This window comes from Alnus glutinosa, chromosome 1 (assembly GCF_958979055.1).
Source record: "Alnus glutinosa chromosome 1, dhAlnGlut1.1, whole genome shotgun sequence".
NCBI lineage: Eukaryota > Viridiplantae > Streptophyta > Magnoliopsida > Fagales > Betulaceae > Alnus > Alnus glutinosa.
In genome coordinates, this window is record NC_084886.1 from 8848207 (window position 1) to 8990730 (window position 142524).

The following is a 142524-nucleotide window of genomic DNA, read 5'->3' on the forward strand; positions in this document are numbered from 1 at the left end:
TTGTTTCCTCCATGGTGTGTACCATGGGAAGGGTAGTTTGTCTCCCAGTTTTAGGCTGTGGAGTTTTAGTTCTCCGAGTCTTCTGGGCTCTGGAGTTTTGTGTTGATTTTGGTTGGTTTTTCTTTTCCTTCTTCTCGTTTTCTCTGGCAGGAGGTTCATCTCGAGGCGTCCGGTGGGGAGTTCTGTTATCGTTTCGTCTCGCCGGTGGAGCGTTTTTGGGCCTAATCTGTTCAACTTTTTGATGCTAGATCTACGTTTATCCATCGGCTTCTTAGAGACACACGCCTCTCAGATGGGTTCATCGGTGTTTTCTGGTTCCGCCGTTGTTTGTTCCGGCCGTAGAGGTCATCGGTGACCGGCGCGTGATCGTCACGCGCCAGGGAAGTTTTCTCTTCGACCAGCGCGTGGAGGTCTCGTTCAGTCGTTTTTCGCCGTGCAAAGGCGGTGGCCGGGCACTGGGTGGCTGATCTGTTGTTTGGCAGCTTTGGGGGAGGCGCGTGTTGTACACGCGCCGATCTCCGGCGACGACAGTGCCCTCCTCCGACGACTTGGGTTGAATTTCTGTTAGATGTGTTTGTGTATTCTCTAGTTGCTATGTACAGTTGCTTATGTGTGGCTCAAGTTTTACTAGAATTTTCTTTGTTAGGGAGCTGATTTGTAATTTTAGTAAAATTTGAAATTCTGCATAAGTAATTATTTTTTAAGCTAGATCCTTTTAGCTTAAGAGTGTGGGGGGTATGTCCCTCATTTCTCATGATGTAGCCTGTGGGCTTTCAGATGTTATAATAGCACATGCTATTAGTTAAAAAAAAAAAAAAAAAAAAATTAAGTCGAGGGTGTCCGAAACGTCATCCAGTTAGTAGCCGAAAATGTAATTTTCTTTAAAATCAAGCTCGCTTGTTCTTTTTATTTTTTTATTATTATATTTAATATATGTTATAAAAGTATAAAACCGGTTACCCGGTTATGTACCTCTTTTCTCAATTTATATAGCTGGTCCTTTCAAAAATAAGAATATTAAAAAATTATATAACTGGTAACTGCAATTGGCCTTATGGTTTTTTTTTTTCCCTAATATATTAATCTTTTTTATTTGCTATATTTTCACCTTGATTTAACAACTTTTTTGTCCCTTATCTCAAATGTAAGCTGTAAAGTGAGATAAATATTTGGATATTAATTAAGTAAAATATATATATATATATTTTTTATCGGTTTAAATTTTTTGGGCGATTAGTGACTTTAACTTAATTTCATGATAAAGAAGGGAGAGTGGGAGAGTATTAGAATATTAATTAAATAATTTACTTATAATTTTTAGTTTAATCTTGTGAGATAATTTGATATTTGCCATTTCTTTCCAAAGAGTGAAAAAATACAGTAGTAATGAATTTACGTTTGTCTAAACTAACCGTCAATTTGCAATATCCCTTTTGAATTATCAAAATGATTGCATCATCTATGATTTATGCTTGAAGCTGTGATTCCAGAGTAGGAAGATCTTCCCTTAGCTTGAAGGCCTTGGGTTTGAAACCCATTGATTTGTTGAATGATTCTGGTGAATATACAATAAAAATGGCGTGGTTTCGGGTTGCTCGTGCTTCGCGTAGGCTTCAGAGACCCTCTCTCTTTTCCTCCTCAGTCTCTCTCTCTCGCTCCATCTTGAATCCCTTACCGGTTTCCTCTCACCCAACACCAACACCAACACCAGACCCTACTCCTGATTATCATAAGCCGTTCAGGCAGTACTACCGGTGCACTCCCGTTTCCGACTTGTCCCGCGATAATTTGAAATTGGATTGGTGGGTTCATAAATCGGTTGCGCACATTTCGACGAGCGTGAGGGAGAGTTCGAACAGCGAGGAGGATAAGGATGGAGGATCGCGACTGCCCAAGGCGGAGGTGTCTTGGATCGACTTGTATTTGCCGAAACAAGCTCGCCCTTATGCTCGTCTCGCTCGCCTCGATAAGCCCATTGGGACCTGGCTGCTCGCTTGGCCTTGTATGTGGTACGACTTTTCCTTTTTCTGTGTGTTTGTGTTAGGATTATGTTTTGTTTGGTTGCTTGGAAAGTCCGGGAAGGTAGTTGGTTTTGGTTGCTGGGAAAATATGGGAAATGCAGAATAAAATTCAATTATGCAACCTAATGAAATTTATTTGTTTCGGCTTAGTTGCCTCTGAGCTTTCAAGTTTATCTCAAAACAAGGAAATCAAGTAAGTAGCAATGATTTAATTGTGATGAATTTTAAAAATTTGGAAAAACCAATTCGAGCTCCCCCGGAAAATTTCTGATTTTCAGTTTAAAATGGTGAAGTGCATTTAAAGTGGATTTGCTTGTGGGTCTGCTCTCTATTTCTTACTTGTTGAGAAATGATTTTGGTGAATTTTCGTCTTTCAGATGATAATGGGAGTGATTTGATGTTTTTGGATGCTTTACTTTGCCATGGAATTAATTTTTTAGGTAAATTACACTTTCCCTATAAACTGTCCTTGTGTCACTTATCCTTTAGACTTTAACTTGGTGCAATTCAGATTCTATTTAAAAGTAAAATTTCAGTATCAATTGCCCCTTCCGTCCAAATCAGCCATTAAGTTGGATGGAAATGCACCCAAACTGACTAAATTGCCTTTGATATGCATGCTTATTTTACATTTTTTAGTTGGTGAAAGAGCTGTTGGGGAGTTGGATGGGGCAAAGGGGCAACCGGTTGTTGGTGCCGATTTGGAGAATGGCTCCGTTGTGTTTGATGTGGTGTCTATGGAAAGAACGAAATGCACGTAGTTTTGAAGATTATGAGACTTAATTCGATTAACTTGAAGAAGTTGTGATACAAACCTTGTTTATGTGGAAAGTGACGCTACAGTCTATGTCTGAGTGTTCTTATTCTTATTTTTCAGATTTGTGTTCTTCTTTCTCTTTGAATTAGGGGTATCATGTATACATCTATGTACTTTGAGTTGCGCCTCTCTGCACTTTTTTTTTGAAATATACTTTACTTATATTAAAAAAAAAAAAAAATATTATCTTTGCATTTTGAAAATTGACATAAGAAGTATTTGCGAATGAGGTTGATGGGTTTCGTTTTTTGTTTTTTGTTTTTAATTTTTTCCCTTGACATTTGACTATTTTTTAACAAAAAGGGGCAATTAGTGGTGTCATATATTTTTCTATCCAAATTAACGTCTAATTTTGGCCAAATGGCTAACTGGAATTGAAACTTTATGATAGGATCCAAGTTTACGGTGGGAAAATAAAGAATTTTTTGAAAGTAAAGAATGCAGTGTGTATATAAATATATATATTTTCTTCCTATGGTGCATTTCCAGCTATGTTGCTCTTGAGTGGCTTCCTGTTAGTTTAAAGATGAATCTGCTTCAGGTCTCTTAAATTCATAATTTCTTCCTATATGTTTTGGCATATTGTGAGAATTACTATACAAGTCTTATTTTATTTTATTTTTTGCCATCTGAATGTACGCTATACTGAAGGCTATATCCTGTTGTTCATTTAACAAAGATCTCTGAATCATATTTTATAACCTTAGAGCTGCATTCGTAAGTAATGTTTTTAAATCTGAGAATTTTTGGAAGATGTTGGGGACTTTGTGAGAAGGTGCAAGGAAGTTTTCAGTTTTGGGGAACCCTGAACCCATAATGTTTAAGGCATTTGAGAAAAGTTACAATATGATGGTCATGTTGGAATAAGAGATAATGGGTAGAAGGATTTTGGAGGAGATTGTGTATTTTAAAGCGAAGTGGAATGCAAATGGGCTGTGAAATAAGGAATATGCTGAAAGAAATGAAATTGTGGCCTACTTGATGAAGTTGGGATCAACTTTGGTAATGTTTGCTTAGCAAGTTCTACCAAAGACAATGTTTTCCTCAACCCACTTTTTTTCCAATATTCCAGCCCCAGAAAATGTTTTTAGTGATTTGCATGGAACATTTAGAAATTAGAAAACTATGGGAAGTATGGACTAGGATAAATTACAATAAATGGTTTTACCTTCAAATATTTTTTGAAGACAGATATCACACAAGATGGTAGATTGTGCATTTGGGCAGTGATGTTCTAAGCATGGGGTATGTTTAATAGAAAGAAAGTGATTTGTCAAGACCCACTAAATTTGAAAGAATTATCTATCAATTACTTTTACAGAAATTAGATTTTGTTAGATTTTTAAACTTCATATGTTTCATCATTTCGCTCGTTTCTGGCCAGGACTTGTAGGGTTGAGTAAGAAGTTCTTGATTGTGCAATGGGTTGCTTGCTTGGAAAAGGATAATGCCTTTTAACTTTGCCTTTTAATTTTCATCCAGGTGTATTCATTAATGTCTTCAGAACCTGTTAATTTCCATTATTATTTGAATACCTCTTAGTGGACTTGGTTTTATGGGGGAAACTTCACTTACTTCCTGAACTACCATGCATTTTTCAATGTCCACCCTAAACTTCAAAAATTTGCAATGTGGGGTTCTGATTAAATTTTTTTTTTTTTATTATTTATTTTAAAATTAAAATTTTAAAATTTTAAAAAGTGAAAAAGTTATTTTTTTTTTGAAATTTTATAGGGGTAGAATGGACATTCTACATGCTATCCGTTTAAGTAACGAAAAAATTAAATGGAAGGGGTGATCCAAAGGGGCTGAAAAATCAGAACCCCACATTGCAAAATGCTTGGAAGTTTCCCACAAAGGAGTTGAGTGAAGCTTTCCTGATTTTATGATTTTAATTGGGAAAAGTGATGATAAGTACTGTGCAAATATTTCTTATGTTATTGGTTTTGATGACAGGATGTTTCACACGTGATTCACTAGAGCATTATATACACCAATATTACTTCTCTGAAACTCATCTTTATTGGTTTAGGTCAATTACCTTGGCAGCGTCACCGAGACATCTCCCCGATTTTAAGATGTTGCTGCTTTTTGGTTGTGGGGCACTACTTCTAAGGGGTGCTGGATGTACCATAAATGACCTCCTTGATCGGGATATTGATACCATGGTAAGTTTTTGTTTTCTACTCCTTTAAGATGAATGTAATCTACTTATCCTTCTACTTGAATACATTCGTCATTTTAATTGCAAAAGTTTGTCTTGTTAGTATATGTCTATGGATGCTTTTTGATGTTTCTGACCTTAAGTGCTGTCATTTTTTAAGTGCATCTAGAAGTGTAATTGTTTTGGATGATAATGAGACTAAATGTCGTGTGTTGTCTTGGAAATTTCTATTTTTTTTTTTATTGATATGTAATATGTTTAATTTATATTAGGATTCATGCATATTGGATGTGATAAGTTTTATGTATATTGGCATCCTTCTTGACACAAGGCGTTTTAAAGCCATGATAACTATGAATCTATTAGAACTTCGCAGTTAAGCGTACTTCTGTGAAAATAGTACCAGAATGGGTGACCTTTTGGGAAGTCTGGTTCGATGGAGCTAAAAACAAACAATATAGTATCATTGAGGGTGGGTCATTACAAGTTGTGATTGTTGTTGTTGGCTTAATGTTGTTGCACTAGTATTGTAGATCTTATTACCGACCTATCCTAAATCTTTTACAAACCTTCATTTTGTTATTTGGAGGTGGAGAGAATGGCTCTTTCACCATTAGATGTCCCGCCTGGGATCAGTCAGTTTTTTTTTGGCGCGAGGGGTTAACAGTGAGTGCATTGTTTAAAAGATTATTATTTTTTTTTTTAATTATCTTTATGCATTGTGAAGTTAATAGTTGGCCGTGTTCTTCATGTACCATTGACACAACTCGATATATCCATAGCACTCGATTTGGTGAATCAAAAAATTATTTTCTGTGAAGTCAATAGTTGGCCTGTGTTCTTCATGTACCATTGACACTACTTGATTCATAGCACTCGATTTGGTGAATCAAAAAATTATTTTCTCCAGCATGACTAAATCTTTAGGGTGTGTTTTGATTTTGTTCCTAATCTTGTCAATATCAATGACATCTTAAACTTTTTAAATACTTACCATGTAGAATTACACATGATCTGTTTAAGGTCGGATTAAGTAGTGAAATTTATTAATTTATTGTGTGTGATTTAGTGCCTTGAAAATTTAAATCACATGATTAGATCCAAAAAAACTTAGAAAAATATTAGGGTCTGATTTTTCCCCAGCCATTGTCAAATTCATTTAGTTAATTGCAGCATCATACTCTCCCATCCCTACAACTGTTCTTTTGCCATATTGAAGTACTTGTGATTGGAATCTTTCTCAATTTGGAGAAAAAGTTTACTTCTTCATGGATTATTTTTTCCTTTATCTTTCTCTGATTTACAAAACAATGAATTTAAGACTATTTTGATTTGATTTCTGATATGTGATTTTTTCATTTGACTCCAGCATAATTATTTGGAAAAAACTTTCTGTAATGCAGGTGGAACGTACGAAGTTGCGACCAGTTGCAAGTGGTCTTTTGTCTCCATTTCAAGGGCTTTGTTTTCTTGGGTTTCAATTGCTTTTGGGTCTTGGGATTCTCCTTCAATTAAACAATTATAGGTTAGTATTATTTTCATCTGCCCTCGTTGAGTTGCTCTAATAAATCAACAAGGTGTGCAATTTTTTGGAATTAGAGTTGAAGCTTTGAAGTCATCATTTGAGCAGGATCCCATGAAAACAATCAGTGGGATTTTTTTCTTCATTTCAACTAATGTTCTTAGTTAAGAACTGATTTGTATATGAAGTTTTTAGATTTATTTCTGTAGAACTACAATTCACAGGATAGTTAGGTTAATTGTATGCATAAAACTACTGCTGCAAGTGATGCAGTCTTACATCTTATTCACCATCAGCATAAAGTCATTGTCAAAGCGATGAACGTTTGTCAAGTTACAAAATTTAAACCAGGTTCAACTTGATGAACATTTTATCAAGTTCGAAAGTTAAAACAAGGTTCAACTTTACCAAGCATGTACAACCCCCTATGTGAACATTTATGCCTGCTTGCATGTACATATTCTTCATCAATTTGATCCCTGGTGTCAAATTTCTATTCCAAAAATCTAACGTGATTTTGTGACCATGTGAGCCTTTTGAGTGTTTAGTGCCATATGGGAGATAGGAATTCGCTACTGGCATAATCCTACATATACAAAGCTGTAGTTTGGGTTTGCTCTATTGTTTAAGGATGCATCGCACGGTATAATATGATAGGAAGCTACTTTGATGTATTTTGTCACGGGGAACCATGATAATGTTACAACCTGATATCGGCTATCAATCACGTTTCAGTATATTATATTACCACTGGAGCTTGGATCATTGGAGGAATTTATGTATTGTTTTTTTTTTAACTCTTCCACAAGCATTTCAACTTTGCATGTATTCTTTTATGCAGAAACCTTCTACCTTTGAGTTTTAAAGAAGGTGGAAAGTGCTTTAAATAATTTAGAGTCATTTGTTTGTATGAGATGCAAGGCACTTCGGTCCTTATGCTGAATTGGTGTTCCTTAAGATTCCACAAATTCTGGAATTCCAATTAGCTTCCGCTTTTAAAATCAGCTGTTAGTGGGAATTTAGGGTCTGGCCTTCAATTCAAAATCGTACATCTGATAGCAATGAATCCATGAGGATGCCTTCTTTGCTTTATGGGAGTTGTTGTTGTTGTTGTTTGTGCACTTAAGACACATATACTGACACCTTATCATGTTAGTGTGCCTATGCACACCCTTATATTAAATTGAGGCCCAATTCAGCTAAGATTCAGACAAACCTTTTATGTTGAGTGAAAGATGGCTCAGATTTATCTCTATCACATCATATATTGAGTTCTATAAATGTTTTTATGTGATGCATCACATGTTGCTAAATGATTTCTTGTAGATTTGCATTAAATTCACCTGAAAAAGGGTGTCACACAGACAGGAAAAGAGGTCCACTTTATGTTAAAGTGCTGTTTGCATTATCTGCAATGCTCTTGAGCATTCAAGGACCTTGATGCAAAGCTTAAGGTAGTACTGTGTGAATGCAAACCAATACTAGGCAATGACAATTTTCCTTTATATAGAGACATTAATGATGAGGTTATCAGCTTGCCAAACTGATATGACCTATAACAAGAATAAAATAAGAATGATTTCTGGTTTGTTGAAGGTCTTAATTCTACTTTTGATTTATTATTTTCGGCTAGTTAACCAATATTGCAATAGATGGATTTCAATTATCGATATTTTGTTGTGTAATCTCTGAGTTATCTTATTATTCTTCTCTTTTAGTTTGCAAATTTGATCAAATCAGCATTTACCTTTAGTCTATTAAGTGTGTTTCTTTCAAATTAATGTGGCTTATCTATTCCTACCAGCCGTATTTTGGGGGCTTCATCCTTGTTGCTAGTCTTCTCCTATCCCCTTATGAAGAGGTTGACATTTTGGGTAATGATGTTTACTGTCCATTTCTGCTAAAGATATGCAAGTAAAATTTTGTTTATGTTTTTTCCTTAGATGAGTGGTTTCATGAAGTTGACTGATTTTCTGATTAAATGCAACTATGCACCGCAGCCTCAAGCCTATCTAGGTCTGACCTTTAACTGGGGTGCTTTGTTAGGGTGGACTGCAGTTAAAGGAAGTCTGGATCCAGCCATAGTGTTTCCATTGTACCTTTCTGGAGTATGTTGGACTCTTGTGTATGATACGATATATGCACATCAGGTACAATTTGTATCTCTTGGAGGTTATAATTGAATTTATTTTTGCCTTATCCTTTCTGATTTCATGTAACCAAACGGACTTTTTGCCTTATCCGCTCAGTCTGTTGTTAACAAATAATGTTAACTACATTCTTGCTTCCTAATAAATAATGTTATTAACATGCATCCAGGATAAAGAAGATGATTTGAAAGTGGGTGTTAAATCTACGGCTTTGAGATTTGGAGATTCGACTAAGCAATGGATTACTGGGTTTGGAATTGCATGCATTGGTAGCCTTGCCCTCAGTGGATTTAATGCTGGGATTGGTATATACTCTGTTCCCTATGTTAGCAACTTTCTGTCAACTGTAATTGGCTTATAGTAATCTGTTTTCTGAAAAACAAAAAAAAAACGTGGAGCAGGGTGGTCATATTATGCATTTCTGGCAGCTGCATCTGGACAATTAGCTTGGCAGATATGGACAGTTGATCTATCATCCCGTGCTGATTGCAATAGAAAGTGCGCAATTTTATTTTATTGTATTCTATTTTTTGGGGTTTTAGTATAACATAGGTTTATTGTGTTAATGCTGCTGATTGTACTTTGGCTCATGTGATGCATAAATCCATACTGTATTTCCTCTAGGGGCCTCCTTTTGGATATGTCCTTGAGATCACATTCCTCTGTCTTAAGCTTCTTTCCGTTGTTTGGAAGCACACTGCGTATAGAGAGATGCCACCATTTTTGTAATCTAGATTATGAATGATTCTTGTCTAGATGATGTTTTTAAGCGTCTTGGTAAATGCAGCATTATATTGATCAATAGATTTAAAAGCTTAGCCAAAAAAGTAAGCTGAGAGGGTTGATACATTAGTTTTGAATTGGCACTAAAATACAGCATTAAATGATGCCTAAGGGATCCTAAAAATTACATTCTTATCAGGAGAAGCCTCTTAAATTATCTTTTATATTCTTTTAATCTAAATGTATCCATTTCAATAGACACTCTTAGATAAGTGCATGCAAACAAATGCAAAAATATATTCTGCTTTTTGTTTATATTCTCTTAGAGATCTAGATTACTGGAATCACAGAACAGGGTTTGCTGGCAGCCTGCCATCACTACGCAACTCTACCAATTTTTACTTTCTAGATTCATGTCTGCTCTCTTTGTTTATTAATTCTGTCATATGGAACTGCCTCAACTTTTTAATGCCCCTTAAATACTCATTAAGAACATGTGATGCAAAACAAGGTACCCCACTTTCTCTATATCCCCAACCTTAAGACAAATACAGTGCTGAAATATGGTGATGATCCAATTTTTTCTCATTATGATTCTTTGTTGAGATCCATTTACCGAGAATTGTGTTTCTACTTTATATAACTCACATTTCTTTATCAAATCTTCTTTGCTTGCTTTCAGATTTGTGTCCAACAAGTGGTTCGGTGCTATTATTTTCAGTGGGATCTTATTTGGAAGGCTTTCATCATAGTGGTATGGTTACCCTGTCTAGAACAGATGATACATGACATAGATTATTACCTACCTGAGCACTCCCATCTCATGTCACCTTTATTACGTGATTCCATTGATTAATTAATAATATCCCATTTGAGGCATCACTTGTATACGCATCTCTCTTTTTGCCTTTATCCTGTAGGCAACCGCATCACTTTCAATTATGTTAAATTTCAAATGATTAACTGGGCAATGTATATTGCTTGCAGGGAAAAGAAAGCTTCCAGATTGAACAAACGGCTGAAGGGCTTAACTAAGTTCATTGACAAGTATAAGCTGCTCTCTCTCACATATGTGCATGCATGCACATCGTGAATGTACACCGAAGGGCTGGACTTGAACCAAACTAGCTTATGGAGTTCGTAATTGATCCATGTTTGGATGGGAAGTGTTTTGTTGGGAGGAAGTGAGTTTTTTCGTGTTGCATTTACTTTACTTCTGTACCCAGAACCGCAAGAAAGGAAGAAGAGGAGAGATTGGGGTGGGGGTGTTGGCCTCTTATTAAATAATTGGACCTTTTAGCCTCATCAAAGATGTTTAAGGCAATGCTCTTGTATGGTATCTCATATTATTTGCTTTTGCTGAAATGCTAAAAGCTACACTTCAATTTTTTCCTTCACTTAAGGCTCGATCCTTTTACAATAATGTTTTTTTTTAAAATATATATATATATATATATAAGTTGGCCAATGAAACAAATAATAAGAGTAGAAACAGATAATAAGAGTGAACATAATAATTTTATCAAAGTACTATTATGTTACAATTTGCCCTTTTCTTTCTCTCTCTCTCTCTTGTACATCTTGATTGGTTTTTATTGCAGTTGCGATGATGCTAATCAAAACTGTAAGTAGCACATAAATATGAGATTGTGAGATTGCTAATCAAAACTGTAAGTAGCACATAAATATGAGATTGTGAGATTGCTAATCAAAACTGTAAGTAGCACATCTTAAGATTGTAAACTACGATGAGAAACGACGAACAAAGTTCTTGACAGACCAAATTCCCATTTGGGTAGCTTTCCTTGGATATGGTATCTCGCAGCCTAGTCCGGTAGTCCCCTTCATCTTCCACCAATTGAAATGGTACCATGTATTGGTTGCCCTTACATGGTTAAATATATCTTTGCTGATTGAAGCCGTAATCTCGTGGGGAATTATGTGGCCATTGATTGAGCACAAGAAAGGTGATTGGTATAGCGCTCAACTATCAGCAAGCAGTCTCCACGGCATTCAAGGATATAGTACTGCTTGCAAGGAGATTATCTATTTTCCAAAATTGCCCATTCCCGACATATTTGAGTCTTCCTATTGGGATCTCGGTTCAAAGATTCTGATCCAATATCATCGAAACTCAAAAGTCAGAATTCAATAAACATTTTTTTTCTTAGATGAATGGTTAAATTCTTATAACATCACACAAAATTTACAACCCTCCAGACCACTGAAACACCATCTGCAACAGCAAATGAACACAAAAAAAAAAAGAACCCCCAAACAGGGCAAGACTACCCTACATGACAACCATCTGCATAATTGCAGACTAACCCTCCAATTTACCACCCAATCAACACAAATACGAAAAAAAAAGTTGTTAGTTTTTTATGTGCTTTATAAGCATTTATCTTGCTCTTATATTAGATTAGATGTTGAGTATACACATGTTAGTTATGTCACCCAGTGCACTGGTCGCACGCACGTTTGACGCTTTAGACGCCAACAATGTTGCCAGATATAAATTAGGATCAAGAACTTCTACATGTGTTTTTGTCGTTTATGCTTTACATGGTAAAGCTTATCGTTTTCTTTAATTGGATTCTAATGTTATTTTCAAGTCAAGATATGCTGAATTTTTTGAATCCAATATTATTAAAAACTCTAAATTTTCTAAAGCAAGTACTTATAATAATGAAAATATTTTTGAAAATGTTGTTTCAAAAAATGAAGAGAATTTCAAAATTAGGAAATCCAAAAGAATTAAAAAAGAAAGAAGTTTTAGTTTTGATTTTTTGACATACTTTATAGAAGGGAACTCTCAAGTAATTGTGAATTAAATTGGTGTGTGTTGTAACCTGGAATATGAACCTTCTAACATTAAAGAAGCTATAAAATTTAGGAATGCCACATTTTGGAAAGAAGCTATTGATGATGAAATAGAATCCATTATATTTAATAACATATGGATTCTTGTAGATTTGCCTTCTGGTTCTAAACTCATCGGATGTAAATAAATCTTTAAGAAAAAGATGAAACATGATAGATCCATTGACAAGTTTAAGGCTAGATTAGTAGCCAAAGGGTTTAGACAATCTAAGGGTATTAATTATTTTGATATTTATGCTCCTATAACTAAGATTTCATCAATTAGAAACTTTGGTATCTTTGGCTTCCATATTTAATTTTGAAATCCACCAAATAGATATGAAAACAACATTCTTAAATGGTTATTTGGATGAAGATGTATATATGAAACAACCATAACGGTTCATAATTCCAGGACAAGAAAACAAAATTTGTAAATTAGTTAAATCTTTATATGGCTTAAAACAAGCTCCAAAGACATGAAAGAATATTTGATAATGTAATTATATATTTCTGATGGTTTTCGTTTGAATGAAGCTGATAAATGTATTTATTTTAAAATGTTTGATAATGACGTTGTCATTATATATTTGTATGTACGTAAATGACATGCTAATTTTTAGGCTCACGAAGGATGAATATATTATCCTTTAGAATTGCAATTTCATTCGTTAAGCTTCAAGGTGAGGTTAATCGGAAAGAAACTACCTGACATAGAATTATAATTATTATCTCATTATCTCGTTTAATTATGATTTGTAATTTTATTTGGATTATAAAAATTATTTACTATTAGAATTTGAAATAGGAGTTACATTAGATTTGGATTAGGAGCGCTAAGGATGAATATATTATTATCCTTTAGAATTTTAATTTCATTCAATTCTTATCGTATGCCTGTTGTCGTTTAATTGGGATAAACTCCACGAGTAAATTAATTAATTCGCAAATTTGGGGTAATTTCGTTATAAAAAATAGATCGGATTGAACATTTCGAAAGGGAATTATAATTGAAAAAAAAAAAAAAAAAAAGAAAGAAAGAAAGAGAGAAGTATATACTAATTAAGTATAACAACCAATATTAATTCATCACTTTCTAAAAAAGAAGCAACAAAATAAGCTAGGAAGGCAGCTGTCAAGCTAAAAATGATAATCTATTAAGTCTGATATTTAATATATAATTAACTAGACAGATAAACATCATTAAAAAGAGGATATTATTCTTCATGTTCTTGATACGGTAGAGAGATTTTCTTGAGCCCCTTGTTTATCTCATTTCTTTGTAACACTATATAAATTTATTAGGTTGATAAATAAAGAAAGCAAAGATTATTAATATTCAGGTCTTGAGTTGATTTTGAAAGTATTAGAATTCTTCGAACTACCCTTATATATTATTATCTACCACTAGAATCTTATTTCTAAATAATTAATACTCTCTTTCTATATGATTGTAGACTCACAACAAATAGTGTATATTTCCGTTTTTGTTCCTTAAAAAAGTTATCTTTTAAAATTATTATTTAATTTGTGATAAATCACTATTAAATTTTTATCAAATAATAATTTTAAAAATCACATTATTTTTTAAGAGAAAACGAGACTTCTAGAATTACTTATTTCACCCCACCAAATATGGCTATTGGTTGTACCCTGTTACTATTATTAACTATACGATTCTCTCAGAATCAACTGTCAACCAGCGATTTTGGGATCCAATATTTGACTTAAAAAAAAAAAAAAAAAAAAAAAAAAAAAAAAAAATCTAAATTAAGATTCTTCAGAATCATTATTAACAAGTGACAACCTTGATTGGTTCATTCCCTTATTTTACGTGACAGGATGTAACCGTACACTTGAAACTCTCTCATCCATACGATGCCTAATAGATATATGCCGTGTCTGATCGAGCGATTTATTCCTACTAGGCCTCCCTTGTGATTCAGTACTGTGTAAACACAGAGAGGAGGCCAAAAGCAATGGAGAGAAGAAACTCTAGGGAAGAGAGAGAAATAAACGAGTTCGATGATGGAGGAGATACAAAGAAGATAGGTGGCGGCGAAAGGAAAATGATTATGTTGGAGATCGAGAGGGTGTTTAAGGACACGGAGGTGCCGCCATGGACGAAACAGATAACCATAAGGTCTATGGTGACGAGCTTTATTTTGAGCATTGTGTTCAACTTCATTGTGTGCAAGCTTAACCTAACTACTGGAGTCATACCGTCTCTTAACGTTGCGGCGGGTTTGTTGGGATTTGCCGTTTTAAAGGGTTATACGGCCCTCCTTGATAGGTGTGGTATGTTAAAGCAGCCATTCACCAGGCAAGAGAACACTGTCATCCAAACATGTGTTGTTGCGTCCTCTGGGATTGCATTTAGCAGTATGTTCTTCAAACTCCTTTTTATTTTCTTACGTCTTTTTTTTATTTGATATTTGTTAAATTTCTGAGCAAGTGAAGGCCTGAATGGAATAATATGATTGAAAAAGTTAATAGTTGGTGTGATAGGATCGACAATTTTGGTTAGGCTGATGTAGTGATGTTGATTATTTTCTCTTGCATCTTGAATATATTTTCGGAATTTGATATTTTTTTTTATAAGGGATGATAAGAGGGACAACCATTTATTCAAGTATTTTTTTGATGTGAGAATCAAATTTTTAGATTGACAAGTATTTTCCGATACAAATCTCTGGTAAAACTTATCATTGAAAATCGGCTTGCTTGCAAGGGGTCGGGAGGGGGTAAGGGTGCTCAAGAATTTAAAATTCTATTTCTAGATATTATAGAAATTAAACCTAACTAGATCAACTTTTAAACAATGAATCTAAAGGATGCTAAAGAAAGTTTTATATGGATGCAATGATGTATTTCCTTGAGCTTTGATCTTTTGAAGCAAAGGGTTGGTTTGATAATGTGTTTTGGATTTGTTTTTCAGCGAAAAAATAATAGCTTTAATAAACAACTTCAAACATAAAATACTTGTAAAATACTCAAAATTATTTACATCGATCAAAACATTTTTTTTCATAAATAATAATAATAAAATATACCCTCTAAATTTTTTTATCAAACAAACCCTTTATGTCTCTGACTGAATCTGCGAATTCTATACTCATTTCATGAAATTTGAATCTCCATCAAGATGGAGCTTTTTATGATTTGATGTTTTGATTGTAGAAAAATCAAATCTAGGGTGAAGTTGCACTTGTTCTTGCTTATTATAACTTTTTGTTAATTTAAAATTAACCCTATATATAAACTTGTTTGTAAATGCTTAATAAATATTTGACATGCATATTATTAGGTGGCACTGCAAGCTATCTGCTAGGAATGAGTCCTATGATAGCTGCCCAAGGAGATGGAGCAAGCACACCAATCAACGTGAAGCCACTCTCTCTTGGTTGGATGATTGGGTTCCTCCTTGTCGTGAGCTTCGTTGGCTTATTCTCTATTGTGCCCCTAAGAAAGGTAAGCAAAAAGCAAGCATTATCTATTTTAGCTATTTAACCAAAAATTTATACTTTTTTTATTTTAATTATTTACTTTTTCAATACACACTCCATGAAATTTTCTAAATGAATAAAAAAGGTAAAAAAATGATGCAGTTCATGCTTATATAAATATAAAAAATCATGGTACGTAACATTACCTCCATTTTAAAGATTTCGGAGAGAATTTTGTTTGAGTAAAACTTGGGTCTTATTAACTAAAATTAGAGTGTAAATTGCACTATATAGGCGGATGGTATACCCTTAATTCACATCCGTATTCACATCTTACGGATAGCGAGTTTTAGCAACAATTAGCATGTCTAGGGTGGGCGGAGTTTGCCCATAATCACACACAGGCAAACGATTTTTTTGTACTAACCGAATGTGACATCTACTTTGCATTTGGGAGGGGGGCCAGGTTTGAGTTTTTTATTTATTTATTTATTTTATTTAACTATGAACTTAATTTATATGAGCATCAGTCGCAACATGCTTTTATAGCCTTTTTATGAGCTTTTTTATATGGGCTTAATCCAATTTTTAAACAGAATACGTACGTGCATAACATTTTTGTAAGTTGTAATATGAAAATACAAATTGAATTGTAAGCATTGGACAAAGAAGTATTTTATAAACTGAATTTTAATCTGAAAAAAAGTACATATATTTATAAAATTTGGGCAATACAAATAAATTGAAAAAATAAAACTATAAAATACAATTGAATTGAATTATATTCTCTGGAAAAGGAAAAAAAAAATGAATTGACTTAAATTGCTTTGAAATAATGTCCATAGCTAGACAGTGGACATACAATGTCAATTTATTGTTTTAGTGATATTTCATACCAACGAGTCAAATTAGCCAATACTAGATGAATGAAGCACGTAAATAAAGTTTCAACATTCAACACACATAATGCATGCAACACACACCATAATCTATTATATATTACATTAATTGTTCATTGTTTACAAAACTATTCCATATATATATATATATATATATATATATATATATATATATATATATATATATATATATATATATATATATATATATATACATGGGTAGATGGAGCCTCTGCCTACCCATATTCCATTATATATATGCTCGCGTATGCATGGATAGTGGATATGGTTTCCGCTCGCCCAAAGTTAGAGCCTGAAAATTTAGTGGTAACCCATGCGAATTGAACGGACGGATAGCGAATACGGTGCGAATTTTAACCGCCGGTCTAAACACCCCTAATTAAAATGTAAAGAATTTTGACGTTCTAGTTAGACCATCCATTGAAGATGCTCAAGTTTTCAAGATGAACATGTCCCGCATGCAGATGATGATCTTAAAGTACAAGTTGACCTACCCAAGTGGGACTGCAACTGCATACCTCATCAACAGCTTTCACACACCCAGGGGAGCTAAGCTGGCAAAGTGAGCATGCATTCACATAAGATTTGCATTCTAATTAATCTTTCATTTGGTCGTCATCTAGCTAATGCATTCATCTCCATGAATACAGGAAACAAGTTAGTGTGCTCTTTCAATCCTTCTGCTTTAGCTTTGTGTTTGCCTTTTTCCAATGGTTTTACACTGCTGGCGATGATTGTGGGTTTTCAAACTTCCCTACCTTCGGCCTCCAAGCCTATCAACAGAGGTAAAGTCTTTTCCAGTTACTGAAAAGCATCGTTTATAAGCTAGAAAGACCAAACATTATCTGGAATTAATATTAATTATCTCCGTCGTAGGTTCTACTTTGATTTCTCATCGACGTATGTTGGTGTTGGAATGATTTGCCCTTACATGGTAAATATATCTTTGCTTATTGGAGCCGTACTCTCGTGGGGAATTATGTGGCCATTGATTGAGCACAAGAAAGGTGACTGGTATAGCGCTCAACTATCTCCAAGCAGTCTCCATGGCATTCAAGGATATAGGGTACGGTATTGCTCCTTTTACATTATTGTACGTTTTTTTTATTTAAAAAAAATAAAATAAAATAAAATTGGCCAATGTATCAAAGAATAATTTTATTATAAGAGTAGAAACAAATTATAAGAGTGAACATAATGATTTTATTACAGTACTCTTGTGTTATAATTTGCTTCTTTCTCTCTCTTGTTCATCTTTATAGGTTTTTATTGCAATTGCGATGATGCTTGGTGATGGCCTTTTCCACGTTGTCTATATGCTAATCAAAACTGCAAGCAGTCTTGTAACACATAAATCTGTGGTTGAAGATCATCCGTCAGACTCTGAGATTGAAAACTACGATGAGAAACGACGGACGGAGTTGTTCTTGACAGATCAGATTCCTGTTTGGGTAGCTTTCCTTGGATATGGTATCCTCGCAGTGATATCCATTATATCAGTCCCCTTCATCTTCCACCAATTGAAATGGTACCATATATTGGTTGCTTATGCCATTGCGCCAATTTTGGCTTTCTGCAATGCCTATGGATGCGGTCTTACCGATTGGTCTCTTGCTTCCAACTATGGCAAAGTTGCTATCATAATCTTCAGTTCTTGGGTTGGTCTTGAAAATGGGGGAGTTATTGCTGGTCTTGCTTCTTGTGGTGTCATGATGAGCATTGTTTCTACTGCTTCTGATCTCATGCAGGACTTCAAGACTGGATATCTGACTTTGGCATCTCCTCGCTCTATGTTCTTTAGCCAAGTTTTTGGTACAGCCATGGGTTGCCTCATGTCGCCTTTGGTCTTCTGGTTTTTCTACAAAGCATACTCTGTTGGCGACCCAAACGGATCCTATCCTGCGCCTTACGGCTTATTATACCGCGGAATTGCCCTTCTTGGAGTTGAGGGTATCGATTCCCTTCCCAAAAATTGCGTCAAACTTGCTATCACATTTTTTTGCATTGCTATTGCCCTAAATATACTGAGCGAGCTGCTGAGGTGTTATGAAACAAAGTACAGGATGTATAGGTTTGTTCCAAGCGCAATGTGCATGGCCATCCCATTCTATCTTGGTGGATACTTCGCCATTGACATGTGTGTTGGGAGCTTGATTCTCTTCTTGTGGCAGATGAAGAACAAGCCAAAAGCCCACGACTTTGCACCTGCTGTGGCATCCGGCCTCATCTGTGGTGATTCTTTATGGGGAATTCCAGCTGCTATACTCTCTCTTGCCGGTATTAAAGCTCCTATATGCATGCAGTTCTTATCTGCCTCTCAAATACAAGGTTAAGTTGATGCTTTTTATCTGTAAATAGGCAGCACTTTTTTAGCTCAGTAATAAACTTGAAATTATATTTTAAGCATGTCATTTTCTTGATTGATTAGCAATTAATTATTAATTATGTTTCTTTCAAGTTTAAAATCGCGATGGTCTAGAACTCAAAAAATTATTTACTTGTATTTGAGAGAATTCGAGCAGGCAAATGTAAAAGACCACTTATAGAACCCATCTGACTAAATTAAAATTGGACTGTATGAATATGAATACATTTTGGCATTTGCAAGCAGATCGGTAATTACTTATTTCTCAAAACCGCCTATTCCTGACATAAGATACTCCGGTGAGCTGGTGGCAGGTTCTCACCGGATAACAACGAATTCAAAAGTCAGAATTCAAGAAACATTACTTAAAAAAAAAAAACAAAGAAGTCAGAATTCAAGAAATGCTGATGGATGTTTTCAAAGAAGGATACTACGAAATGAGGGACATCTAAAGGAATAACACTAAACTAAAAAAAAAAAAAAAAACAAAAAAAAAACAAAAAAAAAAAAAAAAAAAAAAAAACAAAATTCAACATTCAACCTACTCCAAAAGGATCCCCAAAACCCCAACAAAAAATTCCACACAGAAAAAATGTTCTTACCTTTGAAATTTCCAGTGCTGCTTCTTTATTATTCGTGCCTCTTTTGAACACCAAATACGAAATCTCCCTAGCCTTCAACCATTTTCGGATACCTAAAACTCATCTTTGTATTTATGAGACTTATATTGGGCTAAGTGTATTATTTTCTCATTGAAAAATTGTAAATGTCCATATCTGACACGGCAAAATGTTCGTACATGGCATGAAATTGACTCCTACACGAGTCAATATTGAGAAATGATATAGACAAATCTCTTATACATCTCATTTTCAAATTTATCATTGAATTTATGGGACTCCGAATGCAAGTAATTAAGCTCTTACAGGTAAATGCTTAATACCCAAGTAGGCTTACAAAGTTGACCATGATCAAGTGCTTTCTAGGTCATGTACCTTGCAATTTTATTTTATAGGGGATGTATGTATATCATTTTTCGTTAATATAATATGGTAAGAGTAATGCTACACATTAAATTTTAGTAAAAATCACTATTTTTTTTTTTTAACGAAAGATCTGGGTATTTCATTGACCAAAGATCATGAGCATAAAACTCTTACATTACTAAGTATAATGCTCTACAGAATCATAACCACATGCTATGAGGTTATATAATCATAGATACAAACAAAATTATTACAATAAAGTGCTATATATGACTTTCATCTTCCGCTAATCCATATATAAAAATTGTTAAAGAGCAGCTCCAAGCAGATTAGATCTAAGATAAGAGTAGCCAAATAACTTTAAAAAAAAATTATTTAAATCGGCTGTGAGAAATAACCCCTCACACCTGACTAACATTCATCTTATAGATCGTCTATGAGAGTAAATCTAAAAAGAATAAAACTATTATTCAAAGCAAAAACACAACCGGTAACTATTAAATGTTATATATACTTTAATTTGCTATTCAATTCAATTAAAATTTTTACTGTTGTACATGAGAGTTTATGGTATTAGATGCACAAGCCAAAAATTAACCTTACATGGAAAAAAAGATACATGGCACACCTTGGTATAAAAAGTTGATGGGGAAATTGGAGGGATAGATCTATTTGACAAAAAGACCTGTTATTTAGTACATTTTTATTCTCTTTTTTTTTTTTTTTTTTTTTTTTTTTTTTTTTTTGTCATTTTGAAAATCAACCATTAAATATACATGTGTGGATCCTACCTATCTAATAATTAATTTTCAAAATAGGAGGGATGAAAGAAAGATAATAGAATATAAAAAGGCATTTCTATTTCACAAAAGAGTCAAAAGAGATGTCAAAATGCTCAAAACCTAACTCTTTAATGGTGAAAATTAAAAACTGAGGTAATAACGGGCAAAGGTCCTAGAATCACACCAATTCCCTCTCACCCATGTTGGAAAAACAAGAAAACTGCTACATTTTTCAAAATTTATCTTCCAAATGGGTTATGTTCTTTTTACATTCAATGTACACATTTCTCTCTTTTTTTGAAAAAATTACAGTTTAACTTCTTAAACTGTTAGTCATTTTGCAAGTAGCCCTACAAAGGCCCCCTAAACTACTAAAACGTTTCAAAAATACATATTTTCTTGAAAAATGCCTATAATACTCTTGTCACGTGTCATTTTTTAATTAAAAAATAATAAATAATAAATAACTAAAAAAAACTAAAATTTTATTTTCTATTTTAAAAAAAAAAAAAAATTAAAATGAGTTTGGGAGGTGGCTCGCAGGCCACCCTACCACCCATTTTCTTCTTCTTTTTTTTTAAAAAAAAAATAAAAAAAATAAAACAAAATTTCAGTTTTTTTTTTTTTTTTTTTTTTTTTTGTAGTTTTTAATTTTTATTATTTTTTAATGAAAAAATGACACGTGGTATGGGTATTATAGGCATATTTTAACAAAATGAGCATTTTTGAAACTTTTTGGTAGTTTGGGGGCCAAAGTATAAGCATTAGTAGTTTGTGGGGTCACTTGCAAAATGACTGACATTTTAAAAGGCTAAATTATAATTTTTCTCTTTATTTATTTATTTATTTTTAAAAAAATATTTCTTTTAAAAAATTGGGGATGGCCTAGCCACCCCCAGCTTGATCTCGAAGGCCACCCCTAGATCTCTTGGGGGGTGGATGACCAACCGGTAGTCACCCATTTTCTTTTTATTTTTATTTTTAATTAATTAATTTATTTTTTAAAATAATTTTTATTAAGAGTGACACGTGTCGTCATTTTATTGGCGCTGATATGATACTTAAAGAAATTTTTAACGGAATTTGACTTAATGGAACAGTTTGTAAATTAGGCCAATCACTAAAATCTCTGAATTTATTATTATATCATAAGAAATTATTTGTAATTTAAGTCATTCTATCAAAATGGTAGTTGAAACTTGAAAGGGACGAAGATGTTCAAGTATCACACATGATAGTTGATAAGTAAATGCGAATGAGTTAGTTTATGGTGGTAACCGTATTTAGCCCAAAAATAACTGAAAAGAAAAAAAAGAAAGCCACACGTCGTGTGTATATATATATATATATATAGTTGGACAAAAATTTCTTACAAATCGGTTTCATATATAAAAGTGACATGTGTCTTTTAAGCATGTGAGAATCACATTTTTTTTTTAATAACATGTGCTTATCACATGTATTTTTAATAGCATTAATAAAAAATATGTGATTCGTACGTACTTAAAGGACACATGTCACTTTTATACGTGGATCGTAAAAAAATTTTTAAAAATCACTTTGTTGGAAATTTTTGTCCTATACAGAATGTGAAGACTAAAGAGCCATCGTTGCGTGAATAATTCCGAAGTTGGACTGTCGGAAGAGGGAAATGGGCATGGAAGTTCAAGTGGCCATGGCCGTGAGAAGCACAGCTATGCATCCTTATACTTCCTCTTCGAAGAAATCATCATCATCACCGAGAGCTCGTAAGGCGTTCAACTTCTACACAAATTCGGCGGCGTGTAGAATTCCTGTTATAAAAGCCATTCAAAGCCCACAAGCACAAGCCCAGGGTTCCACTTTTTCGCCTAGACAGAGACGGCCTCAGAATGTAGACGGAGAGTTCTTCGTTGGTAATTAATTAACTTTTTCATTGACAAAAGAAGAGAAGGGAATAATCCCATTTAAGGAAATCAAACAATGCTTTGTTTTTAAATGGATATTAACATAATAGCGTTATAAGCCTTTTCTGCTGATTATTATTTGATATGTAAACAAATCGAGTTTTCCCTTTGATTTGTTTTGCAGACCACACCTGCATAGACTGTGATACTTGTCGATGGATGGCTCCGGTAATCATAATGGTTTTGATAGGAGGCTTTTTACATATCTACTAATCATAATGGTTTGGATATTGTTTTATTTTGTAATCACTGTAGTCAATATACAAAACTAGCAGAAAACTGTGTCTGGTAAGAGTTTACGTACAAGAAGCTGTGTTTTTAACTCCCTGGTACCTTAATCCTGTAGAACTGTGTTTTGTGGCCTGCTTTCCTACCAAAGAAGCTACCAGGTGTTTTTGTTGTATACAGGTGGTGATCATTACTCGTGAGCATATATGTTCCTCTTGATAATCGTTGTCTGATAATTGCTAATATCTCAATCATCAGTCAATTTTCTGTCAACCAACCTTTAGAAAGATGTTCATTTATCCAGCACCACCCTTTGTGCATTCCTCAATTTTATGGATGATAGCCCAGAATGTTTTACTAGACTTCCTAGGTAAACAGAATATCAAGACCATATTACTCTGATCTCAATGTGTACAGGAATTTGGAGTCAAATCAATGCAAATAGATAATGGAGTTCTCCATTTCCCATATACCTTACTTTGTAGGAAACAGTTCTCCATTTCCTATAAACTTACTTTGTAGCTTGTTTTCCTACATATAGATCTTGGGAGAAATTGATTGCATTATCTCTGTAATGATGAGGTATTGTTTTGAAACTGGGGCTTCTGATGCTCAGAAGTCTGGACAATTCCCATTCTGTTTGAGTGAGTTCACCTAAAATGGCCATTTAATTTGTTCCTCATGTTATCAGTAAGTTTTTGGTACCATAGTCATGAATGCCTCAAGATGCTAATTAAGTGCCAGTGGCTGAAGATGATGGGAATAATTCAATACTTTTATCAACTGACATGCAGCATTTGATTTATTGGCTCTCCCGATTGGCATCCTTTTCCTATATGAAACTGTCAGAATCTTTATGGCGTGAATATCTGCCACACTTCCCTTTTATCATCCAGAAAGTTCTGTAGTAATCATTTTTTTTTGGTTTGTTTTTATTTTCCTCTTCATAATGGATCTTCTTTGTTTATAAGGTTTATGATCATTCTGGAATAATGCCTTTGATAATGGCCATGAATTTCTTGATCTTCACAGCAAGTCTTCACTCGAGTTGATGAACTCTCTGCAGTTTTCAAACAGCCAACTTGTGAGGAGGAACGGCTAAAAGCTCTACAGGTGCTTCTTGCAATTGGTTTATATTTCTCATTGCCCTCATTTTTACCTGTTAGCAGATTTTTTTTTTTTAAAAAAAAAAAATTCATATATACACTTCTTAATATTCTGTTTTTCCTTGACTTCTCCCTCTTTTGTTTGTTTTCTTTTTCTTTCTCAGCATTATAGTTAGGCTTCTTAATGGGATTTTGGTTGAGATTTGATGTAAAGGGTTTAGGTATGAAAAAAATTGGATCTTGATATCTATAGTGCTACTGAAATTAGGAAGAAGGTTGAAGAATTTTCTGGCAGCGAGGGGAAGACAATTATACATTAAAAGCTCAAAAAAGCTGCTGAAACTTTTTGTCATATTAGATATAAGCCTTTGTAGAGGTTATTCACAATGTTTTTCCTATAAAGACTAGGATTGGTAAAATACGTTGTCCATTCCTACTGTTTCCTCATTTTCTTGGAAGAGTAATTGGAGAGTTAGGGCTCCTTCGAGAGTAGCATTCTTTGTGTTAACAACCATGTGTCAGTAATTGTTGTTAAATGACACTTTTTCCTCATAAACTACTAGCCATGTGTCACTTGCCCCTTAAAATTTAACTAAGTGCAACTCGGACCATATTTTGAAGTTCTGTCGTCAATTTGTCCTCTTTGTCCAAATCAACCATCAAGTAGGACTGAAAAATATGTGAAATAACTAAATTGCCCATTTATGTGAAAAATGGAATCTTAAACATTAAAAAAGTTATCAATTCCATTCTCAAATCCCCTAACATTGATTTTCAACATAAAAGATAAAACATAACCCCAAGGGATTGGCTCAAGTGGTGAGGGTCTTGGTCTTTGTGGTAGTTCCATGAGGTCTAAGGTTCAAATCCTCTTGGGTGCAAACAATTCTTTCAGGCCAGCCCGCTAGCAAAGCTGAAGTATTACCCAATCCGTGTGGAGGGGGCGCTTTACACGGGTCCAAGGTTTATCTGACAATGATGGGTACATGAAGTGGCCCTACCTTGGAGGGGTTCCTTGTCATTAAAAAAAAAGAAAAAGAAGAAGATAAAAACGTTTTTGTGCCTAAACAAATATACAATGAACATGCTTGTCAAAGGCAATTTAGTTATTTCACAAACTTTTCTATCCAACTTAATGACTGATTTGGACGGAAGAAGAAAACTAACACTGAACCTTTAAAATAAGGTCGGTGTTGCACCGAGTTAAAATTTATAGAGGGAAATGAAATAAGGGTGGTAGTTTGTGAGAGGGAAGTGTCATTTACCAAAGAAAAAAAAAATGCAAACTTGGTTTTATAGAATTCTCCCCCTGATTTTTTTTTTTCCTTATGGTATTTTAGAATTCGGTTTATTTCATAATAGCAGCACAAAACTAACTGTTCATCTTAAATCGTTGGTGTCTCTTAGGCCTTGCTTTCATGTCCAACAAGCTCAATTCATACAGAGAAACCTGCTTCTGATATTCGACAAGTGCAGAAGACATTCCCACTTCCAATAGATGAGCAAAGAATTCCAGTAAATCCTTTTTTTTTTCTTTTTTTTTTTGTTCTTGCCAGTTCATTATTTTACATTATTAGTTGACAGGCATTTGTGTTATTCACGTAGTAAATAGTAAGCATTCTTGAAAGTATCATGTCTTTCCATTTGTGGTTTCTTAGTAGACATAAAAAATATATGTGGAATATTTTGAAAGAAATATTTTTCTAGCCCATAGGTCTTGTCTCAGTGGTAAATGCTGGGGTGGGTTTGGGGTAGGTCCTAGATTCGATTTGTAATAGTTGAACCATGAACAAAATATGCTAGCATGAGATAAACCTCGCAAGCGCCAAAAAAATACCCACTGATAAAACAAATTGTGAGAAAGATAGCTTCTAACTGCTACCAAAAAGATTTCTGCTTTCCTATTGTGTATGCTCAGCAAAATCCTTTGTTTGTGATCTTTGAATATCAATTATCATCTGGCTGTTTAGCATTTTCAATAGAATACAAGTCCACAAGGGTAATTTTTGGTGAAAAGACTTGGTGGTAATTACTAAAATTGAGTGGTAGAACACACATTTTACAGTAATTCTCTGAGGAAAGCAGTCAAGGTAAAATACAGGTTTTTGGAGTGTTCAACTGCGTTTCTTGACCTTAAAGATGCAGAAGGGAGTTACTTTCTCCTGGATCAACTTACAAGCAACACCAAGCCAGTTTCTTAGTACATTGTGTTAAGACGCAAACCATCATTTCCTTGATAAATGATATTTCTCTTCTTCATCTTCTTTATATTTTTTCTTTGTGATTTTTTTCTCCAACTGAATCATCAGAGTTGCGTAATGGTTTCAGGGTGTTTATCACTGTGGTTATCATTCTGAGAAATCTTACGGGGCAACTTCTTATTTGATTGTTCATCCTGAAGGAAATATACTTGTAGACAGGTTTTTTTTTTTTTTTTTTTTTTTTTTTTTTATTTTTTATTTTTATTTTGCAGATAAATGAGATACTTTTAACAGTAAAAACACATAAGAAGTTTTGGAAATATGCGCAAGAATGAAGGCTACAAGATCCTTTTTTTTTTTTTTTTTTTTTAATATGTATATTAGTCATCTTAGGTGGAAAAATTTGTGGATAAGTTCTCTATTTTGTTGTTCTGCAGCCCGAGATTCACAGAGAGACTTGCACATAATATTGAGATGCTGGGTGGGGCACGTTACATGTTTCTAACCCACAAGTATGATGACGTGACCTAAATGTAAACCTAGATGTAAGACTGTATCTAAAGTGTTTCCAGATGATATTGATATATGTTTTGATGGCAGGGATGACATAGCAGATCATGAGAGGTGGTCGAAGCGGCTCAGTTGTGATAGAGTTCTGCACTCACTAGATGTACCTTTCACTTTCTTACCCTTTAATATTTCCTTTTATTTTTTTATGTACTTACATTTGTTCCTCTCTCGTGAAGTTTTAGTGAATCCTTCTCAGGGATGTGCAATTTTTGGGTTATTTGTTAGGAATTCTGATGAAGATCTTCAATAATGAGAATATAAAGAGAACTATGGGGGCAAAATATACTGTCTTTGGGGCACTTTGTCTCCTTGCACCACCAATGTTATGCTTTTCCATTTTTTTTTTCCTACTTGAGGAATGGCTTGAATCTAGGACTTTCCCTCCTTGCACTAAGAGCAATAGGAGTTTGGAATAAACACCAGTGCAAACATTTCAGAAAAAAAAAAGGGGTGGGGGGGAAAGAAGGGTGGAAAATTGAATCTTTAAAGCAGCCATAGGCTGCTTCTTGTCTATTGGTTTAAGTAATTGTTGAACGCAGGGCTGCATTCTCCCCTTCCCGTGGTGGTTTCTAAGCCTTTTCAATGTTACTATAGGAGGGTGAAGGAACTGAGGGACGGACAATCTGTGAAGTGGAATGATGTGCTATTTTCTGATTCCCTGGAAGCCGCGAAGATGACTGTTGGGCCGTTGGCTATGCTGATAAGAGGGTTACGGTTGTAGAGCCGCCAGCGAAGAAGGTGGTAGAGCCTCCTGCGAAGAAAAGAAGATAGAGACTCTAGTGAAACAGGGCCTCTTTAGGAAGGGGTTTCTCAACCTTCCCCCGATAGTTTCAGTCCCTCCTGCGTCGCTTCAGGAGGTCAACAATGTCAGGGTGGTAGGTCCTTCCTCCCCTCCGAGGTTGCATAAATGGTTTCTCCCAATCCTAGAATTGGCCAGTCGGTTTTGATCATAATGGGGAGATTGTGGTTTGGGAGGAGGAAGATGATTATTGGGATGGATTGCCCTTAGATTGGGCGATGGATGGGGATTTTGGGGAGGAGGCCATAGCAATTTGGGATGCCATGGAAGAGGAATTCCAGTTGGATTTGATGATTGTGCGCCAGAAGTCTAAAGGAAAAATTCATCAATTATGGCGACGCGAAAGATTTCTCTAGGCGTAGGAAAGGCAAGGCACACTTGATGTAGGCTAGTTGTGCCTTGGCGGGTGGTGGGTTGTCATGTTCCTAGTTGGGTCCTTTTGTAGTTTGTTTTTGGGTTTTTTTTCGTCTTCTGGGGCCTGGGTTTTGTGGGTTAGCTTTGGTTGTTCCTGTGTATACTTCATGTGTACTTAGGGGTGCCTTACGCTTTCATTAATAAAGTTTTCTTACTTATCAAAAAAATTGTTGAACACAGGGACAGAAGCATGTCATATGTTGGACAAGTTGAGGAAAGTTTGCATCTGATTGATTTTATTCATGAACATCAATGTCAAACTAACATATCATTTGTGTCCTGGTCTTGCCAGGTTGAAGGTTCTACTGCAAACGTAGAGATAAAGCTAGAGGGGAGTGGTCCCTGGAGCCTTGGCCAGGATATCCAACTTATATACACTCCAGGCCACACAGAAGTAAGTTTATGGATGTATTGTTTATTTATTTTTTTATAAGTAAATTATTAAATAAATGCATAAAAAGGGACACAACCCTAGTACATAGGAGGTACACAAAAGAAACACTATATAGCATCTAAAATTTAAGAGATCAAAAGATCAATAAACTCCAAAAAAATTGAAAAAGAGAAACAACTACCAAAAGCCAGCCAATTGTGTAGAGAATGTGAAAGCACAAGCTTCAATTCCAACACCCATCCCTCACACCCTTCAAAGCTTCGAGTGTTTCTCTCCCTCCAAATAACTACATAAGGTACAAGGGAATTGTGTTCTAAATATTGCTACCATGATGCCTTCCAAAGTGTCCTTCCAATTTGTAGGTAAAAAGCTGCCAATGAGCTTTAGCTCAAATAGTACTTTCTCCCTTTGTAGCAATGATCTCCTCTCCAGTGACATTTTCGTTTAAGTTATCTTTCCTTGGCCAAACTCAAGTCAGCAATCCCTGCATTGAGCCATGTGTCTAGTTTAGAGTGTGAAGTGTGTCAGTTAGGAAACATCATCGAAAGTTCCTTCCTGAGTAGTAGTCATAGTCGTCAGTCTGAGTCTTTTGATGTAGTCCATACGGACGCCATATGGGGTCCTTCCTGCATTTCTACTTTGAATAGATTTCTTTATTTTGTTATACGACATGGTTGTTTTTAATGAAAGAGAGATCTGAGTTACCTCATATGTTTTTTCTAAATTATATAATGAAATTCTTGTTCATTTTAATAAGCGTATTAAGGCTCTTTGCTCTGAAAATGCATTAGAATATACTCAGTCTGTTATGAGATCTTTTTGTGGTGATCATGGTAAAGATAACAATGTTCTTACAATGCCCAAGATCAAGTTATCCATCTAAGGGCATTTTAGAAAAATTATTATGGTATATTATTTCATTAAAACGCATGCCAATTCGGTCCCTCTCACCTGTACATAAGATAGATCATCACCATCCAGAGAGCACAAAACTGATGCCCTCTGAATATCTTTTGCATTCAGTAATCTGGATTGTTCATCCATTAAAGATGCAGCTCAACACTGCTCAGAATACTTCCATGTAAAACCCGCTAGAGTGCTGCCCAGAATTACACCATCCAATTTGGATTTCTAGATCTGTTGTATATTCTTCTTACTTTTGGATATTGGATATGGCTTCACCTTTTCTGAATGACCTTGCCCTTATATTGGATATGGCTTCCTAACTTCCTATTTATCAATTGATATTGCCTCATTCATCTGATTTTGGCAATGACCTTGCCATTATATTCTGGAGAAATTGGCCTCTTCATTGTATTGCCTTTGTTTATACTATCAATCACACAACCGTAACTTCTAAAAATTGAGGTGCATTAACAAACACTAAACTGGGCTCATTATTCTATTTCCCATGTGATTGCACAGGGATCGGTCTGCTTATTTTATAAGTCACTCAAGATTTTGTTCACGGGGGACCATCTGGCCACGACAGAATCTGGGCTGAGCATTTTTGAGAAGTACAATCAATGTTCAGGTAGGAATGGTAGATAATTTCACAAGAATTTTTTGTAGATATTTAGTGGATAGAGCCAATATGGTGTAACAATCTTTGGAGAAAAATCAATGATCTTGATATGATAAATCCATTTGAGGAGGTCCATGTCTTGGCCTAGAAGATCATCTTCTTAGCTGAATCTAATTATTGATGGCTCTTTTCCTATCCATCTACTGAAATTGTTCTTCAATGATGATTACTTATTAATTTTTGTTTTAATTGTTGTTTCTTTTGCAGTTTCCCTGCAACTGAACAGCATTCTCGATCTGTTAGACTTGGACTTCAAGTGGGTACTACCCGGTTAGTATTTCTTGTCATTTACATGAAACCACTCGAAAAAACATTCGTTCTTTAGTTTTTGTTTCCCTTTTATTTTGTTATTACTTTTCACGCATCCAACTAATCACTCCATTTCACATCTGCAATTACAAGAAAATGCATGTATTTCGTATAATCCTTGTCGTTTATTTCTAATTACAGAACTGGTTTGTCGGTTTTCATATTCACATTTATCACATCAATGCCACTTGTGATGTTCAATCTAAGAGGTTAAATCCAATTGCAGGTCATGGAAGGAGAGTTGAATTTAAAGATCACCAGGAGAAAAATTCAACTCTGGAGGCCTTTGTGCAGAACAAGTCCACTCAATTACCATAAACAGAATACTTTTATACCAGTACGTACAATGTATATACGAGTACGCAAAACGGACTAAAAGTTCCCAACCCTGTGGGGTTGTGTTTATTGTAAAATTATTGTGTAACAAGAAGAAAAAACCCCACAAATCTATTGGCTCAAAACAAGCCTCAAACTCTCCAATTCCAGCCATTTTCCATCCAAGCAGCCAAAACGCTGCGTTCAACCGTTCCAGCAAAGAGAATTTGTTCGGGATTTGCCTCAGAAATGGAAGTCATGTATGCTGTTTTCACGTTCTTGATATCGTCTTCAATTTGGAGTAGGAAAAGGGTTTTCTACTTTGGATGAAAGTGAGGAGGCCACGTTCCAAACCATCAAGATGGAAATTTTAGATGCCATCTCCAAAATCTTTGAAAACGTTGGAGAGAATCTTTCATTTGAATTTTCTTTCTTTTTTTCTCTCTCTCTCTCTCTCTCTCCCCCCTCTTTTTTTTTTTTAGGTCGAAAGCTAAATCAACGCAATAGCTTGTTTCTTTATGTCCTCCGATTTTTTTTCTGCCATTATTTGGGAAAATATCCTTAACATAAGAAATGTAAGAAAATATATTTTTATCTTACAATGCTGTCATGGTAGTTTCAACCAATCCAATCAGTGTTTGTTTTTAAAAAAAAAAATAAAAATCAAAGAATCAATGGGAGCTGTCAAATACCTCTGATGTGTATGTATCTTACCTTGTAACGTGAAAAAGGGTGTCCAGTCTACATGCATCATAACAAACTTCTATATTTACATGGAGTGAGGTAAGAAGTGCATAGATCAAAAGATGAGCATCCTCTATTCCTCTTACATGTAAAGAGAGGTTTCGCTATGATAGAATCTACGGAGGGTTCATATGCCACCATGGTATATATGGAATGATAAACAAATTGGAATCTCAAGGCACCAATTTTCCTTGTGCCCTACCGCTGTCAGAACCTTACGATAATGGCCAAGGATGTTGTGTTGGTGGGTATGGTTCCTCCCTCGTCATAAACACTCTCTCCTTTGAGCTGTCTACTTGTAGATCCATTCATCTGCACGGCCTCCTGACTCATCCATGTCTATAAAAATGCTAACTGCCTGCAGCAAATGACAAATGACGTAGACAAAATAAATGGGTAATCAACAAAATCTTGGACAACTTCAGGTCAAGCAAGTGACTCTTTTCCCCCCTCCCTTTAAGCTCTGTCCAATTTCATATATTCTATCGTATAAACTGAGAAGTGTTCACTGTAGGCTGGCTTTGAGTTCCAGTGTTTACAATATATGGAGAGCTAGAAATGAGATTTAAGTAAAATGGAAGACCAAAAACAGAGGAGCAGATTCTTAGAAGTATTTTCTGAGAGGTTCGGTCTAGAATCTCCAGCAAAGGCAATTTCAAGAAGAATGAGGAGAATGTTAATATTTGCCTAAATTGGAACATTGATTTGTCTTTACTGGTTTGATACCAGTGTGTTGTCTGTCTCTGGTTGTAGCCACAGAGTTGTGTTTTGCTCTTGTGGTGTTGTTTCTGTGTGTTTGGTGAAACGTTGTTTGTACTGTTGTTGTTAGTTGTTAGTTGTTAATAAAATTGCTCACTTATTCATCAAAAAATACATATTCCATCGGATAAAACTCATCTTTTTTAGTGAGAGCTACAGCCTACATTCTTTTTGAGTTTACCTTTCTCCTAGACTGCAAATGCCTAAAATACATAGCAATATAATAGTTCAAAGCTAGGTCTAAAGAAATATAAAGGTGCGGTTGGAGCAGGGAGGATGGGGTGTGATGTCTAAATAAATACAGTGATGATATGGTGAAGAAAAGCATCAGTCTTATCTCTTGCTTTCTCTGCACAACTTGCTAGCTTCTAATTTAGGAGTTTTGAGGCTAAATTTTGAGAAAAACACTTCAGTAGACTAATTTGCCTTAACCAAGCATTTAGGCTTTAAATGAACAATGAATATATAGAAATCATTTTTTTTTTATAAGTAATGAATATATAGAAATCATTGGACCATATTTTTACCTTTCCTATCCGAGGCCGCTCTTTCAACTTAGCTAGGCTGTTTCGAATATGTGAGACAGCTCCCCAACATCTCAACATGTTTGCCACATCATCAAGCCTCAGAAGATACTCCTCTTCAGTCAGCGGAAAGGATCTCTAAAAGAACAAGGTAATTGGAACATGCCCAAATAGGAATAAATAACCTCTAAACATTCAAGCAGTTGTGCTGTGGACCATATGGTTGGTGCCAATAACTTTGATTAACTATGTTAACTTGAATTATTGAAACTCACAACTTTCAAGCTAAAGTCAGAGATTTGGACTTGTATGTGTAAGGATGACCCATAGAATGGCAACAAAAAAGGGCTGACTGGGAAGAAACAGTAATATGTAACTTTATTAGACAATCCTTTTACTAATTTGGCTATCATTTCATTGACAACTCAACTGCAGAGACACTACTAACAGTAATGATATGGCTTCTACTTTTGTCGTCCTCTTTTTGGTATCTTCTTTGCTGAGCTCCAGGCAGATGGTTAAATAACATTTAATTTTATTGGAGGTTCAGGTTCATGAATCATGTTCATATTTATATGCAGTATTCAAGTTTAAAATAAACATGTTATTCTTGAATTTAAATTCAACTGAAAACACCTCTTCCAAATTGGTCAAAAAATAAATATAAGAAATCTGAATTAACATATATGCACATCGCCTATGAAACAAGTTTTGTGAAGCTCGTCATTCTCCAAAAATTTGAAGATGTTCTATGCATTCTGAAACTTGACTTAAGTGATAATGATGTTACCCTAGTTCATTTAATAAGAATAGATTTGTAGAACAAGAATTTGCATACCTGCTCCACGTACTTCCACATCACATTCAAAGCAAGAAGATTTCTTCCCATGAACTCCTAGAGAAGGTCAAGCAAAAGTAACATGTGAAATGCCAAATTTTTTTTTGAAAATAATCATCTACGGGTAATAGGAACAGAGAACAGTAAGACTATTTTTTGGAGCAGGAAAAATCATGACCAACATGTGTTAATAAATCCTCAAAAGATTATACTGTACAATTTCGATACAGATCTTATGATGAATGTTCACATAAATTAGGGTTTGAAGAGGTATGAATTAATTGGATTCCAGATTTGATAACAAAAAGAGAAACGTTATCCATACGATCAATCATCTTCCACCAACATAAACTGCATTATTATGTTTAGATAAAAAAAAAAAAATTGTGTTTATTTAACTGCATAACCATTCAGCAAGCGAGTACAATTTATATAGATATTTTATTAGTAAAGCTAAACAAAAGGTACAGATATTAGCATTCCCATACAAAAAGATAGGGACTGATGCTGATCTTGGAGTTAGCCTATCGTGACTGAAAATTCAGTTTTCATTTCTCAAAGTCATTCTCACACTAAATATTGCTCCACAATACATATCCTTAAAGGCATCAATTTACTTGAGAGGAATTCCTTTATATTCTAAAAGCCTACGACAATAACTTCCTAATAACTTTATCTATATGCTTTCTCAAAGTCAATGGAAACTACAGTAAGCTCCAAGTAAGTAGATAAATGCCATCGAAAATGTTAACAGTATCATGTAACTGAATCTACAAAACTGTTGTTCTATATCTTTTAATCGATGCTTAATCACTCCCTCCTAAAATTTTATGAAGTAGGTTATAAATTTGATCCCACATTAATTGGTGCAACTCTCAGTAACACTTTAGTTCGATAAATACTAATTAAGCTACTTTTCCTCCTCTCATCAAGCATCTTCTTAGTCCTTAGAACTATATTAAAGCAATTATCAGCACATAGTGCTCACATTCAAGACATGTCCAAGGTCCTATAGAAATTACATAAATTCCCACAGCATTCCTTCTTCCATTTTCTTCATAACATCTAACACTTAGGATTTCTGGGTGCATTGTGCAAACTCACTATATCTATTCTCATTAATTTATATTAGTACCCCATCTTCCATCCCAAGAACTGTTATGTGCACACTTGTCTGAAGCCTAAGTCTAGAGAGTTCGATGCTGTTCTACGTGGGACAAGTAGAGTTGATATAACTCATCATGGGACACGTGTTGGGATTGCATGGGAACAGCTAGGTGAAGTTAAAGACAGCTGGGTGTTATCTTAATTAGAGTGCACGTGTGTTTCTTTAGTTACTGTTGTTTATGTTGTGTTTGTGTCCCTGTTTCTGTTATTGTGGAGTCTGTTATTTCCCTAAATGGATGCTGCCAATTGTCCTCTTCTCCTAAAGATGTGGATCATGGGTACAGCAGGTATTGTAGTGATTGTTAGTGGAGTTAGTGGGTTAGTATGTGCGCAACAATAGGCAGTGCCGCAGTGGTGGTTAATGCGCAGCAGTTATCTAGGTAGTGGGTGTTTTCAGTTGCGTTCTAGCTTGTATTTATATCTGTTTATCATATTGAATAGATTATCAGAAAATTACCAAGTTAAAGCAGGAGGTGTGACCCCTCGAAGTGTCAATCTATCATTTTCTTTTATCTTTTACTTACCTTGCAAAACAGGCTCATAGCAAGTGGTATCAGAGCCGCGTTCCTGCGACAATGGCGGAAGGAACTCGCTACACCCACCTTGCCGATTCCGTAGCAGCTAATAGACAGGAAACATCCCAGCTTGCTGCAACTGTAGCAGCTAATAGACAAGAGACAGCCAGCCACTCGGAGCTCATGAAGACTATGTTGGAGAAGCTAGGTAACTTGTCTGACTCTGTTAATACTTTAGTTGCCAATAGCCAAAACCAAAACCCAATTCAGAATAGTGAAGCCCAAGGCACCCCCAACAGGGAAAACAATGGAGAAAAAAATAAGGAAAGTCAGGGGGAGAAGAGTAGGGAGAATCAAGGGGAGACTAGTGGGGTTCCTAAGACCGAGCAGAGTGGTTACACTGAAGGAGGAGTCCAGACCCGACTAGTGAAGTTAGATTTCCCTAGGTTTGATGGATCCGAGCCAATAAATTGGATTCTTAAAGCTCAACAATTTTACTCATATAACCAGACTCCAGAACACCAAAAGGTCTCCATTGCTGCCTTCCACATGGAGGGAAGAGCTCTCACATGGTACCATTGGTTGATGGATGCTGGCTATGTAGGAGGATGGGAAGACTTTGTGAGTGCCCTCAAAACCAGATTTGCCCCTTCTGCTTTTGATGACCCCGTAGGAGCCTTTACCAAACTCAAACAATCCTCAACTGTAGAAGACTACCAAACCCAATTTGAAATCCTCTCTAACAAGATCCAAGGGTTAAGTGAGGAGTTCAAGGTTAGTTCTTTCTTAAGTGGGCTGAAAGAGGAGATCCGAATTACAGTTACCATGTTGAAGCCTAAAGATCTGACTACTGCCTTCGGGCTAGCCAGATTACAGGAAGAAGAAGTGAAGTTGAGAAGCAGGGGTAACAAGTATTAAGCTTGGGGAACAGGTTCTCAGAATTATACCAAAATGGCCACCACCTCAAACACCCCCCGAATCACTGCCCCTAACCAACCAGATAACCGCAGCCTTACCCCTTCCTATCCTTCAAACCTCAACCGAAGATCTAGTATTCCCATCAAAAGGTTAACCCCAGCCCAAATGCAGGAAAGGAGAGAAAAAGGGCTATGCTATAACTGTGATGAAAAATTCCAAACAGGTCATAGGTGCAATCGACCAAGGCTGTTCTTGCTGGAAGGAGTAGAATTGGAGGAACCTGAAGAAATAAGGGTAGAGGAGGTAGTGCAGGAGGAGGAAGCTGAAATTGAAACAAAGGAAGCTGAGCTGCTAGGCATCTCTTTATATGCCTTGGCTGGAGCAGTGGCACCTCAAACCATGAGGTTGGAAGGAAAAATAGGAGTTCAACAAGTGGTGATCCTCATAGACACCGGCAGTACCCACAATTTTGTGGATCAACAACTAGCCAAGAGACTCCACCTTCCTGTTGAGGAAAGGAATCAGTTATCAGTAATGGTGGCCAATGGGGAGAAGGTTCCTTGTCCAGGTTGCTGTGTGGCTGTCACGTTCAACTTACAAGGACATGAATTCCAGACCAACTTGTATCTTCTGACTCTTGGTGGCTGTGACATGGTGCTAGGAGTTGACTGGTTGAGCACTTTGGGTCCCATCTTGTGGGATTTCATTAAACTCACTATGAAGTTCAAGCATTGCACCTGAGAAGTCACCTTGCAAGGTCTGAATCCGGCTGCAACTATTCTGGAGGTGGAAGAGGATTTACCTAAGAAGGCAGGAGCGGAACATAAGGGTATTTGGCTGCAGCTCCTAGGAGCAGAACCCCCACGGGCTCAAAAGTTGCAACATCCAGCAATAGCTGAATTGCTGGAAGGATTCAAGGGGATCTTCCAGGAGCCGACTGGATTGCCACCCACCAGAAGTTTTGATCACAAGATTCAGCTGACAGAAGGAGCTTCACCTACTTGTGTTAGGCCTTACAGGTATCCATATTACCAGAAGGAAGAAATTGAGAAGTTAGTGAGGGAGATGCTGTCAACAGGGATCATAAGACCAAGCCAAAGTCCCTACTCATCACGTGTGTTGCTAGTGAGGAAGGCTGATGGAAGCTGGAGACTATGTGTCGACTATAGAGCACTAAACAAAAGCACCATCAAAGATAAGTTTCCAATACCTAACATTGATGAGCTTTTAGATGAGTTACATGGGTCTGTCATTTTTTCTAAGTTAGACCTTAGGTCTGGCTTCCACCAAATTAGAATGTGTAGTGAGGATATACCAAAATCAGCCTTTAGAACTCATGAGGGACATTATGAGTTCCTAGTCATGCCCTTTGGATTGACTAATGCAAACCTCAACTTTTCAGGGTCTTATGAATGATATATTCAGGCCTTATTTAAGGAAGTTTGTTTTAGTGTTCTTTGATGACATCTTAATCTACAGTAAGAGTCCCCAAGATCACTTAAAACACTTGAGAGCAGTTCTTGAGATGCTACAGCAACACCTATTATATGCCAAAATGTCAAAGTGCCATTTTGGGTGCCAGGAAGTGGAGTATCTAGGACACATTATCTCAGAAGAAGGAGTGAAGGCTGACCCTTCTAAGATTGAAGCTATGCTTAATTGGCCGGTTCCTCACACCATCAAGGCCTTGAGGGGATTTTTGGGATTGACAGGGTACTATAGGAAGTTTGTAAAGGGGTATGGGGGAATAGCTGCACCCCTGACTAATCTCCTAAGGAAGAATTCCTTTAAGTGGAATGAAGAGGCAGAACATGCCTTTAACTCCCTTAAGGAAGCCATGACAACTCCACCAGTTCTAGGGTTGCCAGATTTTTCCAAACCCTTTGTTATAGAGTGTGATGCTTCTGGGGGAGGAATAGGAGCTGTTTTGATGCAATCTGGCCAGCCACTAGCCTATCTTAGCCAAGGGCTCAAGGGTAAGAATTTGAGCTTGTCAACCTATGAGAAAGAATTACTTGCCCTAGTTATGGCAATCAGGAAGTGGAGACACTACCTACTCGGGCACAATTTTAAGGTAAGAACTGACCAACAAGCTCTGAAATACTTATTGGAGCAAAGGATTGGCACCCCTGCCCAGCAGAAATGGGTATCCAAGCTCCTGGGATTCGATTTCACAGTGGAGTACAAGAAAGGAAGGGAGAATCGAGCTGCAGATGCATTGTCCAGGAAGGATTGGCCTGAAGAAGGATCAGAAGATAACATGCCAGCAATTGATTCAGGGAAGCAAGGACCAGCAGCCACAGACCAAGAAGAGTTCACCATGATTACTCAGGCCATAAGCACGGTCCAACCCACTTGGACCCGAGAGCTTACCAATATCTATCCAGAAGATCAGCAGCTTCAACAACTCATTCAACAATTCCAGCAAGGAGAGTTGGACCCAGTGAAATATCAGTACCACTAGGGGCTCCTTTTTTATAAGGGACGTATCCATTTGGGCAACTTGAAGACCTTCCAGCAGTAGGTGCTGCAACAGTTCCACAGCCATCCATTAGCAGGGCATATGGGGGCTCACAAAACTTCTTCTCGGCTCAAGAAAGAATTCTACTGGCCTGGTATGCGACAGGAGGTCCGAAGATTCATCAGGGAATGTGAGGTGTGCCAGCGCAATAAGGCAGAAAATGCCCACCTTGCCGGGTTGCTTCAGCCATTGCCAATACCGGAACAAAATTGGACAGAGGTGAGTATGGATTTTATTGAGGGCTTACCTAACTCTCAAGGAAAGGATGTGGTTCTGGTTGTGATTGACAGGTTGAGCAAGTATGCTCATTTTGTACCCCTAAGCCATCCATATTCAGCAATCTCAGTGGCCCAAACCTTTGTGGATCACATCTTCAAGCTCCATGGGTTGCCCAAGTCAATTGTCAGTGATCGAGATCCTTTGTTCACCAGCCTCTTTTGGAAGGAGCTTTTCCGAGTTACAGGAACAGAGTTGCTTATGAGCTCGGCTTATCACCCTCAGACCGACGGTCAGACTGAAGTGATGAATAAGGGGTTGGAAGCCTACCTGCGGAGCTTCACTGGGGACCGTCCACGAGACTGGATGCGGTGGATTTCCTTGGCCGAGTGGTCTTACAACACCTCAGTGCACACCTCCACCAAAATCAGCCCTTTTGAAGCTGTTTATGGCTACCCTTCACCACGTTTAATGCCCTTTGAAGTAGGGACCACTAAAGTGCAAGCTGTAGAAGAAGAACTGAAAAGCCGTGACTTTATTTTGAAGCTCCTCAAGGAAAACCTTCACGAAGCTCAAACCAGGATGAAACATTACGCTGATCAGTCCCAAACCTTCCGGGAATTTGAAGTAGGTGACTGGGTATTCCTTCGACTTAGACCGTACCGCCAGATGTCGGTCTCTCTCCGCCGTAATCTCAAGCTGTCGCCGAGGTACTACGGCCCCTTCCAAGTAGTCCAAAAAATAGGATCAGTTGCTTACAAACTCGGCTTGCCTTCCAGCTCCCGTATTTACCCTATTTTCCATGTATCACACCTCAAAAGGAAACTGGGAGACACAATCACTCCATTGCCAGACCTACCAGTCCTTACTTCAGAAGGTCCCCTTGCGCCGGAGCCAGAGGCAGTACTAGACAGGCGCTTGAAGAAGAAAGGAAACAGAGCTGGTGCAGAGGTACTTGTACAGTGGAAAGGAACGATTGAGGCTGATGCTACTTGGGAGGATCTGGAGGAGCTGAGGAAATCCTTCCCTGACCTTGTGGGCAAGGTCTTTTGATCAGAGGGGCCATGTTATGTGCACACTTGTCTGAAGCCTAAGTCTAGAGAGTTCGATGCTGTTCTACGTGGGACAAGTAGAGTTGATATAACTCATCATGGGACACGTGTTGGGATTGCATGGGAACAGCTAGGTGAAGTTAAAGACAGCTGGGTGTTATCTTAATTAGAGTGCACGTGTGTTTCTTTAGTTATTGTTGTTTATGTTGTGTTTGTGTCCCTGTTTCTGTTATTGTGGAGTCTGTTATTTCCCTAAATGGATGCTGCCAATTGTCCTCTTCTCCTAAAGATGTGGATCATGGGTACAGCAGGTATTGTAGTGATTGTTAGTGGAGTTAGTGGGTTAGTATGTGCGCAACAATAGGCAGTGCCGCAGTGGTGGTTAATGCGCAGCAGTTATCTAGGTAGTGGGTGTTTTCAGTTGCGTTCTAGCTTGTATTTATATCTGTTTATCATATTGAATAGATTATCAGAAAATTACCAAGTTAAAGCAGGAGGTGTGACCCCTCGAAGTGTCAATCTATCATTTTCTTTTATCTTTTACTTACCTTGCAAAACAGGCTCATAGCAAGAACCTTCTAATCCTTATCTTTGATGCACTTAACACAACTTAAGTCTCTAATTTTTTTCTCTTCTACTCAGGCAAGTTCTTAATGTCTTTTTCTCCATTTTTTTTTTGTTATTTGTTATTATTAAACGAAATATCATTTAAAGCGTAAAAGGTGCAACTCAAGTACACATGGTGTATACAGGAGAAACATCTAGCTAGAAAGAGAGAACAAGTCAAGAAAATCATGAAAGAAATTAAGCAAATTAAGATCTAAAGCGGTTGTCCAATAGTAAAGAGTTAAAAAAAAAAAAAAAGAAAAAAAAAAAGAAGAAGAAGACTTAAGTTCTGCCACTGTCCTCTCACGGTCTCAAAGCTTCTATCATTGTCTCTATTTCTCATGCCTAACTTACCATAAAGTTCGTCAAAAGCCTTGAATTTAGCCTCTCTAACCACCTTTTTGAATTACTTTTTAGCCAATTTGCATTTTTCAAAATTATCCTCATCCCACATTTTTGTAACAATTTTAACACTCTTCTGGACCACTCTTGTAATACAAGTAGTCATCTCATTCCACATTTTATTTGGTATCCTCATCCAGGTTCAGATTAGGTCTTTCTTGTTCTATCTTCAAACACTACTTGTTTTCCTTCTTTCAAGTTCCATGCCTAGTTTTCTGGTGTCTAATTTCTATATTCTTCATTTTCCATCTCCTGATGCAAAAATGTACCACCAATATCTGTTGTGCGGTTCAACTCTCTCCTGGTCTTACTTTGAAATCCTTAGCTAAACCTTGATCCATCTTACAAGTATGAAAGAAACTTATATGATCGATACCCTTGTCTGCTTTTAAAGGCCATTAATTGTGATTCTTTATCTCATAGTACAAGAAATTGCATCAGTTAGTTTAGTAATTGTGAGGAAAGTTCATTTATTGTAATTTCACAACTCAAGAATCATCTGAAATTCTTTTCTCACACCAAAGCACCAACTATACAACACCGGGTAGATAACCACCAGTTGCTGCTAGTCAGTACATTTTGGTATTACAAAAGTGGATACAGTTATCCACAAATAAGAACATGGTACCAAATCAACGAAAATCAAAAGTTAAAGAGCCCAAGTAACAATATAAGTTCATTTAATGCTATCATCTTGCAAACATTGGTAAAAAGAAAATCTAAAGAATAATAAAGACTGTTAGGGCATTTCAATGCCCATGGAACTGAACAAGTTTTAAAGAAGAAACTTAATAATAAAAAATAAAAAAAAAATAAATCCTACTTTAAAAAAAAATAATAAATAAACAAATAAAAAGGAAAGTATAATATTGCTATGCTTGTAGTGCATCTCCAAATTAGCTAATATCATGGCTCTTTTCAAATACAGAAAACATACCTTCTTTATCAGTTGAACATCATAAGACCTCCCATACTTGTTCCTAATAAGGGTTGCAAGGTCTATCCCACTAAAGGCCGAATCATCTGTTCCAACTATTCTTTCGAGATTCTCTCGAAGTATTTCGTTGTTCACCTGAAGAATGTAAACAAAAAGAATATTAGTTTGAAATATTTGATTCTTCCATTTATAACCATGCGTAGATTTGAAAAACGACAAATAAAGCTTTACCATAGATAATTTAAATCACCAATTGTCCTAAAAGCTTAAGCTAATAGGAAGAGATGAATTTAATCATTTAATTTATATTTTAACACTCCCCCTCACATGTGGGCTCAAACTCCTCTTTAATTAGTGAGACCCAACACGTGAGATATTTAATTGAAATGGGAGATGAATGACAGAGAGGAGGTTTGAACTCAAGACTTTTGCTCTGATACTATATTAAATCAAAAGCTTTAGTTAATAGGAAAAGATGAACTTAATCATTTAATTTATATTGTAACAAGATATTAGGGAATGTGATGTTGTCTATTAGCAAGCAAGACAAGAATGGATTAGGAGCCTCTCCATTTTCTTTGAAATGTACAAAGGCCAAGTTTTTATGCCTTGAGATTATGAAATTTTAATCTTCACTGTGAATTAATCTCTGTTATTTCAAAAGAAAATGGAGAGATTCCTTACCCAACAAGAATTTACTTATCAAAAATAATCTTATGGATGTTATATTTCATTTAAGTCATCTCTGTGTAGCTAGTTAGAGCCAAGTGGCTCAAAAGAAATGTAGTTGACAAAGAAACTAAATGTTTTACACAAAACAACATTACATTTCATCTAGAAAATACATCAAGAAGCACAAGTAGTTTTCCAATCCCACAATTATTAAACAAAACCTGAAGCTAGTTCATCAATCAGTGCACTCAAATGCTTGCCCACTCCAAGGTTGGATATAGCATTTTACTGTTTGATGATCTAACTCCTTGTTAAAGTGCTAATACTTGCAACCAGCACCTGGACGATGAAGAAAAGATAAAGCAACCAGTTAACAGAGAGCCGAAATAGCAGAGGACTATAGATGCCAAACATGTTTTTCAAAAAATAATTAATTAATAAAGGCATCAAATAGTTAACATTATTGGTGTTTTTTAGAGTAAAAAAGTAATAATAATTAACCCAAAAAGAGAGAGAAACTGTGAAGCCTCATCGCACATTAATTGTTAATCTATTCATAAAGTGATAGATTCTGACAACCACATTGTGATGAACCCATGAATCTGAAATGAAATTGGGAAATACAGAGTCTATCCATGGTTTTTATGTATTGTCATTTTCACAGCGACAAATTATACAGAAAAGGGGAAAAAGAAAAGAAAAGAAAATGTGAACATACTCCTCCAGTTTCGCCTTTTGTAGATTCTTTGTCATTATTCCCATCTTTTGAGTTATCTGGATCCATGCCATCATCCACCATACTGGATAAGGCCGGCCTGTATTTCTTAACACCTTGACAATATCTACGACCAAGGCATTGGCCATGGATAAAAACTAGTTTTTCCAATCCTCTGGAAGGAGGAAATGGACCAGAGTATCCTGGACATGGAGTTTTACTAAATCTTCCTCTGAGAAGATTCTCCTGAAATCCTAGTGAGCAATTACAATGGTGGCTCGATATACTGCTCATCATATCCTGCAAATCATAGAATCATTCTAAACTTTGTGAGAATCTTCTGAGAGAAGGTCATGAGTATATCTGACAGCGCATATCATTAGACACATAAAAACATAAGATAAACCAAAAGCTGAAACCTTACGATAACAGTTCCTGCCATAGATAACCAAAAAAAATTAAAAATTAAAATTTCCAATACAAGACTTTCATTGTTTTGGACTTGAAATAACCAAACTTCTGAAAAATTTAAATTTGCAATAGAAGATTCTCAACGTTTTGGACTTAAAATAACCAAACTTCCCCACTCACGTGAGTTTAATAGAACCACTTCATCAACTTTACTAGAGTTTTCTCTGTTTTTCTTTGTCTCTTTTTGTCCAGATCCCAAGATAACAAAAAACATTAAGTTGAGAAGTTGATTAAGCTATCTCATCCTCCCATTTTGTCAGATCGCAGATGACAGTATAGTGCACTTTGTACATCCTTTATGCCAAACAGCTAAAACCAATCTTGAAATAACTGAGCTTGTTGAGAGTCTTATTAAATCGCTACTTATCCTATAAACTTAAGCCGATAGAAAATAGTTGATTTAATTATTTAATTAATAATTAAACACTTTCCTCACGTATATGCTAAAACTCGCCGTTAATAAATGCAGACCAACACATAAAATACTTAATTGAAATGAGTAATGAATAACAGAGACAATAATCAAATACAGAACTTTTACTTTAATATCATGTTAACCCAAAAGCTTAAACCGATAAGAAAGAGTTGGTAACACTCTATGTACACACTATGATTAGTTATCATGATTTTCTTCTTGTTTTTGCCCTTTCTACTAAGTGGTTTCCTGAGTGTACTCTTTGTGTGTGGAGTGTCTTACGCTTTTAATGATATTTCAATTGATTATTAAAAAAAAAAAAAAAAAAAAAAGAAGAAGAAGAAAAGAAAGAGTTGGTAACACCCCTTTCAGCTCAAAGACGGTCCTTTCACAATGATAAGACAACTTAAACCAGTGGGGTGGGAAGCATGGTGTGTAAGCTGTACAGTGACAAGGATATAGCTATGATTAAATTTCAAAAGTATGTGATAATTGCTCAGACTTGCCCATTTATCCGGGGCATCTTGTGGCTGATTTACCGAAATTTTCATGACAGATCATGGATTAAGTAGTTTCAAAACTTGAGAAAACTTATCACTGATCTATAATAACGTAATTGTTGATACAACCAACTTCAGTTGATGTTAATGTAAATCACGGACAATTGAGAGAGAGAGAGAGAGAGAGAGAGAGAGAACCTGGTGGTGAGGCAGAGAGAAATGAGAAGCCGGGGGAACTGGTTTTGGATAGAGTAGGAGGGGAGGGGAGGACCTCAGCTTTCAGCGGAGTAACCATCGGCCATCAATTAGTGTAGTGATTCGTATTTTTATAGAAGGATGCAGATAATATAACAGGGACCCCTTTCTTTGGCGTTACTTTGCGCTCGGCTCAATGCAAGCCATACATGCACACGATGCTTGCATTGACTCTTTTTCAGTCTCTTTTACGATTGGACGGCAGGCTACTCCAAACCTGGAGTGGACACTTAAAAACAGTTTTTATTTTAATAATTACTTTTATTACATCTACTTAAGATTATAATTGAAAAATTAGTCGACGGGACACCAAATTCTTGACCCATAGAGCTTGCTTGCAAAAGGAAAGAAATCAAACACTGGCGACCTTTTGGGTGAACGGCGAGATTCACTTCAATGCTTAAGTTTGGTTAAAAAAAAAAAAAAACCAACAAAAACTTTAGAGAGCAAAAGAGAAAATTTTGGCTATAATGAAATGCAATACCTCTCAAGTGAATCAATCATTCGTCCTCTTTTATGGAGGAGGATAACGCTCAAGAATAAATGAATTGAATCCCTGGCCCCTACCCCGTTAAATGACCCCCTCACACCCCTGGAATATCGGGACGTTGGGGTTACACGTGGCTTGGTTATGGCCATCTGCAAGTGTGACCTCCATAAGATCGGTGTACTTGTTCTTCATCGTGGCTTAGCCTGGCTTCACTCCTTGTGGACCTTATTGGGCTTGTTTTGAACTTGGAGGCCCATTATGTAGGAGAATTATCATGGGCATGACGTAAAACATATTTATGATGCGATAACATATACATCATTATATTTGTAAAATCTAATCTCAACCAACTCCTCTTTATTTCATATTTTGAATTTATTATATATATATATATAAAACAGAAAGTAATACTACTCTTCACATTTATTTATCATACTTATTTCACACTAATTAACTTCTCATGTCAATTATTTTAAAAAAAAAAAAAAAAATCCTGTAAAACATATCACGTCAAACAATATAAAATAGATTTGAAGAATAACATAATATATATGAAGCTGGTCAATTTGGTTCGAAGTCAAAAGTATTTATTTACTTATTTACTTTTCAAATAATATGTATATTACTAACAATTAATAAAAGATGAAATGTACATTGGAGGGCTACATGGTTACATCTACACCTTATTTTGAGTTTGTCTTAGTTATCAGTATACTAAAGCATGGAGTGAAAATTTGAAAATGTAATGAATACTCAACTATTTAATTTTTTTCTTTTTATTTTTCTAAAAAGGCATGCAGGAGAGACTAATTGTAACAATTTTGGCTCAACATGACCATAGCAATAAGATTGAGGATTCCCATTTCAAAAGTTGAACTCTTAACACATGACCAACCACTTTGAAAAGTTCTTAAAAGCCACTTAACCATCACCACTGATGGCTTCAACTATATAAATTTGAATTGCCTTCAACGACTCATTCCTTCCTCAATGTTAAATTTCTCACTGAAACTAGGATGAATCCTTGACGATCTATATTTGAATTGGCCCTTAATGAGTCACTTTCTTTTGCCTTCTTTCAAATTACTTGGAAAAACAGTTCTTTTGCCTTCTTCAAATTGCAAGAGGGATTCTCCATCAGCTTTGTAGAGCAAATGGAATTCAGAAAGGCAAAGATCTTTGGTCGTGTGCTGCTATTTGTACAATACAAGACCATGGGAGACATGCAGTTGAAAGAATCTTTAGTAGGGAAATGGATTTACACATGAAAGAAGATCCAGAACTTGCCTTACTAGTAAATCTCAAAAGAGATTTTAGGAAAACACACAAAAATGAAGTTAGGATAGAAGCTGTTCATCTAAGTCAAAGTTGCCAATCTATGGGGGCAATACCCATTTCCTCCAGAAGCTGATTTGTGCGAGAAAAATGCCTGTCCACATCATGAGAAATTGAGTACCACAATACTATTTCTTGCCCATGCAACAGATACCCTCCGGATAATTAGATAAAATTGTGTTGCAAGTGGTATACAGTTAAAAAGTACAGTTGGTGTGGATAAAATCTAGGTCATGCTTGCCAATAGTAAGAAATTTTGCATTATTAATTTGCATAAAGAATACTGACAGAACATAACCAAACTGTACTAGCATAAAGAACTTTTATGTACCATACTGAAAATTAAGACAGGTAAAAGAAACAACACTACAGATTTCAGCATTAGATTGAAATTAGTGATCGAAGTTTGGGATCCCTAAAATACTGGTGAAATGCCCAAATGCTGTAAGTTAACTTAATCCTTGATACTTGTTACTCATAATATGCTTGGTTCTGTTTGATGCAAACTATTACATTTTTATGGTAAGGAACTGTAGGTCATTTCTGATTGCTTCCCAGAAACACAAATTAACCAGTATGGTATGTAGCATGCACCAAAAACAGTGCGTGGACTCACAACACATTAAGTGAAGGTAATATACGAGAAGTACAGCAACAGCCCATATATTTTATCAATGATATGACCGGTTTATACAAAAATCATGGTATTGTTCCCCTCTATACTTCACTCGACTCCAGCCCCAAAACCAATTTAATTGGGTTTAGCGTTACGAATTCTCTTCAATTAGTCAGGTCGACCACATGTATAGTCCTTAAACTCTATCATAGGTGTAGTTCTTCTCAGAATCAATATGTAAATAAAGTTTAGTTCTTATTGACACACGGCTTAACCTTCTTTCTTTCTTTGAAGAGACTGGTATATGTACAAGTTAATAGGTTCTTTTGGACAATGTCTAGGCTCTAAAAAAGTGTTCAAGTTGAGATTTGCCTCGAGTCCTTGACTACTATCTACAATCCTACTTAGTAATAATATTCACAAACATTAAGAAGTTGCAGAATTGAGATTATGACCAAGACCTGGATGTATAGACTTGAAACTTTTCTAGCCAACTCAGACAATCCCAAGATTAAATAGGGATCTGTTCGTTTAACTCAATGTTATTTGCATTTTTTAGGACCTTTGATGCCAAAACCTCTATATGGCTACCAAAAATTATATTCCAGAAAAATATGTTATACCCTTATCACCATCAGCTTCAATCTAGACCGAAATAATATATAAAAGAATTTAGCAGACATGGCATTCCTGCTATCTTTCTGAAATGTGAAAAATAGAGAGAATTAATCACGTGATTCATGGAATTAAACATACCTGCAGCCAAAAAAACCTCTGTGTGCAGACAAACCAGAAGGATGTGCTGCTTTGAGAATGTGATGCTTACTCTCATCAATCAACCTACACAACATCTTTTAATTAAAAGGAGCAGTAACAAAATCCAACCCTGCCTCCCCACCACCCACCCCAAAAAAAAGTTGTGTCCTAGAAAACTAAACCCTCAAAAGACAGAACCCGAGTTCTTCTGAACTTATTTATCAAGAGAATGAAATCAGAATTTCTCATGGGTGATTGAATAATAAACAAATAATTCACATGTTTAGTTTGAAATTTCTCCATATTATTCCAGCTTACACCAATTGAAAATCACTCCCAAACAGTTACGTCGAGTAGCTCTTGAGCTTGGAGTTGAATGCCCCAAGAAGGCCAAAGGTTGAATCCTACTACTAGTCCACTCGGTGGCTACTGCAACGATCTATTGCAATAATTGCCTTGTTAAGTGTGGAATGGTAGACTGCACATGCCCAAGGCTAGTCAGGTGCTTAAATGCCCAGAACTTCTCATCAACAAAAGATGGGATGGAGAGGGGCAGGGGGACCTTAATTGCAAAGTAATTTTAAGCTGAGAGGTTCCTGAACTAGTGACTTGATGTTGAAACAAGATGAAATCAGGAAAGCACATACACAAAGTCAACTATGATAAGCCAAAAATGAAAAAAATAAATTTACCAGGAGGTTTGGATCAGATAATCTTTAACATTGGCTAAGTTGCTGTCCTTCAAATGCAAAAAGAACAGAACTAGACATCCACAAAATTGTCACGCTTTTATATGATCAAGGAAAATGATTTTTTAGAGGATTCCACTAAGGTGAAACAGTCCGGCCTACAGAGCAATTTAGGCACTTTATTTAAATTAGTAGTATTCATGTCACATTGGAACCACTTAAAGTTGGCAAAGGGTTTCGAAATTTTTTCCAATTACGTTTTAGTAATCAAAGCAAAAAGACAACCGAATGATTCATTGAACGCATGCATCTATTTGTACTCAAGCCCATCGTAAGGAGCTGTGAGTGTGACTCTATGTGTGTGCATCCACACGAGTGTGAATGACAAGAGAGAGGGAGAGCAGTACTTTTTCTTTTCTTGAGCAGAGTTCCCCCATAGGAGAAAAATGACTCCTTTCTTCTTTTGTGAAATTGTGTTAATGACAGCATCAGTAAATTGCTCCCATCCTTTCTTTGCATGAGAGTTAGCCTGGTGATTCCTAACTGTATACAAAAACGGAAAGTCAGAAGAGAGAGAGAGAGAGAGAGAGAGAGAGAGAGAGAGAGAGAGAGTTTAGATCATAACAATGTTCCCAGAGGAAAACTAGTAGATCAAACAATAAGATGACAATAAAATTCATTAGGAGTTCAGAGAAAAATGAGGAGCCCTACCAGTGAGAACAGCATTGAGCAAAAGAACACCCTATAACACAGTTAAAATAAATGTCAGACAATAACTTGTTAGAAAAGAGCCTACTACAGAAATATATTTCAAATAGTTCAACAATCATAAAATCAGTTTTGCATATAGAAATGATATGTTGTTACTCGTAATGAATTGGAGGAGCACATTGCATGTGTTCTACATTCAGCACAAGGTCCCAACTGTCAAATAACTTCCAATAGGCAGCCGAATAAGGCTAAAAAATGTATTCCATTTTAAGAACTTTATAAGAAATGGGAAGCTCCCTTTTCCTAAGAATGTTGCAGTCCATACCTGTACAGCCCACTTCTGTAGATTCCCATGAGACGGGACTGAACAGCCAAGATCTTCGTGCAGTTCCTTAAAAATATTAAGCAGACTAGAAGGGAGCTTCACTCCCTCAGGGACAGAGAAGGAAAGGCCCATAGCTTGGCCAGGTCCATGATAAGGGTCCTGTCCAAGAATAACAGCCTTGACAGCGTCGAAAGGGGTAGAGTTGAGAGCATTGAAGATCAAGTGGGGAGGCGGGTATATGGGCACGGCAGTGCCAGAGCACGTCTCGGTTTGGAGAAACTTGCAGAGGTTCAGAGCATAGGGCTTCTGAAGCTCTCCCGGAAGCGCTCCCAACCATGTCTCCTCCACCAACAGCTCCGACAACTTCACATGCTCTCCTTCACCTTCACTTGTTCCAAATCCACATTTTATCCCATCACTGTTCGCCAGAATGCTAACAAGAAGAAGAAGAAGAAGAAGAAGAAGCGGGGCTTACCTTTGGCCCTGGAGACGTTTTGGGAGCATATTTTGAGATTGAGTTTGGATTTGGCGAGCGATCTGTTCAATTCCATGCGGGTTTTTTGTTGGGCATTGGTTGGGGAGGTATCGTCTTCGGAGCTGAGGCGGCTGTGGGACTGAGACTCGGACTGGCAATGGGTGTTGATCGATTTACAGGGAGCTGAATCAGCTGATGGGGACGAGAGTTTCATGCGCTTGGCAGATGCTGCTGGCTTGAAGAAATCCATCAGGGTTCTGGATGCACCAGAAGCCATCGTTTCTTTTCTTTTTCCTCTTCTTTCATTTTTTTCACCGAATCGGGCCAAAAAAACATATAGTGATGGTGGCGTTCCCAAGCCCAAGAAACTTTTGGGAGGGAAAAGTGGAAAACTATGGAGGGAAATTCAGAGGACCTTTTTAATTTTTATTTTCTTTTTTGAAAAATGCAAAAATCAGTCTTTATTTGCATCTTTATAGAATACTGATTATGATTTGGTTTCAAAAACGTTTTGACCGGACATATGGTCGAAGCCACCACCACCTGTAACGCCCCCTTATTATGGACATAAATTTCGAAAGAAGCGGTTCGAATGAAATTTTATACGGTTTACGTGTAAACGTAGTATGTGTTATTTAAACATGTGAGAAGTACATAGTTTTTCATAGACAAAAATTTTCTACAAATTATTTTGTAAGAAATTTCGTACAACTCACGTATAAGAGTGACATGTGTCCTTTAAACATATGAAAATTATATATTTTTTTTATTAATGCTAAGAGACACATGTCAATCTTATATGTGGGTTGTATTAAATTTCTTACAAATCGATTTATAAGAAATTTTTGTTTTTTTTTATTAATACTATTAAAAAAGCATATGAAAATCATAAATAGAATGGATGTCAATCTTATACGTGGGTTTGAATGAAATTTTTGAAGAACGGGTTGGGAGAAAATTTCTGTTCCATTATTATTATACAATTTATAATAACTAACTGTTTGGTTTTTTTTTTTAATGTCGGAGTGGCTCAAGGGTCCTCCCGCCCAAAGCCATGTCCGTAAAAGCAGTTTGAAGTGAAAAATGGAGCAAGTGGTCGGCAGTCCCAAAGGGTGGATCGATGGCGACGAGAGCGCCAAAGAGATGCTCGCTAGAGTTTTAACAGCGCGCCCCTTCTTGCTTCTTCCGCCGCTTCATAGGGTTCCTCTACGCGTTGGTAACGTGGTTGAGCTTGTCGGCCCCTCTCCTTCTTCCAAAACCCACGTCCTGATTCAGGTCCCAAACAATAATTCCCCATATTTCATTTATTAAAATTTGAAGGTTTCTAAAGTGTAGCCAAACATTGAAAAATAATGAAAATATTTTACAGAAAACGTTTAACTTAGAAACAATAATTCCCCTTAATTCAATTCAATTGAATTCAATTTTATCATGATTACCCCCCGATCATGTACTCCATAACTGAATATGTGTAGGCTGCAGTGAGTTGTGTTCTTCCTAAAGAGTGGAATGGGGTTCACTATGGAGGCTTGGACCACTTGGTAGTGTTCCTGGACTTGGATTGTCGATTTGATATTTTGCGCCTCTCAGAAATGCTAAAGCATCGACTAATTGGGGAATCTATTGGTAAGAATCCGTACAACATTCATTTGTTTTTGGATTAAAATCTAAATCTATGCGTCGCTAAGAGAGTCTCACACTTAAGCTTATTGGCTGCATAATTTATTACACAACTAGTATCGCCGGATATAGTGTCCGATCCTGCCACTCATGATAACTGTTTGACACTTTGTCTGAAAGAGAAACCTTACAAGTGGTCACGGACGTGCTGTAACACTTTATCCCTTCTTTTCTAGTTCATTTAGTTTATCTCAAGAGTAACTCTTACTGTTTATGCCCCGTGGAGTCTTGATCATTGATTAGGTGTTGAAGCTTTTTAAAAATTTGTAAAATAAAAATAAAAAGACCTGAAACTTTGGATAAAAGACAAAGTTTTTGTTCAAAATGAATTGTAGAAAATTCCTCTAAACCAGTCTATTAAATTGATATATGTCCTTAGAACATGTTAGGTTGGAAGAATTTCCTCGAATCCAGTTTAGAGGAAAACTTTGTCCTTGGATAATATATTTTTTTTAAAAGTAATGTCAAATTTTATTAAAAAATGTGTGTGCCCCTAAGAACTTTGTCCTTGGATAAATGACAAAGAAAAAGTTCTCCAACTCAAAGACCAAGCACACTATAGGTCAAACCTATGCTCTATGCTTTTGCAATTGTATACGAACTGGAAACTGAAAGTAAGAGCTTTAGAGAAGGGGTTAATGACCTTTCATTATCACGTCACTTCTATCCTAAATTGATTGTACGAGACCAGCTGAAATAAATGGTTTATCTGATTTTTGTTCTCCATACTGAGAAAGAGAGTACAATGCTAGTCAATTATTCGTATGGGAAGGGAATGCATTGGGGTCTGAAGTTTATATGACGTGTTGATGCAGCCATGGAAAAGGGCTGTAGCTACTGTTGTGCGTGTTGTAGGGGTCCTGCTATGATTTTCTTTTGTTCAATAACAAATCTTATATTTCCATATCTTTGTTTGTTTGGAAGTTTGAGCAAGTTAAGATTTTAATTTACTATAGTTTGGTTTGAATTTTTTAGGATCAATGAAAAGAGATTTGGAGAAGATGGATTTTGATTTATGGAACAATGATAGAAAAAGGAGACCAGCTTATGATGAGGAATTATATGTTTTGTGTATGAGACGGTTCTTGTATGTCCGTTGTTATGATAGTTTTGAATTTCTGGCGACTCTCAAGGTGAGGAGTGTTTTTGTTTCCTCTCTCTCTCTTTGTAGGTGCTTATTCCAATAACAAAATCTAAAGTATCCATTTAATCTCTAATTAATTTTCTGTTTTTTCATGTTGGTGTTATTCTATGGTGTATGGGTTTTTCCTTAAAATGTTATTATTGCTTTTGAAGCCATTACAAGTCAGGAAAAAAAAAGGGAGGTAGATGCAAGAGAAAAGGGGAAGACTAGACCCACATAGTTGAGGAGATGTAAAAAAGCAAAACAATGCTCTTCCTAAAAAGTAAGAATTAATCATAAAAGCATGCTCCCACAAGAATTCTTGCTTTATTTAGAGGCAATTATACATCACTACATAATAATTTCTATAATAACTACCAACAGTCGGTATAGTTCACGTGGAATTAAAAAATTATATACTTAAAATATTACAATTACCATGATCTACTTGTTATGTACTGCTAGAATTTAGAGTTAATGTGGATATATTAAATCATACTTAATCTACATATTTATTTCCTGGAGCCTGCTCGAGTTAACAAAAACTTGGTCACTTATCATTTGCTGACCAAGATGCCCATGTAATAATCCCTTTTCCTTTAAAAAAGAAAAATCCATTGACAAGAAACACTACCTTATTGTTATGAATGAAAAGGTGGGCATAGAGGAGAAGGATAAGGCATCCCAAGAGGAGGAAATAAATGTGCTCTAGAATTTTTTTTAAAAAAAAATTAGAGTAAAATGATCAAGGATAACCATTGTCAAATGCCTCTAATGTGGATAAAAGTGGCATCTAGACATTGCTAGCAAAACTTGCATAGAAGATGTGTTGAAATTTATATATGTGGGAAGCTTAATTTTTCAGGAACCATGTCAACTATGATTAATCTGCTTTAGACTTCTTGATCTGCCTTCTAGTATTGAGTGAACTGCTGAAACAGTTTCTTCTTGGGTTGTTTTTAAATGGAATTAATAGGAAAATTAATGTGTATCAGCACCGAATCCTTTTCTGTTTTTGGGTATTTTGTAATCTCCAAAGTTGCTGCTATTTGATGGGGTCAGAATCATATCTCTTCCACGAGTAATGGTATATGTAGGACTTTTATCCCTCCAAAGGTGATGTAGCTTTTAAAATCACTATTGGATCAAAATTCATTAGTGATCCATCACAAATTTAATGGTGATTTTAAAAGCCACATCACTTTTGGGGGGATAAAAGTCCTACGTATAGCATTACTCCTCTTCCACTAGCTTAAATGGCTGATTGAAGCATAATTTTCCACTTATAATAGCTCATTACCGTTTCATGGAAATAAGCATTAGTGATATTCTTTAATTAAAATATGTAATTGCTTGGAGCATCGTCTAAAGGCTCCAATCTCCACTCCTAAGTTTAAAGGGAGTCGTGAAGTAAAGAACCTAGAGTGCACAATTAATTATGATGCCAAGGGTTTTGGTTTTAGCCGGGGCAAGGCAAGAGATCCTCTGATGTGATGCTTTAGTCTCTGGGTTTTGTGGGCCGGTTTTGTAAGGGTCTATGGGTTTTCTCCTATTTTTGGGTTTTTCGGGTGTTTTTCCTCCCTCCCCTCTCTCTCCTGTCTTGGTTTCCTCTTCGTATACTTCCTGTATGCTTTGGGGCGCTTTTTACGCTTTTTATAAAATTCTCTACTTATCAAAAAAAAAAAAAAAAAAAACTTATTAATGAAGAAAATAGAACTTATACAACTGTGTTGAGTTCTTGGCTATCCTAGTATAAGATCAACCTAATATTCCCGGGCTTATTACTGATTTCCTTATTATCTCCAAGTAATATGGACGGTCTGGCTAACATATTGGGTTGTGGAGTGTCCTCTCTTCCTATAAAGTATCTTGGTCTTCCGTTGGGAGCTCCTTTCAAGGCTAAGTCTTGTTGGGATGAAGTTGTAGGGAAGATTGAGAGGCGGTTGGCTAGCTGGAAGCGGTTGTATTTGTCGAAGGGGGGTAGGGTTACCCTTATAAAGAGTACTCTCTCCAACCTTCCTACATATTTTCTCTCTCTATTCCCTATTCCCTCCAGTGTTGCTAGTCGCATTGAGAAGCTGCATCGTGACTTCTTGTGGGGTGGCATAGGCGACGAATTCAAATACCACTTGGTCAGTTGGTCCAAGGTTTGTCATCCTATTTCTGAAGGTGGTTTGGGCATAAGAAACTTGAGAATTTTCAACAAGGCGCTGTTAGGGAAGTGGTTGTGGCGTTATGCTTATGAGAGAGAAGCTCTGTGGAAATCCGTGGTGGATGCGAAGTACGGCTCTACTAGGGCTGGTTGGTGTTCCTTAGATCCCCTTGGGTCTCACGGTGTGGGGAGTTGGAAGAACATTAGGAAGGGGTGGAGCTTGTTTTGTAGATATACCAGACTTATCTTGGGCAATGGGTCGAGAATTCGTTTTTGGGATGATGTTTGGTGTGGAGAGATGCCCCTCAAGGAAGCCTTTCCAGTTCTATATGATATAGCTTGTGTCAAGGATTCTTTGGTAGAAGACCATTTGGTAGTGGTAAGTGCTCCTATCAGTGGGATGTCAGATTTTTCCGTGATGTTCACGATTGGGAGGTGGACGTTATGGCTTCCTTTTTCTCCTTACTGTATGCATCCAAGGTGACTCAAGATGGGGGGGACAGGCTTTGGTGGACCCTCTCTCGCAAAGGGTTTTTTGATGTTAGATCATTCTATAAGGCTCTTGCCTGCAAAGAAGCTTCTTTTTTCCCCTGGAAAAGTATTTGGCGGACCAAGGCCCCATTGAAAGTGGCCTTCTTCGCTTGGACGGCAGAGTTAGGGAAAATCCTCACCTTGGACAATCTCAGAAAGAAGCGTGTCATTGTGATTGATAGATGCTGCATGTGTAAAACGACCGGGGAGACTGTGGATCATCTTCTTCTTCATTGCGAGGTTGCACGCGCTCTTTGGTATGTCATCCTTAGCCGGTTCGGTCTGTATTGGGTGATGCCTTCTCGGGTGATAGACTTATTTGCATGTTGGTGGTCGGGGGGACGGTCCCGTAGTGCGGTCGTGTGGAAGATGGCTCCTTGTTGTCTTATGTGGTGCTTGTGGACGGAACGCAACGATAGACAGTTTGAGGACAGAGAAAGAACCATAGAGGAGCTCACTTCCTTTTTTCTTCATTCTTTGTACTCCTGGACGGCTGCGTATTTAGCACCTCTAGAGATTAGTTATAACGATTTCCTTGTATTGCTTTCTTCTTCTTCTTCTTAATTGTCTCTCTTGTATACCCCCTGTATACTTGATTGCGCTTTTCGTTTTTCTAATAAAATTTTCTTCTTACTTATCAAAAAAAAAAAAAAAATTCTCTACTTATCAAAAAAAAAAAAAAAAAAACTTATTAATGAAGAAAATAGAACTTATACAACTGTGTTGAGTTCTTGGCTATCCTAGTATAAGATCAACCTAATATTCCCGGGCTTATTACTGATTTCCTTATTATCTCCAAGTAATTTTCTTCACCTCTGATGCCATATGCAGTCTTGATGATTTTGAGGGCCAACATGAGATTCACCAATCAATTACCTAATAGATTTTAGTACCCCTTAGGAAATTCTGATTCTAGGGTATTTTAGCAAACTTTTAGTTTTGAATTGTTTGTTAGTCTAACTTGTTTGGATACCGATTCTAGCTTATTTTATTCCTTTTAGGTTTTTTTAAGTTTCTTTCATCTAGGAATTCTTTTCTTAAATTAGGATTGCTTTTCCATATTTTGTTGACTTTGCTCCTATAAAAGAGTCTTGTGGTCTGGTAACAATCAGGGAGAACTTTGATTTACAAAAAATCAGAATAATTTGCTTTCTTTTAATGGCGAGACGACAATAAATTATTCTAGGTGAGACTCCATGAAGGCCCTTGTTGAGACTCCAAGGTTCTCTAATCCTTTCTTCTCCTTTTTTTTTTTTTTTTGGAGCTAGAAACAGACCTTGACCAGACCTCTTTCAAGTTCCATGTAACCCTGAAAGTCATATTTTGTTAACTGTAACAAAGCCCACTACCAATCAATAACCTGAAAATACCAAGGTTGCTATTCTCGGCACTATTCATGGGTTCTGTTCATAGACCCTGGACAGCACCTCTGTTTCTTTATTTTCTCCTGTTATTTAGACTCCAAACCCTCCATAGGCCCAAAAATAGCCTTTGGATCAACACATTGTAATACCTAGAGTCTTTTGGCCCACCTATATGATCCTAGGTAAACTTAATTTCCATATTGGAGGGCTGTCCTACATCAATGTCTCCACTGCTGTTTTGTTGGCTCGGCCTTGCTTGTTTGGAGAGAGGATAAAGCGTCTTGAACAATGATGCTTGTTGAAGGGAGTTACGAACTCAATGGTAAGAACTGAGCACAAGCTTGTGCTTGTTACAGGTATTAACACCTTGTGACATGAACTTATGATAGCAATGCACTACCTCTGCAACACTTTCTAGGAAACTAATGACAATTCTTTATGTTTCTCCAAGTATCACCATTGTTAGAGTGCCTTACGACATCCAACAGTATTTTTAATTTCATCAAATAGAAAAGTACAGAACTAGTTCTTGTTACTCGATATCCAATAACTGGAACAAACTTGCCTATAACTTCATAATGTGGAATTCTATTGAACGCAATAAGTTCTACCATATTGAACTTATTTATTTATTTTGCTTTGAGAAAGGGGATTGGGGGGTTCACACAGATTATTTTCAAGCATTATTGACTATGCCAACCATGGCGGGTATCACTTCATTTGTCCATCCATGAAAAAAGTTTTTGTTAATAATCCAACTAATCTCAATGCATTTTGGTGTCTTGAGATTCATTTATTCCATAAATTAGGTTTATTTGCCCAAATTCCTCGTTAAAGCTAGTGCATTAACTTTGTCCATACTTTGTTATCTTTTCCTTGCTAAAGCTTATATTAGTTGTGGAAGATCTTATATATTTGATTCTTCTAATTTTTGGATAAAAGACATTGCACTATCGGATTCAGAAGGAAGAAGAAGCACACGGTACTGGTGTTCATATGCTCATGATTGACAGGTTTGTCTTGTAATATGGAGTTTTATGTTTCGGAATTGTTTTTCTTGGAATTTCTTAATGGCTTTACCAATTCTTTTTCCTTTGGGGTTCATATTACTTTTTACTCAACTTTGTAGTTTATGTTATGCTTGATTATCTTTAGCCTTTTAGGCATTATTGGTTTATTTCTTCAGAGAGAGAGAGAGAGAGAGAGAGAGAGAGAGAGAAAACATCTTTTTCGCTTCAAAAGCTTCTCAAGTTTTAGGCCATCAATATGACCATTTTTTTTTTTTCATAATTATTGTCATGATCATTATTATTGTAATTTTCATGATCAATGCTATAATACTATCAATATACCCTCTTCATATATTTACACAACATTGTATCCTACTTTCTCAAAATATGCCCAATCAACCATTCCTATCACATTGTATCTTGTTGTGCTTCATAGCTTTCCGTTCTTTGCTTCTGGCCATCAATTAGCCTAATCATGGATTTATCTTATTCTATGTGCTTATGGCTTCCAGTTACCAGGAAACCAGCTGTCATCTTTTTGTAGAAATCTCCATGATTAGGAGTTTTAATTCTCTGACAAGCGACTGGTTTTCTGTAAATGATTGGCACCACTAAACTAGGGTGTAACCTTAGATAAGAAAGTGTAGAGTGAGTGTGAGAGGAGCACCTCTTCAAGGGATTTTATGGTCTAGAGCATCTTCAGAATACCCATGTATATGCATACAGTATCGATATGTTTAATTTCTGTATCCAAGAATCATTAAATATGTTTCTGGAATATAAAGCGTCTCCATTTATAACAGTTTTACTGGCTCAATAGTGTGCATTTCACACATATTAGTTACATTGTCGAGGTTCAATCCTCAACCCTTGAATGATATAGGCATTTTTGAATGAGCTAAGTTTACCATGGTCAATCTCTCAAGTAGGAGGTTGAATTTGCTTGATTGCACTACTAAAATCCTTAGTCATGTTTGTTAATGCTTTTGTTTTCTGTTCTCAAGACAAATACATTAACAAACAACCCAAAACATAAAACACAACTCAAAAGTTTAAGCTGATAGGAAAATGTTGATTTAATCATTTAAGTAATATTCTAACAATGCCTCTCACAAGTTGGCTCAAATCCTCCTTTAATAAGTGAGGCCCAACACGTAGAATATTTAATTGAAATAGAAGGTGAATGACGAAAACATGATTCGAACTCAGGACCTTTGCTTTGATATCATGTTAAATCACCATATATCCAAAAAGCTTAAGTTGGTAGAAAATAACGAATTAATAATTTAATTAACACTTTAAAACTCCTCCAATGTGGGTTCAAACTCCCTCATCAATAAGTGATGACCAACTATGAAATATTTAACTGAAATAAGGGGTGAATTTTGAAGTCAGGGTTCAAACTTAGGATCTCTGTTCTGATACCATGTTAAATCACCACTTATCCTAAAAGCTAAAGCTGATAGAAAATAGTAAATTTAATAATTTAACATGGTATCGGTTCTGAGTTCGAACATTGACTTTACAATTTATTCCCCATTTCAATAAAATAGTCCACTAGTCCAACACATGAGAGAGAGTGTTAATAGTATTAATTGAATGATTAAATTTACCTTTTTCTTATCAGTTCAAGCTTTTGAGATAAATGGTGGTTTAATAGTCTCTATCTCAAACTTCAATTTCAGGTCCCATTTGGAGTCCAAGACAAGACATCGTCACCCATAGCTACAACCATCAAGCCCTCCCAAACCTGCTCTCTTGTCCAAGCCTCATATCTTATTCCAAGGACCAAGTCTTACCTGCCTGCTCAGATGTGCTGATCTTCCTTCTGTTTCCCACTAAATTGCATAAACTATTTAACACACTATGTTCACCAACTCTAATGCCCTGTCCTAAAAATGGCCTGCTATATCTATATCTAGGATTCCAATGTAGCAGTCCCCTTGAACATTCCAAACATAACCACCCCCCCCCCCCCCCCCCCCCCCCCCTCCCCCCCCTCCCACCGTAAAGAAAGTATGAGGCATCATTCCACCAGATAAACGAAGCTTCATTGATCATAAATTTAAGCTAACATTTTCAACCATTATCATTGAAGCTAATTTTGTTGAAGAGCAGTGCAAGACCAAGTTTTACAGTCCAACTAGTGTCTCGTATGAATCTTCTTCTGAAAAGGAAGATTTTCAGTTGCAGTTGAATATCTGCAATTGTAGCCTACAGAAATAAATTATTAACAATACCCATTCCAAAGTCTTCTTTAAAGTTTGCTGCCCTCGGAGGGGGGAGAGTTCAATTGCCCTCTGTTTGACCAATTTATTTCTCTGCAAATAGCCCCATGGTCCACAATGGTAACCTAAGCGAAAATACTCTTTCTGAAGTGTCCCAATTGACTTTTACTGTTACATGTTGGATGGCTATGCTTGCTTCTATGATTAGTGCCACTGTTGTAGGAACACTGGGTGTATGTACCTGCACCTTTGCCGTTTTTATAAAGTTAAGGAAACAGATTTTAAGAGATTTTTTTTTTTTTTATTTCCATTCAGTGTCATGGTGTTTGAACTGTGTTCTGGTGTGTACGACCATACAGAATCCATTTTGCCTGTAACTTGTAAAGCCCTGTTTCTGAGTTTATGCGAAAGAATTGTTCATTCCTTGGAGTCTAATTTGGTTCTTCTGAGTTATTTTGAGGGCTTTGACCAATTTAGGTTCCCTTTGTTTCATGGAAAATAAGCTGCTGGAAAACATTTTCTACAGGTTGTAGTGTTTAAGTGTATCATAGAAGTATTAGTATTCAAAGAATAAATTCCTTGTCAATGAAAAATGAAGACTATATTTCGGAGCGTGACTTGCATTTTTAAATGCCTAAGCCAATACTGAAGGAACTGAACCCTTCCCCTTGTCAATCGCCAGCCGGTTCCTTGCCAATCACCAACAACCCCCAGTTGGTCACCAGCTGCTCCTCCAATCATTTTGAATTGCCCTACTCCATTCACTGCTCATATCATTGATCTTGGCTGATTTCACTAGTTGCTAGGTTGGTTCCCAACCAAACCCCTTCAAGATATTGCCTAACCCTATGATCACCCACTGTCACATCCTTACCACCTAATATGATTCTGAGCTGTTTGAAATTGACACCAATCACTGAAAATAACGAGAATAGAGAAAAAATTTCTGTGCATGCCAAACATAGGAAAACTAGTATAACAAGACCGGACGTATTGTACTGGACATAGTTTTTAGCAGGAAGTTATTTTACATGAAACAAATGGAGCCTGCTCACTGAGTATACAACTGGATTTCTATTGTAGAGTTAGACCTGATAGATTACTTAAGAATAACCAAATTTTGCACCTCTTTTTTTTTTTTTTAATATTTGTAATGTGATTAAGAACATATATGGATTAGAAATAATAGAATTTCCTTTGAAAAGTGCTAAAGGATGGTTTCCTGGTTTAGATGCCTACTTTTCAGATATTACATTACTAGGATTCTCTGTTTACACTTAGACATGAAAAGGGCTGACACACATTTTACAATGTTTCTGTGATGTTTCTTCCCCTTAGCATGATATTCATTATGAATTAATTTTGGTTTTAGCACAATTGAAGTTGAAGTAGATTGATGTAATTTAATTGTCAATATCTGAATGTGGATGCCTTTCTTAACAGCATTGGAGCTTTTCATTGGATAGATCGTGCCTCAACATTCATGCCCGTGGGGGGTAATAACAGGTAACAGATACAATTGAGGGACTTAGAATTGTGTACATAGCATAGTCATGTTTTAGTCCCTGTTTTACAAATCGAGTGAGGTCATTGTTTTTTCTTTATTATAGAATTATTGCTTGTCAATTGCTAATTTGTCCTACAGCAATGGTTCTTCCCTAGCTTGGGCTTTGTTTCTTGTACTAACTTCAAATAAACTTCGTTAGGTTCCAACTAGGCCCCACATTTAGACCCTACTTCCGAATAATTTGATCTTTAAGCTTGCTTTCCGAGGAGTTTCTCACTGCCTGTGTCATTATGATGTTGGAAAAATCATTTGATATATCTAGTTACTGGTTACAAATCAGACTTTTAAAATTGGTCTTAAATGCTAGGAAGCCCTGGTGCTTAGTTGCAGTAAGGATTTTTATCTCTAAGGAAAATGGGCAAAAAGATCTGTTCGTAATGAGTTAAGGGGAAGAACCTTTTCCTGTGGCCTATCTTCTTTCAAATCAGGATTTGATTAAGTTATTAGCAGAGTGATTTCAAATTTAGATGGAAACATTCATGCAATCCAATTGCCTTCTAAGCGATTTGAATGAAATAGTTTTTTTCACAGGTGAAAGTTAGTCCAGGGTTCATGGAAGTTTGGAAGATAGGAAGGAAAGAAATTGCAAAAAGGGTTAATCAACCGTGATAAGAAACTAATTAATATTAACATATTTGTAACTTTAATTAAATAAACAATTAATTGAGATACTAAACCATAAACTGATGCAAAGCCTCTAGAAAAGCCAGATATTTTTTTTACCAAAAAAAAAATTAAAAATCTCATACTTCAGATATAAAAGCTTTAAGCACCCAAATTTGACATGGTAAATCTCCTTTACACGTTCGGAAAAGGTCCAAGTACAGAAGCACAACTTTTAAGCTCAATTAATGAAAAATCTAGGTGAAATTTTAATGCTGCGGCTGGCTTCTTGGAATTGGAATTGATTTGGCATTATTTTTGGTATTTTATTTCCATGATATTTAATTTGATGGAGTTAGAACTCGATATAATTGTAACCACACTGTTTAGATTCGTTTGGAATTCCTTTGGAAATCTACGTTTATATAGAAGTTTGATAATTTTTACATGCCATTAATATTAAGACCATTACCATAGTTCGTTTTTTTTTTATTATTATTATATTCGATAATATCCTCACTAAGATTTCTGAAATATTTTGTATTTCAATTATTCACTTCATAGAAACTTTTATATATTTCAATAATGCCCTTACACTGTTTTTAATGTCTTTGTTGGACATTAATCTTACAAATTATAAAATGGAAAACAAGAAAAAAATAACATAAAAAATAAGATCTTGATTGTTGTTCAACTAAAAAAAAAATGAGTAAAAACAAATTTTGTAATTTTCAAGCTAATATGAAAGGTATAGAATGTCTTAATCTATGTCAATGTAGGTTAAAGCATATCAAAACTTCTATTTATCACATTAAGCACCGACTGCATGCACATTAGTTGTTCTTTTTTGAAACAACCAAAGAATCTTATGTCTCACAAATTGCAATACTTCTAATGTGTTACTAGACCTTCTCCTTGAAAATGTGGAGAATTAGAAGTAGGTTATAAATGCCAATGATTAATTTAGCCTTTGTTTTCTAACATAGGAACCACTATTCGCAAGCCAAACCTACATAGACTATAGATTGTCTCAAAAGAGAATTTTTTTTTTCTTTTTTTTATTAAGTCTCAAAAGAGAATTGCTGGCACACTAACGCTGCACAAAAACAAAATGGCAGCCTTTTACTATTTTAGGAACAGTTTTATTTGGATGTAGGTCCTCCTTCTTTGGGCTTCCCCCTTTTATAAGGGCACACTTGCTTGTGGCGACAAGTGCCAGGAGGAACACATGCTCTTGGATCATCATAAGGCAGAAGAAAACACGACTTCTTATGAGATGTTACCAAGCAACATTAAGTACACCTCAGTTTGCAATTCGTGTGAGGTGGATGAATTGAGATGGCAGTATCGTCAACTAGAGAAGTCAAGTACTTTTAAGGGTGAGAAAAGGTCATTGAGGAAAATGATCAAACATGTCATATACAACAATCGTCACAGTGATTTCAACACCACAACTGCAACATCCACGGAGGAAGCAATCTCCTGAATAATCAGTGTTAAAAAAATCCTCCACTTCAACAAAGCCCACCTTCACATATTCTCACCTTCGTTGGGGGTATTGGTGGCGATTGAAGTCGCTGCTGGCTTTGAGAGGGGGAAGAGGTCTCCAACTGTGGGAAGTGGAGTTCGAGAGATACGTGAAATGGTTGAGGTTTGGAATTACAAATTTTTAATTTTTTTGTTAAATCGGACAATGGCATCATAGGCCATTTGAAACTGGATCTTGAAGCCAATTCCAAGGCCAATGTAACGATCCAAACAATGGATTTGGCATTGGGCCCTCCAATTCCAAATCCAAGACCCGGTCCAGGGCCAAATTCTAGCATCCAAATACACCCAAATATAACTGATGCAAAGTTGGGTATAGCTCTTTGCTGCCGCAATCTTGTTCTTAAGATTGGTATATAATACGAACTTGGCCAAAATAGGGGGTAGAGTTTAAATAAATTATTTTTCATATACTGAATTTGTATGATCCAGTATATTAATTTGCTCTAGGTTTTCTGTTCCTCTAATGTCCTAACTGGTAATCATCCTCACATATATGCATTCAACTTTTGATTATTGTTTGTTTATTTATGCTGAGAAATTTGACTGTTATTGGATTAACTTTTTATTTGGAGAGTCAGTATCATTCTCAGATTAGACGTTATCTCAATGATTTAATTGTTTGGTTTGTAGGAAAAGCCATTCTCTGCAGACTGTGTCAGAAACTGTAGTTCAGGAGATTAGAAAGCTTCTAGTGCTGCATCCCATGCTTGTCATAGCTACAAAAGCAACCATTTTGGGGGATATATATTCCATGAATGATGCCAAATGGTAAGTCCCTGAAAGGCCAAAAAGTCTATGAATAGTATTTTGCTGTGAGTGATTGTTTGCCAATCTTATGAGAGATGGGTGGTTTAGGATTTTGAAGATTATGATTTTAGGAAAAGAATAAGTTTAAATTTTAATCTAATTACGCTAAAGTTTAGTGGAAAATTATTTGAAATTTCAAAGAAAAACAGAAATGAGAAAAGATAGATAAACCTAAGCATCATACCTAAGGTTCTTCGGCATCACACATTAGAGAGGGTTACATCACACAATCCTCGGGAGCAATAGTAATTGGAAGTTTGCATAGTCGTCATCTTCAACCATTACATCCATATATATAGGTGTTTGAGGCCTAACCCTAATGGGCTTGGACTCTTGGGTTAAACTACTAAGCCCAAACTAATTAATTCATCAATTGCCCTAATAAACCAACATAAGACCCAAGTCCCAACTGACCAAAAGTACAACATAAATCCAAAAATATAAAAATTTCAGAAATACTTTTGACTTCTAAAAATGAATAAAAAAAATTTAAAACCAGCTTCTTATCATTTGCATCATGAAGTGCTCATCTAACATGGTTTCTAAATTGCAAAGTAGAAACCCACCATTTTGTAGTCCAACTGTGTTCCATTTGCAAACTGCAATGGAATCCATAGGTTTCCAAAATTTTACACTTAGATATCACTAAGTCAGAAGGTTTCTCAAACCGAATTTCAGTTATTTTCGAAACTAAGGAAGTTATTTATTAAACATTATTTATCATATGCTGGATTTTTACATCAAGGATACAAGAAATCGAAGCAAATTCATTAGATTGAAAACGTTTAGTACTATTGGTTGCAGATGACAATCTGACATGTTTTCCTGTTTCTGTCATACTTATTAGACAGGCCTGTTGGCTACTTGTCCAATGTCATGAGTGTCCAATGCACGTCTTATACCCCACACATATCATATAAAAGTCATACATGGTCATTTTCCAGCCTATGGTTGTCTGTCACATCTATACGTGTATCCATTATGCAAAGTACAACTTGTGTCCTACTCACATGTTCGCTTCCTTCATTGTCCTCTATCAGATCCAAGTCCTGAACATGACCCACATGAGAAAGTGCTCCACTGTGAATGTTGATTGCATACTGTAATAGATAAGATTAGTGATAGAGATTTCCTTTATGAGTATATCAGCTAGCTGATAAATGGTGGATATTTAACAAATAGTGAAATTCTGGGAAGCCAACTTCACATGAAGAAAGTGGAAAAAAATTCTTCAATATGTTTTCTGGTTTGTTTGATTTTATTGGAGTAAGATGCCTATTGATTGGTTTGAATATAATTGTAGGCTTTGTGGAAAGGAAGTTTACTGGATGGCTTAACTATCATTCATCTGACTAATGCAATGAATAGCACTATAGTTATTGTCTTGATTGTTCTTGAATTTTATGAATGTGGAACAACCGTTGACACTTTGATGACAAAAGAAGCACAATAAAAAGATTTGGCACAGGTCACTAAATCCTGTGGTTAATGAAATTTGTAATTTGGTGGCTCCTGTTTGGAGGAGAATCAACTGAATAGCTAATAGCATAAAAGTAGTAGATTTATTAGAAAATGAAATGGGTACCATCCTTTATATTACTGGTATTATGGTGAGTCCCTAAAAGGATAAAAGGATTAAAAATTTTAAATAGCGCAATTTTTACTTAATGTATAAAATTTAAAAGAAGGAAAAAGATTAGGCCAACCATTAGATTCTGAACTACAAACTCATCAGGAGCAAGTGTGTATCAATCCTTCTGACACCGATCTGATGCTTACGATATTGCCCTTTCCTAAGCAACAACTCAACTACCATCCTTAGCATCGCCTGTGAAAAACCCAATAACTAAAGGACTAGCAACCAGCCCTGTCTTTCAAGTGCATGACGGGGAAGGCAATGTTCTACTTACCAACGCTCTCACAGTCATGCTTAATGCATGATTTTTAGAAATTCAGCATTTGAGTAGGATTCTTGATGAGTTCTTGACTATTTCTTAAATGGAAGAAAGAAAGAAAAAAGATGCTGGAAATTTTATTAATTCTTTCTCTAAATCTTGATAGATTAAATAGGTTCCTTGATATTGGCTATTTCTCATACTAAACCCTACATGGATTAAGTGGAAAAAGTGTTGTTCTTACTTCAATGATAGAAAAGGCAGCTTTTGCTTTGCAAGTCCCTATTCTACTACTTAGGTTCTTGATCTATTGGCTATTGCACAATATGTTAACAGGAAATTAAGAAAACCGGATACCTCAAATTGTAGAAGCAGAAGCATTACTTCTCAGCAACTTCCATACCGTGAGTATATGCCTTCTATCTGGCAGGTAATGTTTCATGATTAGTTGCTTGATAATATTATATTTCACCAGTATATTCCCAGAGAAGTTAGTATTCAATTACCCATTGCAGCATGCTATAATTGAAACTTGTGTTTCTAGATGAACATAGCCAAACTTGGCTTTTGTTTGTTAGTTATCTCAGATGAAGTTATGCTGCATATTAATGGGGATTGTTCATTTGTTACCTTAAGTGTAGTTTTGCTGCATATAACTGTTGTGGATATATCTTGTGGAGATTAGTGATGGATTACAAGAATATATAGCGGAATTGGTTTAGAAAAAAAGTATAAGTGATTCCACTTTCTTAATTGAATGTCTTTGTTGTATAATGTACTGAGGTGGGCATGGGACCTATTAAAAGTATATTATTGCTATATTATGGACTTAGACTGTTATCTTCCTCAAGCACTTTTCTCTTGAAATTGTTATGGTGTTCATTCCGTGTTGAAGTCGTACTGATTGCTTGCTTGTGTCTTGAATCTTTGCAGACTTTTGTTACACACAGGATACTTTTGAGAGCATCAGGTTCAGAATTTACTTTTGTGGTGGAAATTATAACGAATTTTGCCTTACTGATTGTTTTAATAGCAACATTAGTCATTAACTTTCGTTATCCTCAACTATGTATTTATGTTGTTTTTACTGCTTCTAGATGATCATCTCCATGTAAGCAATGATCAAAATCACTCGCTTTACTTTTCAGAATGGCTGCTGCCATCACTGAGTTTCATAGACAAATTTATAGTGAAAGAGGTACAACACTGCCTATGCTAGTCAGCAATTGAGAATGTTATTAAAGAAATTAAGACATTTAGCCTTTTCTATTGGACATCTCTGGTATTTTGTTTTGGAACCTGCAGGCTGGCATCTTCATTGTTTCATGAAGTGCATGGAGACTTGTGGTGCAGTCTTGCTTCTTATTTCTTGATCTCTCCCATGATGCCAGGTCAAAATTAATTCTTACTCCCCACCTCCTCCCTTCCTCCGTACAAAAAAAAAACATATTTTACATGCTTCTCATTTTTATTTTGTAAATTTTTTTTTTTTGATGCAGAATTTTTTTGGGTGTGTAAATTATGTGATAACAGATTTTTTTTTTTTGGTAACTTCGTTCATATCTTACCAAGCAAAAATGATTAAAAAAATTATTTGCTCTGCAAGTGGAAGTCTACCATACTTATTTATTGTTAGTGTCTTTTTAGTTATACGGCACATCTTATATGCCTCAAACTTTCATTGTAAAATTCACATCAAAGTAGTTTTTTATGTTCACCAGTCTCATACTATTCAGTTAAATTTATGATGACAAAGGTTTACTTGAGCATGAGACTGGAAATTGAGTGATTGTCTCTGTTTCAGGTCTCCTGCAAGTCAGATTACTTATAGCGCACAGAGGATTAATTTCCGTGTGTCTTGGAAGCCAGAGCAGCTCACTCTCTGGCACTTGAGCTGGATTTTTCTCTTTAAAAATGAAGGTTAATTACAGGTTTATGGTGACCTTGCAGCAGTCTATAAAGGTAAGGCAGCATCCCCGCTTTAGAAGTACTGGCGTTTTAGGTTGGTGATAGGGTTGTGTTGGTACTTGCTGTATAGTGATTCATAAAGTTTATTCTACTGCTTGATCCCTAGAATGTATATTTCTTTGAAAATATGGATAAGATTTTTGTTATTTACTCGAGCTAGTTATAGCAGTTGAAATTCTGGCCTTGAAGTTTTCTTTTCTTTTCTTCTCTCTCTCTCTCTCTCTCTCTCTCTCTCTCTCTCTCTCTCTCTCTCTGTCTTTTTTAGTAAGAAAGAAGATGAAACTCATAGGCCCCAAGTTCTTCCAAAAAAATAGTTGTAATTCCTAGGATTGTTTATGACGTTGATTCTCATTGACTGCCTGTATATCCATCAATCCATGTACACAAAGATGTTTACAGAATAATAGGAAGCAATGCAGAATATTTGGAAAGAGTACAAAACAGAAAGAATACAAAATAAATGGAAAAAGAAGACAAAACAATTGCCATAATTGTGGTATGCTAGCTGGTAGCCAGGGGTGTACAAGTCAATCATCTCCACCAGATCAGTGGTCATCTGGGTGTTTGTGGCCTCGTGTTGTTCGGTTATTAACCGCTAGTAACTGTATAACTGCTTAGGACGGTTACGGTTAGCGGTTTTAGAGATAGGCGAAATCGGTTAATAACTGCGAACCGCTTACCCTTATATATATTAAATATAATTAATAGATTATATTTGGATAAAGAGAATAGTCGTGAAAACTATGTATTATTGAACATAAAAGACTACACTGTATAGAAAATAATACCAAAAAAAAATGATAATTAGGATAAAAGGAAACGATGGCCCATATTTGACCTAATGACATATTTCAAGAGTGTCATGTTCATATCATCCAGACTCAAAACCCTAAAAGATATCCAAAAAGCTCGTTATTAAATTTAATAGGCATTGCAGTTTGGCCAACAATAATGTTTTTGATGTTAGATTTTTCAACCAACACGTCCAAGTACCTCTCAAAGCTTTGGGAAGAGTGCACCCAACGATGGCAAGAATTTGGTCTTTGACCTCATGATTGGTGTTCCTAATGCTCGATGTCAGGAAAATGTTGTAACATGCACAATTCAAGATAATTTGCTTAGTAGAAAATGAGACTATTGTTGATGTAATCTAGTGGCGTGGCAGCCTTAGATTCGTTCATTCCTCTGTGACCTGTAGCAAAGCAAAGACCCATTAGGGGTTGGGGCCGATGAAGTTTCCTCCGACGTCCAAGTCAGTTGGAGAGAGTGTGAGTAGAGAAAGAGATTGGATGATAGATGTTACCTCATTAACCATTAGATGTGTATATATAGGCCTCTTTCCTATTGCTGGTGCGTGTAGTAAAAGTTAAACTGTTGATTGTACAATATGAATAGTAACCAGTCATGGTGTTTTGACTTGATTTGACTGATTAATAAATGCTGAGGATCTTGTTCATGCTCGACTTGTGTAAAAATCGATGATACAATTCGAGCGCATATTTCAATGGCCCATAACCCGAACCCACTTGGCCTAGGGAATAATAATTCCCCAACAACTATCATCAACAAAAAATACATTGTTTAATCTTATTTCTCCCCTAGTTATAAGAATTCCTAATAATGCACATTTATTTCCTCCGCCGGAGAAGAGAGCTAAATGCCTCCACACAAAGGATAGAAAGGTAAGGGGGCAATGGATCTGTCTGCCCTAATGTCTTTTCTTGGTGTTATATGACCTTGTGGTTGCCCATTTATAATGACAAAATATGAGACAGACTAGACATATGCCATAATCAAATGTACCCATCACCCATCTATCAACAAAACCAAGTTTCTTCATCACTTCTTCCAAAAAAGTCCCGCTCTACCATGTCATGTCATAGGCCTTGATTATATCTTCTTCTTTTCTTTTCTTTTTTTCTTTTTAACGACGAAGAACCCCTCTAAGGCATAGCCATTTCGTACACTCATCCCTGTCAGATAACCGTGTAAAGCGCTCCCTTCACACGGATCGAGTAATACTTCAACTTCATCGATTGGCTAGCCCCAAGGAATTATTTGCACCAAAGAGATTCGAACATTGGACTTCATGAAACTACCACAAAGTTTTAGGACCATATACCCTGTTTTCCCCTTCATACAAGTATCCATAATGTGCATAATTTCATATGCTATTGATATATTTTAGGTAATAAGCCTAACAAATATGAAGGCACTTTGATTGTGAGAAATAATGTTAGGTATAACTTCCTTGAGCTTATTAGCAAGCACTTTATAAATGAGCTCGAAAAAAATGGATCGCGATCTTAATCCGTAAAAAACACCACATAAATTAATAGGCTTGAGCTCACACACTTAAGATGGTTGCTTGACCTTTGGAATAAAGGTTATATGAGTGACATTATGGAGCCATTAAGAATGCCTGAAATTTAGCAAAACTATGTATAATTTGACGAGTAAAACTATACATTACCTCCCATCACTCAAAGCTTATGTGGCGTGGTCCTTCAAGAAAATCAATATCTATACATCAAATGACGTGAGAAATCACGCCACATAAATTTTAGGAGAATTATGAGGTAGTGTCTAGCATTACTCACGGTATGATATACCTCTCTACCAACTATTGCATAGTATACTTAAAAAAAAAAATAAAAAAATAAAAAAAAACCATTGCTCAATAATTTTTATAAAAGCAAGCAGCCTTGGAGCTTTTAATTGTTGCATTTGAGACAAGGCTACAATGATCTCATCCACTGTAAATTTCTTCAATGACTGCTCATTCATTTCTTTTATGACCTTTTCCTATTATTATTATTATTATTATTATTATTATTATTATTATTATTATTATTTCATATTTTACTTTCAAAATCATTTTCCTAAAATCACAAAAAAAAGTTTTTAAGCTTGTCAACATACATATAACTTTATTAAGTTTTCTTCTGTAATTATTCATTAAAAGTTCGCGTGAATCAAAATTCATTGAAGATTAAGATGAACTTTATGGAAGAATACTTCTTCTTTTTTTAGGGAATATTGAAAATATTTATAAAAAAACCAAACATACCATATCGTTAAAATGAGACAATATTTTCCAAAAAAAGCACAAAGAAAAGAAAAGAAGAAGAAAGGAAAGGAAAGAAAAGAAGAAGAAGAAGAAGAAGAAGAAGAAACAGCTCCCTCCCACTCTTCTCTCCTTTCTCTTGTTACTGTTGTCTATTGTCAAGTCCAGCAAATAGAAAGGCAGAAGCTCTCAAAACCCTACGCCCACACAATACTCAACACCCCCAAAGATTAACTGAAACAACCACCACACCTCTTTACTTGCAGTCTCTCTAAAGCTATGCGACTTCCCAATTTCCCAAGGCCGATTATTTTGTCATGCAAGGCATTACAGATATCCTGAAAGATGGTCCGTACACAACCCTAATCCAACCATAGAGACCAAGACAGTTCAGAATGATTGATGGTTGCGACGGTGATGCAGCAGCAGCAGACTTCTGCAGTGGCGTCGCAGCCAACCAATCCCCAGTCTTCTCTTAGATCACCACCACCACCACCACCAGCCACAGCGACCCCCACGCAGTCCCCACACGCGCTCGCACCGCACCGCGACCAGCAGCTGGATCATGCTTTGGTACCGATCGGGGACGCGCACCGGTCGGGGGAGCCCGCGGCCCTGATGGCGTGCCCTCTGGCGAGGGTCCGGCTGTCGGATATCGCCCCGTACGAGGGGGCCCCTGGCGGGACCTACGGGAGGGCAGTGGAGGCGCTGGCTGGGTCGCTGATGAGGCACAATGCGGCACTGATCGAATTGGGCAGCGGAGACGCGGCGCTCATGCGTTGCGGCTTGGAAGCGGCCCGCTTGTACTTTAGGAGTAGGGCTCAGCAGAGTGTTGTTGGAAAGGGAAGCCGTGGAGTTTACACGTACAGAGCTGGAAGGTATCTAATTTTCTTTTTCTTTTTGTTTTGTTTGAATTGTCTTTTGGTTTATAGAAGGGATGGTTGTTTGTTTGGAGCTGAAAATTTTCCAAGTACTTGGACGGTATTTGCATATTTGTTGTGTAATATGTTCAAATTAGGGTAACTTTTAGTGTGTAGAGTTCGTGTGTGTCAGTGCAGGTTCTTTGTTTTGCATGCTCTGAAATGAGTTTCTATGTTTATATGGGAAATGGAATGTTTTTATTTATTGTGTTTGAAATATTATGTCTTCTACATCTTTTTGCTTATAAGAGCTTTCACCGTGATAAGAAAAAAGAGTTGAGACACTGATTTAGAACATTTAGGATCCTTTTGGTTTGTGAGTCAATAATAGGTTTTCTGAAAAGTGCATTTTGTTACTCAATATGCTAACCACAAAAGATTTTGGGGACCAACTAATTTCTAGCTGTTTTCACTTGCGGGAGGACCTTCATTGAGTGGATTCACTCTTGAAAGTGCCTGATCTAGACATTCATGTGCACAATTGAGACAGAATCTGTTAGTCTTAGTTGTAGAAGTTCTGCCCCAAGTAAATTATTGTCCTTGTTGTTGTTATTGTTATTACTACTACTGCTGCTATTATTCTTTACAAATTAAACATTTATGAGCTTGCCTTGTTGCAGGCCTTTAGAAGATTGGGACTCATCTCCCCCTTGCATGGCTGATATTTTTAGGTGCATGGGAAAGGCAGCTCGTGCTGCTCTATCTGCAATAGCAAGGCATCTTCGACTGCGAAGCGAGTAAGTATTATGCTGATCGATTTTTATTCTTGCTTTGCTTGTGGTTATTTTTTATTTCCAATTTTTTTCTATATATATACATATCCACTTACAGCAGCATATATTGTTCAGTGTTTTCAATAATTTGCTTGATGATACCCCATTGCCTGCGAATGAGGTGTCCTCATCGATGCTTGTTGTGACCTACTTGAATGCTTCTTTGCAAAATGGGAAGGGTGCATTTGGAGGTGGGAAGCCAGCAACAAATGGTGAAGTTGAGAAGGGATTGGTTACATTGATTTCCTCAGACAGTCCTGGTCTTCAGGTGTCTTCCTATTTGTTGATGATTACTCTGATTTTAAACAATTGTGATTTTCTTAGTTGTTGGAGTGGGAAATAAACCAGTAATAGTCTTCAAATGCTTTCTTGTAATTCTTCAGTCGTACTTTATTATCTGGGTTATAATTAGTATTACTTGTTTGATGTGTCTATGCAATGAAAAAAAGTTTGTGGTGTTTTTGATTGATGTGCACCACAAATTATTCATGTAAGCTACTTTCTTCAATAGGTTTGTGATCCCAATGGTCGGTGGTACCTAGCAGATGGTGGGTCAACTCCTGGGGATCTTTTACTTCTTACAGGCAAGGCACTTAGTCATGCTACTGCAGGCCTTCGTCCTGCTGCATCATATAGAGCTGCTCCTGATTATTTGTCAGGCACTAATGGTAGTGGGAGGTACAAGTTAATTTATAGCAGTTTGTTCTTGTGATGAATGTGGTGAAACAAACCTTTCAAATATTGCATTTGACTTTCCAAGAAGTTCATTTTACATTTAGCTTTGTTATTGTAGGACATCACTTGCGTTTAGGCTCATGCCGCAGGGTAACGCTATATTAGATTGTTCTCCAATTGCAGCAGCTGGTCATATTATTCCCCAGAGCTATGTACCGATATCTGTAAGCCAGTTTATGGATGAGCTTTCGGCAGAGGAAGATGTATTCTGCAGTCGTTCTGATAATACTTATGTAAGTTCTATCCTCAAGCAACCCATCTTGAGTCAACAGTGGAACTAAAATTTTTGATGTCTCAAAATAAAATATGCAGGAGTTCTCAAGGAAATAATTAATAACTATAAAACTCTATATGTTTTAGGTTGCATAAATACAGTTTTTGTTTTCTGTCTTCTGTCTTCTTTGTATTAGAATTAGGGTTCTGATGCATTAGACAACCAAATCCATCTAAATTCTAAATTCAACTGCCAAGTTTGAATAGCTCTCACTTATTAGTGAAGAGTCATCATTTACGCCTGTTGAAATGGAGAATTTCGTGTTTTGTGGCAAGCTGGCATGAACTGGGAACCTTGAAACTCGAGTGCCTTAGAAGGACAATTTTTAGTTTTTTTTTTTTTTTTGTGGCTCAAATATTTTCCCTACTCCGTGATCAAAATAGAAAACATAGTGGCCAATATAAAATTTTTGAGTGGTTATGATTGGAAAGGTATCTTGTTTGGGCTTGGCTTGTTTTTTACAAGGAATCATTCCCTTCTATTTCTTGTTGTCTTACTCTCATGCAGTGAGAATCATAGATAAAAAATAATTCTATACCATCAGCTCAAAAATGAAAAAAAAAAAGAGAGGGGAAAAAGACCTTTCTACTTGATGTGATGCGCCCAGTTGAGTATAATCAAATATGATTAATATGCAATTCTCAGTGGATGAAATCCTCAGCACTTTCATTGTTAATATCTTTTTAATCAACCATGGCTAGCTACTGTTATTTACCCAAAAAAAATTATTGATGTTTGATTAACAAAATCTTTTTTAATAATGAGAATGGTCAGTTGTGTGTGCTCATGTGTGCATGCTTATGTTGCTAGTTGTAGTATTTAAAACTATTTATGCTACTGAAGTAGCCTGCCAAAATATGGGCTGTGCACTCAAACAGATTCAGTTAAGACTATCTATTATGGATATATTTTCATATATATAAATTTTATCTTATGAGTCTTCGTTTCCACATCTTTCCAATTTTTTTCACCCATTTCCATTGCTTCTCTGAGATGTTTGTATTTCCGAGTTGATAAAAAAGATGGGTGAAAAAATAGTTTCCATCCCTGAGGGTAAATGTGCTTTGTCAAACAAGATTATGGAGCCCTATGCTGTTATAGACTGAGTTTCAGGACTTAAAATAATTTAATTCTACATTTGCTAACTACGATTTGAGAATGTGTATCTTGACTACTTCGGATATGAAGAAATCTTGCATGGATATTGGATTTGCAGGTAGCTCGAAACAATTTGAATAAGGATCTGTCGTTAAGAAGTGTTCTCTCAGATCCCATATCGTGAGTTTTTCTCTGTTTGCACTTGGTTCCTTTTCTGTGAAGCTATTATACTAATTTTTCCAGTTTTTGAGTTTTAGTTTGACGCTTCATCAGATAAGAGTATCACCAGTGGATGATGATATGTGTGTGTGTGTGTGTGTGTGTGTGTACTATACGTCCACTATGTGCATTAGATATTGTGACAATCCATTGGATTACATTTGTTTAATTGGATACATAGTCATGAAATCCTTTATATGAGGCCCTCATCAGATAAGAGTATCACCAGTGGATGATGATATATATGTGTGTGTTTGTGTGTAGTATATGTCCACTATGTGCATAAGATATTGTGACAATCCATTGGATTGCATTTGTATTAATTTTGGATACACAGTCACGACATCCTTGATATGAGGCTTCTTACTTCTGGAATCATAATGCATGGAAAACCTGCATCTCATTTATTATTTTCTTTTTCACAGGCACACTATAAACGAGTCAAATCGTGGCGACTTTTGATCAACTACATTGTATATAGCCTTATTTTCTCTTAGGAGTATCAACCTTGTATGATTTTGTGAGAAATTTTACATTATGTTCTTACAAAATGTCCGTTTACTTGGCAGTTCTGAAAATCAACTTGGTGTGCCATAGGCTTACAATTAAAATCAACTTGTCTTCTTATCAAGGGTTGTTATTACTTGTATATCTTAAGTGTTCTTGTGCCTTAGTGATAATGGAGCTCTTAAGTAGAGTTCCTGGTCACTGATCACCATGTTATGATTAAGATGTTAGGAAACATTCTTAGGCTTACTATGAAATCTCAATTTCCATTATGAACTTATCACTAATATCTAATTTTAATATTGCCTATTTCTTTTTTGTTTTTAACTTTTTGTACTTCACTTTTGACTGTAGATTGATTTTACTTTCTTCCTAGTAAGAAAAATTGGCATGAAAATATCTGTCTACATTATTTGGGGTACTAACGTTTATTTTTTTTTTAAAAAAAAAAAAATCATCTATGCTTTAGGGGTTCATTTCTTGAGGATGCCATGGTTGTTTCATGTGGACATTCATTTGGTGGTCTGATGCTGAGAAGAGTCCTGGAAAGAGTAAGTATGAATATCTCTTGTTCCTTACAGAAACTATGCCCAATAATTGCTTCGTAGAAAAGGCCTTTGGAGTTAAATATGTGCAGTAACAATCAAGCCATTTTTGGGTGCAGAAGATAATTCAATTATTTATTGATATATGAAAAGGTTATGTCTTTGAAATCCCTTTTTTTTCCAACTTGTATACCCATGCACCGCATAAAAAAACAACTTTGAGACTTAATAATAGTAATTTAGAAGAAGAGGGTAGGATTTCCTTATAATATGATATAAAGTTTGGAGATTCTCCAAGGGTTTGGCTCAAGTGATAAGGGCTTTGGTCTTGGTGGCATTCCCATAAGGTCTAAGGTTCGACAGCGAAGCCGGAGTATTACCCGATTTGTGTGGAGGGGGTGCTTTATATGGGTCCGAGGTTTACCCGACAAGGATGGGTACACGAAGTGACCCTGCCTTGAAGGGGTTCCTCGTCATAAAAAAAAAAAGTTTGAAAAGAGACTGCAGAAGAAAGGATATGAAGGGAGGGAGAGGAGAGGATATCACCTTCCTTTGGCTGTTTTACTAAATAATAGGAGGGAGAGGGGAGTGGAATCCTCCTCTTATTTTGCCATAGAGTTGAAGGGAGGGGAAAATGTAAGAGATCATACTCATTAACAATGAGGGAGAGATAAATGCTAAGAGTTTACTTGGATTTGATTGGTAATGATAATGATAAATTGTTAAGAGTAACTTATCAAAAATAAATAAATTTTTTTTTTTTTTGATAAGTAAGAGAGATATCATTTAAAAGCGCAAAGCGCAATCAAGTACACAGGAAGTATACAAGAAAAGCAGCTAGGAAGAAAAAGAAAACAGAACAAGGAAATCATTAAAACTAAGAGGTAAAGGTGCGAGGACCGCCGCCACCCAAGAATACAAGGAATGAAAGAAAAAGGAAATGAGTTCCTCAATAGATCTTTCTTTGTCCTCAAACTGCCTATCAAAAATAAATAAATTGCTAAGAGTAAAATGGAAATACAAAGAAAAACCCATTAAACCTAGTATTCTCTCTACCAAAATTTCCCTAATTTGATGGAATAGTAAAAAGGGGCTTTCAGGAAGTATGGTAGCCCTCTTAACTCCTATCATATTCTCCCTCCCTCCCTCCCTCCCCCTCAAAGATACATCCAAACAGGGGAAGGGTAAACCCCACCCCTTCCCCTCTCCTTTCCTCTCCTCTTTTTCCATCCTGATTTACTCTGATGGATTACACAATAGAAGCAAAGCATTAGGAACTGGGAAAAACTTCAGAACTTAAAAGAAAAAAGTAAGGAAATATTGGCTACCACACTTTCAAGAAAAACCTTTTTTTTTTCTTTTTTTTCTGGGCATTAAAAAAAGTATTTTGTCCCCATGGGTGACCACCCACCACCCATGTGAACAAGAACAACAAATGCCCACCAAAAAAAAAAAAGAAAGAATAAAAAAGAAAGAAAGAAAAAAGAATGGTATATTGGGAAATTAATTCTTAGCACTGTTCCATTCATGGGGGAATAGCTAGTCCTTACCTTTTTGAGAAGAATAGCTATTCCTCATTTTAGGAGAATAGTTCTATTCATGTTCCCAGTAATGGTGGCAACACAACCAAACTATATTCCATTCTTGAGTCTATTCATGCATACCAAACTGACCTAGATTTGCCTTGTTGAAATAGTGCTATATGTCGGATTAGGCCACACAGCCTGCCCATTCACTTACATTTGGGGTGAATGCATGTCAGTTCTAATTGAAGGTGCTAAAAGGAGGCCCAACACGAATTAGCAAGACAATTGAATGTCTCCTTTTGTAATTGGCTCTAATTGGTTCGATTGGATGGTGTATTATAAATAGTTTTTACTTTAGGCACCCACTATCACGTACACATGCAGTGTATGCTCTCAGGCATATGACCAAATTTAGGGATTGGATTATTTTACTTTCGTTTTTCCTTCTTTCCTTTTGTCTTGGTCTTTCTCTTGTTCCTGTGACTTTTTGTTCCACCCCCTTCCAGGTGTGTATTATAATTAGTTTTGACTGTAGGCACCCACTATCACGTACACATGCAGTGTATGCTCTCAGGCATATGACCAAATTTAGGGATTAGATTATTTTACTTTCGTTTTTCCTTCTTTCCTTTTGTCTTGGTCTTTCTCTTGTTCCTGTGACTTTTTGTTCCACCCCCTTCCAGGTGTGTATTATAATTAGTTTTGACTGTAGGCACCCACTATCATGTACACATGCAGTGTATGCTCTCACGTGTATGACCAAATTTAGGGATTATTTTGAATTTTGTTTTCCCTTCTTTCCTTTTGTCTTGGTCTTTCTCTTGTTCCTGTGACTTTTTGTTCCACCCCCTTCCAGCTTCCATTGCATTCTTGCTCATTTATGTACACATAGAAATAGGTATCCGTGTTTTTTTTTTTTTTTTCAAAATTCCTGTTTTTTTTTTTATTGTTAAAGGAATACTGTCCCTCAGATGTGTTTCATGGTGTATGGTTATGAGATTTAAATTCTAGTTATGCTCTCTCTATTACTTCTAGATGGGAAGAGACAAGAATCATAACTACAGTTATTGTTTGCATCACAGTCAAGATGTACCCTTTGCAATGCAGAAATTGAGACCGGATCTTTAATCCCTAATCTTGGTATATTCTACATCACCTTTTTTTTTGTTTAAGAAAAATAAATTTATTTTATGTTTGATCTCTCTCTCAAACTCTCAAACTCTATTGTTTTTTCGTCCAACTTATAATTTTAGTCATGCTACATTTTAATCCACTTTTCTGAGCCAATTAATGTATTTTGTTATTTTTAAATTTTAATGTGGATTGATTTCCTCCCCAGCTCTTAGAGCCGCAGCTGTTGCAGTAAAGCATGAGGATGATCGGAGGTTATTTCATAATGCTGCTCTCCGGAAGCGTCGGAAAGAAATGGTTGATCAAACGGATTCAATGAGAAGATCAATCAGGGTATGGTTCAAAAAAGTGCCTGATATTTTTACTACTTGGTCTATGTGGTCTTTAGCACATGTTATTTACTTGTTTTGGGAGCTCAAATGGTAGAAGACATGAAACAAATTTGGGTATGCAACAATGGAGAAGTGTGACAGTTAATAAGGAGAATGATAGTCTATGAAATAAGAACCGCTACATCTTTGTATGAAAAAGTCGAAGGCTTTGTTTGTCTTTTCAGGGAATCTTTTTGCCTTCTAACAAAAAAAGTAAAAACATTAACAAACAATTTCAAATACAAAATACTTAAAATTACTTTCACCTTTATGTCACAGCAGAACACTTTTTTAACCAAAAATAAAAAAGCATCGTCTAAAAATTTGTATCAAACAAACCCTAAATTATTTTGTAATTTGGCTCAAATATATTGGAAGCATTTGTCAATTAGCTCTAGCTTACACTTGTTTCCCTTAAAAGAATGGGTAAAGGGTGATGTCACGGTTCAAAGCTTCTTAGGGCGTGTGTAACTTACCAATTTTTTTTTATTTTTTTAAAGAAGCATATTGGACAATTTGCTTAAATATTTCAAGTGCTTCATTTCTAGGAATGATTTTTTTTTGTTGGAAAATTACTAAATTAGTCTTTGGGGATTGACCTTATAACAAATAAATCCCTAGGGTTTCAAAATGATCGAATAAATTCTTGTGGTATGCCTTTGTATCAAAATGATTAATCCGTACAAATTTCAGAAATTTTTCTGATAGAACCCTTTGAAATTACAATTTTATCCTCGATGGCCGAACTACCCTCATAGACCTTGAGGACCACACCCTCAATGGTGAGTTCTGGGGTGTCTCGCTCACCCCCGAACCAAGTTTTTTAATTTTGTTTTATTTTTATATATTTGAGGGTAGAATTGTAATTTTATAAGGACTTAGTCAGAAAAATGGCCGGAATTTGGACAGAGGGATCATTTTGATACAAAGGCATATCACAGGAATTTATTTGATCATTTTGAAACTTCGAGGATTTATTTGTTACAAGGTCAAACCCCAGGGTACAATTTTGTAATTTTCTCTTCTTCTTTTTTGTCAGTTTTTCGTTGGAAAAGTATCTACCTGAAATTTTCAGTGGTTTATGTAAAAATATGGAAATAAGGTTTCGCAGAATGTTTATTTAGACAGGGAAAGACAGTTCCTTGTTATCTATACTATGATTAAAATTGCAGTTTCTCTGACTTCCTTTCCTTAATATCTCTTTTTGGGCAAGTTGCTTTCCTTCAATATCATGGAAAGAAAACAGTAACTTCTCTCCCAGTATCATGTCTTTTAAAATGTTTAGTGGAGGCTAAGTGGCAAATTATTTTTGGTAATGTTGATAAACTGCTTATCAAAATGGTTGACACCATGTACATTTCAAATGTTTGATAAGGTTTAGGCTTTGAGCATCATTTAATTGATGGATATTGGAAAGTGTAATTTTTACAAAGCTATAACTTTATAAGATAAACTAACCGTGCCTTTCAATTTAATGTACAATGAATGGATTTTGGGGAAGGCATTTACAAGTAAATGACAGTAGTAGTGTTTCATACAAACAATGGTTTAGGAATTTGTAGTGTATTAAACAACTCACTGCCTAATGTTATCAGAGTTCTTAGTTTCTTATGAATAAATTTTTAAGGACATTAGCCACATGATTGTCTTAGGAAAATGGAGATGTTAATGCTGATGATGCGCTCCATCGGGGGGTGCAGTATCCATTTTCAGAAAACGAGAAAGTGGTAATTAAGGTGAGATTTTTGCAACTTTTTTTTCTATTATCTATTGGCCATGACGGATTCCACTTACTGGATAGATATTTCAAAGGCAATACTGAATTATGCAGGGAAACAGGAGGACGCCAGAAAAATTTGTTGGGAAGGAAGCGATCATCACGTCCCAGTGTCTCAATGGCTGGTGAGTGGGCAAGACCTAACTTCATTCACTTGTATGGCACTTTATGCATTTTGATTTGTAGATACTGTTGCTGAATCAAGGCCACCAAAAGGTAAAAACTGAAGTATCATAGGAAGGCAGTCCTATTTCAACACTGAGCTCTTTTTGCAAGTTAAATAGAATCTGCACATTTGTAGCCATAAGGGTTGATGCGTGAGAAGTGAGAACTCCAGGGGTGCTGGATAGTGATGCTAGTTTCTGTTTCTCCCTTCTTACTTTATAACCTGCTGATGTTTGGTTTCCAAACCAGAAATCATTCCCCTATATACAAACAACTTCTCTAGCCATTGACGTTGGGAAGGGAACAGAGGCTACTTATCTTTTCTCTAGGCTTTTGGGAAAGCTAGCATATGTTCATACCGAGTGTCAACCTTGATTATTTAGACTCATTCGCGTAGAGTGAAAATTAAGCCTCTGATCTTCCAAATCTTGCTGAATTTTATGAATGAGTCCTGAAGGACCCCACATTTAGAATGTTTATAATGACCTGATAAGATATTGGGCTTCCCCTTCCTTTGGTGCCAATGCCATTAGCTTGCAACACCTCTTCTTTACCTCACCCCCCACACCACACATTGCAAGTCATAATAATGATAGTAAAATAAAAACCCTAACGGGCGCATTGGAAATTCGGAACCAGCTCTTTTGGTTGTGATTTGACCATCTTAGTATTGATAAAATTTTGCATGTTATTCAGTACCCAAAACACTAGTGCAGTATAATCAATTTTTATTTTTTATTTTTTATTTTTTATTTTTTATTTTTTATTTTTTATTTTTTATTTTTTTTTATGGGTTTCAGGTACTTGCTTAAGATTATTGGAACTGGAGAGAATGTCCGCCTGCAGTACCGTTCCCTTAGGAAGATATCGAATACAATAGCCATTGAAGGCAGATGTCCATCGCAGCCGATGCAGAATAGTAGCTGATAAAATATTAATTTCTTTTAGTGCGATACTTAAACCTTAAACCCTCATAGTGCATAATTAAGAATCTCTCACCCCGTTTGGCTCCTCCTCCTATTAATTAGGGAAGATATAATACAAGTTTTAGTGATTGTAATCGAATGTAGTCTATGTAGCCAGAGAAGGTAGTCTGCTTGAATGCTAGAGTTCCTGACACCTTTTAAAAGATCTTTTGTACATTGGAAAAAGGAGAAAAGATGATTTAGGTAGTGTTTCAATTTCTTCAGAAACGCTGAAAATGATATGAAAATTAATTTTGCCAAATGCTATTTTTCAGTGTAGAATATGTTGCGGATATTTTGTACCACCAAAGTTACTCTTTAATAGTATTTTTTTTTTTTTTAATAAAATTGGCATGCTCAAGAGACAGCCATTTTTATATACTGGGTTGGATGAAGTTTATTTAACTCAATTCGGAGGAAAACTGTCTTATTAATTAGTAATTATATTTTTGTTTTACAATTATTTTATAATGTTAGTGAGGTAATTTTAAACAGTCTTTAATTTATTTTTTTAATAAGGACTAATCTAAAGGATGATTAGTACTATTAGTTTAACATTGCACATGAGCTTGCCAAGGAGGCTTCCTCTCAGTGCATGGACAAAGTGTGGCCGGGGACTATGCCTAGCAGTATACATGGTTTTGTACCTAGGGACTTAGTTGGTTCCTAGATCCTTTTGATGGATCATTTGTCTAATCCTGAATTATTAATAAAGAATGCCTTTTCTGTTTTAAAATATATATATATATATATATGGAATAAAAATATAATTTATAAGATTACTATTATATTTTACAAATCCAGCTGCTGCCCACCATAATCAACAAAGAATCTGAAATCTGTCACGCCATAATCAACAAAGAATCTGAAATCCTGATGACAGAATTTTATTGGCTCACGTAACGTTACACATGATTTTCCATTTTGTTATTTATTATTTTATTCTTATTCTCTTTTTTATTTTTATTTTTTTGAGTGGTATTCTTATTCTTATTCGTTTGCCGTGAATGCGATTGTAATATATGGTTTTCATTCTTTGGACCCGGACCCATGAAGGTGCTCATGAATATCTATCTATATATATATATATAGACGAGTATATTTTGTTTCTCTTTTGTTCATTTATTTATTTATTTTTGATCTTTACTCCTTTATTTATTTTAGGTTGTTTTCTATGGGTTGCCAGAGAGGAGATTGTTGAGTTTTGTTGATGCAGTTTTTGGTCCAGTGACGTGGCAGCTTCAGATTGGTCTCTTTGCCTGTGACTTGCAAGACATCAAAGGTCCGCTAGGGGTTGGCCGACAGAGCCTCCTCCGACACCCAAGTCAGTAACGAGAGTGAAAAAGAGAGAAGAGCATATATCAAATGATATATCTTATTTATGAAGTGTTATGCCTATATATAGCCTCTTTTCATTTGCTGATATGCACAGTAAAAGCCTCACGATTGTACAACGTGAATAGTAATCAGTTATGATGTTCTGACACCTGATGAGGTATGTAGATATTAGGCGCGGGGCTCCGTTCTGACACCTTATATGATTTCTGATCTGATTAGCCGATTAATAAATGCTAGAGATCCTAATAAATGTTAAGGATCTTGGTCATGCCCGACCTATGTACATCTCGAGGATATAATCCAAGCGCATAGTCCAAGCACATAATCTTAGCACTGTATGACCCATGCATAGCCCAGGTGCTGTGCATTCCAAGTGTGCAACTGTACAATTCAAGCTAACACTCCAAGAGCTTCCTCCAGGCCCACCTAGCCTAGGGGATAATAATTCCCCAACAAGTTTCAAACTCATACTAATCTTTTTCTTTTTCTTTTTCTTGCCATATGTACTTTTTGTTGCATGTGTTGTATTTGATGTATGGCAAGTCTATTTTATGGTCAAGATTTTTGATGTATATAACGATATACATGATACAACATTATTCAACATTATTTGAACATAATGTTATATCATTTAAAATTTTAAATAACTTGACAACATATATATTATTTGATCTATAAAATTTAATATAGACCATAAAATAAACTCACCCCTATGCAATTGAAATAAAGAGGATCTTGATCTCACTTCCATGTGAGGTTCTTAAAAATAGAAATGATGTGACAATCATATTTAGCATGAAATTTTGTCTTTTATAGTGATGTGTTTTTGTTGCTATGTGGGCGCCCCTCTGGAATGGCCACCACCCCCACCCAAAAGTGTGATTGGATCACATTAACCACTCTCATCAAGAAAGTAACTTATCATTGTTTTATCCTTTGAGAGGGTGGTGAGCCAATGCCACCTTAAGAGTGCCATAGAAGTGGTCCGACTATCTCAAGAATATGTATTGTTATGGTGGGCTGAACATCCTCACCTTTTGAAACGTGGTTGACCACCCCCTTTCAAAGGGTTTAAGAGTGGTCGGTCCACCCAACCATTACTACGGGTGGTCAGACCGCGTCAATCATTCTTTTGGGGTGGCCAAACACCTCTAAACGGATTACTAGACCACCTCAACCATTCCTTTGGGATGACCAACCACCTCAAAGAAGTAATCTGATTACTCCATTACTTCGGCTATTTTTTACTTTAATTTTTTTTGGTTTTGTTTAAAAGGTTAGGACTCAATTGACTCATTCCATGGTCATTATTCATTTTGAATGAATAAAGGGAAAAAGACACTTTTTTCCATGATTTATCCACGGCCTAACTATATACCTCATAATGTACCAAAATTTAGATATGACCCTCCCGAACTTGCCAACATGTAGCAAAAAATGCAATTCGTCCATTCGTTCGTCTGTTTGGACGGAAAGTTGGTCACGTGCGTTGCATGTGACGGTTTAAGTGCGTTTCTCTTCCCAAAATACTCCTGCCCCATCCGGACGTTAAACTCGCACATGCATTAAAAAGAAAAGAAAAGAAATAGCTTACCATCTTTTTCCTAACTGAGACGTTCAACGAAGAAGGCGACCCGACCTCCGGGATCAGCCTCAGAGTGTCTGGCGTGCTGTCGCGAGCACCCAAAAATAAAAACCTTACTTCTAAAATATATGTAGTAGTGCAAGTAAGAGTCGATCCCACGAAGAGTGATTAGTCGAGTTTTATGCTAAGTGATCAAGGATGGGGGGGGTTTTGCGTATGACAATAAAAATAATAAGTAAAATAAAAATATAAGGAAAAGAACAAACATTGGTCTTAGTCAACTTCCACCGTCAGAATCTGGCAACTGATCATCGATGCAAATATATATCAATTCATACTTGAATATTCACCGTTGGAACTGTTTTCCTATCTCTCCTTAGTCGTAGTTAATTAGAAGACAAGCGCTCTAATTAACCCTAACTACTAAACAACCTAAGACAAGCGCTATAAGTTTAATCTAGTAGCAGCCTTAAGAATTAGAGAGATCGATGAAGCGAAACAACACAAGCACAAGCGGTTGCATTTAATTTCGTCAGATGTTCTTCCTAAGATTTAATAATCACTGAGAAGCAGCAAATCATTAAATCTTAGTTGCTTCATAGATTGGAGGGATCAAACAATTACGGATTTGATATCCAACCCAGCAATAGATTGCAACGAATAACAAACTAGTAGACTTCCTAGGATTTAATGATCGCCAGCGCAGAAACTCAGTCAAATCATTAAATAAACTAGTTGGCTACTAGTGGGCTTCCTAGGATTTAATGATCGCCAGCGCAGAAACTTAGTCAAATCATTAAATAAACTAGTTGGCCTCCTAGGATTTAATGATCGCCAGCGCAGAAACTCAGTCAAATCATTAAATCTTAGTCGTTAAACGAGACAATCATAAAAATAAGTATAGAAGGACATCTGATACTCAAAGTATAAATCGAACAATGAAAACAAATTAGATCTCACAGTTTTATTGATTCCGAGGCTTTCGTTTCCTTCGACCAAAGTTTAGAGAAGAGAGGAGAAGATGGAAGAAGATAGAAGATGTAAGGTAGAAGGTGTGTGTTGTATGTCATGGTTCCCCTCTTTTATACATGTTTCATCCCATATGCTAGAAACCTAGGAAATCTCCTAAAGAAATATATTGTAAATACTATCCTAAAATAACAATACACAAATCTACTAATTAAGGAAAATATTAAACATGAAATAAAGGCTAGGATAACTAGAAAGGTGATGATTTCAATGGGGACTTTTGTTGCCAGATGCTTTATCGATTCTTTCCTTGTTTAAGTCCCCACAAATCAGCCAAGTATGGAGAGAAAATCAATTTGCCTTGTCATGGAAAGAGATGCTCCTTTCATGTTGTCTTCTTCCGTGTGGTCTCCACAAATCTCTTCTTTATTTCCATCGTCCTCCACGCATCTTTTCTCTCCTTTTCTTCCTTTTGCTTTAACTTTTTATTTATTGCTTGGCTTGGCTGGAATTGATTGGATGATTATGAAAAGGTTCAAAGTAAAGAAATTTCCATATCTAAAAACTTCCTAAAATAAATCGCATCAGATCCACATCAGAACATCAACTTCAAGCCCGATTTCGACCTTGATTCATTCGGTATCTCTCAAAACGCAAAACATAAAAGTTGTAGATCGTTTTCTTGGTGTTCCACAGAATCTTGAATCGTCTCAATCGGAGCTTTTATGAGAGAGTTATGCCCAGATTACGAACTGATGTCGAAACTGTCCAAAATCGTCCAATTAGCTTTGTTTTGCATTTAATGCCTCCATTTGTATCCTAAATCAAAATATAAGAATAATGAGTGTATTTAGGCATTGAATAAGTAGGAGAGATTAAATATAAAGGAGAAAAATATAACATTTTACATTCTCATCGTGTCCATTTGCAGAACGTGGATGGAATTGCTGGGCAAATGGGCGGAAAGATAAAGGCTACGCAAAATACAGGTGGAAGCTGAAGAACTGTGACCTTCCAAGGTTCAACGCACGTGCAATTCTCGAAATGCTTCGTGGGAAAAGAATTGTTTTTGTGGGTGATTCATTGGGCAGAGCACAGTGAGAGTTTTTGTATGTTTGCTCATGACAGGAGTGGATGATAAGAAGAGCGTGTATGAAGTGAATGGGCACAAGATCACCAAAACGATCAGGTTTTTAGGCGTGCGGTTCAGTTCCTTCAATCTTAATGTTGACTTTTATCGATCGGTTTTCCTGGTGCAGCATGGTTCTGTGCCAAGGCATTCACCTATGTGGTTGCAACCATGGCCTGGCTCTCTGGGGCCACCAAGAGTATCTCCTTGCGGCTTGCACCATCTTTGCACTCAGCTTCCCTTCCTCTCTCCCTCACTCCAACTCTCTCTCTCTCTCTCTCTCTCTACGTATATTTTAGTGAGAAGACACCAAGATAAGCCAACCCATGTTCTTGAGGCTCGAGCTTGCTGCCAAGGAATCAGGAGACAGGTCAAAAGAAGATAACACCTGGAAACTTCATAATATATATGTAAAAGATTGTACCAAGAAGCTTTCAAGATCATGTCGGTGCTGTCTTCTTCTTCTTCTTCTTCATCTTAAGACCCTCATCATCATATATATTAGTACTTGCTTCTTGTTTTCAAATCATCCATTACAGCAAGTACCATGAGATTTTCAAGACTCGTTGTCTCTCTCTTTTTGGTTCTCTTTTACTATTTGATATTTGTTTCTCATGGCAAATTAGATTCCACTGAAATGCTCATGGGCTCTGCGCAAACTTCTGTAAATGTGGTAATCTCTCTCTCTCTACAACGATTTTGACCCAAAAAAAAAATGTTCATTATCTCTACTTGAAGACTCTTAAAATTCCGTAGAAAAATCAATAATTAGGGGCTCAAGAACACAACATTAATTAATACCAAAAGAAAAAACTGTTCATTATCTCGATCTCTCACAAAAAATCAATTCCCCGGCTGGGTCTCGTCCTCTTTTCTCTGACCCAGTTGGCTCCTTCACCTCTCCGCTCGCTTGCTGAAAACCAACACGAGCTCGCTTCTTCCTTTTGATAGACCCCGGAGAAGTCTGGGTTCTTGCCTTGCTGAACAATTCATTTTCCCTGTCAGAAATACTACAGCATCTCCTTATGTTCTTTTATTATTTTTTTAAAATAACATAAATATAATTTTTTTTATTAAAAAATTACATTTATGCCATCTAAAATGACATAAATATAATTTTTTAATTACATTTATGTCATTGCAAAAAAACATTAAGAAAACGGATCAGGATCCCCTTAAATTCTTTGTCCGAATTTAATACAATTCGGGCAGGTTGTTGTGAGCAAGCATTTATGAGATTCACCTGACCGGATAAGTAGTTGGGCAGCCCAACTTTTATTTGGTCAGATGGGTCTCATAAATGCTCACTCACAACTTCCCCTCAAATTCTTTGCCCGAATTTGATAGAATTCGGGCAGGTAGTTGTGAGTGAGCATTTATGAGACCCATCTGACTAAATAAAAGTTGGGCTGCCCAACTGCTTATCCGGTCAGGTGAATCTCATAAATGCTTTACTTACAACAACCTGCCCGAATTGTATTAAATTCGGACAAAAAATTTAAGGGGATCTTGATCCATGCTAAGGTGTTTGAATATGTTGCCTAAGGTTCCACGTGGCGCATGTGCAATAACAGGTGTTGACGTGGGTAATTTGTGCCCACTACTTATTATGTGTTCCAGCTGTAAGAGAGACTAGGAATTCTCCAAAATACCCCCACATCATTTTACCCGTTAACATACCGTGAACTCGTGAAGTTGAAAAGACGTTTGATAAATCATGTTCTTTTATTTTAAATTTGTATCATGTATAATATTTCTTTTATTTATAAATAATTTTTGTTATAAATATTTGCTAAAAATATGCATTTACCGTGAACTCGTGAAGTTGAAAAGATGTTTGATAAATCATGTTCTTTTATTTTAAATTTGTATCATGTATAATATTTCTTTTATTTATAAATAATTTTTGTTATAAATATTTGCTAAAAATATGCATTTGAATATATAAAAAAACTTTAAAAAATAGAAGAATAAACAAATTAACTGAAACTCAAAATAAATTATATAAATTTGATACTAGCAATATAATACTGAATTTCAAAAGCTATAAAAATATTTTTTAAATAAAAATATAATATAAAAATTAAATAAATTATATTTATATTTATATGAAAAATGTCTCATTTAAAATTATCGTCTTAGGCCCCAAAATATAATGAGTCGGCCCTGGTCGACTGCATTGATACGTGGTTCCAGTCTCATTCTAAGTGCCCACTCTGTAGAGCCCCTGTTCAGGTCGATATTTCAGCCCAAACGGAAAATCTGCCCGTCGGTTCATGGATAGAACCAGGCCAGAGGGAAGCACCTAAAATGGGTTGCCCGAGTTTTCTGCAGCCGGTGAGTTTGGGGTTCTCGAATGGCCATAGAAAACCAATATTGGAGCTGGTGGGCATAGTTGTGGAGGCGCCTCGGTTGAGAGGGTTGGATGAGATTGGTTCGGCTTCACCCGGGGGACACGGGTTCAAGTCTTCGGGTAATCAGGTCACACCATTAGAACATGCGAGAATGACAAAGACCTTAAATGCATTAAAAGGCTAAAATAATCGAGGGTATTTTTGGAAGGTAAACTGCATTATAAGGCCACGTGTATTACACGTGACTAACTTTCCGTCCAAATTGACAAGTGTGTGGACGGAAGGTAAATTTTACCACACGTTCGAGAGGATTATCTAACAATTTTAATACATTAAAAGATATATTGCTTAGACGTAAATAAATCATGATGGTAAAATGTCTTTTTCCCTTCAATGAATCTGGGTCCAGGACATTCTAGCACTACTCATTAAGTTCAAATAATTGTATATGACTATATGAGCAGCTACTAATTCATATGGAGTTGTTGCTCAGAAAATATATATATATAATTTTTTTAAAAAAAAAAACCTAATTCATATGGTATTGTCTGAGTCTCCGTTAGAAGTGCTTATAACCTTGAAACGGAACGGTTGGCTAGAAATCAGGGCTATACTTCTTCCTCTTCTTCTTCCAGAGACCTTTGGAAGCTTTTATGGCAGCTGAAGATCCCCAGATCGGTGCAGTTATTTCTTTGGCGTCTTTGTAATGACATTCTCTCTACAAAAGAAAAACTATGGAAGAGACGGATTGTAGAGAATCCTCTTTGCCCGTGCTGTGGTATAGAAGTTGAGTCAAGCATCCATGCTGTGTGGCTTTGTGATGCTGTCAAAAGTGTCTGGTTAGAATGTTCTCCCCGGATTCACAAATGCGCCTCGGATGTCTCAGATTTCCTTACTCTTTTTGGCATCCTGGAAGGGAGGCTGGAGAGGGAGGAGTTAGAGTTTGCTACCATGGTTGCCCAAAGGATATGGTTTCGGCGAAATAGGTTTGTCTTTGATGGTATATTCACTCATCCCAGCAGTTTAATCAAGAGTGCAAAAGAGTCTATTGAGGAGTTCAGGAAGGCTTTTGATTCCATGTATATTTTCTCTTCTCCCAGTCCCATTTCCTCTCCAGCTCACTGGTCTAAGCCTCCTCAGGGTTATTTCAAAATGAACTGAGATGCTGTTGTTGATAGAGATCAGAAGTGGATGGGTGTGGGTATTGTTTCTCGTGACTCTAATGGAAAGGTGATTGCGTCCAAGTGCTCTTACCACCGATACATTTCGAACTCCCTGGTGGCTGAGGCTCTCTGTGCTAAATTGTGTGTTGAGTTTGGGATTTTTCTAGGTCTTAAATCGGTGGTTATAGAGGGAGATGCTGTGGGGGTTGTCAATGCCCTGAACCGAAATGTTGCTAATGAAGGTATTGTCACTAATCTGATAGCTGAGACTCGGTTACAGTTGGAAAACTATGATCGGTAGACTATCAAGCATGTTCGATGTGAAAGGAACAAGATTGCCCATTCTTTAGCTAAGCTGGCAATTTCCCAATTCCAGAACCAAGTTTAGCTTGGTTCTTATCCTTCTGTTTTAACGGATCTTGTGTTCTCTTAGATGTACTCTTGATTGTTTTCTTTGAATACAAGCTCATTTCAAAAAAAAAAATAGAAACTTGTAAACTTTGTGATTTATTAAAATTGGTGGTAATACATGAAACAATTACAAGCCAGCCCAACATGTATAAACTTTGCTTTAGCTTTTGGCATCATTTTGGCTGTTGCTTCTCTTTCCTCTGCCCCACTCTAACGTTATCTAACATGCCGCTCCTACTACACAAAACCGTATCAAACATTCCGTTCACGCCGTTACTCAAACGGTCCAATCCCTCCGAGAAAACCTCCGTCGCCCTCTTCAGCTCACTCACGGCGGCGTTTACCCTCTCCCTCCCCTTGTCCTCGTCCAGCCTCGCCATGTCATCGATCACCTCCCGCACCTCCCTTGTACGTGTCCCCACGTCATCCAATTCATGGACAAGGAATCGCCGAGTCAACTCCGTAGAAACAGCCGCCTCGAGCGCGTTGAACGAGTCGGCCCACGAAAACTCGGCAGGGACTCGGACCGCGGCTATCTTCGGCGATCCGTACAGAGCCGAGACCAGGACGCTGCCGAAAAACACAGTCAGTAACCCGAGGGCGTGGATCGTGCGGCGCAAGAGCTTATTGGCGGACGAGATCTTCCCGCGTGGTGCGTCGCCGAGGCCCAAAGCCAGATCTCGGATCAAATCCTCGGGATTGCTCCGAAAACCCCGTTTGTCGAGGCCCAAGGAAGGCTTGTCCGAGTCGGAGAGCAAATCTCGCACCCGCCTAAGCTTCTCCGGCGCGGGGAAACCGGAATCGGAGGGAGACAGAAGTTGAAGAACGAAGTTGAGAGAGAGGCGACGGAGGCGCAAGCGTTCAATGAGGGAGGAGATGGAATTGCAGAGATCCAAGAGCTTGAGAGCGCCGTCCAAATAGCCGGCAAGCGAGTCATCGGAATCGGGTGACAGGGGGAGATCGGAAACGAGTGTGCGCGCCTCGGTGTGCGCAAAGGAGAGGAAGTCGAGGGCCAGGGAGAGCCAGGGCAAGCCGATGGGCGTGGACGCTGGTTGATTCAAGGCCTTGAGACGACGGAGGATGGCGTCGTCGAAGGAACGGGCGACGACGTCGTAGCGGACGGGGCCCGGTGAGTGTTTCTTGGGGAAGGAAGGGAAGCGGGGGACTTGGGTTTGGAACATGGTGGGTAGGGGTGGGGGGGGGTCGGAGGACTTAGGCTTGCTGGTATGTTGCGAGTCTAAAATTCTAAAGACCTCCGACCCCAAATTTTCTTTATTTATAGCATACCATCGGAAGTTGCGTATACACCACCATACAATATACTATTTATTATCTATATTTATTGACTTATTTTACAGTAAAATCTTTTATTTTTTATTTTTTTATATAAGTAAATGTTTTATTTATTTAGTAGGAAGCGTCTAGGAAGGAAGCAGCACGCGCTCTTCACTTTACGTGAAAATTGAAAGAAATCGTCTTTTCGTAACTTTTTCTTTATTCGGGGGGGGGCTTTTTGCTTTTTGCTTTTTGCTTTTTGAAAAATAGTAGGTGTCTTTTTTAAGTTTTTATTTTATGGAGGATATATATGAGTAAAAATTATCATTGAAATTTATAGACCGGTTAATCTGAATGTTCACATCAACGGTAATTTTTAACTTTTTACATTCACATCAAGGAGTAAAAATACTTTCTTTTCTCTTTTTTTTTTAAATTTTTTTTTCTTTTCTAAAATATCTTTGCCATTGATATTTTAGACGTATTGGATCACCTCATTTAGTTGTTTCTAAAAAATATAATTGGCAATTAAGGACTTTGATATTTTTCTTATTAAGGTATGAGATGACTTTTTCTAATATATCTTTGCCGATGATCGATATTTTGGACCGTATCTATGTACGTAGTGGATCGCCTCATCTACCTATTAGCTGTTATAAAATATCATCTAGCCAATTTTATGCCTTCGTGTTTCAGACCTATACGAAAAGGTTGTGCTTTTGCTTGTTGATCATAAATTAGCCTTCAAGTTTTGAAAAAAGTAATTTTCAGCTGAGGATGGGCTTATCACACACTTTCAGTTAATGTTAGGCTTAGATGGTCAGCGTTGGTAATTTTCATCATTTAAATAAATTCATATATGCTGAATTTTTTGGGGGCTTACACGAATTTGAAGTTTATATTTTTTTTTAAAAAAAATAACTTTGAGATTTCGGTCATTAAAATAATAAAAACATGTCGAGGATGCGGAGCGAGGCCTGCCCGACAAAGAAATGAAAAAGGCGGCAGGCAGTTGTGGTAGTTCAAATTTGATTAGGCAAAAGACAGTAAGTGAAGTAAAGCATGATGCATTCTGAACGTAATAAAAATAAAAGAAATTAAAAGACCCTGCACGCAAGGAAAACCATAAATGCATTTCATTTAAAGTAGCCTTCATTATTTCTCCTATTTATATATATATATATGATGGCACTCCAGCTGCAACCATCGCACATGCAAATTGCTTATGATTTTGGTATTAATTTATTACCAAAAAGGTTTAGGATCACATGCATTTAAAATGTATTTTGCACATTACTCAGCTTGGTAGTGATTTCCTTTAACCCAATTTGAATAAAAAATTTGTCCTTTTAAGAATCCCATTACAAGAATCATCACAATTCTTGTGATGCGCCTTAATTTTCGTTCAATCATATATATATATATATATATATAAAAGTCGAGTTCTTCTTTAGAATGGCATATAATGGTGACACGTGGCATAAATTCATACTTTTTAGTGACTAAATCAGTCCTTTAAGTACTGAATCGGTCTTTTAAATAAAATTGAACCGGTCTATTTAATATCTCTCTCTCTCAATTAATAATACAAGTATGACTCTTTTATAGAGAAATATGTTTCTTTAGTATTTTATATTTTTGGTTAAAATTTAAATATGTTTTTATTTTGTTTATGAAATTTTTGGTTGAGCAATTTTTTGTTTGAATGTTTATGAGATTTTTTTTTTTTTCATTTGCTTTTTCAAATGGTCAAAATTATATAGGATTGAAATATAATAGGTATACAATAAAAAAAAATTCTGCTAATTTTCTATTTTATGCTTTGATAATCAAAATCATGGTTTTCTTCTTCATACTTATTTTCATTCTAAACTACACCTATGGGAACAAAGATTTTAATATGTTTTAATTTATATGAATTAAACTAAAAATAATGGTCTTATGTTTTAATTAATTTGAATGTTTTATGAAATATTTGTTTTTCTTTTATGTGATTTACGCGATTTTCACTTATTTTTTGGAAGTATTATTCTGCTTTTGAAAGAAATAATGGTCTTATGTTTTAATTAATTTGAATGTTTTATGAAATATTTGTTTTTCTTTTATGTGATTTACGCGATTTTCACTTATTTTTTGGAAGTATTATTCTGCTTTTGAAAGCCAAAAAAGGCAAAATTTTATTTGATTATTGAGCACAAAAAGAATATAAATGTTTTTAAAACACTAAAGACTTAATTAAGCATTAAATTTGAAATGCTATTTTTTTTTTTTTAATGTTCAAAATTATATAGATTTTATTTTTATTGAAACATAATAGGTACTATCACACTAACAATATCATAGATTCCTACTATTAATTTTACTATTAATGCTTTGATAATCAAAATCCAGGTTTTTCTCTTGCTATTTTTTTTTTTCTTTATACTTCTTTTCATTTTAAACTACACATATGAGAATATTTTAAATGTTTTAATTTATATGAATTAAAACTAAAATTATGGTTCTTTTGATAGTAAAATTTTATGTGATTCACTGATTTATACATTCATCCAATATTCTTAGTGCAATAGAGAATTATGATACGTGGCGTGAATCCATAATTTTTAAACACTGAACCGGTTTTTTAAGTAAAAAAAACCAAAATTTTTTTAAAAGTTTAACTGGTTTTGTCATGATTTTAATAAATTTATTGTGCTTTAATGAAAAAGATCATGGATGTTAATCTTCATGAGACCAAAATAAGGATTTTTTTTCGCATTATATCATTAAGTGTCATTATAACCGCATTAAGTTGTGAGTTTTTTTAAAAAATTAAAATTAAAAACATGCATTAAATATGTATCACACTAACAATATCATAGATTTCTGCTAATTTTTTAATTAATGCTTTGGTAATTAGATGAAACCATGTTTTCTTCTTCCTATTTTTTTGTTTTCTTTATACTTCTTTTTCGTTATAAACTATTCATATGGACACAAAAATTTTAACATATTTTAATTTATATGGATCAAACTAAAATTAAGTGTCTTATTTTTTGGTTCATTTAAATGTTTTAAGGAATATTTTCGTTTTCGTTTGTATGATTTACTAGATTTTCAGCCATTTTGTTTAGTTTGCTATGTATTTTTTTTAGAATGTTCAGAATCATATGGGTTTTATTTATATCGAAATATAATATGTATCACACCAATAATATTAGAGACTCCTGCTAATTTTTTATAATCATAATCTACAGGTTTTCTTATTGCTTTTTTTTTTTTTCTTTTCTTTTCTTTATACTTCTTTTTATTTTAAACTACTAATATGGGAACAAAGATTTTAATATGTTTTAATTTATATGGATTAAAATAAAATTAAGGGTCTTATTTTTTAATGTTTGTATTTTTTGGTATGATTCACTCAATTTTTTTTTTTTTTTTGAAGTTTTTTTTTTCCTGCTTCTGAAAGCAAAATAAGGCAAAAAAATTATTTGATTAAGCATTAAACGTGATGTGAGAGGATTTATTTGATTCATTAAATGTTAAGTGAAAATTTTTGTTTTATTTTGTAGGATTTGGCTTAGGTGCTGTAAAAAAAAAAAAAAAAAAATTACAGCACCATCTTGATCATTGAAAAAACTACAACTCATATGTTGTAATATTTGGAATTTAGATTTTCTTTTTGTTATTTTTCTTTTATACTTCTTTTTGTTATAAACTACACCTATGTGAACAAATATTTTAAAAAGTTTTGCTTTTTTTGGGTTAAAATAAAATTAAGGGTTTTAACCTTTATTTTCTTTTTATTGAAAAATGTGTGATAATTTTTTTTTAAAAGCATTTTTTAACCTATAATAAAAAGTACGATGAAGATAAGTTTAAATTCTGAAACTAAATTATAATGAAGAATCCCGCGCATAGCACGGGTTATGAGTTTGTATATATTAATTTAAGGGTGCTACTTGTGAGTGACAATTTGTGTTTGCGTGTCGGTTTCAAGTCATGTTAAGGCACATGTATAAGACTAAAGACTATACAGGTCAACCTCAATCTAACCTATTTAATTAAATAGTTCAAATTTCTCAACATTAACCTTCTAATTTAGTATTGGGTTCGTGTCAGGTTTGCGAGTCATGTAAAAAATTGTCCGTTATTATATCGGGTTCAGATTATGTCAAAGCATAAGCATAAGATTATATAAAGCTACAATATCGAGTCGGCCCAAAATCTGCATACTACAAAATACCCTCATGAGCAAGTCTACTCTCTGCTCTGGCTGTTTGTCTCCTAACAATTATCCAACTAAAAATGGATCAATAAAAATGGAGGCTGTGTACGGGAAGCTTTGCATCCTTTAGGCCCATTTGGTTCTGCAATTAAATCCCATCCTGAGAGATGTTAATGATTCTGTGCCTCTTTCCTTGCCATCTAAGTACACCAAACAATGGACAAGTCCATGGGTGCGGGAGCAGAGTTAGTTCTTGACAGGGATCCTTTGGGGGGTAGGCCGAAGGTGGAGCCAGTTTTCTCAATGGGATAATATGTAAAAATCAAACAATTTTTTAACTAGCAACCCAATACTCTTTAGTGTTAACCAGTACTGTTCTTAGTTGGCCTCCAGCCTAATTAATCATGCCATAAGAGTTTGGTGTTTCTTATATACATCAAACATATTCGAAACTAGGAACATATGGAACTAGCTAGATGCAAATTAGTAGCCCGTGGCTGATAATTGAAACCATGTAAATGCATGACAGGTGGTCTTGAAATTTATCTATACAAGAAAAGACAGCCTGTGAAATCTAAAACCCACAAATATAAGAAGTTGACTGTGCAGAGAACCACTAACACTAACAGCCCAAAGCATATTCTCTGATTCAGTCAAGAAAGCAACCAAGGTAATTTCTAATGCAATCATTCATTGCATTCTGAACTTCCATTGAAGTCCATTGACCTTTCTAGTGGACAACAATATCAGTACACTTGGAAATAATTTGTCTCAGCCCCATTGATGTCAAATGCAATTAGGTTAATGTTTCTAATAGACCATAAAGCTTTAATTGGACTATTATGTTATCCATAATCGCATATATATCATTTGTTTCCAAATGCGATTTTTCAAAGTTGGTGAACTCATGAATTACCCCATTCACTTCTATCCAGCTATATCCAGTTATCTTTCCCACCCCGGTTCCTTTCATGAGCTTCCTTACATGAGCAGCTGCTTCCCATTTGTGACATGTAGAGTACAGGTTTGCCAGAAGTGCATATCTACCACTGTTATCAGCCTGTAACTTGATCAGATGCTTTCCTATATGTTCCCCCAGCTCAAAGGCCTTGTGAATCATACAGGCACCAAACAGAGCTCCCCATACTCCAGGACTTGGCTCCATTGGCATGTCTTCAATGATTTTCCTTGCTTCTTCCAAGTACCCTGCACGACCGAGCAGATCAACCATGCAACCATAATGAGACACATTAGGCTCCAAATGATAACTGTGCCTCATCAATCCAAAGAAGGCGCGCCCCTCATCGACAAGGCCTCCGTGCGAACACGCACTAAGAACACCGATAAAGGTAACTTCATTAGGTTGAACCCCACTCCTTAACATGCCAGAGAAGAGATTTAAGGAGCTTAATGCATCCCCATGCATAGCAAACCCGTTAATAATAGCAGTCCAAGGGTAGACATCCTTAACCGGTAACTTCTCAAAAACTGATAAAGCCTCGTCAATACATCCACATCTTGCATACATGTCTATCAATGCTGTACCAAGTGTTGAATTCACTTCAACTTTATTCCTATTAATATATCCATGAACCCACCTTCCTTGGTCCAATGACCCTAGGTGCGCGCAAGCTGTAAGAATACTCGTCAGTGTAAATTGATTCGGCTTGATGTTCTGTAAAAGCATGTCATGAAAGACAAGTAGTGCATCTCGATATTTGTTACATTGCACATATCCGGCGATTAATGCACTCCAAGAAACCACATTTCTACGAGGGATTTCATCAAAAGCTTTACGGGCATCTTCACAGTAGCCACACTTAGAGTACATATCAACTAGAGCACTGCCTATATAAACATCCCATTGTACTCTCCCTGCTTCTATGTAAAACCCATGAACCCACTTTCCAAACCAAATATCACCCACCATTCCAGCCGCAGAGAGTACACTAACAACGGTCACCTCATCAACTCTAACACCCGTGGATCTCATCTCCATAAAGCACCTCAATCCTTGTAGGGCACAGTTATTTCTCACATACCCACCAATCAGGGAAGTCCAAGCAACCACATCCTTCCACGTACTCTCACCAAACACCTGGCGTGCATCCTCCATATAACCACAATTAGCAAAGGCAGAAATCGATGAATTCATCACAAAATTATCAAAATCAAAACCAAACTTGACAATTTGAGCATAAAGCTGAAACGGGTCTTCGTTTTTTAACTTGGAAAACGCCTTGAGAAGCAGAGGGAAAGTGTGCTTGTCCGGAAGGACACCATATTGGCGCATTCTTGCATAGAAAGCGAGAGACGTATGCGGTTGTGAGCTTGTAGAGAAAGCTCTGATCATGGTGTTCCACAGATTGATGGTAGGCGATGTGATGCGATCGAAGAGGAGGGAAGCGTAGGAGAGATTGGTGGGTTGAGAGAATGTGAGGCATTGGAGGAGTTTGGCGAGGAAGAAGGTGTCCTGTGAGAGGCCACAAGTGATGAGGACTGAATGAATGTGCTTAAGATAGTTGAAGGTTATGTGTTTGTGTTTGTGCTGGTTATGCAAGGAAAGCAGGGTGTCACGTAAAGACTTGACCTTGCTAATGCTGCTGCTTACAGACATTTATTTCACTTGCAAAATTTGAAGTGAAGGGAGCCCTTTTATTCCGAACCTAGATCACTTTTACTTGAATAAGATAGAGGCAAATGATATACCTTTTTTTTTTTATCCTCTTTTTTTTTTTTTTTTCTTTTTTTTTTTCTTTTTTTTTTTTTTTTAACAAATTAGGAATAAGGGGAAGGGGTAAATTTACACGACCAAATTGAGAGAGCAAGATGTTTTTAGTTGATAATACAAGCTAAATCCAACACATCTCACCAAAAGGGCATAGCTCTTAGTGAGATGAAGGAGCTTTATGTGAGACAAACTCACTCAGTCACTCACACTTTTTTCTTTTGACAAATTGGGAATAAGGGAAAGGGGGTAAATCCACACAACCAGGTTGAGAGAGTAAGAGGTTTCCAGTCGAGAACACAAGCTGAATCCAACACAACTCACCAAAAGGGCCTAGCTCTTAGTGAGAGGAATGAGCTTATATTCTCAGCCTACGGGCTTTGTTCAACCGGTGTGGGACAAACTCACTCACACTAATTTTTTTTTCTTTTGACAAATTGGGAATAAGGGGAAGGGGATAAATCAACACAACTAGGTTGAGAGAGCAAGAGATTTTCAGTGTACACTATTTGACGTAACAGTACAATTTGTTATTAAATTAAAATTTTAATAATAATTTTTACTACCACGTTAAAGAGTCTGTATTTAAAAGTATCCACTTAAAAGTGTATGCACCATTTCCTTTTTAAGATATAAGTAGGCTCTTTGAACTCGGACGAGAACTTTTTGTTCATGTCCTAAACAAGTGGGCCATGCATCTACAGTTGTTCGAAGACCTGCCCGAAGCACTCAGGCCTATACTCCCCTCTCATTTATGTTCGAATTTCCTAAAATTCGGTCAAGAATTCAAATCCCTTGGAGGGATTGTCTATCCCATTCTCTTCAGCTCTTAGGGTACGTTTGGTACGCAAAATAGCTTTATTATATACTCTAACACTCGAAATAGTCATTCACATAAAAGAGTGACTATTCTTTTCTACCTTCTTAAATTTTTAATAAAAATTATTCATTTTTCTAATAGAAAAATCATTTTGCGTGCCAATCATAATCTTAATTATTTAAGTTCTAACTTCGAAGCTAGACAAGGTAAGAGCACTAGCAGCATCTTCCCTTAAACTTTTCCTCAATTTATGGAACTAAACCACTTTTTTATTTCATATTTAAATGCACTCCACAGTAGCTTCCATTATCCTTTCTATATATCACTTAAATATTCTTTAATTAAATGCTAAGAGAAATCATTTAAAAATTGTTTCAAATAAATGTTACATGAACGAAAGAAGAAAGATAAAGTTTTTTTATACTTAGGGAACCATTTTTGTTTCCGTAGATGTAGGGTATAACTTTTTATTCCCTTGATATTTCATTAATTTATGAAACAACAAGAGAATCTTATGAAATGATTTTTTAGGAGTTTTCCCAACATGTAGAAAAGAAAATGAAATTTAAGAAATCTGATGCTAGTGCTCTAATGGGCACAGACGTGAATCAGGCCGTCAGGGACTCAGGGTCATATCCATTGTGTTGGAAAAGATAAATAAATAAAAATTTACGTGCATGTTAGGGTGAAAACGCAGGTGGATAATAACCGAATACATTTGCTATCCACACCTAACCGCAATCCGTTATCCACACATGCAGATGCGGTTAGTAAAAATTAATATCCATATATGCGGATGAGTATAACGCTTTTAAAAAATACGGATGCAGTTATTAATTGCATCCGCATTCCATTTATATGTATATATATAATTAAATTCACCAAAACGACATTTTTTTTGGATTTAGTAAGTTTATAACCTTTAGATTATGTTAGGTTTTTTTTACTATCATCTCAAAGTTATACCTCAATGCATTTATTTATTTATTTATTTTTCTTTTCTTTGATAATCCAAATCTCGATTACTCTATGAGACAATGATTCTCTGTAATTGATAATCGCGAATTATGTAACAAGTTAAATATTAATTTATTTAAGTTTGCATATAGTAATAACTACATTATTTAATATTGGATATAGATTTAGATAGTAATTGAAAACGCTTATTACCTCATATGCGGATAGCAAATAATAACCTATTTAATAACCGTACAAATGCGGATATTTAAAAGTGATAACCATATTCTGCAGCTGCAAAATTTGCAAATATCTGCATCCGCATTTTCACCCCTAATGCATGTACTACACCTCTTTATCAATTAGGTTGGACATGTTCGGACCAAGATTGATTAAAAAGAAAAAAATGTGTAGACCTGTTCTAGTTCTGCCTAGACATTAGGCGTAACCTTTGGGCCGGAGCTCGACCGTTTTGGTATCTTTAAAAAGGCTCAATATAATTTTTTTTTTTTTTTAAAAAAAAAAAAAATTATGCTAAAAATCATATTTTTATCTTATAATTATTTTGTAATGCAGATATAGTAGTCCTATCTAACTCTTGAATCAGCCATTCTTTTAAAACAAAAATAAAAAATAAAAATAAAAAAAATCCTAAAAACAAAGAGAGAGAGAGAGAGAGAGAGAGAGAGAGCATAATTTTGTAAAACTAAATATATGTGGAACATAGAAGAAAAACCCTCGAACGCTCTAAAACCCCTTTTCTAAAACCCTCTCTGTCAAACCTGCCATGGGAGTGCAGCTCCACGGTTCTGGAGCTTCTCTCCTCTTCCTTTTTCTTCATCTCTCTTCCTCTTTCCACCCTTTATCTCCTTGCGCACGCCTCCTTTGAGGCCTTTATCCTGCTAGATTTTCCACTAGCCTTTATCCTGCTAGATTTTCGGCTAGCCTTTATTTCGACATATTGCTATAGCATCGTTAGCAGATTTCCCACAACCGGATCGGATTGGTGTGCCTCCTCCTGCTCATGGCCGTGGATCCATCGGTATCTTGAATTTTTTAGATCTTATGTTTTTCAACTTAGATCTATTAACTTCATGAGGCCTCTCCACCACACGCTCCACACTATCGGATTCCCAACTCTTTCCCCTTCAAACCACCATCAACTGCTTCGTCACCCGGCTCTCGCGCGCCGGAGCGTGCAGCTCACACGCTAAATCCAGATGTTGTGCGAGCTGATTCTCCTTATTACCCGCCGCCTGTGCCAATCTTCAGTAGTGGTTTTCCACCTCTGATGCTTTGTGATAAGTTTATTCTTTCTGTTTTTCCTTTCCTGTACCCCCTTCTTTTTTCTTTTTCTTTTTTCCTTCTAGGTTCTAGTCTCTCTTGGAGACCCATTCACTGGACATTTTGTTCTAATATTTATAGTGTCAATTCTCTTTCATATCCAGGTCAATGCCCGCCCAGCCCTCTCAAAGGGGTTGTTTTGGACCGCGTTGAATGCCTCTGCACGGGTCATGCCCCTATTCACCATTGATTTGGTCTCTAATCTGCATTGTGCGGACCAAGCCTTGACTTTGTTCAAGGTAGATATGACTTGAACTTTTTTAGTTCCTCTGGAACTGAAAATTCACTATTCTCTAATTGGTTAACATCTTACCTCTCACTTTGGCACTAATTTTTCAAATTTGGGTTTATTGTTGGGGACCCCACCCCTCTGCTTTAATGTTTGTAAGTCTTCTTGTTGAATGAAATTCGCACTTATGAAATATATATATATATATATATATATGTGTGTGTGTGTGTGTGTGTGTGTGTGTGTGTGTGTGTGTGTGTGTGTGTGTGTGGAACACATGTACCAAGTAACAAAGGCATAAGGCATAAGGTATCCGATTCCTTCAGGTGCTGGACTTGGAGTGGCTACAAAACAATTCCTCAAAATTATATTATAATTCACAAAATCACACTTGAATAAAAGCATTTAGAGTGGAAAAACATACATCTTCAAAGAGGTATAAATACTAATTTTTGTTTTTCTTGTTCGGCCTAACCAATCAAATGATACTTCACTTGAAAAACAAGCACAAATTGGCATTCTTCAATCAAGAGAATTTACAAGTTCGTACAACGAATAGAAAAGATAATGTAGAGGCTTGTCTCTTGTGGAGATCACTTTGACTTGAATAAGATAGAGGCAAATGATATGCTTTTTCTTCTTTTCTTCTTCTTCTTCTTCTCCTCCTTCTTCTTCTTCTTCTTTCTTTTTTTTTTTTTTTTTTTTTGACAAATTGGGAATAAGGGGAAGAGGATAAATCTTCACAACTAGGTTGAGAGAGCAAGATATTTTCAGTCGAGAACCCAAGCTGAATCCAACACATCTCACCAAAAGGGCCTAGCTCTTAGTGAGATGAAGGAGCTTATGTGAGACAACTCACTCACACTTTTTTCTTTTTTCTTTTGACAGATTGGAAATAAGGGGAATGGGATAAATCCACACAACCAGGTTGAGAGAGCAAGAAGTTTTTAGTCGAGAACACAAGCGGAATCCAACACATTTCACCAAAATGGCCTAGCTCTTAGTGAGAGGAATGAGCTTATATTCTCAGCCTACGGGCATTGTTCAACCGGTGTGAGACAAACTCACTCACACTTTTTTATTTTTTCTTTTGATAAATTGGGAATAAGGAGAAGGGGATAAATCAACACAACTAGGTTGAGAGAGCAAGAGATTTTCAATGTACACTATTTGACGTAACAATAAAATTTGTTATTAAATTAAAATTTTAATAATAATTTTTACTACCACATTAAAGAGTCTGTATTTAAAAGTATCCACTTAAAAGTGTATGCACCATTTTCTTTTTAAAATATAAGTAGGCTCTTTGAACTCGGATGAGAACTTTTTGTTCATGTCCTAAACAAGTGGGCCATGCATCTACAGTTGTTCGAAGACCTACCTGAAGCACCCAGGCCTATACTCCCCTCTCATTTATGTTCGAATTTCCAAAAATTCAGTCAAGAATTCTAATCCCTTGGAGGGATTGTCTATCCCATTTTCTTCGGCTCTTAGGGTACGTTTGGTACGCAAAATAGCTTTATTATATATTCTAACACTTGAAATAGTCATTCACATAAAAGAATGACTATTCTTTTCTACCTTCTTAAATTTTTAATAAAAATTATTCATTTTTCTAATAGAAAAGTCATTTTGCGTGCCAAATATAATCTTAATTATTTAAGTTCTAACTTCGAAGCAAGACAAGGTAAAAGCACTAGCAGCATATTCCCTTAAACTTTTTCCAATTTATGGAACTAAACCACTTTTTTATTTCATATTTAAATGCATTCCACAGTAGCTTCCATTATCCTTTCTTTATATCACTTAAATATTCTTTAATTAAATGCTAAGAGAAATCATTTAAAAATTGTTTCAAATAAATGTTACAGGAACGAGAGAAGAAGGATAAAGTTTTTTATACAAGGGAACCATTTTTGTTTCCTTAGATGTAGGGTACAACTTTTAATTTCCTTGATGTTTCATTAATTTATGGAACAACAAGGGAATCTTATTCAAATGGTTTTTTAGGAGTTTTCCCTTCATGTAGAGAAGAAAATGAAATTTAAGAAATCTGATGCTAGTGCTCTAATGGGCACAGACGTGAATCAGGCCGTCAGGGACTGAAGGCCATATCCATTGTGTTGTAAAAGATAAATAAATAAAAATTTACATGCATGTTAGGGTGAAAATGCAGGTAGATAATAACCGAATACATCTGCTATCCATACCTAACCGCAATCTGTTATCCACACATGCGGATGCGGTTAGTAAAAATTAATATCCATATATGCGGATGCGGATAACGTTTTTAGGAAATGCGAATGCAATTATTAATCGCATCCGCATTCCTTTTATATATATATATATATTAAATTCACCAAAACGACATTTTTTTTAAATTTAGTAAGTTTATACCTTTAGGTTATGTTAGGTTTTTTTCACTATTGACTCAAAGTCATACCTCATTACATTTATTTATTTATTTATTTTTATTTTCTTTGGTAATCCAAATCTAAATTATTCTATAAGACAATAACTTTTTGTGACTGATAATCGCAAATTATGTAACAAGTTAAATATTAATTTATGTAAGTTTGCATATAGTAATAACTAATAACTGCATTATTTAATCTTGCATATAGATTTAGATAGTAATCCAAAATGCTCATTACTTCATATGCGGATAACAGATAATAACGGCATTTAATAACCGTACAGATGCGGCTGGTAATCATATAATGCGGATGCATATATTTAAAAGTGATAACCGTATTTTGCAAATGCGGATTTTGCTAATAACCGCATCCGCTTTCACCCCTAATGCATGTACTACACCTCTTTATGGGTTGGGCTGAACATGTTCAGACCAAGATTGATTAAAGAGAAAAAAAAAAAAAAAAAAAAAAAAAAAAAAAAAAAAAAAAAAAAAAAAAAAAAATTGTGTAGACCTTGTCTAGTTCTGCCTAGACATTAGGCATAACCTTTGGGCTGGAACTTGACCGTTTTGGTATCTTTGAAAAGGCTCGACATACTTTTTTTAAAAAAAAAACGCTAAAAATTATATTTTTATCTTATAATTATTTTGTAATGCTGATATAGTAGTCCTATATAATTCTTGAATCAGTCATTATTTAAAAATAAAAATAAATAAATAAATAAGATCCTAAAAACAGAGAGAGAGAGAGAGAGAGAGAGAGAGAGAGAGAGAGAGCATAATTTTGTAGAACTAAATATATGTGGAACACAAAAGAAAAACCCAAGAACACTCTAGAACCCCTCTTCTGAAACCCTCTCCGTCAAACCTGCCATGGGAGAGCAACTCCACGCTTCCAGAGCTTCTCTCCCACTCCTTTTTCTTCCTCTCTCTTCATCTTTCTACCCTTTATCTCCTTGCGCACGCCTCCTTTGAGGCCTTTATCCTGCTAGATTTTCCACTAGCATTTATTCTGCTAGATTTTCGGCTAGCCTTTATTCAAACATATTGCTATAGCATCATCGACAGATTTCCCACAGCCAAATCGGACTAGTGTGCCTCCTCCCGCTCATGGCCGTGGATCCACCGGTATCTTGAAGTTTTTAGATCTTATGTTTTTCAACTTAGATCTATTAACTTCAGGAGGCCTCTCTACCACACGCTCCACATCATCGGATTCCCGGCTCTTTCCTCTTCAACCCATAGTCAGCCGCTTCGTTGCCCGGCACTCACGCGCTGGAGCGTGCACCCCACACACCAGATCAGGATGTCGTGCGAGCTGATTCTTCCTGTTACCCGCCACCTGTGCCGATCTTCTGTAGTGGTTTTCCACCTCCGATGCTTTGTGATAAGTTTATGCTTTCTGTTTTTCCTTTCCTATACTTTTTTTTTTTCTTTTTTTTTTTCTAGGTTCTGGTCATTCTTGGAGACCCATTCACTGGACATTTTGTTCTGATATTTGTGGTGCCAGTTCTCTTTCATATCCAAATCAGTGCCCGCCTAGCCCTCTCAAAGGGGTTGTTTTGGACCGCGTTGAAGGCCTCTACACAGGTCATGCCCTTGTTCACCATTGATTTGGTCTCTAATCCGCCTTGTGCGGACCAAGCCTTGGCTTTGTTCAAGGTAGATAAGACTGGAACTTTTTTAGTTCTCCTGAAATTGAAAACTCACCATTCCCTCCTTGGTTACCATCTTACCTCTCACTTTGGCACTAGTTTTTCAAATTTGGATTTATTGTTGGGGACCCCACCCCTCTCCTTTAATGTTTTGTAGTCTTCTTGTTGAATGAAATTCGTACTTACAAAAAAAAATAAATAAAAAATAAAAATATATATATATATATACGTGGAACACATGTACGAAGTAACGAAGGTATAAGGCATAAGGTATCCGATTCCTTGAGGTGCTGGAGTGGCTACAAAACAATTCCTCAAAATTATATTATAATTCACAAAATCACACTTGAATAAAAGCATTTAGAGTGGAAAAACATACATCTTCAAAGAGGTATATATATATATATATATTGATCAACAAAGTCTGGGCAAAGATCTAGTGTGAGCTGCAGGATCAATGGCCAGGACATTATGCCTAACCAACTTCAACATCTGACCCTTCATCTCCCTACACACTTGCTCCAACTCTACCACCCTCCATTTCATCCGCTCTAGATTTAGCGTCATATCTTGGTTCTCTTCCGGCAAACTCTCTGCGCAGCCAATGCCGTTGAACAGGACCATTCGGGAACTGCCTGCTGTGGTCGGACTCCCATAAACCAACTCCTTTCTCGGTCGTATTTTCGACTGTTGGGATATGAGCGCCTGAACGGCGATCCCTGGAGGGATTCTAGGCTTCTTTGCCAGCTCTTTACACATCTCAAGGCTCAGCTTCTCGTAGTTAAGGCATCCACACAGTCTTGATCGTTCCTCAGACGAGAGGCTCGGGTGAGACTGATCAGTACGTATACATACATCCACAAAACGTACATATGATCAGTTGAGAAAGAGAGAGTTTAATTAATCTAGAAAACAAATATAAACATTGTGGGGTCACGGGGACGGAGCCAGAAACTCATATGGACAGAAGTCAAGGGCTAAAAAAAAGTATTGGCTAAGTTAATTTTGAGGGTGGCTGGCAGGCCGTCCCTAGGGTCATGACTTATGAGAAATAAAAACCAGTTTTTAAGAGTGAGTTATACTCAAAATTTGTATAATTTGGTGTCGGATCGGCAAATCGCCGTGTGGAGTGTACGTGGACAACGGACTACACAGGGATATATATTACGTGTTACCTATTTTGTTTCTTTGAGTAATGACAATCCAATATTTTGTCGATAGCGGCAGCAAGTGTGGACAACTACGGACTACACAGGGCTTCAAGTGAAAAGAAATGAAAAGAAAGGTAGACAAATAAGAACATGCCAAAACATATGGACCATTAATTATATGAATACTACTGTCGATTCCCGATACAGTCCCCATTTCCTTCCCTTATCTCCTCTCTCTCTCTCTCTCTCTCTCTCTCACATTCTTTACCCCATTACTGCCGGTGGATTGGGTAGGGAAGCTCAGATATCCCAAGAAAAAAAATACCATTTGTTTTGGCACACATTTTGAGAACAGGAGAAAATTTAGTAGGGTTGAGGGTATGGATGTTGCATATAAAAGATTTGACAACTATCGCAAGTCCAACAGTGAAATGTACCAATTACAACCTTTTCTGAACTGGAATGAGTTGCAGAGTGTGTTATTAGGCAGATAAGAAGACAAAATATCAGACACAGAATCCTTACCAAAACGATTCTTTCACCTATAAACCAAAAAAAAAAAAAAAAAAACAAATCTTCAAAATGACTCTTGCGCATCCAAAAGGGTTTTGTCCTATGTATTATTTTTGTCTTTGTTTCAATTCTCTGTAGTTTCCTTTTTCACCCTAATGTGTTCAATTATATGGCAATGATGGGTAAGTTAAAAAAAGAAAATAGAAAAAGAAAAAGAAAAAAAGGGTATGCAACATTCACCTCAATATAGGTATCAATGGCTCTGTAGACTCCATCGAAGCAGTCTCTTGCAGAATCTGGCAAACTCTCTGCTACTCCAAGAAACTTAGAGATCTTAAGGTTTTGATCAGGGGATATCTCACCCAAATACTTGTCGATCAATCTACCAACTTTCTTCATCTTGCATATAGACATTTCATCATTACTAACAAATATCTTAATCAATCTTAAAACTAGATTAACATCATAAACACCCCTGTCATTCCCAGAGACCAGCAAGTCATCTAGTGTCGCTTTGTCAAGCATACTTCCAATCAATTTCTCCAACCCATCTCTGTAATCTTTCGTCAGACCAAAACCAGAGACGACCCTTAAAACCCAAAGCAGGCTTCTGCAAGAAAATGCTTTTCTTCCCACCATAATAACACCATGAATAGCTGTATCTGCAAGAGAACTATACTCAAACCTTGAGTCTGCATTATTATTAGCTTTTTTTTGAGCCGCAGTTTTCAGGTAATGAAGGAGAAATTTTGTGAGTAATAAACTGTTGTTATCAGTCCCATAAGCCCCCAGACTCTGAATGACTTTTTCAATGATCTTTGGGGGTAAAATGGCCAAATCATCAAACCACCATGCTCTGCTTGAGGATGATGGCTTGATTGAATCAGGGGTGGCTTTGAATGAGGAGGAGAATCTAAAAGAAGTAGTTTCAGGAGAAGATGAAGATGAAGAAGACGAAGTGATGAAGTTTGTATCTGAATTTTGAGCAATCCTTGATAACAGTGCAAATATGAGCTTTTGCACAAGACCAGATGAATCAGCATGTGTAAAGAATGAACCACAGCTGTTCAAGCCTACAAGTATATCACTCCACGGCCAGTAAAGCATTCCCTCTAGAAAGGAATCTGTTTGCTGCAAGAGATTGCAGGATGAAACCTTTTCAGTCATGCCAAGAAAGACTGCACAACAGTGGAGAAGGAACACGTTTGAAATTGTGATTGAGATTCTGCCATTGTTGTAACAGAATCTAGAAACCAGCTCGAACCCGTTTGCGCCTCCCGGGAAGTCGAGGATTTCGATACCCGATTTGTTGATCTGGCTTTTTTTCTTTTCTTGGTTGATGATTTTCTTCAACTTCCCTGAATATGTTGATAGAATCTTCTGCAGAAGTGAAATATATGGAGACTTCAAACAGATGGGATAGAATTCCAATAGAAAGAATCAACCAATAGAGATAGAGCTTTTTGCAGTACCTCATTCAGAAAAAATGTCTGTTCACCGTTGATGTGGATTGGCAGATTACAGAGCTCTGGCATGGCTGCTTTGCATTGAATGAAACCAAGAAAACTATGTTCCTATCACGTCACGGACTGAGGAATGCTTCAAGTAAATGTTGTGGGAGAGGAGAAAGAAAAGAAGATGTTTTTATATGCTGCCTCTAGAGAGCATAAAGAGCAATGCATTCAATTATTTAATGTACTTACAAAGAAAAGAAAAGAAAAGAAAAGAAAATTATTTAATGTAACAAATCAGACAGCTGACCCTTGTCCACAAAATCATAGCCATGTGAGGATTAGAAAAGGATCATTGCCAATGCTTGCTCTAAGCAGCATAATTGTTTCTATATTTTTTTAACCTTTTTGAGTCACAGGTGGTTTGGTACAAATAATAATTTTTGTTTTTCTTGTTCGGCCTAACCAATCAAATGATACTTCACTTGAAAAACAAGCACAAATTGGCATTCTTCAATCAAGAGAATTTACAAGTTGGTACAACGAATAGAAAAGATAATGTAGAGGCTTGTCTCTTGTGGAGACACAGTTCTGCTAGTCAAGAAGCGTTGCTTTCATAATATTTGTTTAGATTGTTGTTCCTTGCGTCACATATGCAGCTTAGGTTCCCGGTTAGCTTTGGACTTTCATGGAAGCTGAACTCTTCGGACATGTGAAGAAGGGGGTTGGCTTTGGACATGTGAAGAAGGGGGACCACATATACATGTATATATATATATATAGAGAGAGAGAGAGAGAGAGAGAGAGAGAGAGATCTCCCATAGCACTGGTTTACAATTCTTTTACAACTTACTAAATACATGTTAGCACTTGATTGTAGTAATGTTAGACCAAAATAATAATAATAATACTCTCCAATTACATGCTGATACATGTCAACAAGTCGTAAAAAAAATTCAGTTGCGAGAAATTAAAGAAAGAGTTGGCAAATAAAAATTCAGTTGCGAGAAATTAAAGAAAGAGTTGGCAAATACACATAGTAGACTCTGATAGACTGATAGGCCTATCGGCATTACACGCTTAAGCCCCCGCAAACAAAGGGTTATCTTTAAAAGAAGAACCATACAAAATGCATATTGTGGTGAAACCAAAATCTGAAAAAATAATATATGTATATATATAAAATCTTTCTTGTGACTGCATACTTTAATCCTGTCAAAAATGACTAAAGTCACACCGTAAAATGTAGATCTGGCCCGGTCGGATGACTAAGATCTACGGTCCAATGACCACCGTGGAGAGAAACGTAATTAGACATCAACCTTCATGGCCATTCACAAAAGGAAGCTTCGAATCATCATTCAATTCTTTTATCAGTTGCAGGTGTATTTAGTATTTGTTGGATCCCAAAAACTCCCTAGAGTCGGTCAATCATCCCAAAAGGGGTAACAAAATCTCTGAATTTAATCAGAAAGCAACATCATAGGGAGGGAGGGGGATAAACCCTACCATAAATATTTTTATTTTTGATTTCATGCACTATAACTATAAGCACTATCAAGACGATGAAGCTATTCATAGTGTACTAGCAAGTATTATTCATGAAAAGAAAATAATCACAATTATCCCAACATGCCTCCAATTGACTGCTGGATCAGGATGCACAGAAACACTGGTCAAGACAAATACCCATTTACAATAAACGCCATTTTGAGAATGTTAATAGTAGAAAAATGATTTTTTAAGGTGATTTAAGTCATCTTGGCATAATGATATTCATAATTCCACGTCAAGTTGACATCCAAATACTTACTACCTAAAGGGATATGGACAACAAGTTCACATGACACCACGGATCATTGTTTTTAATGAAGTTCCAAAAACTGGAAACGAGAGAGTCTCAGATTTTTAGCATACCAGCTAAAAATGCCATGTAAAACGGAGTTCAACTCCAATGCCATTCTTCCCAGCAAGGAAGCAAAAAGACTACTATCTCAAGCCAGTGACACGACCAAAACAATGCTCAAAAGTCAGAGAAGCTGCTGCAATTCTCAATGGCGGTGCCTGTTCCGGTCCCGATCACGGTCCCTGTCCCTGTCCCTGTCCCGGCCATATTCTCTATCTCTGTCATTATCATAGTCCCGCTCCCGATCTTTTGCATTATCTCTCTCTCTACTTCGACTCCGACGCCGGTCCCTGCCATCTCGTTCTCTGTGCTTGCTACTCTCCCTATCATCCCGATCCCTTCCTCTGTCTCTGCTTCTCTCTTGCCTATCTCTTTCCATCACGCCTGCAACAATTTTTGTACAAAAAAAGTACATGTTGAACAACACATGAATGACAAATATTCATAATGTTTCGGTACTAACAGCAATATTTTTACAATAACAGAATGATTCCATGACGTGCGGAAATCCTATAGATATTTGAGCTATTAAGAATGCACCAAGCTACATTTAACAGCATAGAAATACAAGCAAAACTACTCTTACAAAAGTGCTTATCTAAAACAAGTGATTGCTGATCATGTGTTGAACCTTTACAACATTAGCAGTGTGCCAGCCTGTTTAATCTATCAAAGCAATGATAAGTAAGGAATTTCAAAAAGGAAAAGAAGATTATATCAGCTCAACAAAATGCATTTCTAATACCAATGTTTCTCTACAAGCCTTTCAAACAACCAAAACCAACCTGGTAAAGACAAAATATTACTAAAAACTCTCAGAGATGAGGTAGGGAACTAAGACCTCATAGCAGAAGAGGGGGAAGGGGAGTATTTGGCCCATGCTACCATTTTATTAATAAACAGTTATATAAAAATAAAAAAGATTAAACAAATGATGCTCGCCAATATATTGCATATTTGACATGAACAAACAGCTGAAAGAGGCCCATAAACCAGAATGGCAATGTCGGCCAAATTTCCACAAATCAGCTTGAGCAAACTTTTGCAAACAAATAGCATTTGATTGAATAAATAAGTACTACGGAAAAAAGAAAAGATAATACTCGTATGCTTCAAGTCTAAGAAAAATTCCAATAATTTTTGGTCATTACAAGAAACAGACATCATTACTTGCCATGAGGCAGCATCATATAAGCCTCAAAATATAGCATTGATGTAACTTCAAAATATAAAAAGACCCTTTAAGACTGCAAATAATAAAATTTACACTGGGCATCAAAATACCTTAACCACAACAAATTAAAATCCCACCTGCATTTGGAGCGATGGTTACAAATAGCTACGTTATAGATTAACATATCATCAATATACTAGCCATTTTTCACTTTCTTACAAGTAACAACCATGTGTTTTTGTTTTTCTAATTTTTTTTTTTTTGAAACTCATTTGCATGTAATTGTTGTGCACGACTGCAACTTGATGTTCACCAAACAGATACGAATTGAAGCTTTGTGAGGCCATCTCGCACTGACTAGGGATGGTACTCAGACACATACTATGCCACCCATAATGGTGAACAATCAACACCTTTCTCGATCCTGAAAATTCTAAATTTCACAAAAAAAAAAAAAAAAAAAAAAAAGCAAAATTTTAACCTGCATTCAGTAAATTTGTACTTGTAGTTGCCAGCTTGACAAGGGAAACTAAAATAAATGTAGCACTTCTAGTTTCTTCTTTTGATAAGTTAAAAGTTTGCACTTCATTGTTTCAGCTGATGTCAATATTTTTTCAATGAGAATATTTCAGTATTTCTGCCAAAATCCTTAACCATATCTATCAGATAAAGGATTCTCAGTTACCATTTCTGTGGATTAAATCACACAATATGAACCCATAACGAGCTGGCTGATGAACCTGGACAGCCTATTCTAGAGGAGCCATAACGGGCTGGCTGATGAACCTGGATGGCCTATTCTAGAGGAGCCCAATCTGTTTGGTTTTCTATCAACTCAAATTGCCTTGTAGGGCATCGCATGCAAAAAAAAAAAATGTCTTCTAATATGGACACTTGTCATTTAATCTCAAAGAATGCACTAAAGAGAATCAGTTGTGCTTAAAAATGTAAGATATACCTAGTTCCTCAACCTCCCATCCAGCACGCCCAGAACCTGGTAGCGCTCGTCCGGCTTCAGCTTGCTGCGCTTTAGCACGGAACTTTTTCTTCAGATTACCAAACTCGTCATACAACTCACCGTCATCCTGAGATTAGAAGAGAATGAATGTCAAACCAGAATAAAATAGGCAACTTCATGTAATACGGGAACAAATTAATCTTACATCTTCGGCCTCCCGCCGACGTCGCTTAATTTCTGCCAATTCTTCTTCATCAAGTTCTTTGTAACCTCCCCCACGTCCTCCTCTGTTTAACCAAGGTTAAATTGTGATACAGATACAAGCCAAAAAAACCAACAAATAAAATAATCAATTCCAATTGCTCGGTAATCATACGCCGCTTACCTTGCATAACAGAGTAGAAATCTATAGCTCCAATGATTTGCTATGTTACACATACAATGCGCTAACGTAGGTTTTATTCTATTGCTAGATAATTACACCCAACTCATTGAATTTCAAGCGCATAACATTTCTTTTCTATTTCATCCCATGTTTTCATTTTCTTTCTCTTTTGTTTTTAAATAAATTCCATCACATGTTCACGTTAATAACAATGAGAGGGCGCAACGCAACTTTCTCTTCTGGTCTCTTGATGCATTGCAAGAGTTGCTCCAGTTTATCTTAATAGGTTTCAGTTCTTGATTGGCACCTAACAAATACATAAATCCAAATAACCATCAATCCATACCTCACACCACCCTCACTGGTACCAGGTTTATTTGTGTTGCAAATATTGCATTTTGTGCGCTTTGCCCAGTTGATATTACCACACCTGACCAATAAAAGCAAAGAGCATAAGCAACAAGAATAATGATAGACTCATTTCAGCACATGACATGAGCATTAACTGATAGTAATGATAATATTTCTCCAACATTCATAATAGATTGAAGTTGCAACTAAAACAATCTAAGAGAACTTTCCAATCAATATAGCTTAGTGCCTACAATTAGACATTGCTATATCCAATAGAAATACATATATGCACATCATGTGCTATGGCAGTTAGTGATGGCTTTTTCCTTTTTCTTGATGGTAGTTAGTGATGGCTTTACTAGTAACCAAAACCTTCAGATGTTATGGAAAATAATCATGTGCAGGCTAACCGTGATGGACAACCACTAGGACAGACATCCAGTAATAGGTAAGGGGACTAATTTTGGGTCAAGCATAGTGTAGAGTTACACAATGTAACACCTCAATCCTACATTGAGAAGATGAATAACCCACATAGAATGAGTAAATTATAAAGGCACTCATGGGTACTAAGTCCCACATTGGTTCCTTACTATTTGAGGTTGGACTTTATAAGTAATTCTAAGAAACTTTAAATTGACTAGTCCTTTTATGTTGATATCATAGAAGTGACTAGCGCTTTCTCTGTATTGTTACAAATGGTATCAGAACCTAGTAACGCTATGCGGTACTGAAGCACTGCACGGCATGACCTAGACGAGGACGTCAGAGATTTAAGTGGGGAAGATAGTAACACTTCATTCCCACATTGAGAAGATGAATAACCCACATAAAGTAGATAGATTATAAAGGCATTCATTGGTGTTAAATCCAATATTGGTTCCTTACTATATGAGACTGGACTCTATAAGTGATCGTAAGGAGCTCCAAATTGACTAGTCATTATGGGGTTATAGCAAAAGCCCAACAGAGCTTGTCTTCACCTTTCTGTCCCAATCTAAGGGAGTACGATAATTTAAAAAAACGAAGGGAAAACATCATCCACCCAGTCATGGGCCTCTTTGATAAAGCTTACGTTCTACTGATGAGAGCTACTAGAAAGCTCCAAATGATCTATTACGGAAGCATCCTTAACACGAGCAATACCATGTAAATCTGAAAAGGCTTCCTTTAGGGCCTAATCCCCACACTAGAGGTCATGCCAAAATCTAATCTTGGAGTTATCTCCCACCTCAAATCTCAAATGACTTGAAAACTCCCCCCAACTCTTCCTAATATTTTTCTATAACCCCACCCCATATGACCCATGAAACTCATTAGAACACCACCCATCCCACAAGCTGCCATATTTAGAATCCATTACGACTCCCCATAAAGCCTCTCTCATGCATATAGAGCCAAATCCACTTCCCCAAAAGAGTACTATTGAACAAGAAGTTTCGAACCTCCCAACCCTCCCTCAAAAACATTAGAGAACAAACATTAGACCGGTTTACCGAGTCAAATTTGAACTCTTCACCTTGCCAACCCCACAAGAAATCTCATTGTAACTTCTTTATACGATTGGCAACACCAACAGAGAAAGAGAAAAGAAAAATGAAATACATAGGCAAATTGGAACACAGCTGAACTTTGACAAAGATTAGACCAGTCAATTCAATAGGACACACCCTTCTGACTCCTCTTCAAGCAATATGCATGTAAATCAATCTTGACAAACAATCATCCTAAATCTCAGCTCCATTCCGATTCTAAACCACTCTTTTCCTGAAACTAAAACTCATCAAGCCAAGAGGTTTGTGCTCTTCGGTTAATTAGTGTAATCTCTACAAGATACTACCATGTAGCTTTAAATGTGGATGGACTGCAAAATTACCTAAAAAGATAAACCATAAAATGATTATTGAAAGATCAGGATGGCAAAAAGCATTCAAAAAATTGCATGAAAACATAAAGAAATCAGAAAAAAACAACTTTAATTTAAAAATATATGGGCTTACATTGGACAAGGCCAATCATTTGGACCAAATAGTCCACCAGTAGCAGCACCAACTACACGGCTCTGCCCCCCTGAGTCAGGGCCACCACGTCCCCTGCCACTTCCACCAGCCCCTGCTCCACCACCAGAGGCACCAGCAGGTCGAGCACTTCCACAGCGGTTGCACACACCACGAAATGCAAAATTTACATTTGTACAACTACTGCAACAATATAATATCAACAGTCATTTGCACAACAATCATAGGAAAATGAAAATGGTGAAAAGAAGAGCAAGAAAGAGCTGCTCACCAATCTCACATCACAGACCTTGTATTCGGACACAACCAATCCCCCTCTTGTTGCCATGCTTTTCCTGAAGCATCACCCCGACCTCTTCCTCTTCCACCACCCCCATTTATATTCCAAGCATTTTCCTCTGATCCACCAAAATCACCAGCATCACCAGCATCACCAGCATCACTCGGATCTCCCCCTGAGTTATATGTGTGGTCATCTTTGTTTTTTGACTCAGCTAAATGAACTCCAATGATATGACCATGAAAATCCTTGTTGTTAAACCACTCAATAGCAGCTAATGCAGCATGTGGATCTTCATATGTTACTGTGGCATCTCCTTTTGGCTCGTTTGTCACTTTGTCTCGGTATAACCATATCTTTGGACGACCTGTTCGCTTGTCTTTCTGTGGAGTACGGAGCAACAATAAAAACAAAGGTGCACAACAACTGCGCTTCTTATATACATAAAGAAATTATATCATTGATGGTAAAACAGGAACCAGGTGCAGTTCTATACAACACCAGGTCAGACTCCATACCTTCAGTAACCCTATGGTGCCAAAATGTTCAGCCAACATATTTTCATCAGTTCCATAGGGCAAGTCGCATATATACACAGATCCATTTGAAGGGGCTCCTTTTCCTGAATAGCTTGCCATTGTGCTCCAATTTCATGAAGTTAAAGTAAATAGAACAACCACCAAACTCTATAAAAAGACATAATGGCGTAGCTGAGATAAGTTGTTCAAAGAAATTACAATAGCAGAAATATATCAGCAGAAAAGGAAATTCACTTCTGATTGGAACTAAAAAGGCATTGGTCATAATTTTTTGTTGACAAGTAATTGGGCCCAAGGGGAAGGGGAAGGGGAAAAAAACATTGGTCATAATTAGAAGCCCAAGAACCAATGAACAAAAAAAAAAGCTTTATATAACACACAATTGCAAGCAGCAAACACTATTCAGACTCATAAGATGGCAATTAAAACCACTATTTTTTTATTTTATTTTTTTAAGAATTTATCACATCTGCCAATCCACTTTTGTGTCTTATTCATGTCCATGCTTCAATCAAATTTCTTTAGTTATTTCTAATGTAGATACTACAGCAGAACAAAACAGTTTTTTTTTTTCTCTCTAGAGCGTCAAACATGCATCTAATGGGCCTCGTAAACCCACAAACTTACTCTCCATCCCATTCTTGTGAAGGGAAGAAGTTTCATGTAAGCTACTAAGCTAGAGATTGGAAGCATAAAACACAGTTAAAAAAACTGCAAGATAGACAAAGGTATTTAGAAAGTAATCTTACACTTATATTTTAGTTTTTACACGAACTAATGTAGAAGTTAATCTCTTTAGATTTCAAAAAATAAAAATAAAAAACTTCACTGAAAAGTATAGCCGATTTAAAGCACAAAGCCGCTGCAGCATTCAAAAATCCAAGATTACAACTAAATGAGACAAGTAGATGATATGGATGACAAATACGCTAAGAATAACGACTTTTTGAGAAGTAAAGCGATTGCAGACATATTTCTAGCTCTTAGAAACGTGGAGAGTTTTAGTGGCCATAAAGAAGGTTAAATTTGTGGTTTATTGGTCACCACGTATTACGTATAACAATGAATTCTAATTTTAGGTAAGAAATATTCTGAAAATCTGTAGTACGAGTGCATCAACTAAGCCTTTCCAAGTGACCTTATTTTATAAGATTCTTTTATCAAATTTTGTGCAACAGATTCAATTAAAAATGCATATGGTGCATTTAGTACTACTAAAAGAAGTTCCAAAAGAAAATAATATCCCATTTACAATTCTTTCTGCAACCATATCTACAATAATATGATATTTTTCAGCTATCTATCACTTGATACATTGGCTTTTTTCTCTTTAAAATGTTGTGACATAAATGTAAGTAACAATTCAAACAAAGCATAAATTAACTTCAAAACAGCACCTACAAACCAAATCTAAGAATCCAACCACATACATAGACCAATCACACTAATGTTTTTGGTAAAATCAGTCAGATTTACAGGATAACGTCCCAAAGACAAAAAATAAAATAAAATAAGATGGGATAAAAAAATAATTTCTATTCTTAACGGCATAAAAAATAACGTAAAATCAAGAATTTCAATTTCATAATGCATGTGTATATATTAATTGAAATCTTAGAATATTTAGGCTAGAATCAATTATAAAATGAGAAAAAGAAGTTAATATTGGCTACGAAAACTAATCTCGGTGCTAATCTCAGTACTTCCGAACAAAATTTCAAAGAGGGGAATATGGTGGAAGCTAATTGTGAACCTAAGATTCCACGTTATTCATGGCATGATACGAGTACTGGCATGAGATCTGGGCACGAGAAGATAAAGATGAAGAAGAAGAAAAATAGAAGAACGACCTCCGCTGAGGATGCATTCCTTGAGACTCTTGGCCCGTCGCGATTCGCTTCAGAGGTTCAGCTTCAAATCCACGGGTGCGAAAGCAGAGAAGACGAACCGAGGAATTGGGGAAACCAGATTCAGGGGCAGGAGCGAACAAGGGTTAGGCCCGTTAGGGGCTTTTGTTTGGACGGAAGTAAACAACATAGATGAACGGCACCGTTTCGACATTGAAGTTAATTCGCGGCTGCGACCATTTCTATAATTTAGTTTTCTCTCTTTTTTTATTATTATTTTTAATAAATAAATAAATATATATATAAGTTGGAAGTAAGGAAACATGGAAGTAAAGCTATACTCTCCAAAAAGAACACATTTGGACAAAATAATTTTCTTGAAAATCAATTTTTTGTAAAGTGCATTGTTAAAAAAATAAATAAATAATATTAAAACTGAAATATTTTGATAGAGATACATGTTTGATTTGGGTGCTCTAAAAATTGTTAAAAAAACAGAAAATTTGCCACGTTGGCACGTTCATATTTCCATAAGGAAAATGAAAATAAAACATGCAAACTCACAAAACATACATTCCAAGTTTCGTATTTATTTGCATAACTTAGGGCATTTTGGGTACAGTTTTATTTTTTATTTTTAAAACGTGTTTGGTTCAGATTTTAAATTTAGGGTTCGTTTGAATGTGTAATTTTTTTATATTATATTATACTATTATTTATTATATTCAAAATTACGAAGATTGGAAATGTGAAGTAAATTGAATATAATTTAGAAAAGTAAAATGAAAAAAAAAATCTAAAATCTAAAATTGTAAAATAAAAAAAAATGAAGAAAAAAAGGGGTGGCTCAAACACATGAGAGTGGCCATCCGACCACTCCTAGGTTATTCTTATTTATTTATTATTATTTTGTTTTCTGTTTTTTATTTTTTTTAGTCTGAGTTGAATTTTTTTGAGTTAAGTTAAAAACGAGTAGGATAAAATCCGAGTAATTCTACAGAAAGTATCTATTTTGTTGAAAATATTGCACACCAGTAAAATTACAAATCATACCTGCTAATATCCAATGATGAATACTTTTTTTGTTTTGTAAGTAATTATTGATGAAATTACAAACACTTTGACAACAATCATATATATTTACTTTACAAATATATCCAATGATGAATACTCTTTTTATTTGTAATTAGGCTTAAAGGCATATTTGGTACCTGTGATTTAAAAATTCTATTTTTTAGTATCTTAGTTTTATTTCGCTTCAAATATGATACCTGCGTTAGTACCTTCGTCTATTTTTTCGTCTAAATTTTAACGGATTGCCACGTGTCAACAAATGAGGGCTGACATGTGGCACAATATAAAAAAATTAAAAACCTTTAAAAATTAATTAAAAAATTAAAATTAATAAACTCATTTTGGCTAAGGGGATGCTTATCCCCTTAGCCGGCCTAGGTGGCCACAGGTAAACATCTAGTATACTTTGTATTAATGCAATAGATGTTGGCCAAAGTAAACATGAGCAACATCGTGTATTGTATAAATTAAGCATTAATTATTAATACGAAGTATCCAATGTTCATAAATTTAAAATAAAAATACAAAGTATTCCGCACATCTTTCTTTATTTCTTACGTAGTAAAGAGAACCAACAAATTAGTATCCAACGTTCAAAAACTAATAATAATAAAATTAATTTAAAAAAAAAAAAAAAAAAAAAAAAAGAAGAAGAAGAAGAAAGAAAGAAAGAAGAAGAAGAAGAATACAAAGCATCATGCACGTCTCACCTTATTTATTCTTTTTTTTTAAAAAAAAAAAAAAAAACAAATTGGCAAGGCCAGCAAATTTCATTACAGGAATAAAGATCACAGTGAATAAAGATACAAAATCCCCACACACAAAGCCAGGAAAAATCCTGACTTAAAGCAGCTACCAAAATAATAAACAAACATCACAAGAACAAATATTTGAGCCTCTCCTTACAATAAAGCACATCCTATCTAAAGAAATGAGGGCCGATCTAGCTCCGAAGCCATCTAAATGCTCAAGTAAAATCTGATCATTACAATGGTAGATTGTGAAAAGAGACCAAGAATATACAAACGACATGAAAACCACCAAGCAATCGGCGTAAGGAAAATCGTTGTCGGAGCTGGCGCATGTGAAACACACGCCCTCTCCGCGAAACCTCCAAGCAGCAGACAGCCTCCTTAACCACAATCCTCACCAACCAAGACCGAAATGTACAAGCCGTGGCCCACACGCACTGGTCCAGGGAGGAAAAACTCCCTAGCGCGTGCAGGCCACACGCCAATTAGGATAGAGAAGCACAGTCGCGTCTTAAGCCTACAGGACTGGAGCACACCGACAACCACCACAGGGAGGTGCGTGACGATAAAAACCTGATCAAAGCACACAAATCTAGCATCAAGAAAAAACACCCAAAGCAAGCACAGCTATATAAGTTTCGCCAGAGACACACCCACAACCAACCATCCCTACAAACCAGAAACAGATAAGTCTTCTGCCAAAAGATAAACAATAAAGAAAAGAAAACCGAAAAACAACTCCATAGCCAAAGCTAAGAGAAAAGCCAGCCTCTACCGAAACAAGTCAGGAGGAACAAAACCCACAAACAGCCCTAATGGCTAAGGGAAAAACCTAGCCTCCACTGGAGCAAGACCAGGGAGGAAACAAAACGCCCTTACCCTAGAAGGCAAGGGGTAAACTAGCACCAGGAGGGGGAGGCTTCCCCCGCGAAACCAGCTCCTCGAACTCTCTCTCTCTGTGAAAAGATTTGGAGACTCTCTCTCTAAAAAGCTATGGAACAGTCTTTAAAAATAGAAAATATCTCACTTTATTTATTACATAGTAAAGAGAACTAACTAATTTTTCTCCTTCGCCTTGCAATTTTCTACGTACCTTTGAATGTAGCCTGATCCTGCTCGATCTGAACCGATAACATTAAGCATAAACATAAGAATCTTGTAATATATATATATATATATATATATATATATATATATATATATATATATATATATATATATATATATATATATACAAACTTACATGGATCATCACAGTGACACGACGATATATCGTAAAGTCAACATATGGTACATACCTTATAATATATACCTGATATACAGAGTTAACATCTATGCAGTGGAACACATAAAAACATAATCTGAAAAGTAAAAGCACATCTACAAACCATTAACTGTTAATACACAAAATAGCCAATATAATGGTCTGTATGTTTAAGGCTTTAAACATAACATTAATTATATACCAAAAATATGGCTCTATAAATACACATGTCACAAGCGACACGAGCCATATATAAAAGACTACAAAATAATAAACTACTCGCAAGTCCATGACATATGACGTCATAATGTGCTTCTGTCATAGCATCCCACACTCTAGGCAACTAGGTCATCATCTACTGACTACATCTTCGGAACCTGCAGCCAAAACATCAATGTCTATATGGTCGTGGTGATAGCCACGTCCGTATAAGTGAAAGTATGAGTTCACCACCTCAGCAGTATAATACTCACTAAGTTTTCGCATAGAACTGACTTTTCATTATATCATTCATTTACAATAACAGTTACAATTTTTAGTCACGAAGATTCGTCAATTGAAAACATATCGTAGTTGATAAGATAAACACCAATATTTCAAAAACATGTGAAAGTATACTATGTAGCTATGAACATATAAAAGCATTCCAATCTACCGCTTGTAATTGCATATATACAAGCCCATCAACAACATATTACTTTTATACTAAGTGGCCCAACCATACATGTACACAAGTATTCCTACTTGGGAAACACTAGCATACAAGTACGTCATATGGCATCAAGCATGGCTATACAGAGATACATGCATTTTCAAATTATGGGAAACACGAGTATCTAAGCACTCTCAAGCTTCGTACCTTTAAAACATTTATATAGTGTAGCCGAATAGAAATACGCATATACTCTTTTCCATTAAAATTCATATTCATATTAATATGTCTAGCATGAAAACTAATACATATAGTCATGAAAAAAACATCACAAAACAATGATATGCATGCTCATGTATATTTTTATCTCTCTTTGGGACTTGTTCTAATGGCTTCAATTATATCCTTTCGTGTACACTTACTTAACATTATGGGGCTTGCCCCAAGGTAGTGAGAGCTTGCAACTAACTCATTCTATGGACTTGTCCTTCATAATGCTATTAATATTCTATTTATATCATCGAGGGCTTGCCCTTACGGACTTGTTCGTTAGTGTAATGTTGGAGACTTATCTCGATTCTTATAGTGTCTTATGCATTTCGCTCACATCCATGCTCATACTTCATGCTCAAATTAATATACATTTAAATTTCATTATCATACTTTTAACACATAATTTTCTCACAAAACATAAATATTTCAATGGGTAATTTTCGTAACGCAAATCATATAATTTATATCTCAATACGCATCAAAACACAATTCAAGTCATATTTTCATATTCATATCACAAATCACTTAAATATCATAATATCTCAACATAATTGAAAGTATTTAAAACACTCAAACACGTACAATCAACATATTGTTGGTTCGAATCAAAACAAGCATATCATTAACATTTCTATAAAAAAACTTAAAACATAGTATATTTTTCTTAATGAGTAGAATATTCACCTTGGCTGTGCGGATATTAGGCTCAACTTATGGATTCCTAGGCAATGCCTTGCAACGTGCAACTGAAATCAAAACACTGCACATATTTAGCATTTTCTAACACTAGACTCACATTTAGCTTTTAAACTACTTAAGAGTTAGACCTATGGAAAATCCATAAAATTTATAATGTTCCAATCAACAACCCATTAACACAAAACACTAACCCATAAGAATATCTTAGGATTAGGCACTTAAAATCACAATTTAGAAAAATACCCAAAAAGTTTGGGTTTGGGGATTTACCTTAATTTCTCACCAAGCTAAAACCCGTTGCTTGGAAATGGCTAGAATACCTAAAAGACACTAAATACCTAAAGAATATTGGAAGATTAAGCATAATCTCTCAATAATCAACCTAAAACTAGAGAGATTATGAATTTTGGATTTTACCTCAAATCGAACGGTAGAAACGTAGATCGGGTTTCGTCGATCACGTTTTTGAAATTATATTTGAGTGTGGATGCTTGGATCTTCGTGGATCAAAGGTTTTAGATGAAAAACTCGAGAAATCGTGAGAGCGCTAGAAGTTTTCGAATAAATGAGCCAAAAAGACCTATTTTCTCTTTTATCTCGCATCGTATCTCAACACGATAAGTGGCTGTCCAGACACACGAACGAAAGCCAACATACTGCCTTGGCTGTCCTGATCTACATGTCCAGACACACAAGTCAGTATGTCCATTTGGGCATTCTGCTTTACCCGTCCAATGCCCCTTCCGAACACGGCTTCCAGAAACTTGATTTTGAGTGCTTTCTAATTGTATCTTTGGTTTTTTTTTTTTTGGCAATTTTACTAACTCTAATAATTTATTAATTCTAATTTATATTTTAAATACTCGACAAGACATTACATCCCTCCTTATAAAAATTTCAAACTCAAAATTTGAACTCTAAGACATTTTTCACACATACGAGCATGCATTTTACTTAATGACAGACATGGAAATGGTATGAATCAAGTGATCATACCTGGGTGTACTCAAACAAATGTGAAAATCGCTCTCGCATTTCTTACTCAAACACCTACATGGCTTCCTCAACACCGTGATTTCGCCATGGAACCCTCACTAATGAGATGATTTTAGTCCTCAGTTGGTGTTCCTTTTCAATCCAACACTTGTATTGACGACTTTTCATATGTCTAGTCTGCTTGAATATCAAGAAGCTCATCACATGTGAGGGATCATAAACACATTTACACAACTGAGAAACATGAAAAATGTCCTGAATGCTCGCCAAACTGGAAGGCATCACAACACTATATGCTATAGGATTCGCTTGTTTTAGCACTTACACAATCTGCACAATTGCAAACTGTTGTGCCAGCTGCTCCATGATGTATATGTTATACGACTATCATACAATTTCGATAATGTAGCAGTGAAAATCAGCCATTAGTTTTTATTTTTATTTTTATTTTTATTTTTAAGGAAAATTTCACTAAACCTCTTGAATTTTCCTTGCTTTCACAATTATCCCTCTAAACTTAAAAAAATATCAATTTAGTGTATCCATCATTCAATTTTATATTTCCAATTTCACCCCATTATAATTTTTCGTTAAATCTTGTATAAATTTTCAAAATACCCATATTCTTTTAATATATATATATATATATTAAAAAATTCAAAAATTTAAGCGTGGTTATTTTTAAAATATTGTCACTCCTTGTTAGGATTTAACAAAAAATCAAAATAAAATAGTAAAATTGAAAAGAAAATTTAAAAGATGAATACACTATTTTAAAAATTCATTATAAATTTAGAAGAAAATAAATTATGTTCCAAACTCCAAAGTAAAAATTATTACAGCGCTATTATGAGAGAGAGAGAGAGAGAGAGAGAGAGAGAGAGTTCATATATATATATATACCAGATGCAAAGGCAGTGGTCTTGGAATGGTAGGCAGCATCTAAACGCCATGGATTGCATTTGATTGGAAGACAGCCGAAGAAGCAAGCGAGGTAGGCTGGGTAAGGGTTTGCTGCTTTGCATGTTTGGTCGCAGTGCATAACACAAATACATAGAAGATGGAATTTTGGAGGTAGATGGAATTTTGGGAGTTTAGGTAATTTTACATCGACTACTTCACGTGGATCAGACCATTTACGAGGAACTGGGGAGCTCGGAGAGGGAGAGGGAGAGGGAGAGGGAGCCTTTTCTGCTTTCACTGCCATGATCACCACACATATATTCATCATCATCATCATCATCATCATCCATACAAGTTTCATTCTACCCATCCCACCCACAATTTCGGTTCTTCTACTTTTTTTGTTTTGCGAATTTCTATGCCCATCGGTTATTTATAAAGACATTCGAGAATTTCAAAATAAATATGTTTTAGCTAAAACAAAAATCTGATTTAATAAAGAAATTAGAAAAAATCTGACTTATAACTCTTCTAACTTTTAAAAAAAATACACAAAATTTAAAAAGTGTCAATTTATGATATTAATTTTTCAATTTCAACATTTTGTTAAAATTTTTTGTTAAATCCTGTCAAAAATTTTAAAAGACCTCCTTTCTTTTCTTTTTCTTTTTTTTTTTTAAAAAAATCGATACAATTTATATGATGATCAAAATTTAACGAAATTTATAAAAATAATCATTAAAAAAAATTATAATTTTTTTTAAAAAAAAAAAAAACATAAGGTATTTTCCATTTTAAAAAGGTGACGTTTAGGAAAGTTGAGTGGCTTTTTGCATTGAAAAGTGAGTTTTAGTTGACATTGTTATATATGCCCTTTAGTCGAAGTCATTGCTTTACAAAATAGTTAATTATATATGCGATTATCCAATGATTTCTAGCTTTTAATAAAAAAAGAAAAAAAAGACCCATTTGTAATTCTATATGAAGGTTTAATTAAGTTGGCATTCAAATCTACCTCTCTACCTCTTCCCTTCTTGCACGCATCCTTGAGACTTTGGCTACGAATTAATTGGTTAATGCAAATTACTAACCAATTAATTCAATTACGAAAGATGAGGGTTTGACGTGGTTTGGCCTTTAGAGGCTTACGTCTACTGTCCACCGTTGCAATACGAATATGTTTAACTTATTTCAAACTATTTTATAATGAGATGTTTTTATAGGGTACAATAAGTAGTTGAGATAACTTAAGGGTTCATTTGAGTTTGTGACTTCAAAAAAAACGATTTAAAACTTGCGATTTGAAAATGTGTGATTTAAAAAGTTGATTTTTAAAAACGCAATTAAGCATTTGATAAAATCGTAGTTTGGCATTTAAAATCGTTGGTTAGCCTTTAAAATATTGTATTTTTTTAAAAAATAAAATAAAATAAAAATCCAATTGCTTGCAATTTGAAAACGCATAAATTTGTGTTTTCAAATCGCAATTTTTTAAAAGATGCAATTCCAAAATGATTCAGTTTCAACGATTTGGTTTAAAATCACATTTTTTGTATACGAAATCACAATCTCAAATGCACCCCTTAGAAATGTAAGAAAATCCTAAACTATATTTGAAATAATAAGAGAAAACTTCACTTATAACCCCTTATCTTACATTATTTTTACAATTAAGTACTCAAACTTTAAAAAGTGTCAATTTAAGGTATCTATCTTTCTTTATTTTTTTTATTTTTTCCTTTTTTTATTTTTTTTAATTTTAACTCTCCGTTAGAATTTTTGTTAAATCAATCCTATTAAAATTTCTAAAATACTTGTGATTTTTTTTAAAAAATAAAAATAAAAATAAAAATAAAAAATAAACACGAGCAACGTCATGTGTTGTATAAATTAAGCATTTATTAATACAAAGTATCCAACGTTCACAAATTTAAAATAAAAATACAAAATTAATATCCCGCACGTCTCTCTTTATTTCTTACATAGTAAAGAGAACCAACAAATTAGTGTCCAGCGTTGAAAAACAAATAATAATAATAAAAAAAAAAACAAAAAACCAAAGTAGAATACAAAGTATCCTGCACGTCTCACTTTATTCTTACATAGTAAAGAGAACCAACTAAATTTTCCCCCTCGCCTTGCAATTTTCTATGTACCTATGAATGTAGCCTCCTCCTGCTTGATCCGAACATGTCACATTAAACATAAACATAAGAATCTTGTAATATATATATATATATATATATATTTATTTATAAAGAGAGAGTAATGTTATTTACTAGATTGTTATACGACTTTAATACAATTTAGATGATGTAGCAGTGAAAATTAGCCATTAATTTTTATTTTTATTTTCAAGGTAAACTTCACTAAACCCGACCCTTGAATTTTTGTGTGTTCAAAACTCAATTGCATTTAGTTGTTTTCCTATAAATTATATAATATTGAACATTATATATATATATATATATATATATATAGCTTTACATGTACGTATATGTTTGAATATTTCATATGATATATATGTAAAGTTTCTAAGTTACATTGTATTTGACTAAGGTGTGAGTAATGAGACTATTACACAGAATATCATAGTTATATGTCATTATAATTTATAAAAGATTGTTCGTAGTCGTAAATGGAATTGAGAAATCCATCTAGACTATAACATGTCAACCTTAACGATTTATCTTGATTAAGAGAAGCAGGAAAGATTTTGAGATGATATGTTGATGGAAGTGCAAGGTGGTGTCATGCACTGAACGGACTACATGAGTCATCATTCTTTCTACATGCACTATGATTAAGAATGATGTACGTGCACAGCGACTTGTGACATGTACTTTAAATCCCGAGAAGATTGTGAACTCAAATGTGAAGTGTATGTCACTTTGATGTACAAGAATGAGATCAAAACGCTGGTCAACACTTATGTGCGTTGGGTGATCGCACTTCAAGAAATAATCTAAATCTTTTGTCATGGAACAAAGTGACAACAAATATTCCCATTGAGTGTTTTAGTGGAATTTACTGAAATTTTATTTTTGTGCAAGGTGAGATGAAAAACTCACAAGGTACAAATAGAATATATCATGTAATTAAATCAGTAATATTAAGGAAACTAGGTAGTGAACTAAGTAACAGTGTATTGACTTTGGTTCGACTACGGAATGATTTTATTGAGTGATAATATGTAAAAAATAAATATGTTATGGGGATTGATTCATTAATTTGAAAAATACATATTAGACTGCATTCATATTTGTTTAGTGGAATCAATTGTGATTAAATATGATCATGTGATATTGTTACAAACCTATTTAAAGCTAATTGAATTTTTTTTTCCTTTAGGTCCCTCTTTGAACTGAAATACATTGACCAGATTCTATGAGCCTCAGTTATGCATTTATTTATGTTGGATTGTTTTATTTGATAAAACATGGGTCAAAGAAATATGATTCATAAGTGGCTCATTACTAAGAGATGATTGAGCTTATGAATTAATTTTTATGAGCTTAAGCAGTTAATGAACTATGGCTTTAGAAATTAATTTTTATAAACTTAAGCAGCTAGAGAGCTATGAGCTATTGGAATTAATTCGAAAGGCTTAAGCACAGATAAATGAGCATTGTGTTAGGTTTTTAAACCAATGCTCATGCTGAAAAATATGTAGCAATGGATTAGGTTTTTAAACTTTGCACTAGATGCATGGCCAAAGGGAGTGTTTCACTAAAACACTCTCATTGGTCGTGCATCATAGAAGTTAGAACTCCTCCTATTACTCATATCATATCTCAGCTACACTTTGGTTTATCTCACAATCTTATCATAAGTGTAAATTCAAGTCTATAAATAGAGGGCTATAGTGAAGTATTGTTAACTAATTGACTGCTTCAAGTTGTTTAGTCATCAAAGAGAATATTTGGAAGCTGAGTCAATAATACAAAGAACACGTTCTTTATCATTCAACATGCAAGCTTCAAAGTCAACTGGCCCTAGTTAGGAGATGCCGATTTTGATTGTAAGTACCTTGAACATGTTAATTTAAATAATTTAGCCTTATTTATCTTGAAGAAAATTTTTCTAGGATCGGTATTTCGCTACATGTAATTTGATTAGAGCATAATCCCCAACAAGTGTCAAAGTCTATAAATAGATGACTATAATGAAATATTATTTACTAATTCACTGCTTCAATATGTGAGTCCACACTCACAGTTATATTCAGTCATCAGAGAGAATATCTGGAGGTTTAATCAAGAACACGTTTTTCATCATTCAACATGCAAACTTCAAAGTCAACTGGCCCTAGTAGCCTAAGAGAGGACGATTTCGATTGTAAGTACTATGAGATATTAGTTTAAATAATCTAGCTTTGTTTAGGTTAAAGAATTTTTTTTTTTTCACAATTATTACCATAAACTTTAAAAACTCTCAATGTAGTGTATACATCCTTCAATTTTTTTTTTCTTTCAATTTCACGCTGTTATAATTTTTCGTTAAATATTGTCAAAATTTTCAAGACACCCATTTTTTTAAAAATATATATTAAAAAAATTTCAAATATTCAGGCACGGGTATTTTTACAAATTTTGTTCAAAACCATCTCCTAAATCCTTGCAAATTTTATTTTTTTTCCCCTAAAAAATAATGAGTATTTTGAAAATTTTGTCACCTCTAGTTAGGACTTAACGAAAAATCCAAATAAAATGGTGAAATTAAAAAAAAAATGCAAGATAAATGCACTATTTTAGAAACTCATTATAAATTTTGAAGAAAATTAATTATGTTCCAAACTCCAAAGTAAAAATTATTACAGCGCTATTACGAGAGAGAGAGAGAGAGAGAGAGAGAGAGTTTTCATGTGTATATATATATATACCAGATCCAAAGGCAGCGCTTTTGGAACGGTAAACAGCATCTAAACGCCATGGATTGCATTTGATTGGGAGACAGCCGAAGAAGCAAGCGAGGTAGGCTGGGTAAGGGTTTGCTGCTTTGCATGCTTGGTCGCAGTGCATAACACAAATACATAAAAGATGGAATTTTGGAGGTAGATAGAATTTTGGAAGTTTACGACGTTTTTCGGGCTTCTCAGGTTTTTTTTCAGGCTTTTCAGGATTTTCAGGGTTTTCTTCATCGATTTCATGTGGATCCAACCAATTACGAGGAACTGGAGAGTTCGGAGAGGGAGAGGGAGAGGGAGAGGAAGCGAGAGCCTTTTCTGCTTCCACCGCCATGATCAGCACACACATATTCATCATCATCGCCATCATCATCCACACAAGTTTCGTTCTACCCATCCCGCCCACAATTTCGGTTCTTCTACTTTTCTTTTTCGGTTTTTGCGAATTGCAATGCCCAACGGCTATTTATAAAGACATTTGAGACTTTCAAAATAAATATATTTTAGCTAAAATAAATATACCCTATTTTTAAACAAATAAACATAGAGGGTACGTATTTTCCCTTTTAAAAATGTGGCTTTTAGAAAAGTTGAGTAGCTTTTTGCATTGAAAAGTGTCTTTTAGTTGACATTATTATATATATGTCTTTTAGTCGGAGTCATTGCTTTACACAATATATATATATATATATATATGTGTGTGTGTGATTATCCAATGATTTATAGCTTTTAATAAAAAATAAAAATAAAATCAGATATACTTATAATAAAAAACTTTGGAAAAAATCTACCTCTTCTCCCCTTCTGGCACGCATCCTTGAGATTTTGGCTAGGAATTAATTGGTTAATTTGTCATTGCAATTTGCAAATTACTATCCTCACAAGAGAACCAAAAATCAATATATATATATTATTAAAATTAGAATATAAAATATAGGGGGAGAGGAAGCAAAGAGATAGAAAGACGAGGGTTTTATGTGGTTTGGCCTTAGGGGCTTACGTCCACCGTCCACCGTCCACCGTTATAATACGAATATGTTTAACTTTTTTCAAACTATGTTGCAATGGGGTGTTTTTATAGGGTACAATAAGTAGTTGAGATAACTTAAGGGTTTGTTTGAGTTTGAGACTTATGCTCCGTTTGTTTCGACGTAAAATGGTTTCTGTCGTAAAATGGTTTCAGGGAAGTCATTTTTCAGGAAACCATTTTCTGTCGAAAGCATTTTCCGGTGTTTGGCGCATACGGAAAATCGAAAATATTTTTTTATATTTTTATTCAATCATATTAACTTATAAAAATCAATTTTTATTCACAACATAAAAATATTAATGTAAAATAATATAAAAATCATCGATGACGAGATTCGGTCACTGACCGACTAGATTCTGACTATTTTTACCTGATTCCGGCTAATATAACTAGAATTCGAGATAAAACCCGGAATCCAGACAGTTTCGTCGGAATCTGGGATAGCCGGATTCTGGCGAAAGTGGCCGGATTTGGCCAGATAGGCCGGATCCCGGCAGGCTGGCCGGATTTGGCCAGATTCGTCCTGCCAGCCGGCCGTTCTGGCCATAGCCGGCCGGGAACCGGCCTCCCTGGCCAGGGCCGGTCGGAATCCGGCTCTCTGGCTAGATCCGGCCAGATTGGTCGCCGAAATTTGGCTGACCGGATTCCGGTGAAGGTGGCCGGATTCCGTCGCCAGATTCTGGCGACATTAACGGATGTTGGTTTCCAATACCGGCAATATTTCGATGGTTGTCGCCTTGTCGGCTGCTTGAACGTGAAGGTCGATTGTGCCGTTTAAAATAGATCGACTGCGTCTGGCGTCTTCAGAAAATGATTTACGCTTTTAAAATCCGTAAATCATTTTCCGAAATTTACTAAGCATTTTTGGTCAAACAGAAATCATTTTCGGGTTGACTATTATTTTCGCCCCTACCAAACACCAGAAAATGCCGAAATCATTTTCCAGAAATCATTTTACGCCGAAACAAACGGAGCATTAATTAAAAAAAAATGTGATTTAAAACTAACGATTTTAAAATGTGTGATTTTTGAAAATGCAGTTAAGTATTTGGTAAAATCATAGTTTAATCTTTAAAATTGTTGCTAAGCCTTTAAAATCCGGTGCTTTTTTTTTTTTTTAAAAAAATAAAATTCTATTGCCTGCAATTTGAAAATGCAAAAAATCTGCGTTTTCAAATCACAGTTTTAAAAACGCAATTTTCAAACGATTCAGTTTTAGCTATTTGGTTTAAAATCATACTTTTTGTATACGTAATCACAATCTCAAACACACCTTAAAAAAGGTAAGAAAGCCTTAAACCATATTTGAAACAGTAAGAGAAAACTTCACTTATAACCCCTGATCTTTCATCACTTTTATAATTAAGTATTCAAACTTTAAAAAGTGTCAATTTAAGGTATCCACTATTCTTTCTTTTTTCAATTTCAACAATTCGTTAGAATTTTATGTTTATTGTATTTTTTTTTGTTTTTGATGATTTGTCCACTTATAATTGGTTGCTGTAAAATGAAAGTTTTACTGTCCATCTTTGTTGAAGGCATTCACTTTAGGAATATGATTTATAACAATTTGGATTTCCTAGAATGCGACTAAACCCATGTGTGAAAAATATTAAGAATCAGATAGAATTTTAGAGAATAGGAAATTTTCATGTTTAGTTTATTCCTAAGGATCGTGTTAGGAATTATTTATGCTTCCTAAAATATTCTTACCTTTATCTCCTCAAGTTTAATAAACAAACTATATGTTTATCAAACAAATTGTAAAAACTAAACAAAAAATAGATCCTCACTTTAATATGTAGATTTTACAAATGGTTACAATCAAACCCAAAAAATAGCATCAAAAATAATTATAACAAAATTATTACATAGTTTAACTTTTCTTATATAACCATAACTATATATCCCATATAAAAAAAAAAAAAAAAAAATGGAAGTATTGAAAAGTTAAAAGTGATCACTATAGAATATTTCACTCCAAAAAAATAAAATAAAAATAGAAGCAACATTGGCCAAATTCATAGAAACAGAAAATCATTTAATAGGACAACTATATATATATATATATATATATAAAGGACACAAAAAACCAAACCGCTAATCAACAAGAGTACTGAACAAAAACAAACAAGTAAAGAGGTTACCAGAGAGGAAGCTTGTGTTCCCATTCTTGATTGAAGTAATTATTACCCACTTATCGACAAAAACCCACATTTACCAAAGAAACTATACAGAGAAAATAGTGGGAACAAAAACAAAAAAGCTTACGGACAAAGGAAACTTACGAGTCCCCCTGAATAACTAAACGAACTCTCTTATAATAAAGGCTATTTTTACACTTTTGCTAAGTTTGTTTCGGCATAAAATATTTTTTGTCGTTAAATATTTTTAATGAAATTACTTATTTATTTTTTTAAAAAGATTTTTCGGTATTTGGTTCGTACAAAAAAATTACCAACGACGAAAAATAACCGGTGATGAGATTCCAGTAATGGCGGCCGGAATTAGGCAGCATTGGCCATATTCCGTCACCGGCTAGCCAGATTCCATGCAGTTTTCCTGGAATCTAGCACAATACAGCTGGATTTTGCTGTACTGGCCAAATTTCAGCCAGATTTGTCGGAATCTGGGTCATCAGAATCTAGCTATGGTGGTGGCGGATTCTTACAAATGTGCGTGTAAGAATGAAAAGTTTAAATTCAGAAAACAATTTACAGTTTTAAATCATTTTCTAAAAGTTAAAGAAATTTTTTGGGTCAAACTTAAAATGATTTTCGTTGACTATTATTTTTCGGTTGCACCAAATACTAGAAAATATAAAAAATATTTTACGCCTAAACAAACAAAACATTAAAATTAAGTTAGGTCATAGGGGCTATTTTCCACACTTAAATCATAGCGTAGCGTAACCAATTACACATATGATGTTAACAAAGTTAATTCTTGATTAACTAGTGGGAAAACTCATAATTTTCATACACAAATTTAGTAAATTAGGGAAAAATTTATAGGTTTTGGAAATTGTTGTAAAATTATGTTAAGAACATTTCAAATAGTATTTTGCTAAATTCTCACTAAATAATGGGCCTATATAGTTTTTAGGTCAAAGGGCTTTCTAATTAAGAAAAGAACAGTCACATAGCCCATTTGGCAATATTTTGTGACCAAGTCATAAATTAGTTAGGATAGGTCCAATTAGGCTTTTCTTAACAAGCCCAAAAGAATTAAGATTTTTCAAAAAATTAAAGAATGTTTATGGCATTTTTCACAAAGAAAAAAACATAAAAATGTTTTCTTTGAGAAAATCAATAATGAAAGTGGATAAAAATATAATATAAGAAGATTTTTACAAAAACTAGTATATGGAAGAAAATAAATAAAAATTATGGACCTAAGAAAAACAAGAGCCAGAAACTAATCTCTTCTTTTTTTAAGAAAATAAAACAACATTTTTAGAAGGGGATCGAATGGTGTCGATCTGGAAAAGACTGATTGGTTGGTTCTAACTAGGTAATTAGAATGTGAGTATTAATTTATCTCAACATTTGGTTCATTGCATTCTTTTAATTCTCTTTACCCCGTCCAAGTTTAATTTTCATTGCATGCTTTTACGGTCTCTTTTACTGTCTATTTCATATGAAAATTTATTTTTATTTTATATCACAAAAAGAAAAAAAAATATAATTTTTTTACAATTAACTCTATGTTGTATCAAAATGAACTCAAAGATTCATGAGGTATATATGCCCAAAAAACAATTTACTCCATACAATTATATTCTGTCCATTAGATTAGCAGATTTTAACAGTATGACATGTTATAGCCAGTAAAATTATGACTTGTGTCTTATTTAAGTCAAAGTCACATTAATGAAATTTGTTAAATTAATAAACGGGATATGATTGTAGAGAGTAAATTATTTTTTTGACATATTTTAAGAACTTTTGAATTTATTTTAATATTTATAGTGAGCTATTTGTAAATCAAATAAACTATTTTAATTTTTATATTTTTCTCTTAAAAAAAAAAAGCTCAAAACAGGCCCAAAGTTTCCAAGCTGTGACCAGTCACAGAGTAATCATCGGAACGACGAGGGCTCACGTCGTCTACAAGACCACGATCACTACTCACTGCTCACTGTTAGAAGAACGGTCTCGGAAAAGCAGTTTACCACCGTCGTTGGCATTCCTTCTAATACATAACTTTTCCTCCCATCGGAATATACCAGGGATTTGTCAAAGATACTTGAAGGGAATTGGCTTTACCTCAGGTGAATTTTTCATTTTTCATTACTGATCTCTCCTAAAGAAAAATGAATGAACGGACAAGATTGCTTCAAGTGAACAAAATAAGCAATTTTTTTTTTCCCTTTAATCTTGTAATCTTGTCCGTTCATTTTTTACCAAGAGATTTTCAGTGAAAATTTCACTGAAGGTAAAACTTAGAATCTAGAATGAATGAATGAACTCCTTAATTAGAACAGAACCTCCTTAATTAATTTCTGAATACAGATAAGAGCTTAATTAGAACAGAACCTCCTTAATCTAGTATTAAATTAGATTTAATAACTAATCGAATTCAGAAATGCTATCAATTGGCTAACGGGGGGTTGTAATCATGGCCTGATCGGAGAAGTGTGAAGTATTTACTATAGAGAAGTAAATATTAGCATGAAAATAGATTCTCTACAGCCAATCGAGATAGTCAGATAGAAAGAACCAGAAAACTAGAAAGAAGGATAAATTAATTAATTATTTTTTTTTTTTTGAAAAAAAATGAAGTTCAAAACCTAGCTTGGCCATCTCTAAAGCCCAAAACACAAGATCCATGACGGAAAAGGTGGCACCACCGGCGAAGCCTCTCTCCCCGCAAGACTGGGAGAGCCTCATCGATGACTTCCAGTACGGTGGTCCTCGCCGGAACAAATGGAGCTCCCTCTACCCTGTCCCCTCCCTCCTCGAACTCGCCCTCTCCTCCATCCTCAAAAGGGACTTCCCTCTCAAGCTCCACCTCCTTCTTTTCCTCGAAGAATTCTGCGACGCGCTATTCATCTCCCAGGAGCCCCAATTCCTGGACCGCCTCCTTGAGGCCCTCCGTCTCATCGTCCAATCCCCCCTCGACGGGACTCACATAACCTTCACTCTCAAAGACCAAATGCTCGTCTCCACCACCTCCATTTTCATCACCCTCGACGTGTTTCACAGATTTGGCATTCGCTACACCGAGACCTTGGTCGAATTGTTGTTGATCATCGTCAACCGCCCCAACCACGGCGCCGACCGCCAGACACGCGCCGTTGCCTGCGAGTGCTTGAGAGAATTGGAGCGATTCCACCCCTGTTTGCTCTCCGATATCGCCGGACACCTGTGGAGCCTCTGCCAAAACGAGCGGACCCACGCGTCGCAGAGCTACATTCTATTGTTCACTTGGGTGATACACAACATCGTGACTAACAAGTCCAGCGTTTCGATCCTCAACACCTCGCTTCCTTTGGTTCCCTTCAATGTGCCGCAATCGCTGCTCTTGGACGGTTCTTCGAACTCCGCGAACACGGGGTTGAACTACAAGGAGCTGAGGAGGGCGATGGCGTTCTTGCTGGAATCGCCGCAGGTTTTGACGCCGTGCGGGATGGCGGAGTTCATGGCGATGATGACGCCGGTGGCGGTGGCGTTGGATCTCCAGGCCTCCATGTTGAAGGTGCAGTTCTTCGGGATGCTCTGTTCCTATGATCCGATGCTGTGCCATGTAGTTTTGATGCTGTATTTGCAGTTCTCGGATGCCTTCGATGGGCAAGAGGGCGAGATTGCCGGCCGGCTCTTGTTGATTTCGAGACAAGTGCAGCACAATTTGGTCTTCCGGTTGCTCGCTCTTCATTGGTTGATGGGTTTCAATCAACTGATTTCCAGCAGAGAGGTTAACAAAAAGAAGGCTATGGTCGTCGAGATGGGGTTGAGCTTCTATCCCAGAGTGTTTGATCCGCTAGCATTGAAGGCTTTGAAGCTGGACTTGCTTGCTTTCTGCGCGGTATGTATGGAGAGCTTGACATCGGAGATTGCTTCGGACGCGGGGAAGTCTGGGGAGAAGCTGTTTGGAGATGGTATTGTGTCTGTGTCAGCTTTTCAGTGGTTGCCGCCGGCGAGCACGGAAACCGCGGTGGCGTTCCGCGCCTTCCGTAAGTTTTTGATAGGTGGGTCGTCTCATTCTGACGCCGATCCTTCCACCACTGGAATTCTCATGGAGTCCACCATCTTCAATACTTTACAGGTATTTTGCAGGTTTTCTTTCCATTTTCTTTTCTCACCTCGATATAACAATTGGTTACTATTTCATGGGAGTCAGAAAAAACATTAATACATATTTGAAAAAACAAAAGAATACTCTGTTTCTTTTTTTGATAAGTAAATATTTTTTGGGGTGAGAGACGCTCACAGACTGTTTCTTTCGATGCAAATATGTCATAAACTACAAATAGACTCTGTTGTTTCTTTTTCTTTCTTCATTTCTCATCATAACATGTGGACTCTTTGGTTTCAAATATATGCAACTCTTTCCGAACAAATATCTTCTACTTTTTAATGTAGTACCAAAACCTTCAAGTTTAATAAGGAGATACCTTTTGCTAAACAGATGAAGACACTACGAAGAATGTCAAACAGATTTGATTAGAACGCATTTGGAGATAATTTGACGTTCTATGCAATCTTTTCCGCTTCTTGTATTTGACTAGCTGAAGTGGCTAAGGGTGATGACGAATAGGGACAAAATATTCGATGCCATATTATATGGTCAACCTAAGAATAGATTGAGAAAAAACAGGCAGTGGCTGGGAATAGGATTAACTCACATATGTAAATCCAACCATATTTGTGGAAATCAATGATATTCTCTTGATCTTGTTATGATAAAAAAGGACGTGTGGCGTCCCACATCGCTTGGGAAATGTCAGAGCATGCACTCTCTAAATAGTATGCTGCCTTTTAGGGCAAAACCCAAGAACAAAACCGTGCAGACTTGGCCCAAAGTGGACAATATCATACCACTTGGAGCGGGCTGTTATATATGGTATTAGAGCTGGAGCCCAGCCTGAGATGGGGGGAGCGTGCACAAGCCCATGAAGGTTGCCAACGGGGACGCGGGGCTTAAGAGGGGGTGATTGTGGCGTCTCACATCGCCTGGGTGTGGGAAAGGAGATGTGCTTATATAGAGTATGCTCTCTCTAAATGGTATGAGGCCTTTTGAGGTAAAAACCAAGAACAAAACCGTGCGCACTTGGCCCAAAGCGGACAATATTATACCACTTGGAGCGGGTTGTTACATGCTGCATAAGCAGGATTCACATTATCAGCTCCAAATATATATATTTTTTTTGATAGGTAATCAAGCAAATAGTTATCAACTCCAAATATTTGAGGTTATACCATGTTAATGGAGTTGCACTTGTGGTATTTTCCAAATATGTCCTCATGTGCCTGTGGTGAGCTTAGGGTTTGGAGAATTGTGGATCTAGGATTTAGATTTTTTTTTTTAACAAAAAAGGTTTAGGGTTCAAAGATTGTGCACAGTTTTGAAATGATGGTTGGTAAGGCAAGAGCATTATTTCGATTACCAGAAAATTCTGGACAACGACTGAGTTTTAGAATTTTGTGATTCCTTTGATTTGTTATATGGTGGTTATTTGGTCGGGAAAGTATGCGGGATAGGCAAGGAGAAAGGCTTAATTTATGGTTGCAAAAGGGTTTTGAGGACTATGAGAGGACTTTAGAGGAGATTAAGTCATTTTTCTTCAAAATTTTGTATCTTTGAACAACTGTTTATGTTTCTCCTTTAACAATTAGTTATAGTGATTTTTTTATTCTTTTTGCTCCTTTTAGTTAGGTACTTCCTCTTGTATATTTTTTGTGTACTTAAGAGTGTCTTTACGCTTTTACTGATATTTGCTGTTTACTTATTAAAAGAAAAAAAAAATTGTTGTTGCAAAAGGGGGAAGACAAGAAAAGAAGTTGCAACTGTTCAGGGGCTGCGTGGCCAGTGGAGGAGAAGATAGATCGTTGCTTGATGCTCCTTTGGTGGTTGAGTTTGCGGGTGATGTCCAACCTTTCTCTCCTTTGGAGTGGTCTCTGTTATGTTCCACGGTGGGGTTTGGGTCCAAGGGGAAAGAGGATAAGACTGTGGCTTTCCTCTCTGCCCTTGATGAGGAGCATATTCGAGAGGATAAGCTTGTGGGTTGAGAGCTTTAGGGGCTTAGGGGTTTAGATTGTTTTGTGGGATGTTGTTTGGGGCGGGTCGGTGTTAAGGTGTTTGTTTCTCGTATACTTTGTGTGTACTAGGGGGGCCTTGCCCTGTTATTTATAAAATTTGCACTTATAAAAAAAGTCTTCGAATTGTTTGAGTACAATGAAGCATACTGATATAGATTAAGTAATGCTATAAGTCATCCCATTATTCCTCCCCCCTCCCCCCCCTCTCCAATCTCTCCAAAACTTATGTGGCGTTGTCTCCCAACCAAAAAATCAATTGCCATGCACCAAATGCTATGGGGGACCACCCCACATAAACTTTGGGGGAATGAGGAATAATGGGGTGATGTATATCATTACTTGATATACTGATATAGGCTCATTAACTCAAACTTAACCTACTACAGTTAGGTCTCCCAATTTGAGTACTAACAAATTCCTAGTAAAATTCAATAAAAGACTTCTAACACTATTAGATATTCTATAATGTTCTAAACCAAACATGATTAAGAAATTAATTCCAAAAATGAAATTATGCGAAGGAATTTTTCGTAATTCAGATTTGTCTTGCACATAAAATTCCAATAGCTCACGAACTAATGACCTCATTTAAAAAATCTTTTTCAACCCTAGCACATTTATAGTATAAGCTTCAGAAGCATATCTACGTTGCTTTAATCTGACTTGCGTGATGACCCCACACATCAGAAGTCTTAAGCTGCCGAAACTGAAAATCACTCTAAATATAGCAACTTGACTTGTATTGCTTGGTTGCAATGCTCTCCCCTGGTTTGAGGAAACTCAACCTCATGGTTTTACATGTTGAAGTATAAAATCCTAGAATTGGAGCTTGTCAAAGTTCCCTTTATTTTTGGAAGCAACAAGGTTAATGCCAAAGAGTCTCATTTTTTTTCTTCCCACTCTTTAAATTCTATTGGAATGATGAAAAAATTTACTTATCAAATTTTTTTTTTTACTTATAAAAAAAATGAAATCAATGACTGGAACAGTTTTGTATTTAAATCCTTTCTTGAATTGATTTATGGCAGCAAGATCAACCCTATTGTTTTCCTTGGTTCTTTACTTGTTGACATTTGGTGTTGCGCTCATCTTGTGCCTTCATGTTTACATCGCTTTTGCTACGCATTCTTTAGTTTCCTTTTAGCCTCAATATTTCTCGCAAATTTTCTTGCGCGTCTTTTGAATCCACCACTTCAACATCTTTATCATCTTCTTGTTCTTTTCTGTAGCTGAGAATTCAACTTCTAAAGTCAATTGGGGCATGTGGGCTGAAGTTTGATCTTAGTTTCAAGATTATATGCCTTGATTAGTGGTGAAATTGTCAGCTCTATGGGTATCTAAAGTAGCATCTAAAGATGCCAACCATTTCCTCATAGAATTTGGCTTTTGCTTCTCAATCTAGAGCTCTTTGGGACTTTTGCTAATTCCTCTCTCTTTCAGTGAAAAATTACAATGTGCATCACAATGATTTGTCCTATCTTGAGGCTAGATAGAAGAACAAGATCCACAATAATGTTCTTCCAAGTAACTTCACCATATGCTCATGACCATAACGCATTCTCCATCCTTGAAGCCTTTGATCTTTAAGACACATGAAGTTTCAGTTTGTAACATTCGAATTGAACAGTAGCATGGAGAGCTTCATCACCACACTTAGCTGTAAGTGGAGCAGTTCATTCAAGAGAACCGTGTCATCGACTATTTCAATTTCTACATCCTGGATTTGTTTCCAGTGAAATGAGCCATCAAAACTAGAA

At 35.9% G+C, this 142524-nt stretch overlaps 13 protein-coding genes and 1 long non-coding RNA gene across 15 annotated transcripts in view; 6 read left to right on the forward strand and 8 right to left on the reverse strand.

Moving 5' to 3' along the window:
• The first annotated feature begins 1435 nt into the window (after positions 1 to 1435).
• Positions 1436 to 10794, forward strand: LOC133870889 (4-hydroxybenzoate polyprenyltransferase, mitochondrial). The gene is made up of 9 exons (XM_062308158.1): positions 1436 to 2009; positions 4871 to 5006; positions 6406 to 6527; positions 8329 to 8398; positions 8525 to 8674; positions 8844 to 8979; positions 9076 to 9172; positions 10080 to 10151; positions 10385 to 10794. Exons 1-8 carry the CDS (start codon positions 1576 to 1578, stop codon positions 10147 to 10149), a joined length of 1215 nt encoding a protein of 404 aa, XP_062164142.1. The 5' UTR covers positions 1436 to 1575; the 3' UTR covers positions 10150 to 10151; positions 10385 to 10794.
• A 3314-nt stretch (positions 10795 to 14108) lies between these two features.
• Positions 14109 to 19045, forward strand: LOC133858474 (probable metal-nicotianamine transporter YSL7). The gene is made up of 6 exons (XM_062293944.1): positions 14109 to 14641; positions 15567 to 15730; positions 17090 to 17187; positions 17276 to 17410; positions 17502 to 17691; positions 17888 to 19045. The coding sequence occupies exons 1-6, from the start codon at positions 14239 to 14241 to the stop codon at positions 18956 to 18958; spliced, it is 2061 nt and encodes a 686-aa protein (XP_062149928.1). The 5' UTR covers positions 14109 to 14238; the 3' UTR covers positions 18959 to 19045.
• Positions 19046 to 22360: 3315 nt separating this feature from the next.
• Positions 22361 to 30774, forward strand: LOC133870897 (uncharacterized). The gene is made up of 11 exons (XM_062308171.1): positions 22361 to 22653; positions 22829 to 22872; positions 23965 to 24045; positions 25446 to 25553; positions 26367 to 26458; positions 26677 to 26751; positions 26840 to 26909; positions 28315 to 28416; positions 29842 to 29950; positions 30209 to 30271; positions 30537 to 30774. The coding sequence occupies exons 1-11, from the start codon at positions 22410 to 22412 to the stop codon at positions 30626 to 30628; spliced, it is 1080 nt and encodes a 359-aa protein (XP_062164155.1). The 5' UTR covers positions 22361 to 22409; the 3' UTR covers positions 30629 to 30774.
• Positions 30775 to 31304: 530 nt separating this feature from the next.
• Positions 31305 to 44948, reverse strand: LOC133870906 (uncharacterized). Its single transcript, XM_062308183.1, has 6 exons — positions 44796 to 44948; positions 43215 to 43511; positions 41825 to 41959; positions 33491 to 33547; positions 32656 to 32790; positions 31305 to 31727 (listed from the first exon to the last, which is right to left on the reverse strand). Exons 2-6 carry the CDS (start codon positions 43506 to 43508, stop codon positions 31662 to 31664), a joined length of 687 nt encoding a protein of 228 aa, XP_062164167.1. The 5' UTR covers positions 43509 to 43511; positions 44796 to 44948; the 3' UTR covers positions 31305 to 31661.
• A 1618-nt stretch (positions 44949 to 46566) lies between these two features.
• On the reverse strand, positions 46567 to 50714 carry LOC133858475 (uracil-DNA glycosylase, mitochondrial). The gene is made up of 6 exons (XM_062293945.1): positions 50250 to 50714; positions 49775 to 50157; positions 49450 to 49480; positions 49146 to 49281; positions 48050 to 48133; positions 46567 to 46771 (listed from the first exon to the last, which is right to left on the reverse strand). The coding sequence occupies exons 1-6, from the start codon at positions 50524 to 50526 to the stop codon at positions 46705 to 46707; spliced, it is 978 nt and encodes a 325-aa protein (XP_062149929.1). The 5' UTR covers positions 50527 to 50714; the 3' UTR covers positions 46567 to 46704.
• A 488-nt stretch (positions 50715 to 51202) lies between these two features.
• Positions 51203 to 68916, forward strand: LOC133870924 (DNA repair protein XRCC2 homolog). Its single transcript, XM_062308207.1, has 11 exons — positions 51203 to 51524; positions 51725 to 51875; positions 52905 to 53062; positions 58042 to 58112; positions 61781 to 61843; positions 64689 to 64826; positions 67097 to 67190; positions 67694 to 67730; positions 67858 to 67958; positions 68066 to 68151; positions 68565 to 68916. The coding sequence occupies exons 1-10, from the start codon at positions 51333 to 51335 to the stop codon at positions 68087 to 68089; spliced, it is 1029 nt and encodes a 342-aa protein (XP_062164191.1). The 5' UTR covers positions 51203 to 51332; the 3' UTR covers positions 68090 to 68151; positions 68565 to 68916.
• A 2904-nt stretch (positions 68917 to 71820) lies between these two features.
• LOC133870931 (uncharacterized) lies at positions 71821 to 83063 on the forward strand. Its single transcript, XM_062308220.1, has 12 exons — positions 71821 to 72673; positions 73336 to 73452; positions 73564 to 73756; positions 74000 to 74166; positions 74282 to 74456; positions 75714 to 75775; positions 76791 to 76872; positions 79475 to 79532; positions 79732 to 79856; positions 81547 to 81630; positions 81726 to 81796; positions 82637 to 83063. Exons 1-12 carry the CDS (start codon positions 72198 to 72200, stop codon positions 82761 to 82763), a joined length of 1737 nt encoding a protein of 578 aa, XP_062164204.1. The 5' UTR covers positions 71821 to 72197; the 3' UTR covers positions 82764 to 83063.
• Positions 83064 to 91923: 8860 nt separating this feature from the next.
• LOC133865712 (protein BPS1, chloroplastic-like) lies at positions 91924 to 92931 on the reverse strand. The gene has a single exon (XM_062302193.1). The coding sequence runs from the start codon at positions 92929 to 92931 to the stop codon at positions 91924 to 91926; it is 1008 nt and encodes a 335-aa protein (XP_062158177.1).
• Positions 92932 to 97587: 4656 nt separating this feature from the next.
• On the reverse strand, positions 97588 to 99872 carry LOC133858476 (pentatricopeptide repeat-containing protein At1g50270). Its single transcript, XM_062293948.1, has one exon. The coding sequence runs from the start codon at positions 99847 to 99849 to the stop codon at positions 98029 to 98031; it is 1821 nt and encodes a 606-aa protein (XP_062149932.1). The 5' UTR covers positions 99850 to 99872; the 3' UTR covers positions 97588 to 98028.
• Positions 99873 to 107669: 7797 nt separating this feature from the next.
• LOC133870938 (BTB/POZ domain-containing protein At3g19850) lies at positions 107670 to 110699 on the reverse strand. Its single transcript, XM_062308233.1, has 3 exons — positions 110518 to 110699; positions 109286 to 110425; positions 107670 to 108215 (listed from the first exon to the last, which is right to left on the reverse strand). The coding sequence occupies exons 1-3, from the start codon at positions 110578 to 110580 to the stop codon at positions 107796 to 107798; spliced, it is 1623 nt and encodes a 540-aa protein (XP_062164217.1). The 5' UTR covers positions 110581 to 110699; the 3' UTR covers positions 107670 to 107795.
• Positions 110700 to 112068: 1369 nt separating this feature from the next.
• Positions 112069 to 120130, reverse strand: LOC133870943 (transcription initiation factor TFIID subunit 15). Its single transcript, XM_062308245.1, has 8 exons — positions 119961 to 120130; positions 118090 to 118257; positions 117581 to 117954; positions 117274 to 117474; positions 115266 to 115349; positions 114740 to 114821; positions 114535 to 114661; positions 112069 to 112786 (listed from the first exon to the last, which is right to left on the reverse strand). The coding sequence occupies exons 2-8, from the start codon at positions 118207 to 118209 to the stop codon at positions 112548 to 112550; spliced, it is 1227 nt and encodes a 408-aa protein (XP_062164229.1). The 5' UTR covers positions 118210 to 118257; positions 119961 to 120130; the 3' UTR covers positions 112069 to 112547.
• A 3015-nt stretch (positions 120131 to 123145) lies between these two features.
• Positions 123146 to 126982, reverse strand: LOC133858512 (uncharacterized). The gene is made up of 3 exons (XR_009898523.1): positions 126571 to 126982; positions 124657 to 124718; positions 123146 to 123445 (listed from the first exon to the last, which is right to left on the reverse strand). It is a non-coding gene; the product is annotated as an uncharacterized LOC133858512 (long non-coding RNA).
• Positions 126983 to 128422: 1440 nt separating this feature from the next.
• Positions 128423 to 131927, reverse strand: LOC133858478 (uncharacterized). 2 transcript variants are annotated; one of them, XM_062293951.1, is made up of 2 exons: positions 131453 to 131927; positions 128423 to 128745 (listed from the first exon to the last, which is right to left on the reverse strand). In XM_062293951.1, the coding sequence occupies exons 1-2, from the start codon at positions 131871 to 131873 to the stop codon at positions 128690 to 128692; spliced, it is 477 nt and encodes a 158-aa protein (XP_062149935.1). In that variant the 5' UTR covers positions 131874 to 131927; the 3' UTR covers positions 128423 to 128689. The 2 variants fall into 2 exon arrangements, with proteins under 2 accessions (XP_062149935.1, XP_062149934.1); XM_062293950.1 differs by having other exon boundaries at positions 128423 to 128748.
• A 5129-nt stretch (positions 131928 to 137056) lies between these two features.
• Positions 137057 to 142524, forward strand: part of LOC133870952 (uncharacterized) — an 8940-nt gene continuing 3472 nt past the window's right edge. The window contains exon 1 of the mRNA XM_062308255.1: positions 137057 to 138773. Coding sequence (XP_062164239.1) covers positions 137337 to 138773 — 1437 coding nt within the window. The 5' untranslated portion in view covers positions 137057 to 137336. The remainder of the gene's footprint in view (positions 138774 to 142524) is intronic.

Excerpts from the sequence above, each read along its gene's own strand:
- LOC133870889 (XM_062308158.1), top strand. The coding sequence starts at position 1,576 with ATGGCGTGGTTTCGGGTTGCTCGTGCTTCGCGTAGGCTTCAGAGACCC. Across the intron at positions 2,010-4,870 it reads CTCGCTTGGCCTTGTATGTG|GTCAATTACCTTGGCAGCGT; the intron begins GTACGACTTTTC and ends TTATTGGTTTAG. Across the intron at positions 8,399-8,524 it reads TGAAGAGGTTGACATTTTGG|CCTCAAGCCTATCTAGGTCT; the intron begins GTAATGATGTTT and ends TATGCACCGCAG.
- LOC133858474 (XM_062293944.1), top strand. The coding sequence starts at position 14,239 with ATGGAGAGAAGAAACTCTAGGGAAGAGAGAGAAATAAACGAGTTCGAT. Across the intron at positions 14,642-15,566 it reads CTCTGGGATTGCATTTAGCA|GTGGCACTGCAAGCTATCTG; the intron begins GTATGTTCTTCA and ends GCATATTATTAG. Across the intron at positions 15,731-17,089 it reads CTATTGTGCCCCTAAGAAAG|ATGATGATCTTAAAGTACAA; the intron begins GTAAGCAAAAAG and ends TCCCGCATGCAG.
- LOC133870897 (XM_062308171.1), top strand. The coding sequence starts at position 22,410 with ATGGGCATGGAAGTTCAAGTGGCCATGGCCGTGAGAAGCACAGCTATG. Across the intron at positions 22,654-22,828 it reads AGACGGAGAGTTCTTCGTTG|ACCACACCTGCATAGACTGT; the intron begins GTAATTAATTAA and ends TTTGTTTTGCAG. Across the intron at positions 28,417-29,841 it reads ACACTCCAGGCCACACAGAA|GGATCGGTCTGCTTATTTTA; the intron begins GTAAGTTTATGG and ends GTGATTGCACAG.
- LOC133870906 (XM_062308183.1), bottom strand. The coding sequence starts at position 43,508 with ATGATGAGCAGTATATCGAGCCACCATTGTAATTGCTCACTAGGATTT. Across the intron at positions 33,548-41,824 it reads ATGTTCAACTGATAAAGAAG|GAGTTCATGGGAAGAAATCT; the intron begins GTATGTTTTCTG and ends GACCTTCTCTAG. Across the intron at positions 32,791-33,490 it reads TGTGGAAGTACGTGGAGCAG|AGATCCTTTCCGCTGACTGA; the intron begins GTATGCAAATTC and ends TTGTTCTTTTAG.
- LOC133858475 (XM_062293945.1), bottom strand. The coding sequence starts at position 50,526 with ATGGCTTCTGGTGCATCCAGAACCCTGATGGATTTCTTCAAGCCAGCA. Across the intron at positions 49,481-49,774 it reads TACAGAAGTGGGCTGTACAG|GGTGTTCTTTTGCTCAATGC; the intron begins GTATGGACTGCA and ends ACTGTGTTATAG. Across the intron at positions 49,282-49,449 it reads GCTCAATGCTGTTCTCACTG|TTAGGAATCACCAGGCTAAC; the intron begins GTAGGGCTCCTC and ends TTTTGTATACAG.
- LOC133870924 (XM_062308207.1), top strand. The coding sequence starts at position 51,333 with ATGGAGCAAGTGGTCGGCAGTCCCAAAGGGTGGATCGATGGCGACGAG. Across the intron at positions 64,827-67,096 it reads TCCATGAATGATGCCAAATG|GAAATTAAGAAAACCGGATA; the intron begins GTAAGTCCCTGA and ends ATATGTTAACAG. Across the intron at positions 67,959-68,065 it reads ACAAATTTATAGTGAAAGAG|GCTGGCATCTTCATTGTTTC; the intron begins GTACAACACTGC and ends TGGAACCTGCAG.
- LOC133870931 (XM_062308220.1), top strand. The coding sequence starts at position 72,198 with ATGGTTGCGACGGTGATGCAGCAGCAGCAGACTTCTGCAGTGGCGTCG. Across the intron at positions 74,457-75,713 it reads GTCGTTCTGATAATACTTAT|GTAGCTCGAAACAATTTGAA; the intron begins GTAAGTTCTATC and ends TTGGATTTGCAG. Across the intron at positions 79,533-79,731 it reads ATCTTTAATCCCTAATCTTG|CTCTTAGAGCCGCAGCTGTT; the intron begins GTATATTCTACA and ends TTTCCTCCCCAG.
- LOC133865712 (XM_062302193.1), bottom strand. The coding sequence starts at position 92,931 with ATGTTCCAAACCCAAGTCCCCCGCTTCCCTTCCTTCCCCAAGAAACAC.
- LOC133858476 (XM_062293948.1), bottom strand. The coding sequence starts at position 99,849 with ATGTCTGTAAGCAGCAGCATTAGCAAGGTCAAGTCTTTACGTGACACC.
- LOC133870938 (XM_062308233.1), bottom strand. The coding sequence starts at position 110,580 with ATGCCAGAGCTCTGTAATCTGCCAATCCACATCAACGGTGAACAGACA. Across the intron at positions 110,426-110,517 it reads AGACATTTTTTCTGAATGAG|AAGATTCTATCAACATATTC; the intron begins GTACTGCAAAAA and ends TCACTTCTGCAG. Across the intron at positions 108,216-109,285 it reads CCATTGATACCTATATTGAG|TCTCACCCGAGCCTCTCGTC; the intron begins GTGAATGTTGCA and ends CGTACTGATCAG.
- LOC133870943 (XM_062308245.1), bottom strand. The coding sequence starts at position 118,209 with ATGGCAAGCTATTCAGGAAAAGGAGCCCCTTCAAATGGATCTGTGTAT. Across the intron at positions 115,350-117,273 it reads AATGATTGGCCTTGTCCAAT|GTGTGGTAATATCAACTGGG; the intron begins GTAAGCCCATAT and ends TTTATTGGTCAG. Across the intron at positions 112,787-114,534 it reads ATGGGAGGTTGAGGAACTAG|GCGTGATGGAAAGAGATAGG; the intron begins GTATATCTTACA and ends AAATTGTTGCAG.
- LOC133858478 (XM_062293950.1), bottom strand. The coding sequence starts at position 131,873 with ATGGGTAGAACGAAACTTGTGTGGATGATGATGGCGATGATGATGAAT. Across the intron at positions 128,749-131,452 it reads AAGCGCTGCCTTTGGATCTG|CAGGAGGAGGCTACATTCAT; the intron begins GTATATATATAT and ends GTTCGGATCAAG.